This window comes from Neovison vison, chromosome 4, assembly GCF_020171115.1.
Source record: "Neovison vison isolate M4711 chromosome 4, ASM_NN_V1, whole genome shotgun sequence".
In the NCBI taxonomy this organism is placed as follows: domain Eukaryota; kingdom Metazoa; phylum Chordata; class Mammalia; order Carnivora; family Mustelidae; genus Neogale; species Neogale vison.
The window spans coordinates 59,654,859-59,799,037 of record NC_058094.1 but is presented as its reverse complement, the minus strand read 5'-3'; the positions used below and the strand labels follow the sequence as shown (position 1 = coordinate 59,799,037).

Here is a 144,179-nt window from a genome sequence, read left to right as displayed (position 1 = left end):
TGTACTAGCCCTAGTGAAATGATGGAGGCTGCCATCAATCATCAATGGGTGCTAAAGCAATCAGTTTGAACAAAAAGTTGAAGGGGAACTTTGTTAGATGGATCATGCCAATATTCCTGAACCAGTTGATTAACTTTAATATAAGTAATAGTGGGACAACCAGATACTATATGCCTTTTGAACACAATAAAATAGAAAGTAATGTGAAGTGCTCTTGCCAAACAAACAAACAAACAAAAAAGCCCCAAAAACCAAAAAACTTATCAAGACTCTATATCTCATGATCAGTTTATAGGAAATAAGGATGAGAGACATGTGAAACAGAGAAACTTATTAAATTGCATCACAAGGCTGCAAATAGCTAAAGTCAGATTGTAGGAAATTCTACAGGACAAATGATGCAATTTTTTAAATAAATGGCAAAAAGGGAGGTAGAGGGAAACTCAAAAAATAAAAGATAAGAAGTTATTAAACAAATGTATTCTGTAAACCTTGTGTAGAACTGGATTCAAACAAACTATAAGAAGACATTTTTGAGAAAAATAGATAACAAATAAACACAGACTGGATATGTGGGGTTTTTTAAGGAGTAGAGAAGAAATTATAGATATTAAAGGCATAAAAATACTACTAAATATATAAATATATATAGGCATAGTTGATGGCTCCTGAAGAAAAACAGCAAATGGAACAAAAAGTATTAAAAGATTTATGTGGTATAATAAGGAATATATGTTTGGTTTTTGTCTCTGGTTCCTGACATGGAGTTCCTAAATCCCTTGGAATTTTCTTATTGACAGGAGCATCATATGTTAACTCTTGGCAGGCCCCTAGTTATCTTCAGGTTGGGTGCTGATTGCCAAAAAGGCAAGCCTTGATTAGAATCCTGAAACTTTCAGTCCAACTTCCCAAACTCCCAGAGAGGTGAAAGGTACTGGATGTTGACTTAGTAATTGAGCATGCCTACCTGATGATGTCTCTACAACCTCCCCTGCCCAAAACACTGAGAGTTTTTTGCATTTGTGAACATGTACCTATGCTATGAGGGCAATAGTTTAAAGAGACTGAATAAATACAAGAACCAGAGTTAGATATGGCAGGAATGTTGGGATTATCAGAACAGGAATTTTTTAAAACTATGATTAAATGCTAAGAACTTTAATGAAAAAAGTATACAACATGCAAGAACAGATGGGTAATTAAGCAGAGAGATGAAAATTTTAAGAAAGTATCAAAAAGAAATGCTGAAGATAAAAAAACACTAACAAGTGAAGAATGGCTTTGATGAGCTCATGAGTAGACTGAACATGGCTGAGGAAAGAACCTCTGAACGTGAGGATATGACAACAGAAACAGAAACAAAGAGAAAAAAGACTGGAAAAAACCCAGAAGACAATATCCAAGAACTGTGGGACAACTACAAAAGGTGTAATGTATATGTAATAGGAATACCAAAAGAAAAGAAGAATCAAAGGCAATATTGAAGCAATAATGACTAAAAATTTCTCCAAATTACTGTCGGACACCAAACCACGGGTCCAGGAAATTCCGAGTTACCAAGCAGGGTGAATCCCAACAAACAAAAGCAAAAACCTTAAGCCTATGCCTATATGCCTATGCCTATGCCTAAGCCTACATGCACATCATACGCAAACTCCAAAAAAATCAAAGATAAAGAAAAATCTTTTTTTTTGTATTTCTTTTTATAGATTTTATTTATTTATTTGAGAGAGAGAGAGAACGAGAGAGAGAAAGCATGAGAGGAGAGAGGTCAGTGGGAGAAGAAGCCATCCTGGTGAGTAGGGAGCCTGATATGGGACTCGATCCCGGGACTTGATTCCAGGAGTCCAGGATCATGACCTGAGCCAAAGACAGTTGTTTAGCCAACTGAGCCACCCAGGCACCCAAGGAAAAAAAATCTTAAAAGAAGTCACAGGGGGAAAACGGCCTATAAAAGAACAAAGAAAAGCATTATATTCAACTTCTCAGAAACCATGCAAGCAAGAAGAGAATGGTGTAAAATATTTAAAGTGTTCAGAGGAAAAAAACACCAAACTACAGTTCTGTGCCATGTGACATTATCCTTCAAAAGGGAAAGAGAAATAAAGACTTTCTCAGACAAATGAAAATTAAGGGAATTTGTTGCCAGTGGGCCTGCTTGGAAAAAATGTTAAAAGGAGTTCTTCAGAGAGAAGGAAAATGATATAGATCAGAAACTTGTATCTACATAAAGAAGAACAGCAAAGGAATAAGTGGAGTAAAATAAAAACTTTAATTTTTGTTTTTCTTAATTGATCTAAAAGGTAACAGTTTTCTCAAAATAATGACAAAAATATATTCAGTTATGTATGTGCATATATATTTATATATATTTAGGTATAAATGAAATGAATGATAGCAAATAATACAAGAGATGGGAGGAATGAGTTAGGATTACTTTGTTACTACAAGTTACTTGCATTACTCATGAATCAATATAGTGTTATTTGAAAATGGACTTGGATTAGTTGTAAATGTGGAAACTAGGGTAATCACTAAAAAACTACACACACACACATATACACACACTGCTAATGAAGGAAAGAAAATGGAATCTTATAAAATGTTCAATTAAAATCACAAAAGCGGGGCACCTGGGTGGCTCAGTGGGTTAAAGCCTCTGCCTTTGGCTCAGGTCACGATCCCAGCATCCTGGGATTGAGCCCCGCATCGGGCTCTGTGCTCCGCGGGGAGCCTGCTTCCTCCTCTCTCTCTGCCTGCTTCTCTGCCTGCTTGTGATCTCTGTCTGTCAAATGAATAAATAAAATCTTAAAAAAAAAAAAAAAACACCACACAAAAACAGGCACTTGGGTGGCTCAGATAGTTAAGCCTCTGTCTTTGGCTCAGGTCGTGATCTCTGGGTCTGGATCTCTGGGATTGAGCCCCAGGGAGTCTGCTTCTCCCTCCCCCCTCCCATTCCCTGCTTGTGCTCTTTGTCTCTCTCCCTCTCAAATAAATATTAAAAACAAACAAACAAACAAACAAACCCCACAGGGGAACCTGGGTGGCTCAGTGGATTAAGCCTCTGCCTTCAGCTCAGGTCATGGTCTCAGGGTCCTGGGGATCTAGCCCCACATTGGGCTCTCTGCTCGGCGTGGAGCCTGTTTCTCCCTCTCTCGCTACCTGCCTCTCTGCCTGCTTGTGATCTTGCTTTCTCTGCCAAATAAATGAATAAAATATTTTTTAAAAACCCCACAGTAAATAAATAGAGAAATAGATAAATAAAACCACAAAAGGTAGACAACAGGGAGACAAAAATAGGAAAAAACTGCAACAAGTAGAAAGCAGCAAAAATACGGTGGTGGACATTAATCCAACTCTTATCAATAATCACTTTAAACATCAGTGGTCCAAATACACTAATTAAAAGACAGATTATCAAGGTGGATCAAAAAAACAGGATACAGTTATATATTATATACAAGAAATATACTTTAAATATAAAGACATATATTGACTAAAGGGAAAGGAATGGAGAAAGATATATCATGCTAACACTGATCAAAAGAAAGCTGGAGTAGCTGTTTAATTTCAAACAGAGCTGAGTTCAGAGCAAAGAGAGTTATCAGGGAGAAAAAGGAGCATTGTATTATGATAAAGGGATCAATACTTCAGGAGAACATAAAAATCCTGAATGTGTATGCTCTTTAATACAGGGGCGCCTGGGTGGCTATTGTTAACCGTCTGCCTTTGGTTTAGATCATGATCCCAGGATGGGCTGTCTGCTCAGTGGGGAGCCTGCTTCTCCCTCTCCAGCTCCCCTGTAGTTGTGTTCCCTCTCTCACTATCTCTGTCATAAATAAATTTTTAAAAATCTTAAAAAAATAAAACTATCAAAATATGTGATGCAAAAACTGATGTTACTGCAAGGAGAAATAGATGAATCCACTGCTTGAGACTTCAACACCCCTCTTTCAGAAATGGACAAATCCAGCAGGCAGAAAAATCAGTAAAAACGATGTAGTTGAATTTAAGAGAACCATCAATCAACTGGGTGTAATTAGCATCTATAGACGGCCTCATCCAACAACAGCTAAATACACATTCCCCTCAAATTCACATGGAACATTCACATTCTTGGCCTTAAAACACACTTAAACAATTTTAAAACAATAAAAGTCATACAGTGTCTGATTTTAGACCACAATGGAATTAAACTAGATGCAATAGAAAGATAGCAGGAAAATCTCAAAATACTTGAAGATCAGTCAACACAATTCTGAATAATGCATGAGTTGAAGAAGAAAATGCAAGAATAGGTTTTTAAAATATTTTGAACTAAGTGAAAATACAACTTACTTTACAACTTACAACAAGTGAAAATACAAACTTTAGTTTATGGTATACAGTGAAAGCAGTACTTAGAGGAATTTACAGCATCATATATATATTAGAAAAGAAGAGGGGCACCTGGGTTAAGCCTCTGCCTTCAGCTCAGGTCATGATTCCAGGATCCTGGGATTGAGCCCCACCTTGGGCTCCCTGCTCAGTGGAGAGCCTGCTTCTCTCTCTCTCCCTCTGCCTGCTGCTCTGCTTATGTGTGCTATTTCTCTGTCAAATAAATAAATAAAATCTTAAAAAAAAAAAGAAGAAAGATCTAAAATCAATAAAACCTTCCACCTTTGGAAACTAGAAAAAGAGGAGCAAATTAAATCCAAGGTAAATAGAAGAAAAGAAATAATAAAAATTAGAGCAGAAATCAATGCAATAGAAAAAAAAATTAGTAAAATCAACAAAATCAAATCTGGTTCTTCGATAAAATCATAAAATCAATAAGCCTCAAACCATGCTATATAAGAAAAAAGACACATATTACTAATATCAGAAATTAAAGGGAGATATCACTACAAATCCCATGCACATTAAAAGGAAAATAAAGGAATATTCTTATGAACAACTCTGTGCCCACAAATTTGGTAACCAGAATGAAAGGGACCAATTTTTTGGAAGATATAATCTGCCAAAACACATACATAAAGTAATAGACATCTAAATAGTCCTACATATATTAAAGAAATCAAATCAATAGTTAGTAACCTTACAAAACAGAAAGCACCAGGCCCAGATAAGATTCACTGGTGAATTATACTATTTATATATTTATCTTAAAGACTTTATTTATTTATTTGACAGACAGAGATCACAAGTAGGCAGAGAGACAGGCAGAGAGAGGAGGAAGCAGGCTCCCTGCCGAGCAGAGAGCCTCATGCCGGGCTGGATCCGCCTCGATCCCAGAACCCTGGGATCATGACCTGAGCTGAAGGCAGAGGCTTTAACCTACTAAGCCACCCAGGTGCCCCGAATTATAGCATTTAAAGGAAAAAAATTGTACAAACTCTCCGTAATCTTTTCTAGAAAATAGAAGCAGAGGGAATAGTTCCTAACTCATTCTTTGAGGCCACCACTACCTTAATATCAAAACCAAACAAAGACGGTATAAGAAGTCCAGTGAATCTTGTGAAAATAGACTCAAGATCCTTAACAATATATTAGCATATCTAATTCAATAATATATAAAAAGAGTTATACACCTTGAATAAGTCGGAATTTACCCAAGTATGCAAGACTGTTAACATAAAAAATGAATGAATGTAATCCATCATATCAATAGACTAGAAAATAAAAATCATATGATCATATCAATAAGTACAGAAAAAACATTTGACAAAATCCAACACCCATTTGTGATAAAAACTCTCAGTAAGCTAGGAATAGAAGGGATCTTCCTCAACTTAATAATAATTATCCATAAAAATCCAATAGCTAATATCATACTTAGTGGTGAGAAATAACCTTTCCCACTAAGATTAGGAACAAGGCAAATATGTCCCTCTCATTATTGCTTTTCAACCCCATACAGGAAGTCCTACTAATGCAACAAGATAAGAAGTATATGGTTTGGGAAGGAAGTAACAAGAATGTCTTTGTTCACAGATGAAATGAACATCTACATGGAAAATCTAAAATAAATGATAAAACTCCTGGAACTAATAAGTGATTATAGCAAGGTTGTAGGATATGAAATTAATAAGCAAATATCAATTGCTTATGTATTTCAAAGAACAAGTGGAATTTGAAATTAAAAACACGTGATTTACATTAGCACCCCCCCCAAAGGAAATAATTAGGTATAAATCTAATGAAATATAAGACCTATGTGAGGGAAACTACAAAACTGATGAAAGATATCAAATAAATGACAAATAAAGAGATAATCCATGTTCATGGATAGGAAGACTGAATATCATCAAGATGTCAGTTCATCTCAATTTGATTTATAGATTCAATGCAATCTCAATCAAAATCTCAGAAAGGTATCTTGTGGTTATAAACAAACTTATTCTCAAGTCTATATGGAGAGGCAAAAGACCCAGAATAGCCATCTCACTACTGAAGGAGAACAAAATCAGAGAATTAATACTACTTGGCTTTAAGATTTACTATAAAGCTACAGTGATCAAAGCAGTGTAGTATTGGCAAAATAATAGACAGATAAATGGACCAGAATAAAGAGCCCAGAAGTAGACCCACATAAATATAGTCAACAGATCTTTGGCAAAGGAGAAAAACAATGCAATGGAGTAAAGACAGTTTTTTTTTTTTTTAATAAATGGTCCTGAAGCTAGGCATCCATATAGGAAAGAGAATCTAGACACAAACCTTACATCCTTTACAAAAATTAACTCAAAATGAATCAAAAATCTAAATGCAAACACAAAGCTATAAAGCTCCTAGAAGATAATATAGGAAAAATCCAGGTATCACTGGTTATGCAATGACATTTTAGAAATAACACCAAAGCTATGATCTATGACATAAATAATGGATAAGCTGGACTTCATTAAAATTTAAAAATCTTGTCCGGAAAAGATAATTTTCAAGAGAATGATAAAACAAGCCACAAAATGGAAGCAAATGTTTGCAAAAGACACATCTGAGAAACACTTATCCCAAATATATAAAGGATTCAACAGTAAGAAAATGAGATAGCAACAAGAAAATGACAACTTAGATTAAAAAATGGGTGGAAGACCTGAGCAGATACCTAGTCAGAGATATACAGATGACGAGGAAGCATTTGAAAAGATGTTCAATATCACGTGTCATAGAGTACTGCAAATTAAAACAGTGACATACTACTAAACACCTATTAAAGTGCCCAAAATCTGAAACATGGACAGTTCCAAATGCTGGAGAGGATATGGTGCAATAGGGATTCTCATTCACTAAGGGTGGGACTACAGTTGGAGAACAAAACTAAACATATTTTTTATACAATCCAGTGATAGTGCTCCTTGATATCTATCCAAAAGAGCTGAAAACTTATGTCCACACAAAAAGCTGCACACATATTTATAGCAGTTTTATTTATAATTGCCACGACTTGGAAGCAACTAAGATGTTCTTCAGTGGGTGAGTGGATAAGCTGTGGTACATCCAGACACTGGAATATTAGTCAGCTCTTAAAGGAAATGAGTTGTCAAGTCATGAAAAGATACAGAGGAAACAAGCACATATTACTAAGTGGAAGAAGCCAATCTGGAGAGGCTAGCTACCGTATGGTTCCAACTATATGATATTCTGGAAAAGGCAAAAACTACAGAGACGGTTAAAAGATGAGTGGTTGCCAGGGCTTAGGAGGAAGGAGGGATGAATAGGCAGAGCACAGAAGCTTGTTTTAGGGCAATGAAACTATTGTGTATGATACTGCAATAGTGAATATATATCCTTATACATTTGTCTAACACCCTAAGAATATCTAACACCAAAAATGAAACCTAATGTAAATTACTGACTTAATGTGATACTTAAGTGTCAGTGTAGGTTCATTGATTCTAACAAATCTACCATTATGGTGCAGGATGTCACTAGTGGGGAAGGTGTACATGTGTGAGGACAGGGGGGTATGGTAACTCCGTACTTTCCACTCAGTTTTGCTATGAACCCGAACTTCTCTAAAAAATAAAATGTAGGGCACCTGGATGACTCAGTTGGTTAAGCGTCTGCCTTTAGCTCAGGTCATGCTCTCAGGGTCCTGGGATCAAACCCTGGATCAGGCTCCCTGCTCAGCTGAGAGCCTGCCTCCCTCTCTCTCTCTGCCCCTCTCCCATGCTCGTGTTCTCTCTTTCTCTCTCTGTCTTATGGTACTGCTGTATGAATAGACAAATCAGTGTAACAGAATAGAAAATCCAGAAAAAGAACAAAATACATGTGAAAATTTAATATGTGAAAAGCTTGGCATCTCAATCCACTAGAGAAGTGATAGACACTTAAATAAATGGTATTGAGATAACTAGATAGCCATTTGAGAAAAACATCAAGTTGGATTTATGCCTCACAGTATATATATCATAATAATTTCCAAATGAATCGAAGATCTAAATGTAAAAAATGAAACCACATAATGACTAGAAGGAAAGCAGTCTGAGCAAAATCAAAAGACAAATGACAAAATGGTAGAAAATATGGCTATATATATATATCCCAGATGAAGGCATAATCTCCCAAATATCTAAGTAATTCTTTTTTTTTTTTTTTTTAAATCTAAGTAACTCTTAAAAATAAAGGGGGAAAAAGACCAAACACCTGACTGGCAAGTAGTCAAAAGACATGAACTGTCAACTTACAGGAAAAAAAAAGAGAAAGATTCTTAAGCACATGAGAAACTGTTCACCTTTACCGATGGGAAGAGAAACACAAAACTGCATGGGGGGAATACCATTTCAATGGGAAATACCATTTCTCAGCTTTGAGGTTGGAAGATATTAAAATGGTGTAAACCTGTAAGATTACAGGCGGTTTATACATTATTGTTGAGAATGCAAAATGGTACAACCTCCCTGGAAGGGAATTTGGCAAGTCTAACAAAAGTAAATAGGCATTTACCCTTTGTCCCAGCATTCCTGCTTCAGAGAATTTATTTACCCCTCCACAACTACAAAACAAAATTTCTACGAGGTTATTCGTTGTGACATTATTTGTACTAGAAAATTATTGGAATAACTTAAGAGTCTATCCATAGTAGACCAGTTCATAAGCTATGGTGTAGTTACACAGTGGAATTACTGTGCAACTATAAAAAGAATGAGAAAGAGCTCTGTGAATGTACATGGAATGATTAAGTGAAAAAAGCAGGGCATGAAAGAGGAGGTAGCATGCTATATTTTGCATACGAAAAAAAGGGGGAAAGACAAGCACACACAAACATGCATACATTTTCTAGCTCTCCCCACTGAAATGGTACAGAATTAATGATCATCCAGTAACAATGAGTACAAGACTTGTTTTCAAGTACTATTCTTCACTCAAAGGAAGAACTCATTGGCAAATGGCTGATTCCAGGATTCTGGCAGGGAGAGCTCAAGGTTAGCCAAAAACTATGCCGTACCAGAAAGTTAAGTGTTTACAGAATGATGGGGACATATAAAAAAGACCAGATATCTATCTTGAAAGGATTTCCACTGGTCATACTGGGATATTTCGATTATGAAAAAGAATAATGATGGTAATGAATTATAAAATACTGAGAAAAAATTGATGAATCATAGCAGTACTCCAAAAGAAAAGGGAAAGGGGAAACCTCTTTTACAGAAGAATGCCCGCTAATAAAGGAGGAAGTAATGATAGAAAATCACCATTTTGGGGGCGCCTGTGTGGCTCAGTCGTTAAGCATCTGCCTTTGGCTCAGGTCATGATCCCGGGGTCCTGGGATTGAGCCCCACATCTGGCTCCCTGCTTGGTGGGAAGCCTGCTTCTCTTTCTCCCATTGCTCCTGCTTGTGCTCCCTCTCTTGCTCTCTGTCAAAAATTTTTTTTAAAAAATCTTAAAAAAAAAAAAACCAAAGAAAATTTCCATTTTGTAACTATCAGAGTAATAACTGATTCAGGCAAAGATCATCCGTGGACACTAATACATTAGATAAAGTGTTGTTGAGGAACAGGGTAGTCACAAACCAACTCTCAGCTTACTCTTAAATTCCAAAGGGTAAAGCATATTCTTTATTAATAGAGATATCTAACTGATGATAACTATGTGAAGTGAACCAAAGAAACAAACTGAATGCCTCCTACTGGGATTTGAGGTTAAATATACAGCATTACTTATTTAATGTTTTTTGACTAAAATATTAACCTGAATCAAATATGAAGGAATAGTCAGTCAAATCCAGAATGTGAGACATTCTGTAACACAATTGGCCTGGGCTCTTAAAAAATGTTAGCATTTTAAAAAACAATGTTGGTGTGACAAAAGGGGAAAAAATAGGATCGTGCTAGAATTAAAGAAGAGCAAAAAGATGGAGTCCCTGGCTGGTTCAGTTAGCATAGCATTGACTCTTGATCTCAGGGTTACGAGTTTGAGGTCCGCATTAAATATAGAGTTTGCTTAAACTTAATTAATTAATTAATTAATAAGAGTAAAAAGACAAAACAAAGGCAATAAGAAATCTTCAGTAAATGCTAGATTTTAAAAAGTTATGACAATTAAGGAAAATTTAATGTTACTGTATCGAAGTTACTTTGTTGCACTCACTGTATTGTATAGGAGAGTATACTAGTCTTTAGGGCAAACATGTTTTAGTGTTTATGGGTAAAAATGTCAAGAAATCTGCAACTTTCAGATGGTCAGTCAAAATTACAAATTTTACACACACACATATGTATATGTATTCTACATAATGAGAGAGCTAATTTTAATTTTTTTTAAAAGATTTTATTTATTTATTTGACAGAGAGAAATCACAAGTAGATGGAGAGGCAGGCAGAGAGAGAGAGGGAAGCAGGCTTCCCGCTGAGCAGAGAGCCCGATGCGGGCCTCTATCCCAGGACCCTGAGATCATGACCTGAGCCGAAGGCAGCAGCTTAACCCACTGAGCCACCCAGGCACCCGAGAGAGCTAATTTTAAATCAGAACTTACAAAATGGTGAGATTTCTAGCATACACTTTCCGATCATTTATTTCTGAGAAATTCCTATCATTTCATCTGTTAGTTCTGTTCTTTTTGTAGTTAGGGATCTTTATATTTAAAAAACTTACTGAGGGACCCCTGAATAGCTCAGTTGGTTAAATGTCTGTCTTTGGCTCATGTCATGATCCCAGGGTCCTGGGATTGAGTCCCACATTGGGTTCCTTGTTTCTCCTTCAGCCTGCTGCTCCCCCTGGTTGTGCTCTCTCTCTCTCTCTGACAAATAAATGAACAAAATCTTAAAAAAAAAAAAACCTACTATGAGACCACTATATGCTAAGTACTCTTAAACATATTATGTTATTTAATAAACTAGTAGGGTATTTAATTGTTCCCATTTTTGTATCCAAGAAACTCAGAGAAATTAAATGATTTGGCCAAGGTCATGCAACAGGTGTGCATGGTAGCAGGTAAATAAGTGGTAGAATCAGTATTCAATCCTCTTTTCCTCTACACCACACAGTCACACGGTATCCAGACTCCAGGGTTCAGCTTAAACTCAGTATATATTTACAAATTGGCTGTGCACAAAGCCCAATACAAGATTTATGGAAATTAAAAATATGTCCAGTGTTCCACAATTTGTAAGGGTAACAGACAAATGTAAATTATAGAATTATATAGGCACATATAATTACTTATGATCTAAGGCTAGTTGTGGTACATGCTGAAGTAGACACACAAATAAAAGCAAATGAGCCTGGGTGGCTCAGTGGGTTAAGCCTCTGCCTTTGGTTCAGGTCATGATCTCAGGGTCCTGGGATTCTGCCCCGCTTCAGGCTCTCTGCTCAGCAGGGAGCCTGCTTCCCTTCCTCTCTCTGCCTGCCTCTCTGCCTACTTGTGATCTCTGTCAAATAAATAAATAAAAATCTTTAATTAAAAAAAAGCAAATGAGAAAACAAGAGATTGGGAAAGGGATGATTTGAAATGGATCTTGAAGGAGAGCTGTGGGAGAAGAAGGGAAAGCATAAGCATCTTTTTAAAAATTAATTGATTTTTCTTGGGGCATCGGGTGGCTCAGCAGGTTAAAGCCTCTGCCTTAGGCTCAGGTCATGATCTCAGGGTCCTGGGATCGAGCCCCGTATCGGACTCTCTGCTCAGCAGAGAAGGGAAGGAAGCCTGCTTCCCTTCCTCTCTCTAACTGCCTCTCTGCCTACTTGTGGTCTCTGTCTGTCAAATAAATGAATAAAATCTTTAAAAAAAAAAGTCCAATATGGATCTTTTTGCATCTTATACATTTCTAACTCTCTGAACATATGGAATATAATTACAACAAACAGTTTTAACATCCTCTGCTAATTCTATCATCTGTGTCAATTCTGTGTCCCTATGATTGATTAATTCCATTATGGGTCATGTTTTGATACATATATTCATATATATATATACATACATACATATGCATATGGTCAGTCAAAATTACAAATTTTACACACACACATATGTATATGTATTCTACATAATGAGAGAGCTAATTTTAATTACATACATGCATATGTATGTATGTATATATATATATATATATATATACATGTTTTTATACAAATTGACTACTAGGTGTGCTTGGGTGGCTCAGTGGGTTAAGCCTCTGCCTTTGGCTCAGGTCATGATCTCAGGGTCCTGGGATCGAGCCCCACATCGGGCTCTCTGCTAGGTGAAGAGCCTGCTTCCCCCCACCCCCACCTGCCTACTTGTGATCTCTGTCTGGCAAATAAATAAATAAAATATAAAAATAAAATAAAATTTAATTGATTTTTTCTAATTCCAAATAGTTAGCATACAGTGTTATATTATTTTCAGGTATTACAATACAGTGATTCAACATTCTGTACATTACTCAGTGCTTGTCCTGAATGTACTCTTAATCCCCTTCACCTATTTCACCCATCCCCTCCCCGACCCACACAGGCAATCAGCAGTTCTCTAAGAGTCTGGTCTTTTTGTCTCTTTTTTCTTGTTTGGTTTCTTAAATTTCACATATGAGAAATCATATGATATTTATCTTTCTCTGACTTATTTCACTTAGCATTATACCCTCTAGATTCAGCCATGTTGTTACAAATGGCAAGATTTCATTTTTTATGGATGAGGAATATTCCGTTGTGTGTGTGCATATATATGTATGTATACACACATATATGTATATATAAAAATTTTTTTATCCATTCCTCTATTAATCAACTTAATCAATTTCTTCCCTATTTTGGCTATTATAATTAATACTGTAATAACCATAGGAGTACGTAAGGATAAGAATCTTTTCATGAAGACAAAGGAGTCAGAATGTTTGTAAGTGATAATTAGGATGGCATGGCTGCTTGTGAAGGAGGGTAGGGATATAAGTTAGATGTTATAATATTTACCATTTTGATTATGAAGCAGGACAGAATGTGAGTGGTGGACTGCAGGTGGGAGAGAAAGAGGAAAAAGAGGAAATGAGGGACAGGGGCTACAGGAAAGGCCTGGCTCTCATAGCAGTGATCTGTTGACACAACTTCCAGGAGGACACATGACCTGGGACAGGGGTCAATACCTGTCAAGCTTGCTTTAGAGAGTAGACACCATGGCTGGGATCTCTAGGCAAAACTCATCAGTGCAGCCAGCGGTGGAGGTGCATTACAGTTTCAAGACGTGTATGAAACAGATCCCACTTTGTGGTTTGAGTTTCCATGGAAACATTTTTAGTCTCATTAAGAACATTTTGGCAATATTTAGGCATGGTGTTTGGGCCCCAGTCAAGCAGGAAGTTCAGGTCTACAACATAATTGGTAAGGGAATTGAATTAGAATCAGAACCTTGCGGCAGATGTAAAGTCAGACCAATAAAACATGGAGTCAGAGATGAGAGACAAGCTGTAATTCCATACATATATCCCAAACTTACTAGATATGAGCCTGAGAGCAAGAAATTTCACCCTATTCACCAGCAAATAATGGGGATGAAGTTTCTAAAATGCATTAGTTAACCATATTTGGACTGGGGACTCTGCATGACTCAGAGCTAAAGATTCTTGTGCCAACTGCTGGTGGGATGTAATGTTAGAAATATAGGTTGGATTCAGAATGTGGATGGCCTTAAAAAATACGTATTTTATATGTATATGGAATGATATCACAGTATCTTTCAGAATCATCCAGTAATGACAAAAAATGGCTTCATTTTTCATTGGTCCATAATAATAGAAGAAAGAATCCAGAAAGAGACCCACACATACACAGTAACTTGATTTATAACAAAGGCAACTGTGCAGTGCAGCAGGGGGAAAGAATGGCCTTTTTAGTCAATGATATTGGGTCAATTAGACATTAATGTGGGAAGAAAGAAATCTTGAACTCTGCCTAATACCATACATAAATATCAATTCTAGATGGACTATAATTCTAAATGTGAAAGGGAACATAAGAGAATAGCTTTAGGGCCTTGGGGTAACCAAAAATTTCTTAACACAGTACTAACACAAAGCATAAAGGAAAAATAATTTGATTATTTAAAATTTAGAACTTTTATTCACAAGAATCCAAGAATAAGAGGGTGAAAAGCAAACCACCAACTGATAGAAGATATTTTCTCTTTCTTCTGCTTTCTTAAAGATTTTATTTTACTTTTCTAAGTAGGCTCCACACCCAGCACAGGGATTGAACTGACAATCCTGAGATCAAGATTTGCATGTTCCTACCGACTGAGCCAGCCTGCACCTTTGATGATATTTTCAATACATCTAGCAAAAAAGATGCATATCTAGAGTATATAAAGAAGTCTCCTAAGTAAACAAGAGAATAGCAACTCAGTAGAAACAGGGCAAAAGGGGCACTTCACAAAAGAGAATATCTAAACAAATACAGTATTGCAGTACCTCCTCTAGAATGGCTGAAATGAAAATGTCATTACTAAGTGTTAGTAAGGCTGTGAAGTAGCTAGAACTTTCATACACTGCTGGTGAAATTGTAAACTGGGTACAACCATTTTGGGAGACCGTTAGCCAGAAATTTGTAAAGCCAAACATAAACATTTCTTATGAATCTACAATTTTACTTCTGGCTATTAGCATAAAATGTGTATATATGAGCAGCAAAAGCCATGTACAAAAAATGTTCATAGCAGCATTATTTGTAAGAGCTCAAAACTGGAAACAACCCAAATGTCCATCAACAGTAGAGTGGATAAATGAACTTACATTGTTCTGTATGTCAATTATAACTCAATAAAACTGAAAAAAAAAAAAAGGCACTACCCCTTACCTGGAGAGGAGCAACTCAATGTTTTGTTAATTATTGAATTTAAAAACAAATCTGAGATCTCTACATGATATCTGTTTCTACTCCAGTTCTCTTGTGATCCCCTCAAGGACTAATTATAAAGTTAAACCTCCACAAGGGCTAAATGAAATAGTGGGGGAAAAAAGGAGATGGTGGAAAAAAGGGGAGGTGGTTGGCACATGTAGATGCACAGAACATAGCAGGAAAAAATATATAGTTAGAGGCATACTTGTCATTTTTACAACTGGTTGTAAGGCTTAAGCAGGTTTTTTTTTTTTAAGATTTTATTTATTTATTTGACAGAGATTGCAAGTAGGCAGAGAGGCAGGCAGAGAGAGAGAGGGAAGCAGGCTCCCTGCTGAGCAGAGAGCCTGATGCGGGACTCCATCCCAGGACCCTGAGATCAGGGCCTGAGTGGAAGGCAGAGGCTTAACCCACTGAGCCACCCCAGCGCCCCCTAAAGCAGGTTTTTATGGTTTTCCTCTTCCATTGTATTTCCTCTGCCTCCACTCAGGAAACATTCTGGCTGGAATTCTTTACCAAGTGGGGTGGCCTAAACTGGTGATCCTGGTGATCCTGTCTTCGTGGAGTTACAGTAATTCATTAACGTTGATGCTGGATCTAAGGAATCTCCAGGGTTCAATTTATATTCCTAGTCTGAAACAATGATGTGTGAGGCAAGAATTAGCTCTCCCCAGAGTATATTTCCTAGGTATAAAGGCGTCCCTGCTTCAGAACATTGTGGCAGATTTCGTTGTGGAGAAGGGTCATGAGGGATTAGAAACTATCCCTATTTAATTTGGGGGGTTCCTACTCTTTTTTTAATCAATATCTTAAATTTTACATAGTAGACATGTAGCCACAGTGACCAACTCAACTGACATTTTATTTTTATTAAATTAAATTAATTTTTTTAGAGGGAGAGAGTGTGTAAGCTGGGGGTGGGGCAGAGGGGGAGAGAGATGGAGGGCTTGATCTCACAACCCTGAGCCAAAATCAAGAATTAAAGTCTTAACCGACTGAGCCACCCAGGCACCCTTCAACTAACATTTTAATTCAGCAATTTATTGAGTCAATCTTCAAATTTAGTTTTATAATGATCAAAAAGCTGCATGTGGCTGAAGAACAGAATTACTAGAAATTTCCTAGAATTCTAGCTGCCTTGAAACAAAACAGATTTGAGGTTATCCTCTTTTTTCAAGCTATTCATTACAATTAAAAGCGATCCTTCCACCTCTCAGACTATACTTTCACACTGTTAATTCTTTATATCTTCCATTTTCTTCTTTGGTAAGAGCTTTGCAAGCATTCAAAGCCCTGTCCTCAATGGGCAAGAAATAACTTGAATAGCTAATTAACCTCCCTGAGCTCTTAATTTTCAGATTACCATTTATCAATACTATAGAATTGCCACTCCTTTGACCCTACCTAGCTAAGGTAATTTTAAAAAAAAATCAGATTCCCCCATTTTTCTTAAGAGTTTATTATCCTTAACCTACTTTTAACATCAATTTCTATAAGACTCATCAACTTCAATTGAAGCCAAGATAGAAAATAAAAAGCAAGTATTGGAAGGATGAGGGTTCCTTGATCACATCCCATTGTATGTGTAGTCAGGAAGCTGGGAAGAAGTCTCTTTTTGGCTTCTCTAGTAAGAGGTTGGGAGCTCCACCTTCACTTGTATTTCAATGATGGGTATTTTCCAAATCCAGGATGGGAACTTACATGATATACAGCTAAAACAAAAGTAAACAAACAAAACATCCCACAAAAATGTCCACTGCATTTTCAACTTCTTTCTTCTAGACTTCAGAATTTTTCAGTTGACACTTTGAAGACTTTCTGTGAGACATCACATTGCCTGCACACATTATTGTCTGTTATTTTCCTCCAGTATTTATACCTAATTAAAAAAATTACAACTTTCTGGAAATTTCCAAGAAACAGTAGTGTGTTGATAGCAAATATTCTTTTTTTTTTTTTTTTAAAGATTTTATTTATTTATTTGACAGAAAGAGATCACAAGTAGGCAGAGAGGCAGGCAGAGACGGAGGAAGGGAAGCAGGCTTCCTGCTGAGCAGAGTCCGATGCGGGGCTCGATCCCAGGACCCTGAGATCATGACCTGAGCCCAAGGTAGAGGCTTCAACCCACTGAGCCACCTAGGCACCCCGATAGCAAGTATTCTTATGTTGGTTCTCTCTTTCTCTCTCTGTCTTTTAAAGTGATGTAACTGACATAAACACCATATTAGTTGGTTTCAGGTGTACAACATGACTTGATATTTGTATATATTGCAAAATGGTCATCACAATAAGTCTAGTTAATATCTGTCATATACGTAGTTAGGAAAGAAACCTCTTATGATGAGAACTTTTTTTTTGATGAGAACTTTTAAAATCAACTCTCAGCAACTTTAAAATATGCAACACAGTGTTATTAACTACAGTCGTCATACTGTACGTTACCTTCCCATGACTTATTTAATCAGGAAATTTGTACATTTTGATCTCTTTTACTTATTTCAGTCCCCCACCTTCCACCTCTGGCAATAACCAGTCTATCTGTTCTCTGTATCTATGAGCTTGATTTGTGTTGTTTTGGTTTGGTCTGTAGGTTCCACATATACGTGAGATTGTATGGTACTCGGCTTCCTCCTTCTGACTTATTACACTTAGCATAATGCTTTCAAGGTCTATCATGTTGTTGCAAATGGCAAAATTTCATTCTTTTTAATGGCTGAATAGTAGTCCATTCTCTGTGTGTGTGTTTAAGTGTATATACATATATGTGTGTGTATATATGTATATATATGGCATTTTCTTCATTCATTCACTGATGAATACTTAGATTGTTTACATATCTTAGCTATTGTAAATAATGCTACAATGAACATGGGCAGAGTGGGGGGTGGCATATATCTTTTTGAGTTAGTGCTTTTGTTTTCTTCAGATAAATATCCAGAAGTGCAATGGTTGAATCATATGATAGTTTCATTTTTAATTTTGTAAGGAAACTCCATACTGCTTTCCATGGTGGCCACACCAATTTACATTCCCACCAACAGTGCACAAGAGCTCCCTTTTCTCCAAACCCTCACCAACACTTGTTATTTTGTCCTCTTTTTTTAATGAAAAGTCCTTTGATGAATATTTTAAGTTCAGTGTGATAACTGTTGGCTTGATATTGTTTTAAAATAATGTATGATATATTCTGTTCCTAGTGTATTAGGTTAAAATCAGGAGTAGAAATAATATTTTACCAAATGACTTTTAAATGTCTATTGAGATGATCTTTTTTCTTACTTTTTTCCTTTGGTAAATTTATATCAAGACATCTTCTTGCCTTCATCTATCTTTGCTTTCTTAGAATAAATCTCAATTATGGTGTAGTATCTTTGACTATAGTCTGAATTTGATCTGCTATTATTTCATTTAGAATTTTTGCCTCTATATGCCTGTGGAAGAGGCTTCTGTGAATATCTTCTTTTTTTTTTCTTTTCTTTCTTTTTTTAGGAGGGGATGTTTGGTCAGAGATTGAATTCAAGATACAGTTTTATAAGAGTTACTTGGAAATTTGCCATCTTTTTCTATATGCTAAAATAATTTTCTAAGGAAATTATGTTCCTTAAATACTAAAAACCAAACACTTAACTGTAAAAATAATCTAGTCTTATACCTCTTTGGGAGAAATACCTTGACAATTTTTCTTTTCTTTTCTTCCATGGTTCATTGGTCAACTTAGATTTTATCTTGGTTTAGTTTTCATAATTTATATTTTCCTAAAAAGTCAATCAAAATTCAAAAATTTATTGGAATCATGTTTTGTGTATAACTTTTCTCATAACAAATATTGGGCATTGTTTTTTCTTTTGATTTTATCTGTGCATTTTTGCCTTTCCATTTTTCTCTTGGTATGTCCCATAAATTTGTCTATTCTGAATCATCTCATATTTATAAATGTCCTTATAATCTACTAATTCCTATTTTCTGTTTCTAGTTTTGTTAATTCTTTTTTTTTTTTAAGATTTTTTTTACTTATTTGTCAGAGAGCGAGAGAGAGCACAAGCGGGCAGAGTGGCAGGTAGAGGCAGAGGGAGAAGCAGGCTCCCTACCCAGCAAGGAGCCTAATGCGGGACTCGATCCCAGGATTCCGGGATCACAACCTGAGCCAAGGCAGCCACTCAATTGACTGAGCCACCCAGGCATCCCATAGTTTTGTTAATTCTTTCATCCTACTTTCCCTGGCATTTTTTTCAAATGTTTTAAATTTAATGATTTTTTTCCTCATTCTGTCATATATAATAGAGGCTATGAATTTCCTTAAGATAGATAGTTGCCCCTCAAAAAATTTTACTCTTTTTTGGAAGAGTGTCTTGTAATCATAACTATTTTTCCCCCTTCAGCTAGCTATTTTGATGTTTAAAATTTAATTTGGAATTTTGAGTATTTATCTAGGAGTGTAAATGCTGAGTCATATGATAATTCTGTTTAACTTTTTAAACAGTTTTTAAAATTTAAATATAGTTGACACAAAATGTTATATTAGTTTCAGGTGTACAACTTAGTGATTTGGCAAGTTTATACATTATGCTTTGTTCAACACAAGTGTAGTTACCATCTGTCCTATTATATCACCATTACAAAATCATTGACTATATTCCTTATGCTGTGCTTTTTATTCTGGTAACTTGTATATCCCATAAATGGAGGCCTATATCTCTTTCTGCTCTTGACCCATTTTGCCCAACCTCCTACCTGCCTTCCTTCTGGCAACCATCAATTTGTTCTCTGTATTTATAGTTCTGATTTGTTTATTCCTTTTTTAAAGATTCCATTTATGAGTGGAGTCATATGGTAGGTATTTGTCTTTCTCAGTCTTATTTCACCTAGCATAATAACCTCTAGGTCCATCAGTGTTGTCTCAAATGACATGATCTCAACCTTTTTTTTTTTTTTTATAGCTGAGTAATATTCCATTGTGTGTGTACCACATTTTCCTTATCCATCTGTCTATTGATGAACACTTAGATTGTTTCCATTTCTTGGGTATTATAAATAATGCTTCAATAAACAGGGGTAGGTATAACTTCTGTTTTTGTTTTCCCTGGGTAAATAACTAATAGTGCAATTACTAGATCATATGGTATTTCTATTTTTATTTTTATTTATTTATATTTTAAAAAAGATTTTATTTACTTATTTGACAGACAGAGATCACAGGTAGGCAGAAAGGCAGGCAGAGAGAGAGGAAGGGAAGCAGGCTCCCCACTAAGCAGAGAGCCTGGTGTGGGGCTTGATCTTAGGACCCTGGGATCAAGACCTGAGCCAAAGGCAGAGGCTTTAACCCACTGAGACAACCAGGTGCCCATCTATTTTTATTTTTTAAAGTTTATTTATATATTTTGGAGAGGGAGGTGCAAAGGGAGAGAAAAAGAGAATCCCAAGCAAACTCCACACTGAGCACAGAACCTGATGTGGAGCTACGTCTCACAACCCTGAGATCACAATCTGAGCCAAAACCAAGAGTTGGACTCTCAACTGACTGCACTACCCGGGTAGTGCAGTCATATTTCTATTTTTAATGTTTTGAGGAAACTCTGATTCTGTTTCCCACAGTGGCTATAGCAATTTACATTCCCACCAACAATGCACAAAGTTTCCTTTTCCTGCACATCCTTGCCAACATTTGTTGTTTCTTGTCTTCTTGATTTTAGTTATCCTAACAGGTGTGAAGTGGTATCTCATTATGGTTTTGATTTGCATTTCCCTGATGCTTAGTGGTATTGAGAATTTTTCGTATGTCTGTTGGCCATCTGTATGTCTATATGTCTACTCAGGTCCCCTGACCAGTTTTTAATTGGATTGTTTGCTAGTTTTGATGTTGTTTGGCTTCTTTAGAATTGTATACATTTTTAAAAAAGATTTTATTCATTTATTTATTTGAGATACAGAGTGAGCAGGGGAAGAAATAGAGGGAGAGGGATAAGAAGTGACAGTTTAACTTCTTTACCAATATGGATGCCTCTTATTTCTTTTTCTTGTCTAATTACTATGGCTAGGATATCTAGTACTATGTTGAATCAAAGTGGTAAGAATAGACATTCTTGTCTTGTTCTTTACCTCAGAGGGAAAGCTCTCAATATTCCTCCATTGAGTATCGTGTTTACTGTGGGGTTTTCATATATGACCTTTATTATGTTCCTTCTAACTTTATTTTGTTGTTTTTGTCATGAGTGGATGTTGAATCTTGTTAACTTTTGTTTTTTTGTTGTTTGTTTATTTGTTTTGTTTTGTTTTGTTTGCATTTATTGAGATCATAAGATTTTATCCTTTTGTTGATGTGGTATATGACAGTGATTTGCAACCTTCCTTATATCCCAAGAATAAGTTTCACCAAGCAAGGTGAATAATCTTTTTAATATATTATTATATGTGGTTAGCTAATATTTTTTTGAGGAGTTTTGCATGTACATCAGGGATTTTGGCCAATAGTTTTTTTGTGAGTGTGTGTCTTTGGTTTTGCTATAAGGGTAATTCTTGTCTTATGGAATGCATTTGGAATCTTCCCTTCCTCTTCTGTTTTGGAATAGTTTGAAGAGAATAGTTGTTTTGTTGTTGTTGTTGTTTGTGTTTTAAGATTTATTTATTTATTTATTTATTTATTTATTTGATAGAGATATAGACAGAGCCAGAGAGCACAGTGGAGGGAATGTCAGAAGGAGTGGGGAGAAGCAGGTTCTGTGCTCAGTAGGGAGCTCAATGCGGGGCTCAACCCCAGGACCCTGGGATCATGACCTGAGCTAAAGTCAGACACTGAACCATCTGAGCCACCCCTAAAGAGAGTAAGTTTTAACTCTTCTTTAAATATCTGGTAGGATTCACTTGAGAATCTGTGTGGTCCTGGACTTTTATTTTTTTGATAGTTTTTTGATGACCAATTTAGTTTCATTACTTGTAATTTGTTGTTAAGATTTTCCATTTCCTTTACAAATAGAGCTTCCCTATGACCCTGCAATTGCACTGCTGGGTATTTACCCCAAAGATACTGATGTAGTGAAAAGAAGGGCCATTTGTACCCTAATGTTCATAGCAGCAATGGCCACGGTCGCCAAACTGTGGAAAGAACCAAGATGCCCTTCAACGGATGAATGGATAAGGAAGATGTGGTCATAGACACTATGGAGTATTATGCCTCCATCAGAAAGGATGAGTACCCAACTTTTGTATCAACAAGGACGGGACTGGAAGAGATTATGCTGAGTGAAATAAGTCAAGCAGAGTCAATTATCATATGGTTTTGCTTATTTGTGGAGCATAAGAAATAACACGGAGGACATGGGGGAGATGGAGAGGAGAAGGGAGTTGGGGGACATTGGCGGGGAAGACAAACCATGAGAGACTCTGAAAAACAATCTGAGGGTTTGGAGGGGCGGGGTATGGGAGGTTGGGTGAGTCTGGTGGTGGGTATTATGGAGGGCACATATTGCATGGAGCACTGGGTGTGGTGCATAAACAATGAATTCTGGAAGAGTGAAAAGAAATTAAAAAAATAAATAAAAATTTAAAAAAAAGATTTTCTATTTCTTCCTGTTTCAGTTTTGGAAGATTGTGTTTCTAGGAATTTATCCATTTTTTTTTTAAATTTTTATTTGTTTATTCTTTTGACACAGAGAGAGAGATCACAAGTAGGCAGAGAGGCAGGCAGAGAGAGAGGGAGAAGCAGGCTCCCTGCTGAGCAGAGAGCCCGACGCGGGGCTCGATCCCAGGACCCTGGGATCATGACCCGAGCCGAAGGCAGAGGCTTTAACCCACTGAGCCACCCAGGTGCCCCGGAATTTATCCATTTTTTAAAAAATTTTTCATAGTATTCTCTTATAATCCTTTGTATTTTTGTTAGTTGTTACTTCTCTCACTTTCCTGATTTTATTTATTTAAATCCTTTCTCTTTTTTCTTTTTTTTTATTTTGAAGATTTTATTTATTCATTTGAGAGAGAAAGAGCGCAAGCATACACAAACATGAGCAGAGGGGAGAGGCAGAGGGAGAGGAAGCAGACTCCCCACTGAGCAGGGAGCCTGACACAGAGCTATTCCCAGGACCCTAAGATCATGACCTGAGCTGAAGGCAGATGCTTAACCATCTGAGCCACTCACATGCCCCCTCTCTTTTTTTCTTGATGAGTCTGGCTAAGGGTTAGTCAATTTTATCTTTTTCTATTTTATCTTTATTTTTCTATGGCTTTTCTAGTCTCTATATTATTTATTTCTGTCCTGACCTTTGTTCTTTCCTTTCTTCTACTTATCTTGTGTTTTGTTTATTCTTTTTCTAGTTCCTTTAGGCACAGTTGAGGTTGAGCTTTGTCTTTTTTTTTTTTTTTTTAAAGAAACTAATTTTAAGTAATCTCTACACCCAACACAGGGCTGGAACCCACAACCTCAAGATCAATAGTTGCATGCTCTGATGACATGGCCAGCCAGGCACACCTGTTTGAGTTTTTTCTTGTTTTTTGAGGCAGACCTGAACTGCTGTAAACTTACCTCTTAGAACTGCTTTCACTGTGTCCCAGAGATTTTGGACCATTTTGTTTTTATTTTCACTTGTGTCCATGTATTTTTTATTTTTTTGATTGCTTCATTGACCTGTTGGTTGTTTAGTATCAGTTTGTGTTTTTTCCACTGTTTTTCTTGTGAATTATTTCTAGTTTCATACTATTTTCATTGGAAGAGAAGCCTGGTATGATTCAGTCTTCTCAAATTTATTGAATCTTGTTTTATGGCCTAATATGTGATCTATTGAGGAGAATGTTCCATGTGCCCTTGAAAAGAATGTGTATTCTGTTCTTTTTGGAAGTAATGTTTTCTATATATCTGTTATGTCCATCTGATCTAATGTGTCATTTAAAGACATTGTTTCCTTATTGATTTTCTGTCTGGATGACCTATCATTGATGTGAGTGGAGTAGTCAAGTCCCCTACTATTATTGCATTACTATCAGTTTCTCTCTTTATGTTTATTAATATTTGCCTTGTGTATTTAGGTGCTCCCAGTGTTGAGTGTGCAGATATTTACAATTGTTATATCCTCTTGTTGGCTTGATTCCTTTACCATAATGTCATGCCCTTCTTTGTCTTTTGTTACAGTCTTTGTTTTAAAGTCTATTTTGTCTGATAAAGGTATTGCTGCCCTGGCTTTGTTTCCATTTGCATGGTGAACGTTTTTCCATCCCTTCACCTTTAGTCTGTGTGCATCTTTAGGTCTGAAGGGAGTCTCTTCTAGGAACATGTAGATGGGTGTTGTTTTTTTTAGCCTTTCTGCCACTCTGTATCTTTTGATTGTATCATTTAGGTCATTTACATTAGGCTATTTACATTTAGGCATGTACTTATTGCTATTTTAAAAACTTGTTTTCTGGTTGTTTTTGTAGTTCTTTGTTCCCTTCTGTTCTCTTTGTGATTGAGGAGTATTTGCAGTGTTTTGTTTGGCTTTCTTTTTCTTTATTTTTTGTGTATCTATCACAGGTTTGTGGTTATCATGAGGTCCATATAAAATATACTAAGTAAATAACAGTCCATATTAATTCAATGGTCATTAAGTCCAAACACATTTTTTTTTAAAAAGGGAAAAAAATATTCTTTCCCCCTCTATCTTCCTTTTTTACCTCTTTCCCCACACTTTATGTGTATTTTTGTCATATTTTACATTTTTTTAAAAGATTTTATTTATTTGACAGACAGCAATCATAAGTAGGCAGAGAAAGAGGGGGAAGTGGGCTCCCAGCTGAGCAGACAGCCTGATGTGGGGCTCGATCCCAGGACCCTTGGATCATGACCTGAGCCAAAGACAGAGGCTTTAACCTACTGAGACACCCAGGCACCCCAATTATGGCCATTTCTTTTCCACTTAAAGAAGTCCCATTTTTTTGTTAGTTTTTTTTGTAAGGTTAGTTTTATGGTGATAAACTTCTTTATCTTTTGTTTGTCTGGGAAAATCTTTATCTCTCCTTCGTATTTAAGTTGACAACCTTATTGAGTATTCTTGTTGTTAATTTTTTCCTTCCAGCACTTTGAATATATCATGTCCCTCTCTTATGGCTTGCAGTTTCTGCTAAAAAAAATCAACTGATAGTCTTATAAGTTTTCCCTTGTAGGTAACTTTTTTTCTTGCTTTTGATTCTTTTTGTTTTTTTTTCTTTTCTTTCTTTCTAAAGATTTTATTTATTTGGCAGACAGAGATCACAAGTAGGCAGAGAGGCAGGCAGAGAGAGAGGAGGAAGCAGGCTCGCCACTGAGCAGGGAGCCTGATGTGGGGCTTGATCCCAGGACCCTGGGATCATAACCAGAGCTGAAGGCAGAGGCTTTAACCCACTGAGTCACTCATGTGCCCCTTTTTTGGTTTCTTTCTGCTTTTAGGAGTCTCTATATCTTGTTTGAGCTTTCTGTGCTTCTTGGACTTGGATGTCTTTTTCCTACCCTAGGTTAGGAAATTTTACAGTTATTTGTTCAAATAAATTTTCTACACCTTTCTCTCTCTCTTCTTCTGGGACCCCTATAATACAAATGTTTGTTTGATTGATGTTGTCCAAGAGATCTCTTAAGTTATTCTCATTTTTTTCCTCTTTTTCCTCTTCAGTTTGTATACTATTATTCTTTCTTTTAGACCCTGATATGTTCTTTTGCATCTTCTGATCTAGTGTTGATTCTCTCTAGTGTGTTTTTTACTTATTGTATTCTTCAACTTTGATTCTGTTTAATATTTTCTATCTCTTTATTGAGGTCTCACTGAGTTCTCCAATTATTTTCTCCAACTCAGTATCTTTGTGATCATTACTTTAAATTCCTTATCAGGCATTTTGCTTGTCTGTTCCATTTTCTTTTTCTTAGTTTTTATTCTTTCTTTTGGAATGTGTTCTTATCTCTCCATTTGCTTGATTTTCTTTTTATTTCTGTCAATTAGGTGAAATGGCTACTTCTCCTAAGTTGAAGCGATGGCCTTGTGTATGGTGTCCCCTATGCAGATTATGTGTTTAGTGACTTTTGCTGGCTACCTGGATATACCAGTTACTCTTTTGAACTGTGGCGTGTCTCCATTTCTCTTGCTATTATTTGTTTTTCTGTAGCTGTTCGGCCTGTTCTTCCTCAGGAGCAATTGTTCTGTTAATAGATGTAATCTGGCATGCTCTCTGGAGGAGGTGAGTTCAATCTTCCACATCACCATCTTGAACTGGAACCCCTCCTTTTAATTTTTTGAAGTGTCAAACTGTTTTCTATAGCAGCTGTTACATTTTATATTCACACCTGCAACTTTTTAAGTTGCAAGTTTTTACACATTTGGGCCAACATTTATTTTTGTTCTTTTAAAAAATAGCTATCATAAGTATCTTATTGTGGTTTGTTATTTCCCTAAAGACTTATGACATGAGGTTTGCATTTATTGTTGGTTATTTCTGTATCTTCTTTAGAATGTTTATTCAGAGACTATTATTTTTCATGGGAGAACATCAAGAAGCTGGATCATTAACAACGTTCTTGAACCAAGCTTTCCTTCCTTTCCATTCAGTACTCTTCCCTACAAGTGGCGGACTAGATGACGTGCAGATATCTCCAGTTGGCCTCAGACTAATCTTTTATTTCAATAATTACGTATCCGTAATTAAGACATAAAACTTAAGGTTGCAGTGGAACATGACTGAGACACTACCTTTACACACCAGCGGGTTTGCTTCAACTCAACATTTACTGAATGCTTGCAATGTAAAGGTACTGTGCTGGGTACCAGGAAAGGTAACAGAGCAACACCCCTAAAAAATAAAATAATTCTCCCCCTTCATTCCTACTGTTTTACAATCTAGTTTTTAGAAGATGTGCATAAGGCAAAAATTGCCACTAGGAAAAGAATGTTAACAGTTGCATTAAAAAACAAATAACATAAATTCTTTTAGTTTCACAAGCTTTTGGCCTTTTATAACTTTAGTATAGCCATTTCACTAGTAAGTGAAACTTACTGGATTCAAATCTTTAGGAATAGGTTTTCATTAGAGTAACTTCAGTGTTAAAAAATGGTATGGTACTTTACCAGATAGAGCCTGTTCTTGCCCAGAATAGTCTTTCAATATGATGTTGGAAAAAAACAACATTCCAAAATGCTGGAAGCACTATGCTTAAACCCTGTCTACTTTGAGCAAAGTAACGGAGATGTGCTACATTGTAAGTGAGCAATTTTATAAAACCCATTTGAATTACAACTTTGATGCTGCTACATTCTTCTTTTTGGTTTTTGTGACATGCCATGATACCTAAACCAGATTAGTGGCTACATGAGAAAGCTACTCTAATTCTTCTAGTTATACACCTTCTTCCAGAATGAGCCTGGCCATTTACCTTTATTCAGTAAGTTTAGATTAAAACAAAACAAAACAAAAACACACCAAAAAACATTTACTGGCTATTGCAAAACATTTAAAGAACAGCATCTCACACTAATGAGCCTATTCAAAAGAACACTTATTATAAGCTCTAAAGTCTGGAAACATTTTGAGCAACAATAGCCCTAAGTGAAGGATAATGTTCATTTGGATAGAAATGTTATATATTTAAGCATTTACTATTTCATAGGCACACCTCATGCATTACCTCCCTATCTCAATGCTGCCATTTCAATATTCTGTTTATGTCAATATTCTAACAAACATGACTTCCTTTTCTGGATGTAGCTGTCATAGGTCATGTCTAGAATCTAAGCAGCTTGTTTATTCTAATTTGAACTATAATCTGAATCTAGAACCTCACCATAAATTAGCTTGTGACTTTCTTGGACTATAAGTTTAGTCTTAGTTCTTCATCAAAATAAAAACCAAATGGCAAAAGGCAACATATTGGTTGATCCAAATGACGGCTGTAAGAAACTAAAGAAACATGCATTTTCAAAAGTGGATGAATTATGGAAAGACAAAAAATGTCTGAAAAAATCTGAAGAAAATGTACTTTCCAATTCAAAATTATACTTGACATGGGATTCACAGAAATGACACTACACTGACTCAAAAAGTAAAATATATTTGGTAAATCTGCATTAAACTTAACATGCCTTATAGTTAAAAATCCTAGTGATATATTTCAAAAAATCCAACAGTGGAACTAGAGCAGTTGGTATGCATAGACATAATTAATCACAAGCCTTACTTCATGATGTAAAAGGCTGATTAAAAGATTTTAGACCATTCTGATTGAATAAAGTCATGAAATTCGAATTTTTCATATCCTAAGCTATCATCATATACATGCTTCTCTAATGAAGCAATAGATCTTACCACAAATAAAGGCCTTAACATATAAACTTATATCTAGGTAAATATTGTAAGACACTTTTAAAAAATGACTGTAAGCATCTAGTACTACAGAGGGGTAAAGAAATCTAATTCTAATGCCCCTGGGTCCTATTTAAGAGTAACAACTAACACAAAACGTATAGAACAATTTGATGATTAAGATGAAAGTTTTATCTTAAAGAAACTTTAAAATTTTCAACAAGGATACCAAGGCCATTAAATGGGGAAAAGAATAGTCTCTTTTAACAAATGGTACTGGGATTTCCACATAAGAAAGAATGAGGCTGGATCATTACCTCACACCATATACGAAATTTAACTTAAAATCAAAGGCCTAAATGCAAAAGCTAAAATCATAGAACTGTTAAAAGAAAGTATTTGCAAATGACTTAGGGGCACAGAGGGACCAATTAAGGGAATGTGGAGGAAGGAAACAATATTCCAACAGGGCATTGGAGGGGGGAAACTTATTTTAACCTAGAGATACATGAAGTAAGTAATTTACACATGTATCTGTTCCAGCGTAAATTACTGATTTAGGGTATGAATGAAAAATGAGTTTTGGGTTGAGCTTGCATTACATAATACTGGTTTGAAAACAGCCAATATTCCCTTTATATTAACAATTATTGATAACCAAAACTAAAATTGGATTTTCTTTATGTAGCAGGCAATGGAAAACTATAAGGATTCTAAATTAATTCTAATTAATATATGTAGTACTGATGTACAGTATTTAATAATCAAAAGCAACAAAACTAAAAAAAAAAAAAAACAGCAAAACTGAAATTTAGTTTTAAGAGATGTAACAACAAAGCCATTTTCTCTCACTTGTAATCCTAATCTTATCATCTGTATTGTTTGCAATCTTGGATTTAAGCAATATCCACAATCTTGTTTGTTCATTAAAAAAATTAATGTGGTAAACATTATCACCCTATTAATGTGTAGTCTCCTAATTTTCTAAATATGAAATTAAGGCCCAGTAATTTGTTCAAGATCACACAGCTAATTAACATAAGATTCCAGACTTTCCAAAACTCCCAGTTTTGTGCTCTACCATACCAAAAATACTTCTGAGTTAATAAATATTTGCTTAAACCAAGAAATCATTAGGTACAATATTTGAGTTTAATTTAATAGAATTGTAAAATCTTGGCACATATATGACTGGAATGAAAACAGATTTATATACTGCAAATAAAATGCGATATAAAAATCAATGGCATTTACTGATTTCTAGATCTTAAATGTTTTATCAAACTCAGAGATAACCAATCAAAAGCTCAACTTAGCACTACTAAGTCTGGATACATCCAAACTTCGTTAAGTTGTATGAAATTTATTTATAGAAAATTATATAGACAGGAATTTCTAGGGTTAAACACCCATAAGTCTTTAACAGCAGTTTTTTTTTTTTTTAAAGATTTTATTTATTTATTTGACAGAGATCACAAGTAGGCAGAGAGGCAGGCAGAGAGAGAGGAGGAAGCAGGCTCCTTGCCAAGCAGAGAGCCTGGTGTGGAACTCAATCCCAGGACCCTGAGATCATGACCTAAGCCGAAGGCAGAGGCTTAACCCACTGAGCCACTCAGGCACCCGTAACAGCAGTTTTATATTAATTCTCAGAATATTTGAACTATTTTGAAAGAATTGGTAAATTTAGCAATACGGCTCACACTAAGACAACCATTCCATGCACTGCAAGATGTCTCTAAATGTACTTCTTTTAACATGAGCTGAATTTGTATTTTTTTTTAAAGATTTTATTTATTTATTTGACAGATAGATATCACAAGTAGGCAGAGAGGCAGGCAGACAGAGAGAGAAGGAAGCAGGCTCCCTGCTGAGCAGAGAGCCCGATGCAGGGCTCGATCCAAGGACGCTGGGACCATGACCTGAGCCGAAGGCAGAGGCTTTAACCCACTGAGCCACCCAGGCGCCCCTGAATTTGTATTTCTTGGTATCAAGAAGACTTCAAAAGTAAGGAGACTGTCATTTGTCAATAATTACATGAAAGATAACCAACCTAAAAATCATAAAGTAATCTTAGTATAGAATCAAAATATTAACTGAGTAAAACAGAATTTTGTGGTAATAGTTTGCGTGTAGAAAAAAAAAGGTTGGGCAGATTTGCCCATAATTTGGCAAGTAAACTAATTACCAAGTGTCAGAAAACTGTTTTCAATGCTATATAAAATGATCTCTTTGATTTAACCAAATAAACATTCTTGCTATTAAATCATATGGCAAGATGTCCTGAAGCAAGCAGTTTCATGAATTCTCAGGAGAACGAGAAAATTCAAGTTAAAAAGATCAAACACCAAGTGTTCATCAAACCTTTCAGTCAAGAGCCTTTATTAACATGCAAGTATCATTTGCCGCAAGATATACAGTTTTTCCTAACCTTTCAGTTCTATTTCAGTATTTTAAACTTAAGGCTACTTCTGGATCTCATACATAAAGTAACCTACTAAAACTGGTCAAAGTTAAATTTTATTCTAGTTGTCACTTTGACCTTTAAGATTATCATTTAGGTTTTTGACATTATTTGTCAGCAAGTAGCAGAATATAATTCTTGTACTTGATAATCTTCTATACTAAAATATGTACCAGTATGTCTTGAGAAGTTACTAAAATATATGCAATTAATATATTTAATTGCTTTCAGTAAGCTGGAAAGTACAATGTTAGGTCTTCTATGAGGAAAAATTACTTTTATAGATCTTGGTTGCTTATGTTCTTGGCAGGTTCCAGAAAAACTGGTCCATATTAAACCAGTCTCAAAGACCTAAGCTGAAGGCTTAACTATGTATCTCCTATAATGACAGCATTACTGAACTACTAAGTTAGAGATAATAATAAACGCTACTCCAGTGCTCCTTTTCCCATGCCTAAGCAGAGGTGCTCTGTCAAGTTTTTCAAATTTCTTGTGTGTTTAGTATAAAAGCTAAATGACCTAACTCTGATTTAGGTAGAAGACCCACAGATTATGGGTATCACACTTATTGGGACATATTTTAATTAACAGAAGATAATTCATATACTATATCAAAGTGCATCCTAAGATTTGCACTGCATCTCTCAATGTTTAAAAAATTTTTATAACATTTCAGTTGGTGGAGGAAGACTGGAATAGTTCAGAAAAGTCTAGCTTTTAAGAGGTAAATAAAGTCTGTAATGAATCCTTTAAAACATATTTAAATAATCAAAAGTGCAGTCACAACAAGGGACTATGTAAGAAGAATGAATATTGCAAAGGAAGCTTTATAGTGAGTGGAATACAGTACTTTGGATTGGCCAAAATGCACAATGTACATGAAATCAGTCATGTAGTTTACTTGTTGACCATGTGGCTACAGTTCAAAAAGTGATTGCTCCAAAAGCTATTCCTAGTAATCTTCCAAAATCGCTTTTAAATAAAGTTCTTAAATTGTAGCAATAAACAAAAAGACAAGATACACTTAATACTGCAGTTTATCAAAAGACACATAAGAAATGTCAACTCTTATGTCTTTGACAATTATAAAAATCAATGTTCTGGCTAAGTTATAAACATGTTTATCATGAAATTATTTGCATATCTCTAGTAATGCTAACAACAGTTTTAAGATCAGAATAGGTTTAAAAAAAAACACTAAAAACACAAAAATACATAGCCCCATTATTTACCTGTAGAATGTGTTCATTTATGCTTAACTTTCAGTATTTACTATTTCACCACTGCTCTAATTTTAAAAATCACATCCAAAGGATAAGGCAAAACCACCTACGAATTGGCATATTTGTTTATTTCTCAATTTGTGAAAATGTCCTTAATTTGTTGATGTAGCAAACAAATTTCAACTCTGATTGCTATGCAAAAGAACAGAAGATAATCTGCTTTGCAATGAACTTTAAAGTTCAACTGCACACAGGCAACATGCTATATATGAAAAAATTACTAACTGAACTACAGGTATTAAATACTGAAAAAAGTTAACAGTTTATTATAATTTATTTTATTTAACAATCTAGGAAGTTCGCAGCCATCAGCAGTTCCAGTGCAATTTCAGGTGCAATTGGGAATTCAGGAATCTCTGTGGAGCTGTTAGTGTAGCGAACCTTGTAGGTAAAATACATGCATACTTTTGATAGCACATGTGACGGGATCTCTCTAAAATTGACTTCATTAGTTTCGTTCTCAGCAAACTGACCTGTAAAAGAAAAGGAGTATGTTTGTTACAGGATGAATGAATTCACATGTTGAGAAGTCCTAACTCTCAGTACTTCCAAAAGTGACCATATTTCGAGATAGGCACTTCCTCCTCCCTGCTCTTTTCTGTTCAGAAAACATTTTAAAAATATGGAATGCTTCACAAATTTGTGTATCATCCTTGCATAGGGGCAATACTAATCCTCTCTATATTATTCCAGTTTTAGTATAGACGCTGCTTAATGACTCATGGATGGGGTCTTTGAAGAGGTAATTAAGACAAAAAACAGGATTACTAGAATGGACCCTAATCTAATATGACAGGTAACCTTGTAAGAACAGGAGGTTAAGTCAAAGCCACACAGAGGGAAGAAAATGTGAAGAACACAGGGAGAAGTCAGCCATCAGAGCAAGGAAGAGAGGCCTCAGAAGAAACCCTACCAATACCCTGATCTCAAATTCTTACCCTTCAGAATTATGAGAAAGTAAATTTCTATTGTTTAAATCACTTAGTCCAAGGTACTTTGTTACAACAGTCTTAGTAAACTAATACAATGTGAAAAGAATGAACCCAACTAGCATCAAAAGAAAGACGTTAATTGATTTGAGTATAAATATAAAAAAAACTTTATTAAGATTGCAAATGAGATTAATCAAGACTGAGTTTTATTTTATTTTTTTTATTTTTATTTTTTTTTAAAGATTTTATTTATTTATCAGAGAGAGAGAGAGGGGGAGAGAGCAAGCACAGGCAGACAGAATGGCAGGCAGAGGCAGAGGGAGAAGCAGGCTCCCTGCCGCGCAAGGAGCCCGATGTGGGACTCGATCCCAGGACGCTGGGATCATGACCTGAGCCGAAGGCAGCTGCTTAACCAACTGAGCCACCCAGGCGTCCCAAGACTGAATTTTAAAATTCTAATTTTCTTCCAGGACTTTGGACACTTTAGCTTTTCCTAAGAATCATGGTGGCATGATTAAGTGAGGGTGAACAAGATACAAAAAAAGACAAATCTTTTAGAAGATTCAGTTTAAGGAATCAAATCTTTATGGATCATTAGGAGCCCTGTGCTATATGGAGTTGCCATGTAAAAATAGATAATAAATATAATACTATTTAAAAGCATTTTTAAAAAGATTTTATTTATTTATTTGACAGAGAGAGATCGCAAGTAGGCAGAGAGAGACAGATAGAGAGGGGGAAGCAGGCTCCCTGCTGAGCAGAAAGCCCGATTCGGGGCTTGATCCCAGGACCCTGGGATCACGACCTGAGCCAAAGGCAGAGGCTTTAACCCACTGAGCCACTCAGGTGCCCCAGGATTAGAGAATAATCTATCAAATGAGCTTGAAAGGGGTGTCTGGGTGGCTCAGACCATTTAGTAGCTGCCTTTGGCTCAGGTCATGATCCCAAGACTTCTGGGATAAAGCCCCATGTCAGGCTCCCTGCTCCATGGGGAGCCTGCTTTTTCCTCTCCCTCTGCCTGCTGCTCCACCTGCTTGTATTCTTTCTCTCTCTCTGTCAAATAAATAAAATCTTTAAAAAAAATAAGAAGGCAACAAAAAAAATGAACCTGAGAAATCTTGTTATTATAGAAAGTAGTACAGCTATCCAAGACTACCAGAGCCATGTCAAAAGGACATGAGACCAACCTGATGTGGCTCCTTCTGGCATAAAAATGGAACAAATGGTACAATTTGAGCACCAGTGACAAAGACTGCACTAGATTAAAAAGCATCAAATAATAAAAAGTCACATGTTGAAAATGATACACAAAAAAATCCAAACAAAAACCAAAATACTCTTTGCTACTACAGGATGCTGAAGAATCATTTCATTACACTGAAAAATTGTATGTAAAGGGAAAAAAAGGCATTTATTTTTTCTTTGCTCTTCAGAGTTATATTTCAGGATAATCAAATAGTTCTTTATAATAAGAATTCTAACTAATAAATGCAGAAGAAATTTTAAGAATTAGAAAAGCACTGTTTTGTAATTCCAAATGAAGTAAATCTCAGCATTAATTACAATGAACACTAAAAGCATTATATGGAAATCTGACCGCAGATTGTTCATAGATCAATCAGCTTACTAACCCTGGAACTCACTTATTAATCTCAACATCACTAAAAAATTGAGATAACAGGAATACAGTGGTACCACCTATAAAGTATTCTTGCCTAGAAAAATGAACTGGATTCTAATCAAGCCTCTAGAGTTGTAATTATAAACTTACAAGATTAAATATTAAGTCTAATTTAGATGTGGACATTTTACAAATAACTGTGTTTTTCCATAAAATTCATGGTCTGAAAAAAAGGGAGAGTCCTAGGGAACTATCATAGATTTTGCAAGTCAAATGACACTAGCAGGGAATAATCAGCCTGAAATACTCATAAAAAAATGATAACAGATGAAATAAGATTGGCAAAACACTGATAAAATTGAAGATGGATGATAGGTACATGGAAATGTATTATACTACTCTACTTTTGTGTGTGTTTTAAAATCTCCATAGTAAAAAATACAGACAAGGAATTACAAGTGATCTCAAATAAAAACAACCAACAAAACTAAAAGGCAACATACGGAATAGAAGATACTTATAAATGACGTCCCTGACAAAGGTGAGTAACCAAAATATATAAAGGACTTATAAAACTCAACACCCGAAAAACTGAACAATCTAATTAAAAAATGGACAGAAGACACGAATACACATTTTCCCAAAGAAGAGACAGATGGGGGCATCTGGGTGGCTCAGTGGGTTAAGCCTCTGCCTTTGGCTCAGGTCATGATACCAGGCTTCTGGATCAAGCCCTGAGTAGGGGGAGGGAGCTCTGTGGAGCTCTCTGCTCTGTGGGGAGCCTGCTTCCTCCTCTCTCTGCCTGCATCTCTGCCTACTTGGGATCTCTCTCTCTGTGTCAAATAAATAAATACAAATCTTAAAAAAAAAAAAAGACACAGATGGCCAACAGACACATGAAAAGATATTCAATATCCCTCATTATAAGGGAAATGCAAATCAAAACTACACTGAAGTATCACATCTGTCAGAATGGCTAAATTCTGGGTGGCTCAGTCAGTTAAGCATCTGCCTTCAGCTCAGGTCATGATCTTAGGGTCTTGAGATCAAGCCCCCACTGGTTCTCTGCTCAGCGGGGAGCTTGCTTTTCCCTCTACCTCTGCCTGCCGTTCTGCTTATTTGTGCTCACATATTCCCTCTCTCCCTAAAAAAAAAAGAAGAAAAAAAAAAAAAGAAAAAAAATCTAAAAAAAAATAAAAGAATGGCTAAAGTCAACAACATAAGAAACAACAGGTGTTGGCAAGAATGTGGAAAAAGGGGACTCTTCTTGCACTGTTGGTGGGAATGCAGACTGGTACAGTCATTCTGGAAAACAGTATGGAGGTTCCTCAAAAAGTTAAAAATAGAACTACCTTATGATCAGCAATTGCACTACTATGTTTTTACCCAAAGAATACAAAAATACCAATTCAAAGGGATACATGCATCCCAATATTTATAGCAACATTATTTACCATAGCCAAACTATGGAAAGAGTCCAAGTATCCATTAACTAATAAATGGATAAAGATGTGGTATGTGGTATGTATTCGTGTATGTGTACACACACACACACACACGACTATTACTCAGCCATAAAAAATTAAATCCTGCCATTTGCAACAACATGGATGAAGTTAGAGTATTATGATAAGCAAAATAAGTTAGAGAAAGAAAATACCATACTATTTCACTCTTGTATGGAATTTAAGAAAAAAATCAAACGAGCAAAGGGGGGGAAAAGTAGAGAGGCAAAGCAAGAAACAGACTCCTAACTTCAGAGAACAAACTGATGGTGACTAGAAGGGAGGTGGGTGGGAGGATGGGTTAAACAGGTGATGGGAACTAAGGCATGTACTTGTGATGAGCCCTAGGTGTTGTATGGAAGTGCTGAATCACTGTATTATACACCTGAAACTAGTATCACGCTGTACAGTAACTAATTGGAATTTAAATCAAAACTAAAAACAAAACAAAACAAACAAAAAAACCCCAAAAAACCCCCCAAAACAAACAAGGGATCTCAAATAGCCAAAACAATCTTGAAAAAGTAAAATAAAATTAGAGGCCTCACACTTCCCCATTTCACAGCTTACTCCAAAGCTACAGTAATGGAAATACTGTAGCATTAGCACAAGAATAAATCAATGGAATGGGGCACCTGATAGGCTCAGTGGGTAGACCTTGATGTCAGGGTTTGGAGTTCAAGCCCCACATTAAGTGTAGAGATTACTTAAAAAAAAAAAAAAAAAAGAAAAGAAAAAAAAAAAGGACTGTCAATGCAAGAGTTGAGAACCCACAAATAAACCCATATAGCTATGGTTAACTTATTTTCAACAAGGTGCCAAGACCCTTAAATGGGGGAAAGAATAGTCTCTTTAACAAATGGTACTGGGAAGCCCATGTAAGAAGGAATGAGGCTGAGTCATTACCTCAAATCATATACAAAAATTAACTTAAAATCAAAGACCTAAATCTAACAGCTTAAATCACGGAACTGTGGAGGCCTGGGTGGCTCAGTTGGTTAAGGTCTGCCTCTGGCTCATGGCATGATCTCAGAGTCCTGGGACTGAGTTCCGTATAGGGCTCCTTGCTCAGCAGGGAGCCTGCTTCTTCCTCACCCTCTGCCTGCTGCTCCCCCTGCCTGTGCTCTCTCTGTCAAATAAATAGGTAAAATCTTTAAAAATAAATAAAATCACAGAACTGTTATAAGAAAATATTTGTAAATGATGTCTAATAAGGGGTTAGGGTCCAGAATTTATGAAAAACTCTATGACTCAGTAACAAAAAGACTCACAACAGAACTGAAAAATATTTAACAGATTTGAATAAACATTTCTCCAAAAATGATATGCAAATATATAGCAAACACCAGAAGCGATGTTCAGCATTTCCCTAGCAAGTCCTTAGGGAAATGTTAATTCAGAATAACAATGAAGGGGGCCTGGATGGTTCAGTCAGTTAGGCATCTGACTCTTGGTTTCCGCTCAGGTCATGATCTCAGGGTCTTGAGATTGAGCCCTGCATTGGGCTCCATGCATAGAGGGGAGCCTGCTTAAGATTCTCTCTTCCTTTCCCTCTGCCCCTTCCCTTGCTCATGCTCTCTCTTAAATAAATCAATCTTGAAACAAAATACTAGGAGAGGGGTGCCTGGGTGGCTCAGTGGGTTAAACCTCTGCTCTGCTCAGTGGCTTAAGCCAGGGTCCTGGGATCAAGACCTGCATCAGGCTCTCTGTTTAGCAAGGAGCCTGCTTTGCCCTCCTCCCCCTCTGTCTGCCTCTTTGCCTACTTGTGATCTCTCTCCCTATGTCAAATAAATAAATAAATAAAAATCTGAAGGAAAAAAAACAAAAACAAAAACAAAAACAGGAGAAACCACTTCACACCTGTTCGGATGGCTAGAATAAAAAAATAGGAACATAAATGTCAGTGAAAATGTGGAGAAACTAGAATACTCATACAATGGTGGTAGGAATGTAAGATGGGTGCATCTACTGTGCATTTTGGTAGTTCCTTCAAAAGTTGAACATAGTATTGCCTTCAAAAGTTGAACATAGTATTGTTCATGCTCTAGAAAATTCCAAGCCTCAAAAAAAAAAAATTTCTTTGAGGTTAAAAAAAAAAAAAAATATTGGGGTGCCTGGGTGGCTCAGTGGGTTGGGGCCTCTGCCTTCGGCTCGGGTCATGGTCCCAGGGTCCTGGGATCGAGCCCCGCGTCGGGCTCTCTGCTCGGCAGGGAGCCTGCTTTCCCCTCTCTCTCTGCCTGCCTCTCTGCTACTTGTAATCTCTGTCTGTCAAATAAATAAATAAAATCTTTAAAAAAAAAAAATATCTTAAAGGAACAAAGAAAGAAAGAAAGAGAATGTTAAGAATATATGTTTGGGAAGTGGTAACTTCTAAAAAAATAAACTGTATATGTAATTAGCACAAATCACCACTAGTGTTCTTCTGTGGTGAGGAGATTAACGATGGTAACTAAGGTAGGGAAAAGAGCCCTTCCTAGGAGGGGTTCCTGAGTTCCTGAAAACAGGAACTGGCAGAAATCAATTTTTCCAAAGCAACATAATCATGCAATAATGTCAGAACAGTTATTGTCTCATTTCATGTTAGGAGTCACTTAATTCAAGTAAAAACACATTAACAGTGAAGATTTATTAACAGAAAATAAAGAAATGTACCTACCTGGGCCACTCAACATGGCTTTTATTGTTCCGGATGTTAGTGCATGTTCTCTTTTTACAATAAATTCATGACCATCCGAAGATATCAATTTGACATACATGGCATCAGGGCCTTCACACCCACCATAGGTTTTCTCTTCTCCATCTAAAGTAAATGATTTTTCAATCACAAAATTAAAAATAAACAGGTTTACCAAGGTTAGTATTTGACTAACTCAAAAGAGAAACATTTCTGGATGGTAACATCTGCCAAGATTTTAAGATTTTTTTAACTCTTTGTTTTATTATTACCTGAACATAGTCCAATGTCAGAATAAATTACATTCAAGGATGTTACTTTGGATAAAAATTTACCAGTATTCTTCAAGGAAGTATTAACATTTTTTTTTTTTTTGGTGAACATAGCAACATGTCCAAATTTGAAAGCTTAAACAAATTTTCAAATAGTAAAACTTTAAATTAAATCATGGGGAATACTCATGTTTAACATAAGATGCATTATGTGCATTTATGAAAGAATGTTTGTATGCCATATGATTTCAACTTCTCTGACAAAGCTGCTAATTCTTAAAGTTAGGGCTTCTCTTTAATCAGAATCTTTACTCTTGATCCATAAAAATAATGATCAAAAGCTTTTATTATAGCTGATTTTAAATGATTACATGACTGAAGTAAGGAATATAGACAAATACCAGTCTTTGAAATTCAAAGTAGAGGTGAGGAGATAGTGTAGATGTAACTCTACTGCCAGCTACCCTCACTGCCACCACGCTAGCTTCAGCCACAGTAGCTAGCTCAATGTAACTTTTTTGGGAATCTGTATTTTTTGTATATCCTTCTAAGAGCTTTCTAACACCTATAACTTTCACAGAAAATTTTAATTTTTATGATTACAAATATCTGAAAGAAAGTATCTTCAGGCGCTTATTCTAAAAATTTAGAATTTTTAGAATAACAAAAGAAGTACAGAGGATAAAGTATTCAAGCTACAAAGATCCATTTATTTATTCATTTGTTAATAATTAATTTAAAAATCCCTCAAATTAAGACTAACAAATATAAAAATCATTTATGTACTACTGCTGCCCAAAATGTCTAATCTGAATCTAATCAGGAGTAAACATTCAGATAAATCTAAATTTTAAAGTGTCATGAAAGACTTCACTCCTCATGTCCCCAAAAGTAGGGAACTACTTAAAAGAGACTAAAGAAGCAAATTAACACAGTAAGTGATCCTTGATTGGATCCTGGATATAAAACACAGGGATACCTTGGAGATACTCAGTTCTAGACCACACAATAAAGCAATTAACTCAAAGGTGTGTCAAATGAATTTTCCAGTTTCCCAGTGGATATAAAAAAGTTACGTTTATAGTGTACTATAGTCTATTAAGTATGCAGTATCATTTTATACCTTAATTTAAAAATACTTTATTGCTGGGGCGCCTGGGTGGCTCAGTGGGTTAAAGACTGCCTTCGGCTCAGGTCATGATCCCAGGGTCCTAGGATCAGCATCCTAGGATCGAGCCTTGTATCAGGTGCTCTGCTCAGCAGGGAGTCGGGTTCCTCCTCTCTCTCTGCTTACTTGTGATCTCTTATTGTCAAAAAATAAATCTAATCGTAAAAAAAAAATTCTTTATTGCTAAAAAATGCTAACCACTGTCTGAGTTTTCAGTGAGTAGTAACCTTTTTGCCAGTGGAGGGTCCTGCCTTGATGTTGATGGTCACTGAATGATCAGGGTTGTGGTTGCTGAAGGCTAGGGTGGCTGTGGCAATTTCTTAAAATAAGACAAAAGAGAAGTCTGCTGCATCGATTTAACTCTTTTAGGAACGATTTCTCTGTCGCACGTGATGCTGTTTGACAGCATTTGATCCACAGAACCTCTTTCAAAATCAGAGTAAATCCTCTCAAACCCTGCCATTGATTTATCGACTAAGTTAATATCCTAATTCCTTTGTTGTCATTTCAACAGTCATCACAGCATCTTCACTAGGAGTAGATTCCATCTCAAGAAACCACCTTCTTTGCTCTTCCATTCTATGCAACTCATCCATTCAAGTTTGACCACGAAACTGCAGCAATTCACTCACATCTTCAGGCTCCACTCCTGATTCTAGCTGTTGCTGTTTCTACCACATCTGCATTTACTTCCTACACTGAAGTCCTGAACCCCTCAAAGTCCTCCATGAGGGCTGGAATCAACTCCTTCCACAATCCTGTTGATACGTTGACCTCTTTCCATGAATCATATGTATTCTTTTTTTTTTTTTTAAAGATTTTATTTTTATTTATTTGACAGAGATACAGTGAGAGAAGGAACGCAGGCAGGGGGAGTGGGAGAGGGAGAAGCAGGTTCCCTGCCCAGCAGGGAGCCTCATGGCTCAATCCCAGAAATGACCTGAGCTGAAGGCAGAAGCTTAAGGACTGAGCCATCCAGGCACCCCAGGTTCACATGTATTCTTAATGGCATCTAGAACGGATGAATCTTTTCCAGGTTTTCAGTTTACTTTGCCCAGATGCAGCAGAAGAATCACCAACTGTGGCAGCTATACCTTATGAGATAGATTGCTTAAGTAATAAGAGTAGGCTTAAAATATTCAGTAAACCATGCTGTAAACAGATGTGCTATCATCCAGGCTTTGTTGTTCCATTTATAAAGCACAGGCAGAGTAGATTTAACATAATTATGGGCTCTAGAATTTTTGGAATGGTCAGTGAGCACTGGCTTCTACTGAAAATCACCAGCTGCATTAGTCCCTGACAAGAGTCAGCCTGTCCTTTGAAGATGTGAAGCCAGGGACTGAATTTTCTCTCTAGCTGTGAAAGTTCCAGATGGCATATTTTTCCAATACAAGGTATTCCACCTCCATTGAAGATCTGCTGTTTAGCGTAGCCACCCTCATTAATTACCTTAGCTGGATTTGGGAAACTTGCTGTAGATTCGGCATCAGCACTCGCTGCTTTACCTTCAGTTTTATGTCACAGAGACAGCTTTTGTCCTTAAACCTCATGAGCCAGCTTTTGCTAGCTTCAGACTTTTCTTTTACAGCTTCCTCAACCTCTCTCAGCCTCCACAGAATTGAAGAGTCAGGGCCTTGCTATGGATTAGGCTTTGGTTTAAGGAACTGTTGTGGCTGCTTTGATCTTCTATACAGACCACTCAGACTTTCTCCATCAGTGGTAACTCTGTTTTACTTTTTTATTATTCACCTGTGCACCAGAGTAGCACTTTTTATTTCCTTCAAGAACTTTTCTTTTGCATTCACACCCTGGCCAACTGTTTGGCACAAAGGGCATAGCTTTCAGCCTGTCTCAGCTTTTGACATGCTTTCCTCACTAAGTTTAACCATCTCCTGCTTTTGACTGAAAGTGAGAGAAGTATTTCACTTGAATACTTAAAGGTCATTAATTAGCCTACTGATTTATTAATTAACCTAATTTCAATTTTCCTGTCTTAGGGAATAGGGTGGTCTGAAGAGCTAAAGGAAGACCTGGCTGGTGCAGCAGTGAGAACACATACAGCATGTATCGATTAAGTTCCCCATCTCTGTGGGCATGGTTCACGGGATGTCACAACAACTACCATAATGACATCAAAGATCACTGACCACCACAACAAATATAATCAATAGTGAAAAAGTGAAATATTGTGAGAATTACCAAAACGTGAGAGACATGAAATGAGCAACTGCTGTTGGAAAAATGGGACCAACAGATGTGGTCCACACACGGTGGCTACAAACCTTCAATTTGTAAAGAAAAAAACAAAACATGCAGTATCTGCAAAATGCAATACGAAGCACAATAAAACAAGGTATGTCTATAACATACTTGCTATAAAGAACACTACTGACACAACTGGGAAATTCTGATTGTGGACCTAATTATGAGAAGCCTACCCCAGTATTTAGGTGTGAAGTGAAATGGTACAGAAAAATACGCATGTGTGTGTATATGGGTATATAAATATTACACACACAAGGAAAGCAAATGTGGCAAAGCATTAGCAATCACTGAAGGCTACATAGTGTATCATTTCTGCAATTTTTCATAATAAAAATCTGGGAGACTCCTAAGGATGCAAGTAACTTGTAAATTATAGACTACTCAAGCATACAAATATTTAGCAGGTTCTGCCCATCTCTTAGAAAATAAAAACAATTTTCAATTAAATTTATAATTCTTGCATTTTTTGCAAGAATTTAAAGCACTTTTTATGTTTGTTGGGAAAGTTTCTAATTTAAGTTGCTATTACTTACTAGGAATCACAAATTATACTTGGCACAAAATATTACTTATCTGCCTTTCAAAAATAAATACAGGCATACCTTATTGTGCTTTGTTTTATTGTGTGTTTGCACTTTTTACAAACTGAAGGTATATGGCTACCCTGCACTGAACAAGTCTGCTGGTGCCATTTTCCAATAGCACTTCTCACTTGTAATTCTGGCAATACTTCAAACTTTTCATTATTGTTTTTGTTATGGTGATCTGTGATCAGTGATGACTCACTAAAAGCTCAGATGATTAGCATTTTTTGGCAATAAAGTTAAATAAAATAAATAAAACAAATAAAAATTAAATAAATTTAAATAAAAATTTAATTAAGGTACTATATATCTATTTTTACACATAATGCTACTAGACTATAGCACAATATAAACCTAATTTTTACAAACAGGAAACCAAAAAATTCATTTGACTTGCTTTATTGCTGTGGCCTGGAATCAAACCCACAGTATTGCTGAGGTATACCTCTGGTAAACAAATGCTGTGGATTTAACTAATTTTAATCTAGTCTGATCATTTTTTTACTTGCATTCACCAATGTAAAAGGTCTATCTTTGAGGAAAAAAACCCAGCTTCTACTAGTTGAAATATAAAATTACTTTATATAACTTACCCATTATGTTCTTATGAAATTCTACTTTACTTCCACAGGAACTTTGGTAGTTTCCTGAAAATATAACAACGCTATTTTAAGATTAATTCTGGAGTAATATGTTTTCACCCATTACTATATAACGTCCTTGGTATTACAAAATCAAGGACTCTCTCTGCTATGTAAGAGTTTCCCAGCCACCATTAATATGGAACAGTATCAAGTTTCTGAACATCTGAGAAAAGATGACCACCTTCAGAGTAATAGTCTAAACACAGATTTGGTTTTTTTCCCCCCTTAACTATTTTGAAAATTATTTAAAAATACAGATGTTGTTCCTTAAGAGTTGAACTGAATTTGAAGGAGACTGCTGGCCTTAATCATCTCTTTGTATATTTATATCTACTAGATAGTAGTAGAAACTAAAGCACGTATTTGCTGAATGAATGACAATATGATAAATCCAAGGACATGATGTAGCCTTCATAAAAGGGCTAGCCCTCGTCTTATGTAAGTGTGGCATTTATAATGCATTTTACTGGGCCATCCTTGATGCAAAAGGTTATCAAAGTTCTGAAATTTAACAGCGAAGTGGTAGCAAATCTTTACTATTTTAAGAAATCTTAAAAGTTTTTAGAAGTTTTTATTTATTTGAGACAGAGAGAGAGCACAAGCGGGGAGGAGGATCAGAGGAAGAGGGTGTAGAAGACTCCCCACTGAGCAGGGAGCCCAGTGTGGGGCTCAATACCAGGACCCTGAAATCATGAGCTGAAGGTAGATGCTTAACTTAATGAACCACCCAGGTATCCCGAGAAATCTTAAATCTTACAAAATAAGATGAATGCTAAAGGAAAAGGGCTCATGTTGAGTAATTTTAATTTTCATATCATTTCTTCAAGGAGTATTTCACTTAAACCAATATATTTATGTTATTAACAGGAAAAGATCCTGTTCTGTGAGAAATCCCTAACCAGAATTTTATTCTAGCTTTAAAAAAGGGCCAAGAAAATGAACCATAACATTTTAGAGCAGGAAAGAAACCTGGAGATAAACTGTGTAATCCCTCATCTTAAAAATGGTAGCATCACTAATGTATATGGGGGCTGAACGATTTGTTCCAGGTAATGACAGAGTGAAAGTAGGAATCAAATCTATTAGTCTAGAATACCAAGCATGGAGGGGAATATTTAAAGTACCATATCTAATAGGAGGTAAGGGCAACAGTGGCAATGTTACATCATTACCAACAATTTGAGGGGCTAAGGAGTGGTAAACATCGCCTTACATGACTTGCGTACATTATTTTAAAATAACACTTACAAAAGGGAATTATTATTCCCACTTTAGAGGTGAAGAAACAGTAAGAGGTTGCCACTGGCTTAAAGCTTCTATAGCTTAAGTGGCAGCATAAGGATTTAAAGCTAGGTAGGTTTGCTTTAGAGCAAACACCACTTTCCATTATTCCATATTACCATGGTAAACAATTCTGGCTCCCATTAAAACTTTTCTACTACTGTTAAGAGCTCCTCATACAGATCCTTAGATACTTATCTAAAACTTAAACAGTACTATGTCACTTTATAAGAAGAATAGTAAACAAAAATTCATTGGTCATTATTATTTTTTTCTGTTCACTGCTTTGTAATCTTTCTTCTAAAAAAAAAACGAAAAAGGAAAAAAAGTGCTAGAAGAAGAACTTTGAGTGCCAAGTTTCTATCTGGAAAATCTCTAGAGCAAAACATCTAGGATGTTTATTTAACTAGCAGTAGCTAAGCAACCATGCAAAGTCACATCTTAGAAGCCCTCTGGGTAGCAACAGCTTCTCTATAGACTTCTTAATATAGTAAATCAATCTCACCATTTATACGACAAAGGTGGAGAAGGGACTCGCCGTCACTAAGAAAACAGTAAATTAACATTAACAGTTAAAAGTAAATCCTAATTCTTATGTAGAAGTTAAAAATATTTAAAATACAATTAAAGTTAGAAAAGCATGTGACTCTTGATCTCTGGGTTGTGAGTTTGAGCCCCATGTTTGGTATAAAGATTACTTACATAAATGAATATTTAAAAAAGGGGGGCACTTCGGTGGCTGTCAGGTGTGATCTTGGGATTGAGCCCTGCATGGGGCTCTGTGCTTGGGATTCTCTCTCTCCCACACCCCCTCCCCCAACTCACTCTTGTGAGCAGCTGCACGTGCTCTCTCTCTAAATAAATCTTTTTTATTAAAGACCATTATGAATTTTTTTTTCTTTAAATTGTATTTATTTACTTATTTGATAGAGAGCTTGGCGGGGGGAGAGACAGCACAAGCAGGCTGAGCAGCAGGGAGAGGGAGAAGCAGGCTCCCTGCTGAGCAGACAGCCCCATGGGGCTATTTCTCACAACCCTGGGATTGTGACCTAAGTAGAAGGCAGACACAACCAACTGAGCCACCCAGGTGCTCCATAAATAAAATCTTAAAAACAAAACAAAACAACAAGAAGTGTAATAGAACCAAGCAGCTCATAAGGGAACAATGGTCAGCCTGATGATTAGTTCTTAACTCTGTTAAAAACCAGGATTAATTTGGAAAACAAAGTAATACAAATGGACAGAAGTTAGAAGGTAATTCCAGTTTGTCAGAAGACATCAAACTATCCTGCCCAGAATGTCCTTATAGTGTCACTGGATTTATGGCTCTCAAGAGGAGTTAAAATTCTCAATCTGGCCTCTTTTAACACAACAATACCCCTATATTTAGTTCTTGTGTAAGCAGTCTTAATACTTTTAGCAAATGGTACCCTCCCCCATTTTTCCTCCACTGTGGAATTCATAGTTTTTTTCACTATTAGATGTAAATGCTTGTAAGTTTCTCTTTTTAGATATATTTTGTCTTGCTTACTAGCTTGATGTTTCCACAAGGCAAGGAGGTTCTTTCTCTTTGTGACCAAGATAATCAATACAAGGTAATTATGTGGTAATGTTAACAATGTGAAGCTTCATACAATAATGTTATCTGCCACTGACACAGATAGTACTATTCTGAGCTTTCTAACAGAATAAAGTTATTCAATGATACACTGTTTTTTACAAAGATTGATTATGTTTTTGTTTTCCCATCATGCTGGCATTCTTTCTAGGAAAGAAATATTTAAGTTGATGGAAATATTTTGGGCTATACTGAAGGGAGGGAGTGACTAAAGAAGGAGACAGTATTCTACCTTTCACAATAACATTTAGTCAATATGAATTCTAATTCTGAAGATAATTTTTATTTTAAAGACTTCAAGGACATAGTCACATTTTATGAAGTTATGGTAACTAAAACATCAGTCTTCACAATTTTGCACTGACTATCATAAACTGCGAATTAAATGCAAGAAGCATGTGTTCCTGTACATGATTTCTGGAATTTTAGGTTTCCTAGAACTAATTCAGTTATCTGAAAATGTTTGTTTGATAATGTCCTCAAATCTCCTAGGGTTAAAACTTGTTCCCAAACACCCAAGTTGAAGAACATGTTTTGTTCTCAGTGGCAGTCTACAGTACATCAAAGAGGGCAGTTCTTCGCTTTTACTAAGGGAGTCTATCAGGTCCTTTAAAGTAAAAGCACTGACCACAATTTCCGATCTGTTTTTGATGGTTAACAATTAGTCATGGCCTAATCATCCTAAACGATCAAGTTTTTATTACTAGAATAATGACTCAACTAGGAATACTCAGTAATCAACTATATTATAATATTTCATTAGCAGGGCTTGGTTTCTACAAACAAGCCCTCTGCCTGTCATCAACTGTGGGATCTTGATTAGCAGAGATTTGATATTTGAGAACCCTATTTTAGACTGGCCATAAATGATCAATCAAAAATATTTTTATACAGGGTGGTGCAGACCACAACAATCATTACACTGATGTTAAGTGGTCTCCAGATCACTGGGAATGAAGGTTCTTGATTATTTATGTTTTGGTAAGTTATAGCTGTTTCATGTCAATTTACAAGTGGCAAAATCATAAATAAGACTTTCGTAAATCCTTATACTGGATTCCTAAGTATTAATCCAAGAAATAATCTGCCCACAAAATACCTTTTACAAAAATGTTCACACAGAAGTTTTACTCAAAGTAAATGAGAAGCCACCCTGACGACACACAGGCTGTGATCTATCTGTGCAGAGGAATACCATTCACAACAAAAAGGAATGATCTACTGATACACAAGACATGGGTGAATACCAAAAATATTATACTGAATGGAAAAACAAAAAAAGTACACACTACATTATTCCATTTATATGAAATTCCAGAACAGGCAAAATGAACTTATGGTGAACTTATTGCTGCTTCTGGAGGAATGATTAGGGAGAAGCATGAGGCAACTTACTGGAAAATTAAATGGTACACTGAGCATTCTAAGATACGTTAATCATATCTCAATTAAAAGAATAAGGTTAGAGTAAGATTTTTAAGAAATTTATTATTTTTCTTAAATTTAGATATCAATTCAAGTGGTTTTTCTGTCTCATTAACCTTTCAAAAGATACTTAAGCTAATAATTAAACTGACCCAAATTCTCTAGGTTTGGAGAAGCTAATAGATCGGGAGTAGGATTTGGGGAGTCCTAAAGAAGTAAACCTGGAACAATGAAACTTTTAAGTGAAGAGCCACAAAAGGAAAGTAGCTTTTGATCTGGGTCTCAATGGATGGAGGTGTTTTTACCAAGAAGAACTGGAAGGAGAGGGAGATCCAGGCAAAATAAACAGTATGAGCCAAATCAGGAGAGGGGTGGGGAAGGCATGTACACAAAGCCACAGTGTCACTGCAAGTCCACATCTGAATTTCTACTCTCCAAATTTCTATCTTGAGACCCTGATAGGTTAAAGTGATAAGACTCCTGTTTATCTCTCAAACACAATGGACTAAACTGTCTAAAAGTTTCTTCCAGCACCACCATTTCATGTTAATACTCATCTGAAATTCCCCCTCCCTCTACCAATGCCTATAATTCCCAATTTCCCATCTTTATTAAATTTTTTTTTAAAGATTTTATTTATTTATTTGACAGAAAGAAATCACAAGTAGATGGAGAGGCAGGCAGAGAGAGAGAGAGGGAAGCAGGCTCCCTGCTGAGCAGAGAGCCCGATGCGGGACTCGATCCCAGGACCCTGAGATCATGACCTGAGCCGAAGGCAGCGGCTTAACCCACTGAGCCACGCAGGCGCCCTCCCATCTTTATTAAACAGAGTTGTTGCCCTCAAACAGCACAGGGCTCCAGACTGCTACATGCTTCCACGGAGTCTGTCTGCCTCACCCCTGTAAATTACCTAACCTGTCTTAGACAATGATCTTCAAACTCCTTTGTTTTCGGTTAAAAAGGTTTGAACAAATATTCCCACTATGTAATATCTAATTATAGATTTTAAATACTATAAAATCCTAGTAAACAATCCTCCTAGTAAACTAGTTTTTCTACTCTGAAAAAATCCTAGCTTCTCCTAAACCTCCAATACCTTCTCCTCCTCCTTGCCCTGACAACTTATTTTATCAAGAAAACAGAAAGATTATCACTTCAATTGCCTTGTTTTTCCATCTTCATCCTACCTGCGTCTATATACCATATACTCTGTCCACCCTCCTGTTTCAAAAGTTGAACAAAAAAGGGGTGCCTGGGTGGCTCAGTGGGTTAAGCCTCTGCCTTCAACTCGGGTCATGATCTCAGGGTCCTGGGATTGAGCCCCGCATCCGGCTCTCTGCTCTGTGGGGAAACTGCTTCCTCCTCTCTCTCTCTCTTCCTGCCTCTCTGCCTACTTGTGATCTCTGTCAAGTGAATAAATAAAACCTTAAAAAAAAAAAAAGATGAATAAAAAACCATCCTTCCGGGGCGCCTGGATGGTTCAGTTGTTAAGTGTCTGCATTCGGCTCAGGTCATGATCCCAGGGTCCTGGGATCAAGCCCTGCATCAGGCTCTCTGCTCAGCAGGAAGCCTACTTCTCCTTCTCCCACTCCCCCTGCTTGTGTTCCCTCTCTCCTTTGTGTCTCTCTGTCAAAAAAATAAAAAATCTTTAAAAACCAACCAACCAACCAAAACCATCCTTCCTATTCAAGGCCAACCTTTCGACTTAAGCACACCTCTCTGAGGACTTTGGGCTGTTATTATTCCCATCAGCACATCAAAATGCTAAATAATCACTACCATTCACTTCTTAACCCACTCTGATCAGACTTCTGGCCCACTAGTACATTCAAGGGGCTCATCTTATTTCTATTACTTTACTTGCTTTCATGGTGAATTTTTAATCCTTATCTAACTCTTAGTAGGGTTTTATAGATGACTGCTCCCCTCCTTCCCCGAACAGCTTCTTCCCTTAGTATTACAGATGCCATACCCTCCTGGCTTTTCTGCTTCAATCCCTGTTTGCTCCTCTTTCGACCAGAGTGCTCCCAGTCATCTGCCCTCTTCTCCATTAATCCTCTCCACTTGATGTCCTCTAGTCCACAGGCTTAAATATTACCCATTAAAAATGACCCCCAGGGGCACCTGGCTGGCTCAGATGGTTAAGTGTCTGCCTTCAACTCAGGTCATGATCTCCATGTCTTGGGACTGAGCCCCCAAATGGGCTCCCTGCTCAGTGGGGAGTCTGCTTCTCCCTCTCCCTGTGCTCTCTCTCAAATGAATAAATAAAATCTTAAAAAAAAAAAGACCCCCAGATAATCTTCCTTCCTAGCTTGACTTTGCCCCTGAGCAACAGTTGTGGATATCCAACTTGCCTACTTGCTACTTGCTTATTTGATAATAATTATGAAAGTCCTCATTTATTCCTATACAAAACTCTCAATTTATTCCTCAGAAATCAGTGTACCCTCCTGTGTTCCTTATTTCAGTAAATGGTACTACTGTTCACCCAGATGCTCAGGCAAAATAGTTGATTTCTCAATTTTTTTTCTGTCCTAGGGGTGAAGGCAAGACCTACCTGGCTCCATCTTTAATTATATTCCAGATCACACCATTCCTCACAAACTTTTACCTTACATCTCTAGTTCAAGCTACCACTTCTCAATTGGACTACTACAAGCCTCCATAGGAACTCGTTTCCTTACTTTCCTCCAACTGGTCTATTTGCCACCTAGTAACTAGTCATCAAGAACAGAAATCAGGTACCATTCCCCTGCACAAAATCCTCTAATGCCCTCTCATTACAAACAGAAAAGGGACTATAAAGTTGTAATTATTTAGACTTAGCTAAGTACTCTATTTTATTTCTCATCATTCTTATTTAACTATGCTCCACCACTATGGCCATTTTCGTATCATAATAGGTTAAGTTCATTCGTTTCTTAAAGTCTTTACATTTATACACATACATTATACATTTATAGTTACTGTTATCTTAAAAGCTCTTCCATATTCCCTGAGAGAGGCAGGTCTTCCTTGCTCACTCTCCTATCAAAATTAGACACCCCTACCCTAATCACCTAATTTGACTCGACATAACTCTAATCTTGACCTAATTTCTTCACATTTATCACCACTTGAAACCATATTTGCTTATATATATACTTATTGCATCTCCTCTCTTTCCCCAAGCTCCATGAAGGCAGGCCTGGTAAAACAGCTAGCATATAGCAGGTGCTCAACAAGTATTTCTTGAGTGAATGGTACTATTATTTTCTTAGTCACCAAGGCTTGAAATTTCAGGCATCACTCGATGGGCTTTTCCTGATCTTACTTAATAATGGAAGAGTAAATCCTTATTAACAACTAAAATCCATATACACTTATCAGTATAAATGCAAAAAGCTTCCAGATTACTTAACAGTACTGGAAAATCTGTATTAAAAAAATCCAAACACCGGGCGCCTGGGTGGCTCAGTGGTTAAGCCGCTGCCTTCGGCTCAGGTCATGATCTCAGAGTCCTGGGATCAAGTCCCGCATGGGGCTCTCTGCTCAGCAGGGAGCCTGCTTCCCTCTCTTTCTCTCTGTCTACTTGTAATTTCTCTCTGTCAAATAAATAAATAAAATCTTTAAAAAAAAAAAATCAAACACCCAAAAAGCACTTTATAAGGTACACTCAAATGTTACTTTAGAGCTTGATATACAAGGCTCACTATAACTTCTGCTACTGTCTAATTACATTACAGAATTATTATAAAGGTAATGAAACTGGCATCTACAAGGTGAAATAAACATGCTTATAAAAATATATATATTTTGAAATGGTAGTTACTAGTTAAATTTCATACTTAGGGAAAAAAATAATAGCCATTAAAAATTAAACATGAACTCCAGATCACCACTGGCAATAAATAAATATCCACCATGACAGGGCTCAGGGCTGTTTCCTTACCATTTTGTTTCCAGAATGAATGAATCCATGTGTGAACTGTAATCTTTCAACATCATGAATTACAAATATAATGTAAACGAGATCATCTCGTTTATCATCTCAGTCTACTAAACAGAAAAGGAAACAACTATTTGAGGATCAAAAAGCGATTTAGCAGTTTGAAAAAAAGGATTTTAAAACTCAAACTAAAGGATTTCGGTTGTTTTCTACACAAACGTGAAAAAGTAAAATTCAAAATAGAAATGCTCGCACGAATGGCATGAACTTTACAACTGTATCTTACGAAAGAGATTTTAGTTCCATAAGATAAACTTAACGGCCACTGTACTAGATACCTTTCAGACAAAACTGGAAAGCAGATGCACGACAGTCCCAAACTATCAAGTCGGGCACAGATCGTCCGACAAGTTGCCCAGAAGGTAAACGTCCCGGGGTCCTGCCGCTGGAAAAAGAGGGCTGTGACTGTGAGAGTCACTCCTCTGACTGGGGACCGACTCCAAAAAAAGGACGCATCTGAATGCACACGGGGAAAGCAGAAAGGAAGAGCGACAGGGCTGCCATGCTCCTAACTCCACCCTCCCGGCGCTCAGCCCCGGGAAGGCCCAGACTCGCTGGCCGCCGCCCCTCCTTTCGCCCTCTCCCGAGCCCACCAAGCAGCGCCTAGAAAGGTCCCGCCGCCCTCTTCTCCCCTCCCCCAAACCAGGAGCTGAGAAGGCCCGGGGAGGTTAAGAGCTTCCGTTCCTTCCCCGCCCAAATGGGAAGGGGTGGATCGCGAGCGCGCCCAGTACGAGCCTTCCTTGTCTCCCACGCGGATCCGGAGTTCCGTTCCCACCCCAGCCCGAGACTCACTCGTCAGTCCTGCAGCCACCACAGCCACCGCGCCGGGTCCCCGCGCACCGCCACAGCCCCTACTCCAGGGCCACCCCCCCACCCCAGCTGCCTGCCGCCGTGGGTTCCGGGGCAGTTAAAGGAATCACTTCCGCCGGGTCACGGATGCTTTATGCGACGCGCGGGAGATTGGTACCTGGTGAGGCGGGGACGCCGTCTCTTACCCGCTTCCGTCTACAGGAAGTGCGCAGCGCCCCCCTCCCTTCTCCTACAGTCCCACTGGCCAACCTCGGAGGACCGCGGTCATTTGCAAATCCCAACCAATCCAGTTCTGGGTCTTCTGCTTCCCAGCATGCAGCACCGACTCTGATACTATTTCTACCCGGACATCATTCTCAGAGAGGTGCTCGGGGCGGGGTGGGGGGGGGAGGCGGGTTCCGAGGCAGCACTGCATCCTGGGATTTGTAGTTTCTCTGAAGGCCACTGTGTCTCCGCGGCCGCACTGCTTCCTGGGACTTGTAGTTTCTCACGTTGAATGTTAAAACTTTGGTAATTTTAGAGGTTGTCCAGGGGTCCTTCTGCGGGTCGGAGATAATCTGCAGAGAAAAGATTGAAAATTGGGAGTACGGTTTCTATGCTAACAAGATCGTGCTCTTTTAGAAACACCATCTGTCTTTTTGTGAAAAATTGCAAGAGCATCTTTACGGCTAGCGCAATCAGCGGGCCTCATTTCCTCTCTTCCCGACACCTATTACTGAAAACTAACCACGCCCCCACCCCAGAGGGTTGGGGCCTTTCTCCATCCTTACCAACTCCTCCCAGCGCCGGGTTGCTCAAACTTTCCTAGATTCAGAGATCACGCCCTGAAATTCCAGGCGTCTGCCGCGGATGCTGAATTCCGAGACGACTTTGACATTCCACACCCCAGCACTCTCGCTCTCTGAGCCCCTCTCTCGCTCGTCGATCGGCCTGTCCTTTTCACTTGCTTTGCTGTGGTTAAATTCAGTTACCCTTCCAGAAAAGCTGAAACAGCTAAATAAAGTTTGTTCTCTGTTTACGAGCCCGTGGCAAGAAGGGAATGTAGGGCCAAGACACCATTTCAAATTGCGCAAATAGGCGCTGTTGTGTTAACGATGTCCACAAAGGAAAAATAAATACAGGGGAAACAAAATTTGTTGACCTAATTAATAATTTTTGCTTGAAGGACATGTTTTGTTGATTTGACAGATAAAAGTCATTGCTTTTAACGGACAGATTGCTTTGGGTTAACTTTTCAAAGGCTTTGCAAAAAAAAAAAATTTTTTTTTTTTAAATTTTTAAAGTTTTTGGTTTTAACGACATCTCAGAGTAGAGTTTGGTAGGGAGGAGAGACCGTGGTATGAGGAGAGGAGGCGTGGGCTCATTTTGAATCCTATTTTTCCTCCTTTACTTCAAAAGTGTTGCTTTCTTCCCTTCTCTTCCTCTTTTCCTCATTGTATCATCACTCTCTAGGATGATACAGGATGCTTCTATAGGCTTCCTTCCATAGCAAGGATGACTATATTAGTTGCCTAGAGAATGACAGAATTTTCCAGGTGAGAATACTGAAGCTAGCTAATAACAGATTTAGGGCTAGGACTGTCGCGTGTGTGTGTGTGTGTGTGTGTGTGTGCGCGCGCGCGCAAAATTTTACTGTATTTTAAAAATTTATGTAGTCAATATAATATATGCCTATTACAAAAAATACAGATTACAAATGTTTGTTTTTTCCAAACATCTTTTACTTTTACATCATCATACTGTGTATATGATTTTGAATACTGTTAACTTTCCAATTTCTCTGTAACCAAAATCTCAACAAGCATCATGTTTAATGTCTGTATAGAATTGCATCATATAAACATACCATGATTCACTTAAGTATTTCCCTAATGTTACACATTTACCCATTTGCCTTGTTTTAATTTTAAAATTTTTTTTCAAGAGAGATGGAGGGTGGGGAATGGGAAGAGAAAGACTCAAGCAGGTGCCACATTAAGCATACAGAACTGGATGTAGGGCTTGATCTCATCACCATGAGATCATGACTTAAGCCAAAATCAAGAATCAGATACTTGGACTGAGCCATCCAGGTGCCCCTACCTCATTTCCATGTTTTAAATCATTTTAAGTAATGCTATGTTATTATATCTCCGCAATAATCTTTGACTGTACTTCTGATTATTTCTTTAGGATATGAACATTTTAAAAGATTTTGATAATCTGTTGACAGGGTCTTTTTAGGAAAGATTCTCCTAGCATATGCTTTAAACCAGTAATGTATGAAGAAATAATTAGGGTTCTTATCAATATACTAGCTTTATCAAAAAATTTCTTTTCTTTTTTCCATCATGCTATTCTGCCCTTAAGCTTACCTTAAAGAAAGGAAAGAGAAAGCTGGTGGATGGGGAGAAAAGACAGCTAAAATACAAACAGGATATACAATAATGGTGGTCATACATTCTAAAAGTGATAATTGGTTTTTAATTTTCCATCAGTCTCCATCTTTAAAGGGAAGCTCTTAGATTATATGAATGGAGTATCAAGTTTTATTTTTTAAAGTCTTAGTATCATTCCAAAAGTCCCACTCAAGTAGTGTATTTTCTTTTTTTTTTAAAGGTTTTATTTATTTATTATTTGACAGAGATTACAAGTAGGCAGAGAGTGAGAAGGAAGCAGGCTCCCTGCTGAGCAGAGAGCCCGATGCGGGACTCGATCCCAGGACCCTGAGATCATGACCTGAGCCGAAGGCAGCGGCTTAACCCACTGAGCCACCCAGGCGCCCCAAGTAGTGTATTTTCAACAAATGTCTCCATATTACTAGAATTGGGAATATCTATTTAAGCATAAATAACAATTCAATGTAATTCCATAGCACAGAATTTTCAGAATATGATCTCATTTTAGCTATTTAGACACACTGAGAGGTAAACCAAATATTTTTTTCATTTGCTTACAGAATCCGTTGGAGAAAATTAAGCTTAACGGAAGTTAAAGTTCAGGTTCTCTCAGTATATTATTAAATAAATCAATCAAGGAAGCCATTAGACTGAGATGGCTCTAAAACCTTGGTAGCCTATGGAAGCAAACCAAAACCTAAGCCAGAGTCAATTCCTGTAAATGCCTAAGAACAACCAATCACAAATAGCTAAGTAGATTTTCCCAAATAATGCAAATGCTTAAACTATAGTCAAATAATTTCTTGCTTTGCTTCTTCATTTTCTCTGTAAAAACCTTAGCTCCTCCAGTGAAGGACTCAATCACTTTCGGTTTGGTGCTGCCCAATTTGAATAAATTTTTGCTCAAACAAACCAAAACTTGTTAATATCTCAATTTATCTTTGTAACAATATGAAAACACTATATTAACAGAACATTTTAAACATATGAGTAAAATGGATAGTTGATGTTTGTAGTGTCACACTAAACAGAAGTTTTTAAAATGTAAGTGGAACATAAAGAAAATTAAGTCATTCATGAAGAAGCAGTATAATTTTATTCCTTTGAATGCCCAGAAAAAAAGTAGACAGGATTTGGAATTGTCAAGGTGATATTATTTTAGACTTTTAGTTTGATCTTCTATACCAAAAGCATCTGGAGTCAGAAACATTCTGAAATAGTAAACAGGGGAGTGTCAACCCATTGGCTGTTCATCCTTTAAGACTCAGGTAACCTGAAGCTTTTAAACGTTCTGAGGTCAAAATAATCATGCTATTTTTTGGGCTTCTGAAGAATTTTGTAAGTTGGTATTTAATTTAATGATATTGCAGCATTATGCTATAGCTTATTTTTAGGTGTTTCCTCCATTGTGTTAGTACAGTGGATTCCCACTTTTATGCAGTATCTTTATATCCCCTGCTCCTTAGTCTTGGCAATAGGCTCTCAATACCTGTTTAACAAGTAATGAACAAATGTGTATATGGGTGTGAAGGATTCCAGAAGACCAATCTGTCAAGTATCAGCATCACATGAACAAGCTCCATTTGTTTTCCACCCAACGGTTGGATTAAATTACCATTCATTTTTGTCCAAGTCGCATAAAGTATTATTACTCTGTGTAATAGGCTTGAGTCATTTTTCCAGGAAAGAAAATAGATTTGGGGGCCTAGAAAATGACGCCCACGAGAATAAAACACTTAGCCCGGGCTTCCAGGCTTTGTCTTTTCGCGCAGGGCTCTCCTCTCCGTCCCTCCACATTCTCAACAAGAGCGCTCAAGTCTAGGAAAGGGAAGCCGCGCGCACGCTGGGCGTTTGCGCGTCGCTGCAACTACAGGCGGCAGTGCGGGGCTGAGCTCCGCCCGCAGGGAACGCGCGTGGCAGGGAACGCGCGTGGCAGGGAAGGTTGCAGGCGGGCTACGTATCCTGCGCACGCGCGTGCGGCTAATCCGCCCCAGCGGGCGTCTAGGGGCGGGGCATGCGCGGCCGGTTCCAGCTGCGGTCGGATGGGGAACTGGGCCTCAGGGTTCACTGCTGTTGCCGTAGTGCCGCGTGCCGCCCCTTCTCACGCGCGGAATGTTGCTTCTGGCGCTGGGCAGCTCGTGGGAGGCCGGACTTCGGCTTGGCGGGAAGAGGACGGCGCTGTGGGCGGCCGCCGCTCTTCGAGGCTTTAGGGCGGCCGCCTCGCGGGTGGCCCCCGGTAGCGGCTCCTCGGGGCTGGTTGGCCGCAGAAGCGCGTGGCTGTGGGGACCTTCTGCGGGGAGCCCGGTTCTCGGGCGGCGGGTGCGAACGCAGGTCGGCCTTCGGAAGGCTTGCGGACTCAGTGAGGGTGCGGGGTGGAGGGAGCGTCGGGCCCGGGGACTCTGGTGCGGAAGGAGCCCTCTGCGGGGCGCCCAGAGGCTGCGTTCCTCGGCCTCGGCCGCCTCGGCCTCAGGCCTGGGGTCCCGGGGTTTATGGCACCCACGAGTCTAGGAGTGTCCGTTCGAAAGTGGTCATTTTCTGGGCGGTTCCAAGTCATTCACAGCTCGTTGCAAACCCAGCGGGTTTCCGAGGACTCTAAACTATTTTGTCTTCTACCTCTGAGCGGAAGCTCGGAAGGGTTAATTTGCAACGAAATTAGATGCCCCACCTGGTGACCGAACTAAAAGAACTAAACCTGACTTTGAAGTTTGTTCTATTTTCTATTAGATGAGGCTATTTTAAGGAATTCTTTTTCTCCCTGGAAAAGGGGATGGAGACGTTAATCTTCACATATTAATCTAAGTAAATTGTCTCCTAGTCTTGCTTTGTAAAATATCAGAATTAGCAAACATGGTTGAAACTTGGAAGAAATGCCCAACATGGGAATTGAAATCTAATTACATTTCAGCATAAAGGGATTAGGCATACCTTTTGCATTTTGAAGGGTGTGTGCTGTGAAATTCATTTTTAGACGTTCGGGGTCTTCTCGTTCCTGTGAAATTTGATGATTTCAAGAAATATTTTCTTTAGAGGAAGGGATGCAATGAACAGGGAGCGTTACTCTTTCTTTTCAAATACTAGCTATAGTATAAACATTTTAGAGATCCCAAAAATGGTCTGGCCTTGAAACAGTTTGCATTTGCAGTATTTTATTTATATTAATATCATTTTTTGGAAAAGCCAATGCGTTTAAAATTTTGACAATGGAGCAAGAGTGATGTTTTCCTTAGCCACAGGATGAAGAAATTATTCCACTAAAATTTTGTACTTGTTCAAGTCCACGCTTATCAAAATAGCCTTGAGCTGGGATGCAGACCTAGGTTTTCAAACTCTAACTCATCAGGTGACTGTGACTGTAGTTAAGGACAGCTATTTTTCTAGTTTGATTTCTTCAGCTCTGTAGATTATTTAGGGGTATTCCTTAAATCACCTTATGTGACAAGTTCTCTTTTACTCTTCATTATAATTTAAAAAAACATAAAAGTTGGTCTAAAATGCACTTCGTTATGTACTCCCATTATAATGGTCTCTGTTTCAATAGGTACCTCTTTGTTGGGAAGGATGCATTCGATGCTTACATACACAGCTTGAAAAATCAGAAGATGGAAGGCTGATTTATACTGGGAATCTGGCACGAACAGTATTTGGTGGGTAATCAAAAATGAGGGTAATTTCCTTTTTTACCCCTGTTTTAGTTGTAAAAAATGTTCTTGGGATATGTTATTTCTTATTTTAACATCTCTTAATTGCAAGATATGAGGAAAAATTAGGTTATATATTTTTTCTTGTGGCATGTTGAGACCTTTGCATTTTTAGGAGAGTTTAAACAGATTTTTAAGACTGTTATGACTTTGTGATCTTATGGCTGGGTACTAAAGCATCCATCCTTTGGTCACTTCCCAAGATGTTTAACAACAAAATAGAGCAAGAAATGTATATTTGTGTAATGTTTGAATATGGAGAGAAAAGAAATATGGAAGTATACCCCCTAAGTAGTTATTTTGGGAGGGTACATATTTACTTTATATATTTTTAAATTTGGCAGTTAAAATAAGCATATAATACTTTTATAATTAAAAAATATATTTATTTTACATTTTTTGAGTCACCTTAGCATTTTCAAGAAACATCTTTATTTAGTTCCCTTTCTAGGTAGTATAGAGTATTGGAGAATACAAAGACAGTCTGTTATTATTATTATTATTATTAAAGATTTTATTTATTTGCTTGAGAGAGGAAGTACAGAGGGAGGGAGAGAAGCAGACCCCCTACTGAGCAGCAAACCCACTACCCGTGCCAGGCTCTATGCCAGGACCCCGGGATCATTACCCTAGCTGAAGGCAGACGCTTAACCAACTGAGCCACCCCAGCGCCCAAGACAATGTATTAAGTAGCTACAAATTTGCTATTTAGTCTGGAATAATTTATTAGGGAGGTCAGAAGAACTTGGGAATGTGTTTTGTTCAAGTTCCTGAGGTTGTATTTCATTTCAGTAATCTTAAAGTATAACCTGAATATCCGAAGGATTACTTTATAGCCAAGTCAACCACAAGATTTCAGCACTGCAGTAGCATTCCTGTTTTTGATTATGCTGGTGTCACTCACCATCTAAAATGTACTCTGGAAATCTGTATGTTCTAAAATGTGTGGTATCAAAGTAGACTGTTTGGAATACAGTTTTAGCTATTCATAACTTTGGCATTAAGAACTGATTATAATTGGGGCGCCTGGGTGGCTCGGTGGCTTAAAGCCTCTGCCTTCGGCTCAGGTCACGATCCCAGGATCCTGGGATCGAGTCCCGCATCGGGCTCTCTGCTCAGCAGGGAGCCTGCTTCCTCCTCTCTCTCTGCCTGCCTCTCTGCCTACTTTTTTTTTTTTTTTTTTTTAAAGATTTTATTTATTTATTTGAGAGAGAGACAGTGAGAGAGAGCATGAGTGGCGAGAAGGTCAGATCCCGGGACTCCAGGACCGTGACCTGAGCCAAAGGCAGTTGCTCAACCAACTGAGCCACCCAGGCACCCAGTCTCTGCCTACTTTTGATCCCTATCTGTCAAATAAATAAATAAAATCTTAAAAAAAAAAAGAACTGATTATAATCACTGTTTTTAAAAAAGATTTTATTTTATTTGACAGAGATCACAAGTAGGCAGAGAGGCAGGCAGAGAGAGAGGAGGAAGCAGGCTCCCTGCTGAGCAGAGAGCCCGATTCGGGGCTCGATCCCAGGACCCTGGGATCATAACCTGAGCCCAGGATGGAGGCTTTAACCCACTGAGCCACCCAGGCACCCCTGATTATCATCACTATTAAGAGGAGTTCTGAAGTTACTGAAAAATCCATTTTGGGTAATTAGAAATTTCTTCTGGAATCAGTACATGAATAGGCCATTGAGCCTGTGTCATATCTCTGGCCTGGGATACCTGGATTTATACTACTGAGAGGTGTTAACAGTGATACCCATGATATCCTTCCTTCTGAACAGACATGGTTTCTTCAAATTCAGGGAAGGCTTTTTAATTTATTTAATTTATTTCCTATTTCCATTTAACTCCATTCTGTAAAGAAGAGAATATAAATAGGGATTAATTTTGGTGTGGGTAGGATGTTATATTTATAGAGGAGCATAGCTATCCATGGTATTTAAAGTTCTAGAATTATAACTTGTATAGGAATTTAATGTTTGAGTTCTTTAACTGTTATGATAATAGAAACTCTATATCCTTTTCAGAGATTGCTATTTTTTCTATGTAGAAACTGAGGAAGAAACATTTTTTCTATATAAAACTGAGTAAGAGACATTGGGATAGAGGTTCTATTCTTGAAGATTCTTTAAACTGCTAAATGACGCCTCATTTAAAGACCTTTTTTTTTTTTTTTTAAAGATTTTATTTATTTGACGGAGTTTGACAGAGAGAGAGAGTACAAGGAAGGGGAGAAGCAGGCTCCCCTCTTAGCACTAGGGAGCCCAATGCGGTACTCGATCCCAGGACCTGAGATCAAGACCTGAACTGAAGGCAGATGCTTAATGACTGAGCCACCCAGGCACCCCTCGTTTAAAGACATTTGAAGGGTCTTTTAGTTGGTAGTTCTTGCTAATTCATCAATAAATAATTACTGATGTCACAGTAGTCTTACTGTAGGAAGAGTAGAACTTGAACATCAAGAGGTGTGTAAAAAGGGCCTCTCAGGTGTGGAAGTAGTATGAGCAAAGACATGAAGATGGGAGAGCCCAGAATATGTTTAGAAATTAGTAAGTACTTCAGTCCAGGCAAAATAAAGTGTACATGTGTATTAGTTTCTTCGGGCTCTTGTAATACATTACCACAAACTTGGTGACTTAAAGTAACGGATTTGTTCCCACAGTTCTGAAAGCTAGAATTCTGAAATCAGGGTGTTGATAAAGGCCATGCTGTCTCTGAAGGCTCTAGGGAAGAATTCCTTGCCTCTTCCAGCTTCCAGTGGCTCCCAGCAGTCCTTTGTGTTCCCTGGCTTATGGATGCATAACTGCATAATTCCAGTTTTTGCTTCCAAATTCAGACAGCTCTCTCTGTGTCTGCCCTGTTCTGCCCTTACAAGGGTATTCTCATTGGATTTATGGCCCACCCTATTCCAGGATGATCTCATCTCATCTCATCTCATTTTTTATTATCTGCATAGACCCTACTTCCAAATGAAGTCACATTTGGAGGTTCTGGGTGGACATGAATTTTGGGGTACCCTCTTCAACCCTACGTAGTGTGACAAAGTCATGGAGGAAAAAAGGTAGTTGGAAGGAGTAAGGAGGCTTTTATATAGGAGGCATCTTGGTCCCCTATTGTATTCCTGTTGTATTGTATGTGTACTGGTGTCATAGCAACTACCTGTGGGAGGAAGGAAGGAATTATTTTTAGATTACTAATAAGATTATTAAGCCTTCAACCAATAGCAATGAAGAAGAGTGTTGTCCGAGTATGTTGTCAGACTTCTGGTTTTTGGCAGTTTTGGTGAAAAATATCTCACTGTGCTTTTAATTTCACGTACTTAGGATCGAAGTTTATTAATACTTCATCTGTTTAAGGGCCATGTGCATTTTTGATTTCAGTGAGCTGTCTGCTTATATTTCTTGCATGTGTGTGGATAGGGTTTTAATCTTTTTCTTATGTACTAGAAACCTTCTATATGTTGGGGATATTAATCCTCTGCAATAGAGGTTGCAGATATTTTTCTCATTTGTCTCTACTTTGTTTATGTCCATGTACATTTATAATGTAATCAGATTTACCTGTCTTTCTCCTGGATTGCTTCTGTGTTTTGAGTCTTAATTTTTTTTTAAAGATTTTTATTTATTTATTTGACAGAGAGAGACATAGTGAGAGAGGGAACACAAGCAGGGGAGTGGGAGAGGGAGAAGCAGGCTTTCTGCTGAGCAAGGAGTCTGATGTAGGGCTCGATTCCAGGACCCTGGGATCATGACCTGAGCGGAAAGCAGATGGTAACAACTGAGCCACTTAGGTGCCCCTTGAATCATAATTAGAAAAGTTTTCCCATTCTCAGATTATAAAGGATGGATGTTTTCTTATATATCTATGATTTTATTTTTTACATTTAAAACTCAGGATTATTTGGAATTTTCCTAGTAGATGCTATAAGGGATGGATTGAATTTTATTTTTTTCTATATAGCTATCCAGTTGTCCAACACCACTTCGGCCCACATATTTGAGATTTTTTTTTTCAAGGTTTTATTTATTTATTAGAGACAGTGCATGTGGTGGAGTGGAAGGAGAGGGACAGGCAGACTCCAAGCTGAGCACAGAGCTCTGTGCTGGGCTCAGTCTTACCACCCTGATACTGTGACCTGAGCCAAAATCAAAATTCAGACACTGAACTGACTGAACCATCCAGGTGCCCCGAGACTATATCTTTATACTACATTTTCATATGCAGTTAGGTTTATTTCTAGATTTCCTATTTTGTTCTATTGATCTATTTATTTGTGCACCAGCACCACACCATTTTAATTATAGTCTTAGTTTTAATACCTAATTCCTCCCCCACCTTTTTTTTCTTTTTTTGTTTTTTCAAGTTAAGTTTATAATCAACTTGTCTAGGATCTCAACTTGTCTGTTTTCTAACCAGATGGTGTTTTTGTTGGGATCATGTTAAATTATACAACCAAACTAAGAAATTTACATTTTAAGTCTTTTATTTAGTGTGGTAAAATATACATAACATAAAAATTATCATTTTAACCATTTTTAAGTATGCATTTCAGAAGTCATTGATTTTTAATCTTTTTAATATGACAGGTAAAAAATATCCCACTATTTGAATTTGAATGTCTTTTCTTGGTAAAGAAGTTGAATATATTCATTTCCCACATATTTATTAACCACTGGTGGTGTGTTTTTTGGTAATTTGCTGTTTTAATCCTGGGCACTTAGTCTAATAATGTTAGTCTCAAATTTATTTAAACATTTAATGTTAGGTATGTGGAAGTGCTTGTTAATAGAGAGTTTTATTTAATAATCTGCTAACTGAATTAATGTTTATAGTATTCATAAGGATCTTTGAGTAGTATTAAATTTTTATTGGGGAACTGAGGTAGAGACCAGTTAACCCTAAAGCAGGTTTCCTACCTGGAGAGGCAGTGTGGTGTATTGGCGAAAGGCCTGGACACTAGAGTCAAATTGCCTGGGTTTGAATCCCAATACTGCCTGCTTCTAGGTAGCTTTGTGACCTGGAGCAAGTGCTTTGTTTTTCTCATGTTGTAAATGGGAGTGAGGATGATAATTACACATCTATTTCATAGTGCGTTTTTGAAGATGTCATGAATAAAATACATAAAATATGTAAAGTACTTAAAACAGCTTGGAAAATAATAATCATTATATATGTGTTTTGATTTTGTTGTTTTGATGATATAAGAAGAAAGGTAGAAGAATTAAAGTGGATAGATTGATGCTTTTATAAAATCTATAAATATTAATGTTATCCCTTTTTTTTTTCCTGTGTAGGTGTGAAATGTTTCTCTTATTCTACAAGTGTCATCAGCCTTGCATTACTACCATACATTTTTGCACAAAACAATATTATATTTGGAAGTCTGCCTTTGCAAATATTATTTTATGGCATCATAGGAAGCTTTACAGTGATCACTCCAGCACTGCTTCACTTTATTACAAAAGGCTATGTTGTTCGGTTGTACCATGAAGCTACAACAGACACTTACAAAGCCATTACTTACAACGTTGTGCTTTTAGAAACAAGTACCGTGTTTCACCAGAATGACGTGAAGATTCCAGACAGCACACATGTGTTTACCACATTTTATGCTAAAACGAAATCGCTGTTAGTTAATCCAAGGCTCTTTACAAACCCTGAAGATTATAACCATCTAATGGGTTATGACAAACCATTTACTTTTGATATGGAGGAAGACAGTGAGAAGAAACAGGGTAAAGATGAGAAATGAGTCTATTGTGTTTTACATTTGTGCTTAAATGTGATTTATGTTCCAGTGTATATTAATAAAGTTGCCTTTACTTTTGTTTTCTGTTAGTGATTGAAAATAATTTGAAACTGTATCAAACAACTTTTAATTTTTACGGAATTATATTCCTATATAATTATGCTATGTTTGAAAAATGAATCGTAATATTCTACCACTTGTGTTTTTAAAAAAGTGAAAATATATTTTCATGCTGACTTATGCATGGATAATTTTTTTTAAAGATTTTATTTATTTATTTAACAGAGATCACAAGTAGGCAGAGAGGCAGGCAGAGAGAGAGGGGAAGCAGGCTCCCCGCTGAGCAGAGAGCCCAATGTGGGGCTCCGTCCCAAGACCCTGAGATCATGACCTGAGCCGAAGGCAGAGGCTTAACCCATTGAGCCACCCAGGCACCCCTGCATGGATACTTTTATATAACGTGGTTGTCTCTAGTCTGGGGATCGATGTCAGACACAAATGGGAGAGTTTTTTTTCCTTTACGTTTGGATTTTTCTAGGTGTATACATACTAATTTCGCATGCATTAAAAACTATTATAAAAATTTTTTAAAATTATGGGAAGCAGTGTTATTTTCACTTTGGTTCTAGCACAGGTTTTTGCTTATCTTTTCAGGCATAGTTGTCCATAATAGGAATCTCTGTCCAGTTGAGTGTGGTAGCTACAGGAGAAATGGTGACCCAAGTAGAGATGTCTTTGGTGGCACTCTTCTCCTTTGGTGTATCCTATCAGAGTTGGAAAATCATAGGTACTAAATAGATGTACAGTAGCTTTTATAAAGTCACAATCTCTATGCTAATTTTATAAAGTATTGGCATTTTCAAATTTTTAAAACTGTAAAATGAAAATTAGTTCTTGTGAAGGATTTTCAGCAAGGAGCAAAAGGCCCTAAGTCATGCTCTTAGATCAGTAGATAACTTATTAAGTGCCCAGTGTGTGCCAGATACTGTGCTAGTTGTCAAAGTCATAGTTAAGAACAAAACACCCAGGGGTGCTTGGTGGCTTAGTTGATTAGGCCTCTGCTTTCAGCTCAGGTCATGATCCCAGGCCCTAGGGATTGGGCCCCGGTGTCAGGCTCCCTGCTCAGAGGGGAGCCTGCTTCTCCCTCTCCCTTTACCCTACCCCCTACTCATTCTCTCTCTCTCTCTCATTCTTACTCCATCTCAAAATCTTGAAAGAAAAAAGAACAAAACACTCAATCTCTGTGGAGCTGCCTAATGTCTTCTATTGTCTGTCATGATGGTAATCCTAATCTTTATGACTTACCTGTGTATGAGGAAGGTTGATAGGGAAGCACCAGAAACTTCATATGTTCATAGACGAAGATCAGGTCTGCAGCTGCTAGAAGCTTATAGGAGAGAGTGTAACATAGAAAAGTACTCCCCTTTCTGAGGTCTAGAGCCTGCCCTCTGGTAGGATCAGCCAGCTTGTGATCTAGCAGAAGGCAGGCTCTAGGTCTCAGGAAGATGAACAAGTTGGTGCCATCCCTATCTTCTGTTTGGGCCTCTGCCTGCCTGTTCCTCTGTCCTGTCACCTAGATACATACCTGTTGCTATCTTGGCAGTTAATGTATCTTACTATAAAATTTTCCATGACAAAATGTTGATCAAATATTAGTAGAGGCAAGGAAAAAAAAAACATACTTAGTTCCATTCCTAGAAGAAAAAACAGCATTACTAATATCTTAATGTTTTCTCCAGTTTCTTCATAACTTGTTCTGAGTGTACCGTATCTCTTTAAGTGTCCTGTATTCTTAAAACCATTCTGTCACCTGCGGAGTGGAGTGAAAAACCTGTTTGTATTAGTATCAGAATAATTTAGAAGACAACTTGGTTGTTCAGGGAAAAGAAATAAAAGCTTAAAATACTAAGTGAGAAAGATGACTTCTCAAGTGCATGGTCTGGAGCCACACCGGAAGAAGACAAGGAATAGTATGTGTAGAATTATGATTCATCACTGAAGTAATCAAACAATTCAGGCCAACGTGAGGAGGAAAAATTTACACACACCTCTCTATGCCACTTTACTACATTCACCACAAGTGGAGTAAAATCTTGGAGAGGCTGGGGGAGGTGAGGAGTCCCACTATCTACAGGAAGGGCATTGAGTTGGTTTTGAGTCTCAAAAGGCAGGGTGATCCTGGCTTAACATTGGGGTTGTATCAAGTAATATGCCTGTTGATAATAAAATGTCTTGTAATCCCTTTTCTAAACATGAGTTTCATTATTCTGAAAGACTTAAGCTTTTAGAAGCAAAAGTAACAAAGTGGCCATTAGGTCTCAATGATAGCCTTAGCTTGGACACAATTCTAGAGATGGTATTCTGATTTTTTCAGGTAACTTTGTTACCGACTTCCCTTTCATTGAGAATTTCAGTCATTCAAAATTTAGAAGAGTATAATGAATCAACATAACTATCATTCAGATTCAACATTTACCAATTTGTTGTCAATGTTGTTTGACTTACATCCCAACCACTTGCCCTCTACTTTTATTTGGAAGCAAAACCCAGTCACTGTAACATCTCTTTCTTGAATATTTTTTAACTCTACCAGATAAAGACGTAAAAATTATAATACATTATAATACCCACATCACTCCCCTCTTTCCAAGTTACTCCCTTCTCCCCAAAGTTATCAAATATCCAGTTTGTTCAAATGCCAATTTTCTCCCCACATTTTGTTTGGATTAAGATCTTAGTAAAGCTCATGCCTTATTCACACCAATTTAATAAATGACTTTCAGGACTCATCTAATCTATGGACCCCTCCATTTCTTTCACTTTGTTTTTTTCTCCCTTGTAAATTACCTGTTAAGAAACAGAGTCCTTTGTCCTTTACATCTTTTCGTGCTTTAGGTTTTCTGATTTTTATCCCTGAGGTGTACATTAACATGTTTCTCTGTCTTCTGTATCTCCTACAAATTGGTAGTATGACTTGAGATTTCATCAGATCGAGATTTGATTATTTTGGATAATTCATAGATGATGTTGCTTTTTTTTTAAAGATTTTTAAAAAAATTTATTTGACACAGAGAGAGATCACAAATAAGCAGAGAGGCAGGCAAAGGGAGAGGGGGAAGCAGGCTCCCTACTGAACAGAGAGCCCTATGCAGGGCTCCATCCCAGGACCCTAAGATCATGACCTGAGCTGAAGGCAGAGGCTTAACCCACTGAGCCACCCAGGCGCCGATGATGTTGCTTTTATTAACTATTGTTGCATTAACAAATTGCCCCCCAAATTTAGAGTTTTGTTTTGTTTTTTAAATTTTTAAGACTTCTTATTTAAGAGAGTATGTGTGCGAACAGGGGGAAGGGCAGAGGGAGAGGCAAAGGTGCAAACTCCCCACTGAGCAGGGAGCCTGATGCGGGGCTGGATCCTAGGATCCTGAGATCATGAGCCAAAATCCTAGAGTTGGATGCTCAACAGCCTGACCACTTAGGTGTCTCAAAAACTAGAGGCTTAAAATGTAATACTGCATGGTGCCTGTTGGTCCAGTATCTGGGAGTGGCTTAGGTGAATGCTTCTGGGTCAGATTCTGTCGTGAGGTTGGAGTCAAGCTCTCAGCTGGTGCTGCTGTCATCTGAAGGCTGAACTGGAGCAGGAGGGGTTGTTTCCAAGGTGGCTCACTCGCATGACTGACAAATTGGTGCTGGCTTTTGGTAGGAGGCCTCAGTTTCTCACCACATGGTTCTCTCTTTAGGGCTACTTGCTGCCCCCAGAGCAACTGATCCAGAAGAGTAGAGCGGAAGCCGCAAGGATGTGTATGATTTACCTTGAAAGTTGCACACTTTTATTATGCAATATTTTATTAGTTAGAGAATCAGCTTCATTCATTGGTGGAGGAGATTACACAGGGATTTGAATACTAAGAAGGATCATTGGGAGCCATCTTGGAAGCAGGCTACCCCAGTGTTCATTCATCAGGAAGTTCACAAATCCTTTCTGTCTCTCACTCTTCGTGAAGTTAGCAACCATTGATGCTCGGTGCCCAAGCTCAGTAATTCATTAGGTGTTGCAAAATGGTTATATTCTATTTTTCCTTTTTTTCATATATTAGCTGAGTACTTCTAAAAACAGAGAAAAAGAGTAAGAGGAAGCAAAGGAAAATTGTCCCAAATCTACTCTCTGGTTACCGGTATTTCAGTTTCATTAAATCAGGATAAATGTTTGATTCTTTCCCTTTGTTTATCAATTTTCAAAAGAGTTGACTTCCTAGCATCATCTAATGATTAATTATACTTTTAAAAAATTATGAGCTCAGGGCACCTGGGTGGCTCAGTTGGTTGAGCATCTGACTCTTGGTTTTTGGCTCAGGTTCTGATCTCAGCATTGTGAGATCAAGCCCCACGTTGGGCTCTGCATTCAGTGCAGAGTCTGCTGGAGATTCTCTCTCTTCTCCCTCTGTCCCTCCCCTCGGCTCATGCTTGCTCTCTCTCTTTCTCTCAAATAAGTAAAATCTTTTAAAAAATTATGAGCTCTTAGTTTTAAATACATTTGGTGTATTTCAGTTCATTGTAGTTACTATCTTAATGTTTGTATCGTCTATAGGTAGGTTGAATAATGGTCCCCCAAGATGTTCATGTCTGGAAACTGACTATTACATTATATGGCAAAAGGGATTTTATAGATAGATCTTGGGGAGATTATGCTGGATTATCCAAATGGTTCTAGTATAATCACAGGGTTCTTATAAGAAGGAAGCAGGAGGTCAGAGGAGGTGATGTGAAGATGGAACCAGGGATGGGAGTTCTAAACTTTGAAGATGGAGAAATACATGGGTTCAGCTCTCCAAGATGAGAAAGTAAGGAAATAGGCTGTTCCGCCAGAGTCTCCAGATGGAACCAGCTCTGCTGACACCTTGATCTTGGTCCAGTGAAACTGATTTCAGACTTCTGACCCCCAGAACTGTAAGAGAATACATTTGTGTCGTTTTAAGCCACCAAGTCAGTAGTTAGTCATTATAGCAGCAGTAGGAAACCCATCTTTGGTCAGTGGGGTCTGTCTTCATATTGGTTATCTAATATGCTAAGATGTTCCGAGCTCCATCTTGTACATTTCCCGCCCTATATCTGGAATCAGAAATTTCTTCAGAGTCTTTGTTCCTTTTAGTGGGAAATGGTATTTTTGAGACCACTACGGGCATTCATAGGTTTTTTTTCTTCTTCTTTTTTCCCCCCACTTTTTAATGTAGTAAAAAATAAAATAAAAAACTCAGCATCTTAACCAATTTAAAGCACAAGTTTAGTAGTGTTAACTATAGTTACACTGATGTGTAACATATCTCTAGAACTTCTCATCTTCCACTCCTGAAGCTCAGTATCCATTAACAACTTCCATTTCCCATCTTCCCTCAGATATTTGCCTTTCTAAAAATGAGAAAGTAGCCTAGTTCTTTAGTGGAAACTTTTACCAGCATATGATTATTTTCCTCTGAACCTGTAGACTTTTAGGCCCTGACTCCATGCTATTTTTATTTTTGGCTACTAATCCCAAACTATGTCCTACAAAGGATTTTATGTAGCGAAGTATCTAAACAATGAGCTATTTTTATAGAACAGTGAGAATTTTGAAATACATGCTACATCAAAATAATGACCATTTCATTATCAGGGCCCAAAATATCCCTGGAGCTGTACTTTGCTTAAGTAAGTGCATTCTGAAGCCTGCTGTGGTCCCCACCCAAAATGCAGAACTATAGCTAATATCCCATGTCTGTAGTCCCATCTAGTCTGGCTCAGCCTTGTGGCTGTACCTGTTGTAGAACAGAAGTAATTTGCATCAGACTATTCAGTTCAGATCTATAGGTCTAGTTCCCTGGGCCATGGGAAATTGTGGTACAAAAAATTGTATAAAAAAAATTGTAAAAAAAATAATAGCAACACAGATGGAAAAGGAGTGGCTTTCTCTTGGGATTCTAAATTTAGGAGACCTACAGACTGGTTTTGTTACTATTGACCAGGAAGTACCTTGTTTTGTTTTGCAAGCTCTGTGTTCTCATTTGCATTACGTGTTCTCAAAGAGTATATTCTAAATCATTTTCCTTTCTTCCCTTGCCGGAAGTGCTCGAATATTAAACACATACACTCAAAAGAGGAAACTCAGGAACTCAGAAATCATGTGACCGGTGACTAAGTTAAACCTTTTCTGCTTACTGAAAGGAAAGAGTCCGATGATTAGTTACTAATCCCCCTTGTATTTGTAAAGTTTTGGAGATACTGAATCATGTTTTCATTTATGCTTTTTTCCACTCTGTTTTCTTCCATATTCGCTGAACCTGGGGAGCAACGCTGGGTCTGCAACTCCTCTGATGTCTCTGTTTGGTATACCTATTGTGGTAAGTAAAACAGCAGCAAGCGGTTCAGGGTAGGTTTTCCTAAGAGCTTTGCACTGCTGTAGGGGGGAACTCGGGAAATGACCGTGTGTTCCAGCTGCTGCTGCGGGCAGCAAAGGTGATGGCTGGTTGCTGTCCTGTGTGGATTTTCTCGATCCTTCACAGACCTCACACATCTCTAAACTGTGCTGTACTTGCCCACCTCGAACTCAGTGTCAGATTCTTGCCAGTTTTGGCAGAACTCTTTGCTTCTGAGCTTTTGCCTCAGCCCCAAGACTTACTGGTTCTTCTTGAGAAGGTAGACCAGTCCTAGCTGCCTTTTGGAATTGATTATTGCTCTGGTATGTGTCCTTTTTTTTTTTTTCCTTCAGCACAGCAGTGGGCATATAACAGGTGCTTCATAAGTGTTTGAGGCTGTGACTTTTGAGGAGCCTGGGAAACACATCTCTAATAGGATGTTAGCCTGGTTCTGTCAGTTATTAACTGTGTGACCTTGAGCAGAAAGTACTTAGCCTCTTTGTGTCCCAGTTTTTTTGTCTGTAAAATGAAAGTGATTTTATAAGTTTTACTTATTTATTTAAAGAAAGTTGAGGTGGAGAGGCAGCTGGAGAGAGTGAGAGAGAGACTCTCAGGCAGGCTCCATGGCCAGCATGGAGCTGAGGAAGGCCTTGATCTCATGACCCTGAGATAATGAGCCAAAATTAAGGGTCGGACACTTAAACTGACTGAGCCACCCATGTGCCCCCGAAAGTGATTTTAAGGCTATTTTACAAGGGTTGTTGTAGGTTGTTTTTAGCATGTAGCCACATAGAAACAACAGTATTGACGAGATCAATCATACCCTAATACTATTAACTAGCTCTATCACTGTTTTTTGGTTTTCCTCCCTATTTCTCTAGGAATGTCTGCAATCTGAAAGCACAGCTTCAGGGCTAGACTGCAGTTTTGATTTGGTATTTTCCACTGGTTTGCTCAGCATGGGTTGACTGGTCTTTTCTACCCATTAGTAATATCAGGAAGGTTTGATGCTTCCAAAAATGCTAGCTCCTTGAGATTCTGTTAGGAAAAAAGATTGATGGTGTAATACTTGGGGGAGATTTATAAATGTACTTACAGAAGTACATTTTTTACAGAAGTTCTGTAAGAAAGAAACCTATTTAATCCTCCGATTTTCAATTTTATATTTTGAGTGTGTGTTGGCTGTCTTGAGAAACACATTCTGGAAAATGCTAATAGAAAGTTACTTCCAAGGAATTAGCGTAATTTCCAGGTGTGAGAACAAGAGTTAGCTGCGTGACCCATCTTACCTTCATGGTTTTTTGCTGTGTGTGGATTTTACTGAATTCCCTTGCAACTAATCTCTGAAATTTTTCCATCCTATAAGGTCAGTATACCTCTCCCCCACCAGAAAGCCTCCCTAGTCCACTCTGCTGCTTAGTTTCTCCTTTCCTTTGGCTTCTATGTACCACACATTGATTATATCACCTTCTATTTAAAAGAAACAAAAGCTGTTATTTTAAAGTAATCTTTACACCCAACATGGGGCTTGAATTTACAATCTCAAGATCAAGAGTCACATGCTAGGGCACCTGGGTGGCTTAGTCAGTTGAGTGTCTGACTCTTGATATTGGCTCAGGTCATGATCTCATTGGTGGTGGCCTCAAGCCCCACATCTGGGTTCTGCGCTCAGCGGGAGTCTGTTTGAAGGTTCTCTCCCTCTGCCCTACCCACGCATGCACTGTCTCTCTCAAATAAATAAATAAAGAGAGAGAGAGAGAGAGAGAGAAAAAGTCACGTGCTCAACTGACTGAGCCAGCCAGGTGCCTCAATTATGTTACCTTCTCTGTGCCATGTTTCACATGGCCTTTATTTGTATTACACTTCTTGTTATTATTCAAGCTTTTGATCTTTTAGTAATAATAATCGATTTGTCTTTTGATTTTTGATGGAGGACCTTACGCTTTTCTGTCTAATGCTGAGAAGTCCTGTGGTCCTTTGCTGCTGCCCTCCTGCTCTGGGGACTGAGGGGAGCAAGCAGAGTACACAGTTACAGCACAACCCTGCTTGGGACCATGGCCACTGCCTTGTCATTATCTTCCTTCCCTACCTTACAGAATCTATCTGGTGAGTCCAACATGCATGTGTGGGAAGCTCCGATTCCTGTAGGTATTCCTGTGAGGAGAGTGGTAACAACAACACTTGATTGAGTCTTTCTGTGAGGATGATTTCCATTTGATGATTCCATTTGATCCATTTGATTTCCATTTGATCATTCCATTGGATGATTTCCATTTCCATTTCCATTGGTGAAGCTGTGGGGTATTAATAGTGGATTGGTTTGCTAGGACTCCCACAATAAAACACCAAAGACTGGGTGACTTGACAGAAATTTATTTCTCACAGTTCTGAGAACTGGAAGTCCAAGACCAAGGGTAAGCAGATTTGTTTCCTTCTTGCTTGCAGATGGCTGCTTTCTTGCCATGCCATGTCATTATTTGGTCTTTTTTCTGTGTGCACTTAGGCCTGGAACTCCCTGTGTGTCTAAATCTCCTCTTCTTATAGGGACACCAATCATGTTGGTGTGGGACTTTACCGTAGCAGGTTCTTTTGAACTTAATCTCTTGTTTAAAGACCTAATCTCTGCATAGAGTCACACTGTAAGGAACTGGGAGGTTAGAATTTCAACATATGAATTTGGGGGGGGGAGGGGACACACAATCCAGCTTATAATATACAGAAATGGCAAGAATTAGCTATGTGTTCCTCAACTTTGGAAAAGGCAGAAAATGTGGGTGTGTGTGTCAGTCCATAAGACCCTGGACACATACTCTCTTGTAATCTAGAATCATCAGACTCAGGTTAGGTTATAGACTTTTTTTTTTTTTTTTGCTATAGGTAGTCCAGAAACCCAAGAATTAATAGATAATTTAATTAAACCAGTATTCACTGAGCATCCAGCATGTCTATTCTAAGCACTGAGGATATTATACAGCAGTGAACAATAAAGACAAAGTCCCTGCCCTAGTGAAGGCTTTTTTTTTTTTTTTAAAGATTTTATTTATTTGAAAGAAAGAGAAAGAGAATGAATGGAAGGAGGTATAGAGGGAGAAGAACAAGCAGATTCTGTCCTGAACATGGAGCAGGACATGGGGCTTGATCCTGTGACCACCGGAGGTCACTACTGGAGCCTAATCAAGAGTCTGATGCTTAACTGACTGAGCCACCAAGATGCCTCCTTTCTTTATCAGTAAAATAAAATATTCAGCATGTTAGATGGTGGTAATTTCTCTGAGAAAAAAGTAGAGCAGGAGAGGGGACAGAGAGCGGAAATGGGGAAAGGGGTTGCATTATAAAGTGGAGTGACCAAGGAAAGCATCCCTGGGAAGATGACATTTAGTAAAGACCTGGAATAGTTGAGGGAGTGGGCCGTGCAAAGGCTGATGTGGGACCTGTCCGATGTGTTGGAAGGAGAGTAAGGAGGCCAGTGTGGCTGCAGTGGAGTGGGGAGAGGGGGAAAGCAGTAGAAGATGAGGTCATAGAGGATATGGGGAGGAGATGAGGGCCTTGTAGGTAAGGGGGATGGCTCATCTTTTACTGCGAACAAAGATTGGTCTGGCTCTTGTGCTGATGATAATCCATAGGGGGTCACATATGGGAGCAAGAGATGTGTTGGAAGGCTGTTGCATAATACTCCAGGTGAGAGAGATAATGGTGACTTGGACCAAAGGAGCTGCGGTGGAGGTGATGAGAAGGGGTCAAATTCTGGAAAGACTCTGAAGGTGGAGCTGACAGGACCAGCTGACTGGGTGTGACCTTACAGCATGGCCCTCTCAGCTAAGCAGGTATATCCCCATATCTTGTGTATCTCTACACCCCCCTCCCACCCCCGCCCCGAGTGGGCCAGCCCCTTCCCTGGCCTTGAGTTGTGCTTCTTCTGTTCTCAAACTCAAAATATCCTTGTCTGTTTCATGCCAACTTTTTGTGGTCCATCAAAAGTCCTACAGAGCATGTCAAGTCAGCTGAATTTTTTTTTTAAAGATTTTATTTATTTATTTGACAGAGAGAGATCACAAGTAGGCAGAGAGGCAGGCAGAGAGAGAAGGAAGCGGGCTCCCTACTGTGCAGAGAGCCCGACATGGGACTCGATTCCAGGACTCCGAGATCATGACCTGAGCCGAAGGCAGCGGCTCAACCCACTGAGCCACCCAGGCGCCCAAGTCAGCTGAATTTAATTCAGTTTAACAAGTTTTATTTAATAGGTACTGAGTTTAATTATTATGCTAAGGAATACTGAGAATGTAAAGTTTATGTGTGATATAGCTGGAACATTAGGAGCTTCTGGGTTTTGTCTCATGTGTAGTAGGAGGAGTAACTGTAACATGAGGATTCATTCATTTATTCTATGAGCTCAGCATGCCCCCTGGGAAGCCCAGTAGCTATTTGGAGCTAGAACTCCTGACTTAGGGCAAGCTGAGCCTCCTTCTTCCTATCTATCCCATTTCATCATCCATCTGATTCCTTAGGCCCCCAACCAGGGGTATCCTTTATTTCTTTTCCTTATTCCCCACATTCAGCATGTTGCTGAGTCCCATTTTCACTATCTCCAGAGTATGTTCTCGAGCTAATTACTTTTCACTGTCCTCTGCTCACCACTCATACCCCCATCTCTCCTCTGGACTGATGATGACAAGGGCATTCCTGTCAAAAGGGACCACATATTTATGTATCAGAAATTCCATTAAAGAAGTAAAACGAAGTGCCATGAAGGTTCAACTCCAGCTAATATTTCCTCCCTAGACCTCCAAGAATACTTAATGCCAACACTCAGAGGGACACTGTTTCGTTTCCAGTGCCAACTGCAGTTACAATTGCAGTTAAGAAAGATTCTGAGGCAGAGCTCAGTGGGAGAAAGTCCTATGATGGATTAACAATGCTGACCTTTATGGTTGCAGTGGAAATCAGAGCCTCTTGTACTGTGCACTTGTTAAAACAGGTCACCACTTTCTGTAACAACCCAAATAGAGGATTTTGTCACATACATGGTGACTTTATTTTATTTTATTTTATATTTTTTTAAAAGATTTTTGAAAAATGTATTTGACAGGCAGAGAGAGAGGGGGAAGCAGGCTCCCTGATGAGCAGAGAGCCTGATGCAGGGCTCAATCCAGGACCCTGGGATCATGACCTGAGCCGAAGGTAGAGGCTTTAACCCATGAGCCACCCAGGTGCCCCTACATGGTGACTTTAAAGTAATGAAGCTACCCTCCAGTAGGTCCTTGTAAATAATAAAGTTATATTCCATACAATGCTATGTGATCTTTTGATTCTTACATCTAATTATTTTTTGTATGTTGGTCTTGTCTTCCCAGAAAAATCATAGACCTCCTGATGTAAAGACTAAACCTCAGATCTCTGTTCTCCACTCTCTAATACCCTGCCTCCTGCCCACCCTGCTCTGATGCCTGGCTCAACACTGAGCACCCACAGGAGCTCTCTAAACATTTGTCTGATTGAATTGAGTTGTTGATGTTGTCATCATAATCAGACAATTTCAGAAACTGGGAAACTTAATTGGAAGGAGAGAATCACCCTTAGTAACACAACTCTGGTGATTCACTACTTTAAACTTGTTCTCAGCTTCTGCTCCAGAGTCTTTGGTTGGCTTACTCAAGATTTTCTATAAGGATACGGCTGGGAAAGAAGGGGCACGTTACACTATGCTTGGTAATGCATATGAAAGGGCCCACATTTCAATACCCTAACAACCTTTTTCTTCCTAAGAAAGGTAATAATGGGTATTGTTTATGCAAATCTTTTAAAATATAGGTGAAAATGAAGACACAATGTACCCTAGGCCTGTCACAATTCAGTTGACCACTGTCAATATTCTAATTTTGGTGAATATCCTTTTGGATATATAAAGGTGTATATTAAAAACCGTAAAATACCAGAATCATACTGTATATAAGACTAGCTTGTTAGCCTTAGAATAATGTTCATAGGATTCATCCATGTTGTAGCATATTGCAAAATTTCCTTCTTTCTCTTAAAACTGAATATGTATAGGCCAAATTTTATTCATCATTCATTCATTTATTTAAATATTTAATTTATTTATTTGACAGAGTGCACGTGCACAAGGAGGGGGAGAGGCAGGCAGAGGAAGAGAGATAATCAGGCTTGCCATGGAGCAGGGAGCCCAACGTGGGGCTCTATCTCAGGATAAATAATAAAATAAAATATTAAAAAAAAAAAAAGAAATAGTGTTTGTATGCAAGGAAAATTTTACTTCTTCCTTTCCAATTTGGAAGCTTTTCATTTATTTTTGTGGCCTAATTGATCTGAAGGAGAGATGGGGTCTGTTATCTAAGGAACGAGACTGAGACAAAGTGAAAGTTATGCAAAGCCTTATTCTCTGCCAAGCATTAGAAGTCAGATGAACCCCCAGGGCCGCCTCTGAAGAGAGCGACCCCGTCCCAACCTCACAGGCTGGTTTTATAGAGCATAACCGCAGACCTCAAGGTATGTGGCTTCTATTGTTAAGGCATTTACTCCCGGAACCGATACCTGGAACCAATACCAGGAACTACTGGGATGTTTGGAACTGCTGGGGAGTGCTGGGGCATTTAGAGCTGCTGGGGCATTTAATTCCCGGGATGAAGTCTGTGGATGTAAACAACAATATGGCTACCTAGGCAATATGGAGTCATTCTAAGTAAGCAGGCCCTAATAGTTAAACAGGTTTCAACATTAAATCGGCCCTAACACTGACTAGGTCTTTGGGTGCTATGTAAGGAGTGGGTATCCTTGCTTTCTTTCTAATCTTAGAGGAACAACTTTCAGTTTTTTACCATTGAGTGTAACATTAGCTATGGACATTTGTATATGGTTTTTATTATTTTGAGGCCATTTCTTCTAATCCTAGTTTGTCAAGAGTTTTTATCACAAAAATGTATAAATCTTGTCAAATGCATTTTCCGTATATGTTGAGATAATCATGTGATTTTTATCCTTCATTCTATGGAATTTTGCATCTATATATATTAGAGATATTGGCCTATAGATGTCTTTCCTTGTGGTGTCTTTGTCTGGTTTTTAGTGTCAGGGTAATGCTGGGCTCATAAAATAAGTTTGGAAATGGTCCCTTTCAAGTTTTTTGAAAGATTTTGAGGATTGGTATTAATTCTTAATTTAAATGTTTGGTGGTAGAATTTACCTGTTGAGGTCGTCTGGTTCTAGGCTTATTTATTTTTTGGGGGGGATTTTAAAATTACTTATTCAATCTCTTTATTAGTTATAGGTCTGTTCAGACTTTCTAATTTGTCATTCCTTTGGGTATTACTCTTGGGAAACTTGGGGCTCTGGATACTGAACCAACCTCTTGCTTCTTGAGTGAAGCTGGTGACTAGGGGATCTTTTCCTGATCATGCTGTGCCAGATGCAGAGTTTTGAGTAAAAGGATATCCCCTGCTAACTTTGATGAGTCTGATTTCACATTCTCTTGGGATAGAGGAAACTTTCAATTAGTTTCTGATTATTCCAAAGGGAATTTGTCCATGAGTTGTTGCTGAATTGGTATGTTTGTGAGGAGAATGGGGGTCTTGGACTCCTTGCTCTGCCGTTTTTTTGATGTCACTCCTCCAGTGAGGGAGACGTTTTTAACTATCCTCAATTTTTCTCATTACATGATTTTAATGTCATCTTTTAGAGAATGATATTCAGAATGCTCTATTTACTAGAAATGATTTATAATAATTTATTGACATTATCTTTATTCTTCCATTTAGATGACATGAAAGCCCCTATTTCAATAGAGCTGAAACCTTGTATAACACTGAAGGGAAGCAAGGGATATTTGCATCTTTCCTACATTCCAAGTAAGTTCAATGTTTTGTTTTTGTAATTCAACAGAAAGGTTCAAGAAGTATGAATGATAAATGACTGTGTTCCAAATGTAATGTATTAGTTTTCTCTTTCAATGTAACACATTACAATTTTAGTGGCTTAAAATGGTACACATCTGTTATCTTGCCATCTTTGTGTGTCAGTAGTCTAGGTATGGCTTAGTTGTGTCTGCTTCAGGAGGTTTCATTTAAGGTATCAGCCAAAACTGGAGTCTCTTCTGAATGTTCAAGTAGGGAAGAATCCACTCCTAACTCATGTGGTTGTTGACAGTATTCCGTTCCTGTCTGGCTGCTGGACAGCACTCAGTTCCTTGCCACGAGGGCCTTTTCAACATGACTTCTTGTTTCATCAAAGCCAGCAGGAGGGACAAGCTAACAAGATAGAAGCCATAATCTTATGTAGGCTACCTTTGCTGTACACTATTTGTTAGAAGCAAGCCACTAGGCTAGCTCACTCTCATGGGGGAGGGAATTCCATACGGCATGGGGATAAAAATGGAAATAACTCAAGACTTCCAATAATCTGATAGGTATATCCTTTGTCAATCATTAACTATTCAGCTCATAAGTAAAGTTGGGTTTCCGCTAACCAAAGATCTGCATATGAGCAAGTCATAACTTTTTAAATTTTTTTAAAATAAAGACTTTTCTAGAAAAAACTATGAAGATGATGGGATGAAAGAAGGCAATTTTTTGGTTTGTTTTGCACTGTATCTTGTTTTTCCTCTCTATGATTTTACTTTGTAATCATCAGCTTAGTAAAAATGACTTTGGGTAATGGTGATGGCATCAGGATGGATGAGTGTCTGTGAAGATGTACAAAATGTCCTTCATCTCCTAGTCAGCTCTGTTGCCCATAACTCCTAGGAAACTTCAGTTCTAGTCATCACCATTATCATTTTTGTTTTCATCATCACCAACATCATTTACATCCTAACTTATATTTGGAGCTTATACTCTATAAAGTGCTTTCTCATAAATAAAATTGAACATTCCCCCCCGCCCCAATTTTAGTTCTTCAGTTTACAAGACAAAAGACAGCTGAGAACCCAGAAATATAGACAATAAGCTTATGTTTTAATTTTTCTGAATCTGATTATTTTAATGTATTTTGAAACTGTCTTCATTTAAAAATACTTAGAAAGGCATATTATATTTCAGGTATTGTGATAGGTCTTGTGAATTTATTGATAAATAAGATGTTCCCTTGACCTTCAAAAATAAGTGCAATAGGAGAGAGATCTATAGATAATATGGTAAGATAAATGAAATGATAGCATTAAGGCTTAGTGGTAGCACAGAAGAAAGAATAATCAGCTATGTTCACTCCACTTTCTTGGCCAAAGGTGAAAGAAATACTCTTTTTCTTGGCTAAAGTTCTGCAATTTTTTCCTCTTTTCTCAGGTTTTGTTTCCTATTTTATGTTTTGGAGTTTATCTACCCCCATGTTTGGCAGGAGTGATTTTTACATAACAAATGACCTCATTTTCAAGTGAACTTCTTGCCCTTACACACAGGGAGTGGAATGTATCCTTCTAGGCTGAAGTAATAATACAATACAGTGTACTTGGGGTTCTCTGAAAAGCAGATACTAAAAAAGGAATTAGACATGCAAGAGTTTCATTGGGGGAAGTGCTGGAAAAATTTAAGTAAAGAGGAAGCCAGAGTAGGCAAGGAGAGAATTCAGGTTAACCTGCAGGTCTGATACCTTTGAAATGAAAGAGGAAAGGAAGGAGTATTTGGTAAGATGGTCATCAGACCAAAATGAATCCCTGAGATACTCTGAGACAGTCAGTGGAGAACCTTAGAGCAAAGATTGCTTGTCACATCACAAGTGTCCTATGACAGGCAGGGGTAGTTTGACTATCGTGTCCTTGTAGAGTTCAGTTATTATTGGAGCATCCTTGGTCATTATAGAAGCATTATAGGAGTTTGGCTTCTGGATGATTTTGGAGATAGATTTGAAGGTGCAGCAGCTAAAGGCTATCTGCCAACTGCCTTTCCTTCTCCCAGCATTTCTTTGAAAGGGAGGTTTGAGTACCTCACTAATGTGACCACCACAAATACCTTAATCATTCACTAAACACTACATTTATATACCATTGTACTAATTCAGTAACAAAAGAATTTAGTCATATTTTATTTTTTAAATTTTTAAAAACTTTATTTTATTTTAAGTAGAAATGAGATTAAATTTTATTTTGGATAATTTTCAAACATTGTTCCTATAAGTTTCATAATAGTTCTTTTTTATTTTATTAACAGATAAGGCTTATTTGCTTCAGGGATATCATCAGTCTTACATATTTGGAGTCTATTTTTGTGTGTGGTGTAAGGAAATGGCCCAGTTTCATTTCTCTGCATGTGGCTGTCTAATTTTTCCAATTTGTTAAAAAGACTGTCTTTTTTCCATTGGACATTCTTTCCTGCTTTGTCGAAGATTAGTTAACTGTAGAGTTAAGGGTCCATTTCTGGGCTCTTTGTTCTGTTCCATTGATCTATGTGTCTGTTTTTGTGCCAGTACTATACTGTCTTGATGATGACAGCTTTGTAATAGAGCTTCAAGTTTGGAATTGTGATGCAACCAACTTTGGCTTTCTTTTTCAACATTGCTCTGGCTATTTGGTGTCTTTTCTGGTTCCATATAAATTTTAGGATTATTTGTTCCATTTCCTTGAAAAAATTGATGGTATTTTGATAGGGATTGCATTAAATGCGTAGATTGCTTTAGGCAGCATAGTCATTTTCACAATATTTGTTCTTCCAATCCATGAGCATGGAACATTTTCCCATTTCTTTGTATCTTCCACAATTTCTTTCATGAGTACTTTATAGTTTCCTGAGTACAGATTCTTTGCCTCTTTGGTTAGGCTTATTCCTAGGTATCTTGTGTCTTTCTTCTGTCTTGCTGTTGGTGTATAGAAATTCAATGGATTTCTGAGCATTGATTTTATATCCTGACACTTTACTGAATTCCTGTATGAGTCCTAGCAGTTTTGGAGTGGAGTCTTTGGGGTTTTCCACATAAAGTAACATATCATCTGCAAAGAGTGAGAGTTTGACTTCTTTGCTGATTTGGATGCATTCTATTTCTTTTTGTTGTCTGATTGCTGAGGCTAGGACTTCTAGTACTATGTTGAATAGCAGTGGTGATAGTGGATAGCCCTGCTGTGTTCCTGACCTTAAGGGAAAGCTCTCAGTTTTCCCTCATTGAGAATGATATTTGCTGTGGGTTTTTCATAAATGTCTTTGATGATATTGAGGTATGTACCTTCTGTGCCTACACTGTGAAGAGTTTTTTTTTTTTTTTTAAAGATTTTATTTATTTATTTGACAGAGATCACAAGTAGGCAGAGAGGCAGGCAGAGAGAGAGAGAGGAGGAAGTAGGCTCCCTGCTAAGCAGAGAGCCCGATGCGGGACTTGATCCCAGGACCCTGAGATCATGACCTGAGCCGAAGGCAGCGGCTTAACCCACTGAGCCACCCAGGCGCCCCCACTGTGAAGAGTTTTGATCAAGAAAGGTTACTATACTTTGTCAAATGCTTTTCAGCATCTGTTGAGAGTATCATATGGTTTTGTTCTTTTATTAATGTGTTGTATCACATTGTTTTGCTTGCAGATGTTGGACCAACCTTGCATCCCAGGAATAAATCCCACTTAGTTGTTGTAAATAATCCTTTTAATGCACTGTTGGATCCTATTAGCTAGTATTTTGGTGAGAATTTTAGCATCCGTGTTCATCAGGGATATTGGTCTGATGGGGTCTTTGTCTGATTTGGGATCAAGGTAATGCTGGCCTCATAGCATGAGTTTGTAAGTTTCCCTTCCATTTCTATTTTTTGGAGCAGTTTCAGGAGAATAGGTATTAATTCTTCTTAAATGTGTGGGAGAATTCCCTTGGGAAGCCATTTGACCCTGGGGTCTTGTTTATTGGGAGATTTTTGATGACTGCTTCAATCTCCTTAGTGGTTATGGGTCTTAGTGATTATGGGTCTGTTTAGGTTTTCTGTTTCTTCCTGGTTCCATTTTGGTAGTTTATGTCTCTAGGAATGCATCCATTTCTTCCGGATTGTCAAATTTGCTTGTTTATCATTGCTCATAATATGTTCTTATAATTGTTTGTATTTCTTTGCTTCTGGTTGTGATCTCTCCTCTTTCTTTCATGATTTTGTTAGTTTGGGTCCTTTCTCTTTTCTCTTTTCTTTTTGATAAGTCTGGCCAGGGTTTTATCAATCTTATTAATTCTTTTGAAGAACCAGCTTCTAGTTTCTTTGATTTGTTCTACTGTTCTTTTGGTTTCTATTTCATTGATTTCTGCTCTAATCTTTATTATTTCTCTTCTCCTGCAGGGTTTAGGCTTTCTTTGCTGTTCTTTTTCCAGCTCCTTTAGGTGTAGGGTTAGGTTGTGTACTTGAGACCTTTCTTGTTTCTTGAGAAAGGCTTGTTGCTCTATACTTTCCTCTCAGGACCCCTTTTGCTGTTTCCCAAATACTTTGAACAGTTGTGTTTTCATTTTCATTTGTTTCCATGAATTTTTAAAATTATTCTTTAATATCCTGGTTTACCCATTCATTCTTTCATAGGATGCTCTTTAGCCTCCATGTATTTGGGTTCTTTCCAACTTTCCTCTTGTGATTGAGTTCTAGCTTCAAAACATTGTGGCCTGAAAATATGCAGGGAATGATCCCAATCTTTTGGTACCAGTTGAGACCTGATTTGTGACCCAGAATGTGAACTGAATGGGATCTATTCTGGAGAATATTCCATGTGCTCTAGAGAAGAATGAATAATCTGTTGCATTGGGATGGAATGTTCAAATATATCTGTGATGTCCATCTGGTCCAGTGTGTCATTTAAAGCCTTTAATTCCTTGTTGATTTTTTGCTTAGATGATGTGTCCATTTCAGTGAGGGGGGGTGTTAAAGTCCCCTACTATAATTGTATAACTGTATTACTATAATTGATGTGTTTCTTTGATTTTGTTATTAATTGGTTTATATAATTGGCTGCTCCCATGTTAGGGGCATAGATATTTAAAATTGTTAGATTTTCTTGTTGGACAGACCCTTTAAGTATGATATGGTGTCCTTCCTCATCTCTTATTATAGTCTTTGGCTTAAAATCTAATTTATCTGATATAAGTATTGCCACCTCAGGTTTCTTTTGATGTCCATTAGCATGGTAATTGCTTTCTACCCCCTCACTTTAAATCTGGAGGTGTCTTTGGGTCTAAAATGAGTTTCTTGCAGACAGCATATTTATAGGTCTTTTTTTTTTTAATCCATTCTGATACCCTATATCTTTTGATTAGGGTATTTGACCCATTTACATTCAGGGTAACTATTGAAAGATATGAATTTAGTGCCATTGTATTGCCTGTAAGGTGACTGTTACTGAATATTGTCTCTTTTCCTTTCTGGTCAGTTACTCTCTTTGCTTAGAGGACCGCTTTCAATATTTCCTGTAAGGCTGGTTTGGTGTTTGCAAATTCTTTTAGTTTTTGTTTGTCCTGGAAGCTTTTTATCTCTCTACTTTCAATGACAGCCTAACTGGATATAGTATTCTTGGCTGCATATTTTTCTCATTTAGTGCTCTGAATATCCTTTCTGGCCTGCCAGGTCTCTGTGGATAGGTCTACTGCCAATCTAATATTTCTACCATTGTATGTTACAGACCTCTTGTCCTGAGCTGCTTTCAGGTTTTTCTCTTCATCACTGGGACTTGTAAGTTTTACTATTAGATGATAGAGTGTGGACCTATTTTTATTGATTTTGAGGGGGGTTCTCTGTGCCTCCTATATTTTGATGCTTGTTCCCTTTGCCAAGTTAGGGAAATTCTCTGCTATAATTTGCTCCATATACCTTCTGTCCCTTTCTTTCTTCTTCTTCTGGGATCCCAATTATTCTAATATTGTTTTATCTTGTATCACTTATCTCTCTAATTCTCCCCTTGTGGTCCAGTAGTTGTTTGTCTCTCTTTTTCTCAGCTTTATTCTCCATCATTTGGCCTTCTGTATCACTAATTCTCTCTTCTGCCTTATTTATTCTAACAGTAAGAGCCTCCATTTTTGATTGCACCCCATTAATAGCTTTTTTGATTTCAACTTGGTGAGATTTTCGTTGTTTTATTTTTCCAGATTGGGATTCTCTAGTATCTTCCATGCTTTTTTCAAGCCCAGCTAGCACCTTAATAATCATCATTCTGAACTCTAGTTCTGACATATTACTAATGTCCATATGGATTATATCCCTAATCATTGGTAACGCCTCTTGTTCTTTTTCTTGAGGTGAGTTTTTCCACTTTGTCATTTTGTCCAGATAAGAATAGATGAATGAGAGAACAAAATACTAAAAGGGTAGTAATGACCCCAGAAAAATATACACTAACCAAATTGGAAGAGACCTGAAATGAGGGGGAGATGAAAGGAGGAAAAAAAAGAAAAAAGATATATTAGACTGGTGAATAGAGCCACACACTTGATTTTGGGTGTATTTTGGTCTGTTAATAGAAACTGCCTCCCAAAATTTTAAAGAAAGAAAAACTTATATACACACACACACACACACACACACACAAATAAGGGTAAACACAATGAAGGGATGCAATATGACTGTATAGATGAAAATTTAAAAAGATTCTAAGAAAGGCATTGATAATATAAGAAGTTGGTTGAACAAAGAAAAAAAAAGAGTAAAGAATGTGATCAGGCTGGAGACTAGAACAAAACCATGCACTTGATTTAGGGTATATTTTAATTAGAAGACTATATCCCAAATATATATATAAAAAAACCCTATGTGTATACAAAAAATAAGGTTAAATACAATGAAGAGGGGCACCTGAGTGGCTTAATGGGTTAAAGCCTCTGCCTTCAGCTCAGGTCCTAATCCCAGGGTCCTGGGATCGAGCCCCACATCGGGCTCTCTGCTTGGCAGGGAGCCTGCTTCCCTTCCTCTCTCTCTGCCTGCCTCTCTGCCTACCTGTGATCTCGGTATGTCAAATAAAAAAAATAAAATAAAATGAAGAGATAGAATATGACTATAACAATAAAAATTTAAAATGATTTTTAAAAAGGTATTGATAAGATAAAATAGCAAAACCCCCTACATGTTAAAATAGGAAAGAGGAAAGTTTTTTTAAAAAGAATAAAAAAATTAAAAAAAATTTAACTTTGAAAACTAGAGAATCATGGGAAAAAAGCCATGAGTTCTATGTGCTGTATTCCCATAGCTCTGAAGTTTTGCAGCTCTCATTTATCAGTGAACTTGCTCTTGAATGGATGTTCTTGTTGATCTTCTGGGGGATGAGCCTATTGTATTGATTCTGGAATGTCTTTGCCTGAGGAGGAATTGCACTGCCTTTGCGAGGGCCAGGCTAAGTGGCCTTGTTCAGAGACTAAATCTGCTTGAGTTTGCTCTTGGTAGCTTTTGTTCCCTGAACACTTTCTGTACAGCTTTGGAGAATGAAGATGGTGGCCTCCCATCAGAGGAGAAAAGCAGTCAATCCCTCCTGTCTCCCTGATCTCTGGCTGCAGTCTGTGCTCACCCAGCATGTGACTGAGCATTTCTATCTCTGGCGCATGGTTCAGTCTCTGTAGCTGGCTTCCCTGGCTCCAATACCTGGGAGCTCTGCCACACACTCACACACCCCTGGTCTTTCTGTGACCCTGAGGGACCTGAGCCTGCACTGTTCCTGTGAGGGCTCCATGCCTGGCTTAGCCTCTGGAGCAACATCACTCAGTAGAGCAGACTTCCAGAAGTTCCAGTTTTGTGCTCCGCTGCTCTACCACTTGCTGGAAGCTGGCCCCTCCACCATGGTCTCTCTTCCTATACATCACCTCTGATTCACTTCTCCACACGTCCTATCCTCCAGAAAGTGGTTGCTTTTCTGTTCCTAGAATTGCTGCTCTTTTTCTCTTTGATCTCCTGTTGAGTTTGTAAGTGTTTAGAATGGTTTGATATCTAGCTAAACTCCTGAGACCTGAGGATATTTAGGTCTCCTATTTAGGTCTCCACCATCTTGCTCCTCCCCTATTTTATTTTTAAAATATTTTATTTATGTATTTGACAGAGAGGGGAGAGGGAGCATGAGTAGGGGGAGGGGCAGATAGAGAGAGAGAAGCAGGCTTCCAAGAGAGCAGTGAGCTCCATGCAAGGCTCAGTACCAGGACCCTGGGATCAATATCTGAGCCAAAGGCACATGCTTAATGACTAAACCACCCAGGTGCCCCAAGAGTCATATTTTAAACATTGGATTATTTGTCGGTATTTTTGGTGTTGTTGTGTAAATTCTTTATATATTTTGGATATTAATCCCTTATTTGAACCTACCATTTGCAAATATCTTCTCCCATTCAGCAGGTTGTCTTTTTGTTTTGTTGATGGGTTCCTTTGTTGTGGAAAAGCTTTTTATTTTGGTACAGCCCCAGTAGTTTAATTTTGCTTCTGTTTGCCTTGTCAAAATAAACATATCTAGAAAAATATTCTATGGCTGATGTCAAAGAGATTACTGCCTATTTTCTTCCAAGAGTCTTATGGTTTCAGATCTTACATTTAGGTATTTTAATCCACTTTGTGTTTATTTTTGTGCTTTGTTATAAGACAGTGTTTCAGTTTCTTTTTTTTTTTTTTTTTTTTTGCATGTGGCTATCTAGTTTTCTCAATCCTATTTGTTGAAGAGACTGTTCTTTTTCCGTTGTATATTCTTGCTTCCTTTGTCATATTAATGGACCATACAACTGTGGCTTCATATCTGGGCTCTCTGTTTTGTTCCATTGATCTATGTGTCTATTTTTGTGCCAGTACCATACTTTTGTAATTACTGCAGCTTTGTGGTATATCTTGAAATCTACAATTGTGATATGTCCAGCTTTGTTCTTTTTCAAGATTGCTTTGGCTATTTGGGGTCTTTTGTGGTTGCACACAAATTTTACGATTATTTGTTCTGTTTCTGTGAAAATGGCTTTAGTATTTTGATAGGGATTGCATTAAATCTGAAGGTTGCTTTGGATAGAATAGGTATTTTAGCAATTTTGTTCTCCCAATCCATGAGCATGGAATAAATTTCCATTTGTTTGTGTCACCTTCAATTTCTTTCATCAGTGTTTTCTAGTTTTCAGAGTAAAAGTCTTTCAACTCCTTGGTAAAATTTAGTCCTAGGTATATTATTCTTTTTGGTACAGCTGTAAATGGGATTGTTTTCTTAATTTCTCTTTTTGCTACTTTATTATTAGTGTATAGAAATGCAATAGATTTCTTAATATTATTTTTTTTCTGTGACTCTACTGAACTCATTTATCAATTCCAGTAGTTTTTTGGTGGAGTCTTTAGGATTTTATTTGTCTAGTATCATGTCATCTGCAAAGAATGAAAGTTTTACTTCTTCCTTACCAGTTTGGATGCCTTTTATTTCTTTTTGTTGTCTGACTGCTGTGGCTAGGACTTCTAATACTAGGTTGAATAAAAGTGGTAAACATCCTTGTCTTGTTCCTGATCTTAGAGGAATAGCTCTCAGTTCCCCCCCCCGGAGTTTGATATTAGCTGTGAGTTTTTTCATATATAGCCTTTATTGTGTTGAGGTATGTTCCCTCTAAACTTTGTTAAGAGTTTTTACCACAAATGGATGCTGTACTTTGTCAAATGCTTTTTATGCATCTATTGAAATGATCGTATAGTTTTTATTCTTTCTCTTTTAATGTGATGTATCATGTTGATCGATTTATGAATATTGAACCATCCTTGTATCCCTGGACTTGTATCCAAGAACTCTTGCATCAGAACTCCTAAGAAAGTGGGCATGAGTTGATTATCCTCATTTCCTTTCCTTTCCATTTCTCTTTTCTTGAACTTCCCAGCAGAACTGTAATTAGAACTGTCAATTTTACATTTCTGATTGATAGTTTTCTCAAAAACATAGGCTTCTCTCTTTCCAGGCACACGTAATTCTTACTGTGGAATATCCCGTTTGGTTACATTCTACTAATTATCCTCTTAGAACTTCAGTTTTCTCATCTGTTACACAGGGACAGCAATGCCCACATGGTAAGTTGTTGTGATGATTAAATGAAATAATATAGGAAAAGTGCTGGGCATGTTTTAAGTATACAGTACATGTTAATTATTATTTATGAAAGAACCTATTATTTGGAAGACTAATGGGATTTTTTTTTTCTTTTTAAGGAAGAGATATTAAAAAACTATATTTCAATATCTATTTATCTTTCAACTCCATGGATTTTCCAATGCGCAAAGAAGTTGTTTGCAGAGGATCCGATGATCTTTATTCTTTCTGCAGAGCTCTGAAGGGAGGTAAGCATTAAATTCATATTATTTTCATAATAGAACAGAATAGTTTATGTGAATGTTCTGAATATTAAATGCACTGAAAATGTGCAATTCCTTTTATAATAATTTTTTCACCCAAAGTTTTGCTTTTAGCAGCTTAAACAACATTTAACAATTATGTCATTGAATTATTATTGACATTGAATCATTATGTCATTGAATTATTAAAGTGTGTTTGATGGTATATTAAAATTTTTGCCTTGTTCAGATTAATATTGTACATTTACCATTGGTTACGGATCCCTTTTTCTAAACATTACAGTTATTATTTTTTACAGAAACTCACTGAACCACAGCCCAGGGAACAGGATAGATGGAATCAGAGGGGAAAGAAAAAAAAAGGAATTAAAAAAATTTACTGAAAAAGAACACCTCAGGGGCACCTTGGTGGCTCAGTGGGTTAAAGCCTCTGCCTTCAGCTCAGGTCATGATCCCGGGGTCCTGGGATCGAGCCCCACATTGGGCTCTCTGCTCCACAGGAAGCCTGCTTCCCTCTCTCTGCCTGCCTCTCTGCCTTCTTGTGATCTCTGTCTGTCAAATGAATAAGTGAAATCTTTAAAAAAAAAGAAAAAAAAAGAACATCTCATTAGATTTTTCTTTGTTTTCTCCAATGTCTTCCCCCAATTTTTTCCACCCTGATATTATTCACAGAATCACAAAATTTCAGAGTTTAGGACCTTAAAGGCTACTTATTGCAAACCTATGAATTTTTCCTTAATAATTTTTAAACTATTATTTTAAGTAGTTTAAATGTTTATAAATATTATACCATCACATTACCAAAAATTGCAAAGTCTAAACAATAAAAATATCACAGAATCATATTTCTAAAAACATTTTGGAATATTTCCTTTCAATTTTTCAATTTTGTGCATGGCATTGCTTATATACTTAAAAGTATACTACACTATAATAGTTTTTTCTTTTTTTTTAAAAGATTTTATTTTTAAGTAATTTCTACACCTAACATGGGGCTTGAACTTAAAACCCCAAGATCAAGAGTCACATGCTCTACCAACTAAGGCAGGCAGGTGTCCCAATAACTTTCTGTTAAAAATTATTGTATAAATTTTTTGACTAGATGATCCATGTGGTTCAAAAACCTAGATATAAACATTACATAATGAGACATTTTCCTTAGTGGGTGTGCTCTGGTTTATTTAACCATTCTCCTGTTGGATATCACTTTCCTTATGATAGTTTTACTATTATAAATAATACTGTAATAAATATATTTATATACATAATTTTCCTCATATTTCATATTTGAATATGTTTACAAGGAGTTACATATAACTCCCAGGGAAATATTTGAGCTTAATTGGGTTGACTATGTGGTTTTGTCTACATAGGCCAAATTGCTTTTCTAAAGGAATGTATCAATTTATACATTATATCATCACCAATGTGTAAGTACAGTAGTTTAATCTCTGTCTTCTTAACAGTGGACATTATCATCTAAAAAAAAAAAAGAAGATTTTAAAAAAACTATTAGGTTAAAAAAAACAATTGTTTTTTTAACATTTAGAAATTACTATTATAGTCAAATATTTTCCTATACAATTGTTACCATTAACCTGTGCCCTCTTTTTTTTTTTTTAAAGATTTTATTTATTTATTTGACAGAGATCACAAGTAGGCAGAGAAGCAGGCAGAGAGAGAGAGAGGAGGAAGCAGGCCCCCTGCTGAGCAGAGGGCCCGATGTGGGGCTCGATCCCAGGACCCTGGGATCATGACCTGAACCAAAGGCAGAGCCTTTAACCCACTGAGCCACCCAGGCACCCTGTGCCTCTTTTTTTTTTAAAAAAAAAAAAAAAAAAGGTTTTAGGTAGGGGCGCCTGGCTGGCCCAGTTGGTTGAGTGTCTGACTCTTGATTTTGGTCAAATTATGATCTCATGGTTGTGAGATTGGGTCCTGCATTAGGCTCCTTGCTCATTGCGGTGTCTGCTTGGGATTCTCTCTCTCTCTCTCCCCTTCGAAGTCCCCCTGCCCAGTTCTCTCTCTCTCTTAAAAAAAAAAAATTTAGGTAGTTAACATGTATACATTAAATACAGCAACATAGCATAAATTAGATATAGATGAGATAAAAAATGAAAAATAAGGCCTGAGAATTAATGGAAGGAGAGTAGTATAAAAATTCATATCAGGCTTATACTGGCTTCGACATTTGTTATCAATTTGATTATACATTTTCTAGCAGTCATTAAGCAAATTGTTTCTAAGTACATCAGGTTTTTTTTGCTATGCAAGTGAAACTTTGAGATAGGTCTCCTAGCCAACCATCTCTCCACAGCTCTGACTTGTCTGCCACCCCCAAACAATATGCAAATAATGGAGCTGGCATTGCTTCTAAGTCTGGGCTCAGAGTTGGAAAGACCTGAGTCTGTGCCAGCTTTTCCTCCTACCAACAATGTGGCCTTGGGTATGTTATTTAACCTCTATCTGCCTCATTTTCCTCATCTGTAAAATGGGGACAGTGAAATCTATTGTACGCGATCTTAAGGATATAATTAGAAAATGCGTATATAAAAAAGATTAGTACAGTGTTCAGAATAAGAATTCAAGAAGTACGGTTCTGGAATAATACTCATGTGGGTAATGGGAGTCCTTTTGTTCCTGGTTTTAAGTCCTGTCACTTTTACAAGTGGGGAGACTGATTCCTGGGGTGACTCAGTAATGTGTCTTTGGCCATTTGGAGAACTAGTGACAGAGTAGCATCATGACTCTTAAAGCCCACTCTTTCACTGTACCATGCTTTCTCTTTGAAAAAACAAAACAAAACAACCCTCTTGGAAGATCACTGTTTCTTTAAAAACTTTCACAATCCCACCTAATCTCTGTGAGATTATGTTGACATCTTATCTAAATTTTTAAAGTTTCACTTTCTTGATATCTAAGATGTGTCAGACTAAATCCAGTCTGCTGGCTTTTCCTTCCTTCCCTCAGTTCCTTCCACAAACATCTGTTGAACCTAATTTGAGCAAGTCATGATTTAGGCTCTGGTGATCCAAAGTTCAATGATAGGGTCTCCCTCATCAGAGGGTCCCTCTGTTCTGGGAAAGACAGTCATGGGAACAAAAATTATAATGAAATGTCATAAATGTCAATAGAATTATATGCTCCTAGTTTTAACTATATAGTTATCAATTTGCTGTGACAGAAATTAGATAAGGTTTCAGAGATGACTATTGAAGTCTTGAATCTGGGAACATCAGAGAAGAGGAGGAAGGACATTCCTTGGAGAGGAAACAGCATATGCAAACATATCTAGCCATGAAAGAATATGGTTTATTTGGAGAGTAGGTGTGTTTTTTTTTTTTTTTTTGTAGCTAGAGCAGAATTTGCTGGAGAAGAGCCTAGGAAAGGGGGGGCAGGAGTAAGCATGTAAGTCATGCACAAAATATTGCCCTGCATCTTGTCATCCCTGGGTACTGATGACCCACCGAGATGATCAGTTTTGCAGATAACTGGTATCCATATGGAAGGAGGCGGGGGTTGGCTGAGGCAGGAAACTGGGATAGAAGGAAGAGCAGCCAGGAGGCTGTGTAAGAGACCATGAGGATTGAACAAAGATGGCAGCCTGAGAGCAGAGGGGAGAAGAGAGAGGGCATATTTGGAGACAGAATTGGCAGGATATGCTGATTGATTTGATGTGGCAGGCAAAGATTAGGTAAAATCAAGGACTGGTAGAGGACCAGTGACTGGGATTAGCAGAAGTACCATTATCTGAAATGATAGGTGCAGAAGAAGGGGCAGATTTTTAAAGAGAAAGCAATGGGTTCTGGTTTGGGCATATTGAGATCAAGGTAATTTTGGAACACTCAAATAAACATGTCCATCTGGTAGCTGAGTATATGGGCTCAGAGCTCAGGGCATTCTGATTTAAGAAGCACTGATGCCATCAAGAGACCCTTGAAAATTTAGGAATCAAATTAGTAAGTACCATACGTATCTATTTTTAAAATAATTTTCTTTTTTGTATTTGTTATAAAAGTCATATATTTTTAGGGTATGATATTTAGAAAATATAGGCAAGCAAAAATAAAATAAAAATTACCCATAATATTACCACTTCTTACACACACATACATAAACACACACATCTTTGTTTCTTTTAAAAACACATTTGAAGGACACCTGGGTGCCTCAGTGGGTAAAGTGTCTGCCTTCGGCTCAGGTCATGATCTCAGGGTCCTGGGATCCAGCCCCATGTCAGGCTCCTTGCTCAGCAGGGAGTCTCCTTGTCCCTCTCCTCTGCCTCTAACCCCAGCTCGTAATCTCTTTCTCTTTCATAAATAAATAAATAAATACATATATTTTTTAAAAACCACATTTGAAAATAAATAAATGGATATTCTAAAGGCATCTTTTTTAAAAAAAGATTTTATTTATTTGTCAGAGAGAGCGAGCGAGAGAGAGCACAAGCAGGGGGAGCAGCAGGCAGAAGGAGAAGCAGGCTCCCCACTGAGCAAGGAGCCTGATATGGGACTTGATCCCAGGACCCTGAGATCATGACCTGAGCTGAAGGTGGATGCTTAACCTACTGAGCCACCCACGTATCCCATAAAGGCATCTTAAACTTAATTTATCTGTTAGCCCTATTTCCAGAATCTTGGTAGCATTTCTGTAACAAAGTACCACAAACTGGCTAGCTTAGAACAGCAGGTATTTATTGTCTGACAGTCCGGAAGCTAGAAGTTCAACATCCAAGTATTGACAAGGCTGTGCTCCCTCTGATGGGGTGAGGGATGGATCTATTCTGGACCCCTCTCCTAACTTCTAAAGGTCCCAGGTGATTCTTGCCTTGTAGATGGCCATCTTCTTCCTGTGTCTCTTCACAGTCTTCTCTCTATGCATGTCTGTGTGTGTGTCTAAATTTCCCCTTTTTATAAGGACACAATCATATGAAATTAGGGCCCACCTTAATGACCTCATCTTGACCATCTTGCAAAGGTGCTATTTCCAAATAAGGCCATGTTCACAGGCACCAGGGGTTAGGACTTCAACATCTTTTTGTAAGACACAATTCAACCCATAACACCATCTGAGGTTTGGGTCCTCCCATTCTGCATGGTTGCTGGGAACATTGTGCTGGACCACAGGTGAGCTGCATGGGAAGTAGAGAGGCGCCTAAGCAGGAAGGGCTCTATCTTCTTTTCCTCGGGCCCAGCTTTGGTTCTCTCCTGGCTTCTTGAATGTGGGCAAAAGTGTCGAGCTAATTTCCCATAGAATAGAATGGGATATGTGAGCAACATATGAGCTTTCTTAGAGAGACAAAACAATGGAAAAAGAAGATTGCCCTACAGAAAAGGCTAACAGTACCACTTCTTCCCACCTGACCTGGTAAACATTTGGGCAGTCTCCCCAGATAAAAATCTCAGAGTTAATCTTCATTTCTTTCTCAAATCCTCAAGTCTCATCCATCTCCTTTCTTTTCTCTCTCATACAAAGTTTTCAGGATTATCTTCACAACCAGGGCCTCGTGTTTAGAAAAGGCTTCACATTTAGAGTTTAATATTCTGTGATCATAGTCTTGAGATTCTTAATAATTTTATCTTTGAGTATGTATAGTATGTATTCTGTAAGTGAAGTCTGATGGGACATTAGGGTATGCATGCAGTTCCCCTAGATTGGTTCTTGACTTCCTGCTGCCCAATTCTCTGCTGGTACCCTGGACCCTGCTTGGTACCCCGCTCCCCAGCTACAGCCATTGATCCCTTTCACCTGGTAGGAATCTGGATGCAGGGAGGGTCAGATGCCCTGCAGTGTCTGAAGTGGGGTATGGCCATGGTCACCCCACTTGGGCAGCCCCATGGCACCTTTCACTCTGTGCCCAGAGAACATTCCCTTGGATCATTCCATGACTGGGGGTACCTTCTCTTCTTTCAAATTTCCTGAGTCAAGCTGGTGTTGGTTTTCTCTGGTCAGCTTGAGATACATTCTAGGGGTGAGCCACCAAATACAAATTGTGTTATTTCAGTGGTTCTGCCTCAGAGTTAAAAGCTCTGATATTTGGGGCGCCTGGGTGGCTCAGTGGGTTAAGCCTCTGCCTTCAGCTCAGGTCATGATCTCAGAGTCCTGGGATCGAGCCCCACATCAGGCTCTCTGCTCAGCAGGGAGCCTGCTTCCTCCTCTCTCTCTGCCTGCCTCTCTGCCTACTTTTGCCTACTATCAATTAAATAAATAAAATCTTTAAAAAAATACGAAACTTCCCACTTAAAAATAAAAAAGCTCTGATATTTGTGTTTAAAGCTGTAATTGCACAATGTAAACGTGAATGGCAATTTAAAATTTTGTTTGACTTTAAATGATATTAAATAGCAAATAAAAAATATGATCGCAGGGGCACCTGGGTGGCTCAGAGGGTTGAGCCTCTGCCTTCGGCTCTGGTCGTGACCTCGGGGTCCTGGGATCGAGCCCCGCACTGGGCGCTCTGCTCAGCGGGGAGCCTGCTTCCCCCTCCCTGTATGCCTGCCTCTCTGCCTGCTTGTGATCTCTTTCTCTCTGTTGAATAAATAAATAAAATCTTAAAAAAAATATGATGGCAAGTCTAGGGAGAGACTGTGGAAGAAAGGAAAAAGCTTTAGTTTCCCTACATTTAATAAGATGTCTCTCCTGCTTTTTGATCAAGGGGCCCCCATTTTCATTTTGCACTGGGCTTTGTAAATTATGTAGCTGAGCCAGAGACTCAGGGACCGCGTACTGGGAGCCAGAGATTAAGAAGTGACCAAAGCAAAGAGCCTGTCCTCGTGGAGCTTAAAAACTAGCAAACAAGGTCATAGCTACGTCCTGAAATATCATAAAAATGAAACAAGATTCACTTTATGAGAAGTCCTTCTAAGGAAAGCAGCAGGCTAATGAGATGGACCGGATCTGTCTATGCGGGAGGGCAACTGAGTTGGTGGGCACGGAAGGCATTTACCTCTCTTCTCACCACTGTCACGGCCTCCTGGCCTCTAAGTGGTCTGCCCAACTCTTAGTGCCCCCTTAAGTCCATCCGTAATATGGCCATGACATCCACCTTTCTAAACACAATCTGACCATTTCATACCCTCGGATGTTCGTTCATTGCCTTCCTTCTCTCAAATGTGGAACTTGAGCACGTTATGTTTACTTCTTCTTTGCATTAATGATGCTGACCCACTACCAGGTGTATGCATTAGTCATACTGATCTTTGTTTTCCTGCCTTTGCTCCCCTTTTTCCTGCCACCTGGAGTGTCCTTCTTTTCCTTCCTTCCCATCCTTCATGACAACTCAACTCACTTCCCTTTCTTTTCTAGGTTCCCTTCCCATGGCATCTTGTGAATAACAATAATTATGATATTGATGATAATATTAAGGATGTCATTATTATTTATCAGATGCCATGGGAAGTAGGACTAGAAAGGAGAAGGAATAATATTTAATGTTCTAATAAATAACATTTTAATGTAAAGGTTTTATTTACTTATTTGAGAGAGAGAGAGAGTGCGCACAAGCCTGGGGGAGGGGCAGAGGGAGAAGTAGACTCCCCACTGAGCAGGGACCCATTGCAGAACCCCGAGATCATGACCTGAGCTGAAGGCAGCCGGCTAACCAACTTAGCCACCAGGTGCCCGAAACATTAATTATATTTAATGAGTGCTATGTTCCAGGCATTATTCTGAGCACGTACATGTCTTAGCTCACATAGCCTTCATGTTACTCCTATCAGATAGGTATTATTATCCATTGTCATTTTACCGAAGTACAGAGAAGTTAAGTGACTTGTCCAAGCCCACACTCCAAGTAAGTAGAGTAGCTGAGGTTCAGATCCAGAACCGTCACTCTTACCAAAAATGCTATATACTGCTTTTATCCTTGCTACATCTTTCCATTGCATTGTATTTGGAATGGTTTCTTTGCATGCCTATATCCCCAATAGATGTTAACTATTTGAAGGAAGGAACAGTGTGTACTAGCCCGTTGTCTCCTCAGACCCTGGTAATATAGCTCTCAGTAAATACTTGTTGAACTGTTAAATTTGCATTTGATTGGCCTTGAATGAAAAAATCGTAATATCATGAAGACATGATGACTTTACTAAGCTTAAGAACTAAGATCTCAGTGTATGAATACACCTAATAAGGATATACCCAGAAACGAATAGGTGCTTTTTTATGAAAATAGAAGTGTATATATGCAGACTTAATCCATTCCTTTGCTATCAAGGATTGTCTTTAACTAATTAGGAGAATAATAACTATTATAGTTTGCATTGGACTATTCATATTATTTTAAAAGAGATTTTTGGCCACTATTGCTTTTGTTAGAGATTCAAAACATTTCTACTTTTCTGTCTTTATCCCGCAAGTTCATTCCTTTGGTGTATCTGATTAGGTTGATGGTCTTTCCTGCACTTCTGACTGTCTTCCACAGCTTTTGCAGGCCCAGGCCCATGGCCGTGCATTTCAACAGTACTACTTAGGCTTCTCAGTGGTGGGATTAGAAGGAAATTTGGTATCCTGGCTGCCTCCCAACTCTCTCCTCCACTTTTAGGAAGGTCTGTTATACTCTGCTGAAGGAGCAACAGTATTAAATATGCACATATGAAATTTGGGATGAAGCCTATGAGCACCAGCTTGTTCACTCATTCCCTATTGAGACTAGTAGGCCTAAAATTTTTGCATCCCCTGAGGGATGAAATAAGGGCTGATATGGAGAGATGCTTGGAGTGGTAGAGGATCATAGCCATCAGAGAATCAGCCAGGATATAAAATTCATTACTTCTACAATTAGCTTGGGACTGCCTCTGCCAGCAGCAGTGTAAAAAGGTAAACTCCATACTACATTAAAAAAAAAAAATTGGGGCACCTGGGTGGCTCGGTGGGTTAAGCCTCTGCCTTCAGCTCAGGTCATGATCTCAGGGTCCTGGGATCGAGCCCCGCATCGGGCTCTCTGCTCGGCAGGGAGCCTGCTTCCTCCTTTCTCTCTCTCTGCCTGCCTCTGCCTACTTGTGGTCTCTGTCTGTCTAATAAATAAATAAAATCTTTAAAAAAAAATCACCTGATGATGACCAGTGTAACTTTTTGTATTTTGTGTTTTGTTTGTAGAGACTGTGAATACAGCGGTATCCTTCTCCTTCAGGGCACTACGATTTTCTAAGGTATTTTTGCTCAAGAGTCATTTGTACTTTCTTAAGAATCTTTTGCAGTAACAAATGTGTTAGAAATTTGAAACAAGCCATTCACAACTTCAAAAATAGCTATTCAACATTAAGTGTTTTAAGACTGTGTTTTTCATTTTAGTTTTGGATATTTTGCTGGTTCTTCTTTCTGTAGAATATGGAAATGTGGAAAAGTAACACAAAAGGAAGCTCTTTTTCACTTCGTTTTTCCTCTAACATATATGGCTAAAAGTAATACAAATGCTCATTATTAATATGGCAAATGATCTTTGGGTGAAAGCACTGCAATGACACCTTATCTGACTCAATAACTGCCTCCATGAATAGTAATAATGTAATTTTAGAGACTTGTATTAGATCCCTGGCAATGATGTTTCACTTTGGATGACTATTTTATTTTATTAAAAATTTTTTAAAAAAGATTTTATTTATGTATTTGAAAGAGAAAGAGAAAGAGAACACAAGCAGAGGCTGAGGGAGAGGGAGAAGCTCCCTCTGAGCAAAGAGCCCAATGTGGGGCTTGATCCCAGGACCCTGGGATCATGACCTGAGTCAAAGGCAGACACTTAACCAACTGAGCCACCCAGGTGCTGCTGGATGACTATTTTAAAGTAAATTTCAACAGCGTGTATTTCTTTCCTATTTTGTTCTAAAGGATATTGAATGTTTGAAAATCTCACAGGGTGGTTTCAAAAAATCGTATTAAAAAATCCTCTTGTAATTGGGAACTAAATAGGTTTATGCTCGTCAAATTCAAAGGCATACAAAATTTCATCTCATTAGAAAACCAAGGGACGCCTGGGTGACTCAGTTGGTTAAACAGCTGCCTTCGGCTCAGGTCATGATCCCAGCATCCTGGGATCGAGTCCCACATCGGGCTCCTTGCTTGGCAGGGAGCCTGCTTCCCCCTCTGCCTCCGCCTGCCATTCTGTCTGCCTGTGCTCCCTCTCTCCCCCCCGCTCTCTCTGATAAATAAATAAAATCTTAAAAAAAAAAAAAAAAAAAGAAAACCAAGATAATGATAACCAATTTCATTTCAATGGCTTCTTCCCACTGAGACAAAGTTCTTATAAAAATCGAAGCATCTAACATTTTATTTGCTTATATTTCTTATTCCTTGTTTTAGGGGCGATATAGATGTGTTGCAGAAGCCATCTCTGGAGATCCTGAAGAAATGCTCTTTTGTTTGAATTTTACCATCATACACCACCCTGATTTCAAATAGAATAAATAAAGTGTATTTTTCTTTTTCAGAAGTCTTAGTCTTCACTTAAATCTTTTTTCATAGTGTATTAGTGTCTGCCATAACAAATTTAGGGTGGCCTAAATAATTAGAAATTTGTTTCCTTACAGTTCTGAAGGATAGAAATGAGAGATAAAAGTGTGGACAGCGTTGGTTCCTCCTAGGGCCTCTCCCTTTGGCTTGTAGATGGCCACCTTCCCAGTGTCTTCACGTGGTTTCCTCTGTGTGCTTGTGTCCTAATCTCTTGTTATAAGGACACCAGTCACAATGGCTTAGAGCCCACCCTAAGGACCTCATTTTGCCCCGCTACCTCTTTAAAGGTACTACCTACAAAAATCCATCCATCTTCTGAGGGGTTAGGGGTGAAGGCTTAAGCATATGAATTTTGGAGGGACAAGATTCAACCCATAAAAAACAGGCAGTGAAATCTTTTGAACTGGTTGATTTCTTCCCATTTCCTGCTTCTCTACTCTGGGGCAAGTTACCCGATTGCTCTCCTGGACTACTCTGCTACCTCATGACTGACCTTCCTGCGCCTGGCCAGCTGCCTCTGGTCAAGTGTTCCCCACAAAGGCAGTTCCCCAAATACTTTCAAAATACATGTCCAGTTACATCACAACAGTGCCAATGGAACAAAATGAAGTGAGACCAAACAAGGTCCTTCCTGTGGCTTCTGATTCCTTTTAGGATCAAGCTACAATCTTTTGGAGAGCCTGCCAGGCCTTGGCTATGCTTTCCCTCTCCAACCTCTTCTCTCACCACCCTCCCCTTGCTTTCTGTGTTTCAGAATGTGCTGAAGTCCTTCCCCTCTAGAATCTTCCGCCACAGTTTCCTCTGCCTCTATTCCACTCCTCCCTCTGCTCTGCCCAACCCCTTCCCCTCTGTAATGGGTGTGGATCTTTCTTGGCTCAGGGGCTACTTCCTCAGGGAATCATCAGTAGATAGTACGGAGTGCAACTCTTAACAATTTTGGTGCTCAACAGGGGTAGTCCTGAGCAAAATCTTAGAGAAATTGTAGAACGTGGAGCTTAGTTACAGGTCCTTTTTTGCTCTACTCCCTTTTATCTGGTCTAGGCAGGGCTATCTTTCTTTTTGATATGCTTTTGTAGACTTGTGTCCCCTTCTTCCAGTACTTAACACTCATTTTGTCATTATTTTGATCATCTATCACTAGACTAAGCTCCATGAGCCCAGGTAATGTAGTCAGCCCAGTTACGCTCACCACTCTTTTTTTTTTTTTTTAAAGATTTTATTTATTTATTTACTTGACACACAGAGATGACAGGTAGGCAGAGAGAGAGGGAGGAAGCAGGCTCCCTGCCGAGCAGAGAGCCTGACGCAGGGATTGATCCCAGGACCCTGAGATCATGACCTGAGCTTCTGAAGGCAGAGGCTTTAACCCACTGAGCCACCCAGGTGCCCCTATGCTCACCACTCTTGACTCAGCACCTAGCATAGCACCTGGGTTTGGGTTTGCTCTGAGTCCATATTTGTTCAATGGATAAATGAATATTTTATTCTTGTAAAATATTCACAATCTGTAACTACAGAATGCAAAATATTCACACATCATTTGACTGATAATTATTGAACACCTGTCATATGTCAGGCCCAGGTCTAGATGCTGGGGATACAGCATTTCACCACCCAGACCAAAAAAAAAAAAAAATCCCTGCCCTCATGGAGCTTACATTTTTATGGGCTGAGACTGACAAATAAGTAAATGATAGAGTTCCGTAGAAGCAAACAGGCTGTGTACTGTGAAGAACAATAAAACAGGGAAGGGGGCAGGGCCATGGGGAGGTGGTGAGGGTTACAGTTTTAAATGAGGTGGTCAGAAACAGCTTCACTGAGAAGATGATATTTGAAAGGATTGAGGGAATAAGCCATGTGGCTTGATGGGATTAAAGGATTGGAGTTTGAGAGAAGAGCTGTTGGCAAGGCCCCAGGGCCAGAAAGTGTCTGGCGTATTTGAGGAACATGTTACTGTTCAAATGAAGTAAGTGAGGGGAGATGTGGTCTTGGAGGTATGTGTTTGCTTTGGGGGTTAAGTAGACATGTGCAGAAGAATATGATAGGCCATTATTAGGTCTTTGGCTTTTGCTTTGAATGAGATGGAGGATTCTATGTAGGACGATGACACCAGCTTGCCTTTAAAAATGTTTTGGTAGCCAACTCTTCACGCATGGGAAAAAACAAGGGGTCATCTTGTGGTAATAGAGGTAGAAAAGAAAGGAGAAAGTTGGGAGGCATTTGAAGTAATCCAGGTAAAAGATAATGGATGAAATGATGAAGTAATGTATTCTGGATATATTTTGAAAGCAGAGACAATGGCAATAATACTTTTGCAGATAGGTTGCATGTAGAATACGAGACAGAGAGAGGCATCAGGGATGATTCCAATTTTTTCACTTGAGCACATGGAAGGGTGGAGTTGCCTTTGCATAAGATGGGAAAGTCAAGCAGGAGTAGGTTTATAGGGAAAAATCAGGAACTTGTATTTGCACATGTCGAGATATCTATTAAATATCCAAGTGGAGACTTTGAAAAAGCAGTGGATATAGGAGTCTGAAGGGAGTTCTGGTTTGGAGGTGAACATTAGGAAGTTGTTAACATATAGTGAGAATAAGCGTAGGCAGAAAAAAATGAGAGGTTGGAGGTTGGAGCCTTGGAGTGCTCTGTCAGTGAGTGGTTGGGGGTGAGGAGGAGCTAGGGAAAAAGGAGGGACCATGAAGTAGGCAGAAAATCTGGAATGTTGGCCTATGAGAAGCCAGATGAAGAAACTGTTTCAACTGTTCTGTTCTGCTGATATGTTCAATAAGATGAAGACTGAGTCTTGAAGTTTCATGAGTGGAGGTCATTTGTGATTTGATATTGTTACCAATAAAGAGCCTTCTAAATTTTGTAAGCATCATTTCCAACTGTGGGCCACCCAAATGTAGAGGTCAAGTATTAAGCTCCTTTAGTCCTGTGGAATGCCCCCTCACTAAGCTTTGAAGTAGGAGGGCAGCTCCATTTCACCCTTTAAGGAGAGGGGCTTGGGGAGGCAGCTTACAGAACAGCTTTCTTCAAAAGCATCTTCTACAACTCTCTTTAAAAAAAAAAAGATTTTATTTATTTATTTGAGAGAGAGACAGTGAGAGAGAGCACAAGAGGGGAGAAGATCAGAGGGAGAAGCAGACTCCCCGTGGAGCTGGGAGCCTGATGCGGGACTTGATCCTAAGACTCCAGGATCATGACCCAAGCCGAAGGCAGCTGCCCAACCAACGGAGCCACCCAGGTGCCCCACAAATCTCCTTTAAGATCTTCCCTTAGATTAAATGGTCTCTTGACCTTTTTATTTACTTGATGCAGCTACTTTTTACTACTTGCTGTAAACACTTTATATGCCTAATGTAAATGGTTTTTATGTACTTGATATCTGATAACCCATTGCACATCTTTTGAAATCTTGAGGGGCTTCCTATTTCCTACTTCCTGATTTTGTTCTGGTGTATGCCACATCCCTAGCTCTAGGAAAGGATCCTGACTTGCTCTATCAGTCAGTGTGAGGTATTCCCCAGGGGACTGTTACTGGTCCAGACTGGATGCATGACTAGTGTTGGCTTAATCAGACTATAGTGAAGACTGAAATTTCTTGTCTGTCTCACTGGATGTAAACAAAGAGGGATGTTGCCTCCATTTCTGCTGATAGTCTTCTTTTTTTTTTAAAGATTTTATTTATTTATTTGACAGAGAGAAATCACAAGTAGATGGAGAGGCAGGCAGAGAGAGAGAGGGAAGCAGGCTTCCTGCTGAGCAGAGAGCCCGATGCGGGACTCGATCCCAGGACCCTGAGATCATGACCTGAGCCGAAGGCAGCGGCTTAACCCACTGAGCCACCCAGGCGCCCTGCTGATAGTCTTCTGATGACCATAAGGGGAACTAGATTAGAAAGAACCTAAAACTTTGCAGACACTATTGAGTCACTGAGTACTAAGCCCAGACCTTGCCATACATCAGTGCTTTCCTGTTACTGGTTTAGTGAATTGGAATCAGGACTCTGTTACTTGCAGATAAAAGCACTGTAGTTGATTCGCAGTTACACTGTCTACCACATCTCAGAAGTCAGGCTAATTTCTGATTCTGGCCCTCCCTCTATTCCCCTCTGACTTTTTCCATTGTTTTTAACTCCTCTGTTGCTGATGCTTGTGGGCCCAACTTATCTATTAGGCACAGTAGGCACAGTGCTTATATTTATAAATATCTAATTTTATGCAGATGGGGCTGATGAAAGTCATAATGTGGTCCTGAATGTTTGGTTACTACATTCTCTGATTTTTGTTAATATTGTAAGTTTGCCCCGTGAATTGATTTCTTCAGTATCTATTTAATGCCTACTGTTTTCCAGGCACTGTGCTAGGCCTTGAGGATACAGGAGTGAACAAAACAAACAACAATAGTTTTTGATCTATCAAAAACAGAGTTTTTGATCTAGTAGGAAAATAAAACAAAACAAGTAGTTATTGGAAAATATGATGGGGGTAACTACTGGAGGGTAAGTATGGAGTGGTGAGGCAAGAGACAAAAAGAGAATTGAATCTCATCTATGGGATCAGAAAAGGCCCCCTAGAAGCAGTGATATTAAGGTTGGGAGTTGGCAGATGAGTCTGGAATTAATTAAACCACCCTTTTTTCCTGGACCACCATAGTTGCTCTCTAATTGACGTCTACTCATCTACTTTTACTTCTCATTCCCCAAACCCTCCACTGGCCTGAGAAATCACCCTTAGAATGAAATCCCTCAATCTGGACCATCTAGTCCCAGAAGAACCTTTCAACTCCTTGAGCTATTTCTCTTGGCATCTTTTACTTGGTTCCAACCACACGACCTCCTTTCTCTTTCAATATGTTTAGCACATTCTTTTTTTTTTTTTTAAAGATTTTATTTATTTATTTGACAGAGAGCATGAATTGAGGGCAGAGGCAGAGGGAGAAGGAGAAGCAGACTCCCCGCTAATACAGGGCTCAATCCCAGGACCCTGAGATCATGACTTGAGCCAAAGGCAGAAGCTTAACTGACTGAGCCACCTGTTTAATACATTCTTGTCTCAGATTCTTGAGTCATCCTTCCTTGAGCATAGAAGGTATATCTTCCAGATATTTACATTATTTATTCCTTTTTTCATTAAAGTTTCTGCTCAAATATAACCTCTTCAGAAAGTCCTTCCCTGACAGTCTCTGTAAAATAGTATTATTACTTTATGTCACTTTCTCTAATATATACATATATGTGTCACTTTCTCTAATATATATATGTCCCTTTCTCATATATATATATATATGTTTATTTTCTAATTCCCTCATTAAAATGAATTCTCTGAGAGCAGGGGCTTTGCTTTGTTTACTGTTCTATGTCCTGGGATTATAGCACTTAATAAAACATTAGCACTTCTACCTTGCTTCAGGCTCTATATAAGTAATAAGTAATATACATATTATACATATAATATACTATTGCACATTATCATATATGTGCACATAAATGAGCTATTTCTCATTAGCTGTATTTAAGTTTAATTTTTTTTCAGAGTAAGAAATGATATTTTAATTCTACTTTCAAGACATTTACCAGGGGGAAGCATGATTTTTGAGTGCTGGGATCTATCCTGATTTCATCTGACAGCACACTTACAAGCATTTCTTGCAGGGTGGGAGGAGACTTTGGAGAGAAACATCCAAGCAGAAGGCCACCTGATTGGATTATAATGTCTTGATGAGATCACCACATTCTGGGGGCATTATCTTTCATTTAGTAGATAACAAAACAAAACAAAACACAAAATAAACCAAACTGACCAACCAACCAAACAAAAACCTCAATTATTTATTTATTTATTTTTCAATTTTTTTTTTTAATTTCAATCAGACGTCATCAATGTTTGTCGATACAAATTTGGCTCACGGGACAAAGACCCTATATAGCAGGGAATTAAATAAGGTAGAAGCTAATTTCTCTCTCATCTGGGACTGATATGATACCTTGAAGACCCAGGAACCTTTAATCTGGCCTTGGTCTGAATGGTCCAAAATGGATCTTCACTGTATCTGTGACCCAGATAGCACCTTTCCATTAATAACACCACTTAAGAGAGAATTTTATGAAATTATAAGATTCAACTCTTTTTGTTTTTATTTATTACTGATCTTCCCATGTTCATAAAGAGTTAATGACTTGTAAAACTATTGCTTAGGTGTTATTTATATTCTTTCTCTTGGAGTCATTTTCAGATTTTTCAGCATAATTGCACATTGAATTTCTTTACGGTATATTATAATATTCTAACTGGCTTAGTTCATCCTGGTATCAACTCATCCCATAATGTCCCAGTATTAAGAAAAAAAAAGTTTATGGAGCTGGACTTTTCCTTGTGCCTGAGCTTTTTTATGATCTCATATTTCTCCCATCAATCTCTTTCCCTGCCCCCACCCCTCAAACAATTGGTTTTGCTGTTCAATGAATTCCTCAACCGAGCTTTATGAGAATTGTTCCTAAGGATTTCCACATTGTGCAGGAAGAGTAAATTTCATTTGTGGAGGCGTGAAGTAAATGGCTATCACATTATGCTAGTTTTCTGAAGCTATTTTAAGATTACATCCTTTGTTCTTGGTTCTCATCTCTTGCCAAATATGTTTATAGAAATTAATATAGTAAATATGTTTTTAGAAAGTTCTCCTTGATCTACAAATATAATTCAAGGATATCCTGAAAATTGCAAATCTGTATTTTGATTAGTTTATGGTACCATCATAAGCATATAATGGAAACTACCACAGTTTATGGAAAGAGCCTTTTCCTTCACTGTTGATTTCCTTTAGGAATTAAGAAAAGACCATGGTTATAATGGTTTAGCTGTATGACCCTGGGTAGCTGAGGCTACAACATTTATATGGATTGCTGTTTGGTGTAAAGAAAGCTGGTGTGGAAAATTTTTGAATGAGAAAGAGGCCTAGATTAATAAAAGCCAGGGGAGATCTAGAAGATGTTTATTTTATCCCAGAACAATCCTTTGAAGCCAGAAGTTTCAGATTGATCTCGCAAGTCCTCCTGCAGAACTGCACTGATGGAAACCCTTCCTGATATGATTTCAAGAGAAACATAGAAGGAAAGTTTTAGGTGACCTATTTGCTTTTGTTATTTTTATTTTTATTTATTTTTAAAGATTTTATTTATTTATTTATTTGAGAGAGACAGAGATGGTGAGAGAGAGCATGAGTAGGGGCGAGAGAGAAGCAGGCTCCTCGCTGAGCAAGAAGCCTGATGCAGGGCGCGATCCCAGGACCCTGGAATCATGACCTGTGCTGAAGGCAGCTGCTTAACTGACTGAGGCACCCAGGTGCCCCACTTTTGCTATTTTTAATTAGAAATTGTTCTTCATAAGGTGTTAAGTTTGAAAAATAAAACAACAGGAAGGTTCTGTAATGTAGTTCTGTAAGTTAGTTATTTTTCCTTTCAAAAATAGAATTTCTCTTTAGACTGGGGAGCTTGGGTGGCTCAGCGAGTTGAGCGTCTGCCTTCGGCTTAGGCCATAGTCTTGGGGTCCTGGGATTGAGCCCTGCATCGGGCTCTCTGCTCAGCAAGGAGCCTGCTTCCCTGCCCCCCCGCCTGCTCTTTACCTACTTGTGATCTCTGTCTGTCAAATAAGTAAATAAAACCTTAAAAAAAAAATTCTCTTTAGACTAAAAAAAATCTTTGCTAGCCTCTTAATTACAAAACAATGCATTTCATTTTAATGATTTCACACAATGATTATGTGCAAAAAGCAAATGAAATCTTTTTCATTTCTTTTTCTGCCCTGCTTCCTTTTAAGACTTTGGTATGTGACTGTTCAGACCTTTGTTTCATATGTATGTCATGCTATACATGTTATTTTTATGCACATGTATAGGCAGATGCACTTGAACATTTTATTTTATTTTGTTTAAAGATTTTATTTATTTATTTGACAGACAGAGATCACAAGTAGGCAGAGAAGCAGGCAGAGAGAGAGAGGAGGAAGCAGGCTCCCTGCTGAGCAGAGAGCCCCATCATGACCTGAGCCAAAGGCAGAGGCTTTAACCCACTGAGCCACACAGGAGCCCCAGCACATGCACATTTTAAAATATGAAGTTACTTTTTTTACTTTTTAATTTAAATCTGAAAAATATTTCTAAGTGAGTACATATAGATCTACCTCATGATTTTTAATAGCTATATACATTTTTATTGTTTGGCTGTACTATAATTTAGTTACCCATTTCCCTGTAGAATCTGTAGCATAGATATAGAATATAGTGCTATGCATGATCCTAAGTATTTTTTAAAAGCTTTCGTTTATTAGCGAAAGAGAGAGAACGTGAGTGGGGGCAGGGGTAGGGAGAGAATGAGGCAGACTCCCCACCGAGCAAGGAGCCTGATATGGGGCATCCCAGAACCCTGGGATCATGACGTAAGCTGAAGGCAGAGGCTTAATCGACTGAGCCACCCAGATGTCCCACATCTTCGTAAGTATTACTTCATTTAATTCTCACAAAAACTCCAAAAGGTAGACATGATTGTCTTCATTTTATATGTGAGAAAACTGGGGTTAGTGAAATTAAGTCACTTTCCCAGGGTCACATAGTTGGTGGAGGATCTAGGATTTAATTTCTGTACTATAAATCCCCCGAATCCGTATATGTTGCCTATCACTTTGGTAGGATTATAAGTGTTTTAGATTTAGTCCTTGTATTTTTCTGCATTGACTTTTTTACAGTGCATATGTATTGATTTTTATATTCAGCTAAAATAATGTTAAAAAGACTGCTTTCATTATTAATCACTTAAGCCCAATGACTTAAAGTTAATGGAACATTTAAGCAATCCCAGGCAAGATCAGTGAAAATTGGAAACAATGTAAGTGATAATCATTTTGGATAAAGGTCACAGGAAATTGTCGTACTATTAATACACATTATACAGTGGTTTAGAAGAATGAGGTAAATATAGATGTATTTGTATTAATACGGATAAATTAAGCAATATTGCTGAGTTAAAAAGTTAAGCTGCAAGTTGCAAAATTCATCCTAAAATTAAAATGGCATCTCAAGGGACCTTGAATTACCAAAACAATTTTGAGAAAGAAAAAAATTGGAAAACTCAAAGCTCCTGATTTCAAAATATAATACAAAGCTACAGTAATCAAAGCCGTGAAGTATTGGCATAAAGAGAAACAAATAAACCAATGGAATAAGATAGAGAACCTAGGAATAAATCTTTGGGTATATGGTCAATGATCTGCAACAAGGGTGCAAGACCACTCAAAGGGGAAAGAACAGTATTTTTAACAAACAGTGCTGGGAAAATTGGATGTCCACATGCAAAAGAATTAAATCAGATACTTACTTTATACTATTCAAAATATATTAAAGACTTAAATGTAAGATCTAAAACTATAAAGCTATAAAGCTTCTAGAAGCTTCTAAAACTATAAAGCTCCTAAAAGAAAACATATAGGAAAAGCTTCATGACAATGAACTTGGGAATGATTTATTTGGAATGACGTCAAAAAATGCAGGCAACAAAAGCAAAAATAGACAAATGAAACTATATCAAATTTAAAAACTTTCTTCCATTAAAGGATACAATGCACAGAGTGAAAAAGCAACCTAAGGAATGGCAGAACTTATTTATAAATCACTTATCAGGTAAAAGGTCAACATCTAGAATATATAAAGAATCCTACATCTCAATAATGAAAACAACCAATAATCCAATTAAAAAATGGGCAAAGGAGGGGTGCCTGGGGGGCTCAGTCAGTTAGGTGTCTGCCTTAGGCTCGGGTCCAGATCGCAAGGTCCTGGGATGGAGCCGGGCATTGCTTGAGCAGGGAGCCTGCTCCTCCCTCTCCCTCTGCTGCTCCCCCTGCTTGTGTTCTCTTGCATTCTCTCTCTATCCAATAAAAAATAAAACCTTAAAAAATGGGTGAAGTATTTGAATAGACATTTCTCTAATGATGATATATAAATGGTCAATAAGCATATGAAAAGATTCTCAACATCACTAATCATTAGGGAAATGCAAATCAAAAACATCCTGAGATATCTCTTTCCCATTAGAATGGCTGCTATCAAAAAAACAAGTGCTATTTGTGGATGAGGAGAAATTGGAACCCTTGTGCACTGTTTGGGGGATTGTAAAATGGTGCAACTGTTATGGAAAACAGGAGTTTCCTTAAAAAGTTTTTAGTAAAACTACCATATAATCTAGTAATCCTACTTCTGGATATTTATCCAAAAGAATTGAAAGCAAGGTTTCCAAGAGACGTTTGCATACCATATTTATAGCGGCATTATTCAGAATAGTCAATAGGTGGAAGCAATCCAAATGTCCATCAACAGAGGAATGGACAAACAAATGTGATATATACATACAGCAGCTTATTATTCAGCCTCAAAAATGAAAGGAATTCTTCCAAATACTACATTGATCAAACTTGAGGACATGTCATGTGAAATAAGCTGGTTACAAAAAGACAAATACTGTATGATTCTACTATATGAGGTATCTAAAGTAGTCAAGAAACAGGAAGTAGAATGGTGGTTACCAGGAGCTTGATGGGGGAAAACGAGAATTGCTTAATGCATAGAGTTTCAGAGTTGTAAAATGAAAGTTCTGGAGTTCTGTTTCACAACAATGTAAATATACTTAACTTTACTCTTTTTTTTTTTTTTAAAGATTTTTATTTATTTATTTGACAGAGAGAGACACAGGGAGAGAGGGAACACAAGCAGGGGGAATGGGAGAGGGAGCAGCAGTCCTCCCAATGAGCAGGGAGCCTGATACAGGACTCGATCCCTGGACACTGTGATCATGACCCAAGCTGAAGGTAGATGCTTAATGACTGAGCATCCCAAGGTGCCCCAAGTTTACTCTTAAAAATGGTTAGAATGATAAATTTTTTGTGAGTTTTGCCACAGTAAAATTTTTATTTTGAGGGCACCTGGGTGGCTCAGTGGCTTAAGCTGCTGCCTTCGGCTCAGGTCATGATCTCAGGGTTCAGGCATCGAGTCCCGCATTGGGCTTTTTGCTCAGCAGGGAGCCTGCTTCCCTCTATCTCTCTCTCTGCCTGCCTCTCCGTCTACTTGTGATCTCTCTCTGTCAAATAAATAAATAAAATCTTTAAAAAATTTTATTTTAAAAATTCTATTGATAGTAAGTTTACGGGGAAATGGAAAAATATGAAAACTAATATTTATTTAGTACACTGTAATTTAAAACATTGAGGCATTAAAGTGTTTTATTTTTACAAAAATAAAAGAAAAAAACAAATTTTAAGCCGTAGATAGACATGTATAGTACGATACATTGAAAAAAAAAAAAAGTCAAAAGTCAAAACACATCAAAGTATACAAAGCTGGTTACAAAAATTCTGTATACAAAGTATACAGTATACTTTCTACAGGGATGTATTTTCATATATAAAGACCTTAGAGAAGAACTGGAAGGATACACACCAAATTGATCACAGTAGTTATCCCTGGGTATGGGGAAAGGGGACCAGATGGTGGGTGATGGTTAAAAAGAACTTACCCATAGTGCTTCAAGTTTTTATGAAGGGAATCAATTTATATATTATTTATATAAAATAGCCTCTAAACAAATAAAAAGATGTTCAACCTCACTCATAAAAAGAAATTCAATTTAAAACTACAATGAAATTCCATTTCTCTTCTTTCAGACTAGCAAAGAGTTGTAAGCTTGATGATACATCCTTTTGGCGAGGCTATGAGGAAATATTGCTGCTAGAAAGGAAAATGATACCACGCCTGCAAAGGGGAATTTGACAATATCTAACAAGCCCAGTACTCTACTTCTAGAAATTCACCAGGAACATACTCCTCTAACAATACAAAAATAAACTCCCAAGGTGATTCACTGCACCATTACTTACAATTGCAAAATATTGGTAAGTACCTTAATGGCCAAACATAGAAGACTGACTTTCGTCACATATATACAATCAGGTTCTAGGTAGGATGATGTCTATGAACTGGTAGGGAGTGATTTCCAGAATATAGTAAATGATAAAGGGGGGTTGCGAAAGTATATGTGTAGTGTGCTACCTTTGTATAAGAGAGAAGGAGAAAAAAATGCATCTATGTTCATAAACCAGAATTTAATGTACTTAGTGGCCTATACTGAGTGTTAGTGTAGAGGATACATGGAAACTGTGGAGGTAGGAGTAACAATTCTCTGACCATTCATTTTTATATAAGGTTGATGTCATTGTATTAAAGTTCTAAAATTTTTTTAAAGATTTTATTAATTTATTTGACAGAGAGAGATCACAAGTAGGCAGAGAGGCAGGCAGAGAGAGAGAGAGAGAGGAGGAAGTCTCCCCAGCAAGTAGAGAGTCCAAAGCAGAACTCGATCCCAGGACACTGGGATCATGACCTGAGCCGAAGGCAAAGGCTTTATTTAACCCACTAAGCCACCCAGGTGTCCCCTAAATATTTTTAAATAAAATAAATCAACATAGATCAAAAATTCCAAAAATGGAATATAAATAGAAACACTTAAACCCAACGATATTTTTAAATGAACATAATATTAACATTGAAGGGAGGGGGAAACTAATTCAAGTAACTTCGGACTATACAATAATGTGACTATATCTACTGCCTAAAGGAAAAAAGGAGTGCGAACAAATTTTGACTTCTTCATAGTAGTTATTTTTTTCTCATAGTAGTGTGGGAATAGCAATTCTAAAGCTACTTTATGTGTATTGTAGGATTGACCAGAGGAAAAATATATTGGTTTTTTGGGATTTAAGGTCCCCATTATATAAGAAAGGAGATACAAATATGAGAAGTGGGGATGAGAAGTGGGAAGGAGAAGAACTTTCTGAGATTTGCTAGAATTGGTATTAGTTAAACTTACAATTTCTTTTTTTTTTTAAGATTATTTATTTATTTATTAGAGAGACAGAGATCACAAGTAGGCAGAGAGGCAGGCAGAGAGAGAGAGAAGGAAGCAGGCTCCCCGCTGAGCAGAGAGCCTGATGTGGGGATCGATCCCAGGACTTGAGATCATGACCTGAGCTGAAGGCAGAGGCTTTAACCCACTGAGCCACCCAGGCGCCCCTAAACTTACAATTTCTAATATTTTTTTTCCTCAATTTATTTGTTTTCAGAAAAACATTATTCATTATTTTTTCACCACACCCAGTGCTCCATGCAAGCCGTGCCCTCTATAATACCCACCACCTGGTACCCCAACCTCCCCCCCGCCACTTCAAACCCCTCAGATTGTTTTTCAGAGTCCATAGTCTCTCATGGTTCACCTCCCCTTCCAATTTACCCAAATTCCCTACTCCTCTCTAATGCCCCTTGTCCTCCATGCTATTTGTTATGCTCCACAAATAAGTGAAACCATATGATAATTGACTCTCTCTGCTTGACTTATTTCACTCAGCATAATCTCTTCCAGTCCCATCCATGTTGCTACAAAAGTTGGGTATTCATCCTTTCTGATGGAGGCACAATACTCCATAGTGTATATGGACCACATCTTCCTTATCCATTCATCCGTTGAAGGGCATCTTGGTTCTTTCCATAGTTTGGCGACCGTGGCCATTGCTGCTATAAACATTGGGGTACAGATGGCCCTTCTTTTCACGACATCTGTATCTTTGGGGTAAATACCCAGGAGTGCAATTGCAGGGTCACAGGGAAGCTCTATTTTTAATTTCTTGAGGAATCTCCACACTGTTCTCCAAAGAGGCTGCACCAACTTGCATTCCCACCAACAGTGTAAGAGGGTTCCCCTTTCTCCACATCCTCTCCAACACATGTTATTTCCTGTTTTGTTAATTTTGGCCATTCTAACTGGTGTAAGGTGATATCTCAATGTGGTTTTAATTTGAATCTCCCTGAGGGCTAATGATGATGAACATTTTTTCATGTGTCTGATAGCCATTTGTGTTTCTTGATTGGAGAAGTGTCTGTTCATATCTTCTGCCCATTTTTTGATGTGTTTGCCTGTTTTGTGTGTGTTGAGTTTGAGGAGTTCATTATAGATCCTGGATATTAACCTTTTATCTGTACTGTCATTTGCAAATATCTTCTCCCATTCCGTGGGTTGCCTCTTTGTTTTTTTGACTGTTTCCTTTGCTGTGCAGAAGCTTTTGATTTTGATGAAGTCCCAGAAGTTTATTTTCGCTTTTGTTTCCTTTGCCTTTGGAGACATATCTTGAAAGAAGTTGCTGTGGCTGATATCAAAGAGATTACTGCCTATGTTCTCCTCTAGGATTCTGATGGATTCCTGTCTCACGTTGAGGTCTTTTATCCATTTTGAGTTGATCTTTGTGTACGGTGTAAGAGAATAGTCGAGTTTCATTCTTCTACATATAGCTGTCCATTTTTACTAACTCTTTTTATTTGAGGGCACTAGGTACAATGACACCCCAACAGAAATTAAGTGCACATGATGAAATTCCACAATAATAGGAATTGGCACTTTTTTTTTTTTACTTTCACCCATTTCTCCTATTTCCCCAACCCCCAGCCTCTGACAACAACCAATATGTTTTCTGTATCAATGAACTAATATTTTTTTGTTGTTGTTGTTTAAAGATTTTATTTATTTATTTGACAGAGAGAGAGAGAGAGACAGTGACAGAGGAAATACAAGCAGGGGGAGTGGGAGAGGGAGAAGCAGGCTTTAATCGCTGAGCAGGGAGCCGGATGCAGGGCTTGATCCCAGGACCCTGGGATCACAACCTGAGCTGAAGGCAGATGCTTATCAACTGAGCCACCCTTCAATTCTCCTGTGTTCATCTATTTTGTTTCTTAAATTCCACACATGAGTGAAATCATATGGTATTTTTCTTTCTCTGACTGGCTTATTTCACTTAGCATAATTCACTCTGGTTCCATCCACATTATTGTAAATGGAAAAATTTCATTTTTTTGATGGCTGAGTAATATATATATATCTCCTACATCTTCTTTACCTACTCTTCAGTTGATGGACATTGGGGTCTCATCAAGAGATAATGTTTGGATATTGTTGATAATGCGGCTATGAACATTGGGTGCATATGCCCCTTCAAGTTAACATTTTTGTATTCTTTGGATAATACTTAGAAGTGCAATTGCTGGGATGTAGGGTAACTCTATTTTTAACTTTGAGGAACATCCATACTGTTTTCTAAAGTGGCTTCACCAGTTTGCAACTCCACCAACAGTGTCGAAGGGTTCCCCTTTCTTTGCCTCCTCACCAACATCTGTTGTTTCCTGAGTTGTTAATTTTAGCCATTCTGACAGGTGTGAGGTGGTATTGCCTTCTCCCTTTCTATTGGTTCTTTCCTTTGCTGTGAAGATGCTTTTTATCTTGATGAGACCCCAATAGTTCATTTTTACTTTTGTTTCTCTTGCCTCTGGAGATGTGCCTAGTGAGAAGTTGCTATTGCTGAGGTCAAAGACGTTGCTGCCTGTTTTATCCTCAAGGGTTTTTGATGGTTTCTTGCCTTACATTTAGGTCTTTCATCCATTTTGAATTTGTTTTGTGTATGTTCTAAGAAAGCGGTCCAGTTTCATTCTTCTGTATGTTGCTGTCCAGACTTTTTTCCATTGTATATTCTTTCCTGTTTCATTGAAGATTAGTTGACCACATTGTTATGGGTCCATTTCTGGATTCTTTATTTTGTTCTATTGATTTATGTGTCTGTTTTTGTGCCAGTACCATACTGTCTTGATGATTACAGCTTTAAAAAAAATTATTTATTTATTTGACACAGAGAGAGAGGACAAGTGGAGGAAGTGGCAGGAGAGGGAGGGGGAGAAGCAGGCTCCCTGCTGAGCCAGGATCCCAATATGGGGCTCCATCCCAGGACTCTGGGATCATGACCAGAGCCAAAGACAGATGCTTAACCAACTGAGCCACCCATGTGTCTCTGAGTATAGCTTTGTAATACAGCTTGGATCCCTCCCAGTTTGCTTTTCTTTTTTAAGATGCTTTGACTATTCAGGGTCTTTTCTGGTTCCGTACAAATTTTAGGATTGCTTGTTTTAGTTCTGTGAAAACTGCTGGTGTTATTTTGATTGGGATTGGATTGAATGTGTAGATTGCTTTGGGTACTATAGACATTTTAACAATATTTGTTCTTCTGATCCATGAGGATAGAATGTTTTTCTATTTCTTTGTGTCATCTTCAATTTCTTTCATAAGTGTTCTATAGTTTTTAGCATACAGATCTTTTACTTCTTTGGTTAGGTTTATTTCTAGGTAGCTAGTGGTTTTTGGTGCAATTGTAAATGGGATTGATTCCTTGATTTCTCTTTCTGCTGCTTCATTATTGGCATACAGAAATGCAAAAGATTCCTGTACATTGATTTTCTTTTTATTGATTTATTTAATTTATTTTTTATTAATTTTTAACTAACATATAATGTATTATTTGCCTCAGGGGTACAGGTGTCAGAATTGCCAGACTTACACACTTCACAGCACTCACCATATCTGTACATTGATTTTCTATTCTGGGACTTCGCTGAACCAGTTCTGACAAATTTTTGGTGGAGTTTTCAGAGGGTTCTTTCATATATGCCAACTAATAATGGAGTTAGAAGAACAATTGAGTTACAATACCACCCCTTTAAAACCATAATAGTCAAATTTTACTTAAGTAAGAATCATAACTAGATACTAAATCTAAGAAGGGAAAATTTGAAAAAAAAAAAGAGTAATTACAACAGGAAAACCAGTAACTATCCAATAGAGAAGTTGGACAACACCTTAACCAAATGATCACAATTAATATCACCGATGAAGTGTAAAGGGATATCACTGTGTGCCTCCTGATGGGACTTCTTGAAAATGATGCAATGCCATTTAGGTAACACTGCAGCCAAAATGCACCAAACTTAACAGGAGGATGCATTAAAGAAACAGAAATGAAGATCATTATACCAAACAACTGGTTTGTGTTCTTCAAAAATACCCGTGTCATGAAAAGCAAAGAAAGGCTGAGACATAGCAGCTAAATGAAATAAGTGATCCTGGCCTAACCTAAACAAAAATTGCTTATAAAAAATTATTAGGACCATTAATGAGATTGAAAAGTGGGCTAAAGATTTAATTCAAATTCCTTATTAAATTTTCTAAATTTAGTAACTATACTGTAGTTATGTAAGAGCATATCCTTATTTATAAGGGTTAAAGGGCATGGTGTATGCAATCTGCTCATGAATGGCTTAGAAGAAAGAAAAGTACATATTTTATATAAATATATACATATATACATATATGCAAGGATAGTTAATAAAGCAAAGGTGGTAAATGTTAAAAATTGGTTAACCTAGGTATTTGAGACTTATTATTCTTGCAACTTTCTTTAACTTTGAAAACTATTTAAAATCTGAACTTATTTAAATATTTAGTTAAAATTATCTAAAAATAAAAATTAAAAAAATTAATTTATCTTTTATTATTATTATTTTTTTTAGAGAGAGAAAGGGAGTACCTGGGTAGGACCAGGGGACTGGGGGGAGGGGCAAAGGGAGAAAGAGAGAGAGAATCTTAAGCAGGCTTTATGCTCAGTGTGGAGCCTGATGTGGGGCTCCCTCTCACAATCCTAAGATCATGACCTGAATTGAAATCAAAAGTTGGGTGCTTAACCAACTGAATCACCCAGGCACCCCTAAAAATTAACTTAAAAAAATAAAAAAGCACGGACATTACACCTTTTTAGTCACACTAACAGAATTTGAAATGTGGACTCACTAAAAAAAAAATTTTTTTTTAAGATTTTATTTATTTATTTGAGAGGGAGAGACAGAGCATGAGCGGGGGGTAGGGAAGCAGCCTCCTTGCTGAAAAAGAAGGCTCAATCCCGGGACCCTGGGATCATGACCTAAGCTGAAAGCTGACACTTAGCTGACTGAGTCATCCAAGCACCCTCAAAATTCTGTTCCTTTACACAAAAGCACTGATATATTCCAACAGGAGTGTAGCACTTAGGTAGGAGGTTACATTAGGAATGAGTGAGTGCTAGAATCTTGCAGAGGCAAAAATTTAGTTGTAGAGATAGTCTAGGATCTAGTCTTTTGCAGTCCTTAACAGTGTTGAACCTTTAGGATCTGGAGATCTTTTGGCTTATTTCTTTTTAAAGAGGAAATGGCTGATTGGAAAGGTTATTGCAGAAATCAAAATAGTGTCATTCATCAGTCCCTAATGTCTCGCACACAGGAGGTGTGCCAGTGAATATTTATAGTGGCCCATTAGGATCACTAACAAAAAAAGACTACAGGGGAACTCAGAGTTACGGTTGCCATGAGGTGAGGGTGATGCGAGGTGGTGAGTTCGGGAGGGATGCTGAATGGAATGACTGCCAATGAGGGATTGTCAATGAAGCCAATGACCACATCTCGTATATCACAATTGTGTCAGTGTTGGATTCTGGCTGTCAGAGTTCAGGAGGATTTTATGCAGGGCTTTGGAGAGGTAGGAGGCAAGCTTAGACACAAAACAATGAAATGAGATACTTAATGAGTGTGGCTAGGAAGAAGGTATGTGGCAGCAGTGGGGCACTGCCATTGTTAGCAACCTTTTTCCAGTTGAGGTTGACTGGAATTTGCTCATGTTGGTTGACATTGGTTGACACACATATATTTGTCATTTCTAATTGGCCCAGTGTGCTTCATTTTACTTCTCTGCTTCTTATTGTTGGGAAGATGAATTATTTATAATGCTTACAATTATAAACCATACGATGAAGATTTTGAGATGTTAAATTTTTTTTTTTTGGTGTGTTTTACTTTCTTGGTATGTTTTCTTCCAAAAACAGACAAAGGACATCCATAGTTTAATAGTTTTTTTTTTTTAAATACTACAAGATTTCTTTCTAGAAAGATGAACTAATTCACATTGTTTCTTGTAACATATAAATATACCTGCTTTCTTGTAGCACAGCCAACTCTGGGATACTTGTAAATACTTTTACACATTCCACATCTAAACTGTCATGAGAAAAGTTTAATTGAGATGATAAAAATGGATGAATTCCCAACTATGATTCTAATTAGAAGAGGATGATTAAGCATGTAAGATTAAAAACTGAAGTTTTGACATTCTAAAGATTAAAACAATGGCAAAATGCCAGGTATAGTTTAGTAGAAACCAAATAATAAGAATATAATATATATGAATAAAGATATTCTGAAGATTCAACTTGCCAGGATTTTAGGAGATGAAACTCATTATAGGTATTTGTCTGGAGACTTTGACTTTGGCATTCAACAGATCTCAGTTGAATTCTTGTTCTGCCATTAACTAGCTTTATGACCTTAAACATGTTTCTTAATTTAAAAAGGTGAATAGTTTATAGTTATTTAAAATAACTTATTTATTTATTAAAGGGAGAGAGAGAGAGTGAAAGCACGTATGAGTACAAATTGGGGAAAGGGCAGGGGGAGAGAGCATGGAGCCTGATGTGGGGACTCACCTCATGATACTGAGATCGTGACCAGAGCTGAAATCAAGAGTTGGTTGCTCAACTGACTGAACCACCCAGACACCCCATTTTTATTATAAATAATTTTTTTTTAAAGATTTTATTTATTTATTTGACAGAGAGAGATCACAGTAGGCAGAGAGTCAGGCAGAGAGAGGGGAAGGGAAGCAGGCCCCTGCTGAGCAGAGAGCCCGATGTGGGACTTGATCCCAGGACCCTGAGATCATGACCTGAGCCGAAGGCAGCGGCTTAACCCACTGAGCCACCCAGGCGCCCAATTATAAATAATTTAATGTAAAACTTGCACAATGAAAAAAAAAATCCACAGCATAAAAGGAAATTTGGGGGTAGAACTATTTACTTCACAAAACTGGTGCAAAGGTAAGAAAAGGAATGTAGTAGGTCTGTCACAAATGATATTTATCTCCCCTGACCTTGCTTTTTTCCATGTTTTCCTTTCATACTAAACTTTAAAGATGGAAATGTCAAATGTTTTTGAATAAATACCAGGGCCTGGTCCTCCAGGCCTCTTTTGTGTCTTGGTGAACTTTGGCTGTCACCAATCACAGCTGTTTCTTTTGTGGCAGCTTTACCTGTCATTCTCCAGAGTCTGGTTAGTTTCTGTGAGCCAGTGGGTGGGCTTTAAAAGATGACTAGATAGTGCCCAAGTGGGCCAAATTCTGTATCACAGGACTAGTCCTGGGGTCCAGAGCCCTCCCTTTGTAGTTGTTTTTCCAGTGGGAAGCCAGGGAACATTGGTCTCAGACCTGGATCTACCACTGATCTGACCTCAGGTTTTACTCTCCTCATCTGTTCAGAGAAGGGTCTGGATCATTTCTAGTGGCCATGGCTTGATGGAATAGGAAAACCTACACATAACTTACTCTGTAAAAGGATTCTATTATTTTCTAATTTTGCCTTGAATGTCGTAAACCCTTACAGCTTAGTTAGAGCTAGGTTGTATAATGTGAGTCAAAAATTAGGGATGAACCCAAACTCTCACTTTCCATTTCGAAGTAAATTTTTCTACATAGGGAATAGCAGATTATTAGGAATGTAAAAAGAAATCTTTCAACTTGACAACCCCTGAGTACAAGAGAGCTGAAATTTATGAGACAGAAACCATTACTTCTTTTTGTTATAAGTAAGTTACTGTGGTTAATTCATGAATGTTTAAATGGGATAATTTGCTCAGAGAAGAAGAATTGGTCATCTCTGAATTTTTGAAGAAGAGAATATAAGACAGTGTAAGTCTGTGAGCTACTTCAGCTTCTGATTGCCTGCCCCAGCTAAGCTCTCCATGTGCTTTGCCCTCACTGCAGACACACTTCTCTGACTTGATTACCAAGTGTTGTTTACTTTTCTCATGTATGCTCTCGAAGGAGACTCCTGTCTGATGATTTTGGTTCCCTAATAACTGATATCCAGAATAGACATCATTCTCCATTCATTCAAAATGTCTGTCCTGGGGCTCCATTTCATGCCAGGCTCTGTGATTGATGCAGAGGATACAAATAGAAAAAACTTCTCTGTCTTTGAGGCCTTCACAGGCTTTGGAGTCCAGAGGTTAGAAGATAAAAAGTGAATCAAGGAATGATCAAATGGGAGGGAACAGTTTCGTGCCTTGACATTATGTAAGTATAAAGACTTCTCAGGGAACAACAGATGGAAATAAAAACACAAAGACTATAAATGCCTGTGACAAGAACAAAGAGATCGTTCAGTTCTACTTACAGCACAGTGACTAAGAATCAAACATGGACACTTGCATTTCTAGGTCTGTTGTTTAAAAAAACTTGAAAAAAAAAAACTTGAGGAAGTGTTATCCAAGTACAAATAAATTAATGAGAAAATGTAAAAGCTTTTAGCTGTAAGGTATTATTACTGTGTCAGTCAGGGTCTCAGCAGAAAACAGATGACACATTTAAAGGAGGATAATTTGGGCACCTGGGTGGCTCAGTGGGTTAAGCCGCTGCTTTTGGCTCAGGTCATGATCTCAGGGTCCTGGGATCGAGTCCCGCGTCGGGCTCTCTGCTCAGCAGAGAGCTTGCTTCCCTGTCACTCTCTCTGCCTGCCTCTCTGCCTACTTGTGATCTCTGTCAAATAAATAAATAAAATCTTAAAAAAAATAAAGGAGGATAATTTAAGGAGAGTTTAATAAAGAACTATTTACAGAGGATCAAATGTAGGGAAACCATGCAGAATGGTGGAATACCAAGGGCTAGTATCAGTGGGCTCCATTATTGCTGTAGATCAAGGTTAAGGAACCACATACAGGATCTGGAGACAGACAGGATCTATCTGAGAGACACTGAGGCCCCCTACCTCCTTTGTGCAACTAGACCAGCTGGAAGTAACTGCAAGGGGGTGGGAGGATAGGGGCAGAATCTCACTCTGCTACTTCCCTCAGATCTCCTGCTGGGCTTCTCACTGACTGAATCCAATGAACCAAAACATGAGGGAGCTAGCTGTCCTAGTCTTTACTGTTCAACCTCCCAGGGCACAAAGCAGGGTAGAGAAGACAGGGATGGATGGAAGATGTCCAGAAGAGCTATATAAACAAGAACCCGAATGTCAGTGTTCACAATGATGCTGGTATCATCTTCCCAGCCAATATTTGACAAACATCCTACAACTGGTCACTTAGTAGTTACACTGTGGGTGACAAACCTTGACAGCAAATCCACAAAAACATTTGCTGTTTATGAGGGGCACATTTTCCAAGTTGGTTAGGCAGCGTAATTTGAAGAAAAAGGAGCTTCTGTATATGGGAAAAAACACTTCCGTATTAACAACAAACAGAAAGCTGGCCTGACATGTATTTTTTGGTAATATATGGTCAAGTATATGGACCAAGAAAGTTTACCAAGAATGTCAGGCTATTCTTATAGTAGGCTCTGTGAAACTGCAAAGGCTAAGTTATTAATTTGTCTTCATAATCCTTCACCTTTTCTTCCAGCAATTCCCTTTCACCTTCTTACATACCTGTTTTTGTTTGTTTACAGGTATGTAAGCCTCAAGAATTTATCTCTTGAGGCTTTGTTGGGGGAGATGAGAATGTTTTCTGATCCACTCATCCTGTATGGATTTTCTACAGGAAAGCTTTGGTTCTCATTTCATGGAGGAACCAGTTCCTCGCTCCATTCCCTTTCTAATGAAACTCCTAGAACAATAGCACAGAATCAGAGTTCAACACCATTTGGCTTCTTCATGTAAACAAGGAGATATGGTAGACCTATCCCTCACACTGTAAGTCATGGGCCCCTCACACTGTGTTTTGGGGCCCATGACTTAGGGGAAGTCACACAGGCTGACTGTTAAGGAGCATTTCTCCACTAGAAATAGGTAGAAAGAAGGGTAGAGTGACTGAAGGAAAGAGGATCTCAGAGGATCAAGTTGCTTGCTTCACTTTGAAAGTTGGGTAAAGCGTGGTGCCCAGTAACACAATCTTCGTGCACATGACACAAGCTACTCTGCTACTTGAGTCCAATGATAGGGGACTGATAAATATATGGTGGGAGTGCTGGTCAGACCTGGCTTTGTATCCTGCCTCAACCACAAGCTGTGGGACTTAAGCCTCAGTTTTCATCTGTCAAATACTGTGGACAGTAATATTTAACACTTAAGATGGCAATGAAGATTAACCACACAACACGTGCAAAATGCCAACGCTGAAATGGAGAAATCTCTCCTTAAATGATGGTGTGAAGATTATGTCAGTTGTAGCCATAATCCAGTCAACCAATATGTCTAGTCAGATCCAAGACCATGTTATTTTAAATTTCAACCAACTTTCCCATTTATTTCCTTTCTTCTATTCCCATTTATTTCCTTTCTTCTATACTCATCTGCTACCTAGGTCAGGCTCACATACCTCTTGACAGGTTTTCACGCTTGCAGTCTTGTTCTTGCTTCCCCGTCCTTCCTTCGGCAGCCTTGGTCCTTTCCTCTCACACCCTCCCTTAACCCATCTGAATCAGCCAACCCCTCACAGTCCTCAGTATGGCATGCAGAAAAGTGTACAAAAACTGCACACACAATTTGACTAATCATCATAAACTACTCTCTAGGGTTAAGAAATTAAACCCTGCTGTACTCTGGAAACCTCCCCACTCCTGTGTGCTTGTTCTTCATTACACAACCAGTCCTCTCTCCAAGAAGTAACCTCTCCTGATTTCTGTGATAGTGTTTTTGCTTTTAAATTTTACCTATATATGAATCTCTACACCATATGCCTCATTGTAACAAATCCAAGAATATTCTGTTTCATATTTTAGCATATCTGAAGGTGAGATATGCTTATGATGATGGCTTGTCATGGTTTAATTTGAGGCATTTTTTTCTTTATTAGAAAAAATAGAAAATATAAATCAGAAATATAAAATAATGGTGTGTTTTACAATCAATGAATGGCACCTTAGATTTGATGCAGGTTAGTTTTGATTGTTTCTGAACCACATGAATAGAATTTATACTTATGTGCTCTGTTACCTCTGTCTTCTTTCTGGTCAAGACAATGTGAGACTCATACATTTTGTGGTTGCCTGTAATTGTTCATGTTGTCTACTACAAATAGTGTTGCCATGAAAAATATTGTATGTGTACTCTGTGCTCGCAAGGCCTACAACAGTAAACTAAGGCACCACAATTTCTCTGGACTCCTACAATATTACCCAAATACCAACCTTAACCCTAATCCCAGCTAGAGCAATGTATTTAAAACACAGACCCAGTCCTCTCATTTCCTGGTGTCAAACTTTTGAATGGTTTCCTGTTGTTCTTAGAATGAAGATCCACATCGATGCAAATATTGGGTATTCATATTCTGATGGTTGAGTAATATTCCATTGTATACAAGTACCACATCTTTAACCATGCGTCCACCGAAGGCCATCTCGGCTTCTTCTGCATTTTGGTTTTTTGGGACATTGCTGCTATGAACATTGGGGTCTATGTATCCCTTCCTCTCACTACATCTGTATCTTTGGGGTAAATACCTAGTAGTGCAATTGCTGGACTCCCGGAAACAAACTGAGGGTTTCAGAGGAGAAGGGTGGGGGAATGGGGTAGCTGGGTGATGGGTATTTAGGAGGGCATGTGTGGTGATGGGCACTGCATGTTATACACAACTAATGAATCATTGAACACTACCTCAAAAACTAATGATGTACTATATGCTGGCTAACTGAACATAATTAAAAAAACTTGACCATGCCATTGTATTAACTGGCCTGATAAATCAGTCACCAGTAAAAGCATTCTTGGGGTTTCTGAGTGATTATTTTACAGTTCAGGGGAAATTTCTAGAGAGAAATGCAAAAGAATAGTAATATATGGATTCAGGATTTAGAATCTCTGATGACCCCAATCATTGCAGGGTTTTGGGTCCTACTACCATTTAGGTGATAAATATGGTGATCATGGGACGCCTGGGTGGCTCAGTTGGTTGGACGACTGCCTTCGGCTCAGGGCGTGATCCCGGAGTCCCGGGATCGAGTCCCACATCGGGCTCCCAGCTCCATGGGAAGTCTGCTTCGCTCTCTGACCTTCTCCTCGCTCATGCTCTCTCTCACTGTCTCTCTCTCTCAAATAAAAAAAAAAAAATATGGTGATCATGATGAAGAAGCATTTATTACATTGACTGGTGATGATTACATGTATGGCTTTTTGACATAATGATGATGTCATTTAGTTTCCCCATAATTAAATGTCTCTACTTATATCCAGAAAACAAAAACAAAAAATGAAGATCCACATCTCTGCTACAGACTTTGAGCCCTTCAAACCCAGCCTTCACCTCCATTATTCTTAACACCTTCTTTCTCTAGGCTGAATAGCCACAGTGGCCTTCTTTTCAGTTCTTTGAATGAACTTCCCTCCAGAACTCATATCCACACACCTCAGCCTCTAGCCTGGTTAAATCTACCCATCCATCAATTCAAGCTCTAGCCTCGACTCCTCAGATAAGCCCACCTTCTTGCAGGCAAAGGTCATGACTCTTTGCTGTGTCTTCTAAAGAATGCTCTTCTTTTTAGAACACAGATCTGCTGCTGAAACAGAGACCCTGGTGATTTAATAAAGATAGAAGTTTATCTTTTGCTTACAATACAATGTTGGCCTAAGCAGCCCAGGACTTGTCTGGAGTCTCTCTTGATGTTGGGAGCCCCGAATCCTTCTACCTTGTTATGTGGACATCTCTAAGTTGTTGCCCTCATGAGTATGCCCTAATGCAATTCACCAACATATTCCCCTTATAGGCAGTAGAAGGGAGAGAGAGGAAAGGGAGGGCATAACCACTCTTTCTAATGGCATGACTCAGGAATTGCATTGATTATTTTTATTCACCTCTCATTGATCAGAACTTGGTCATGTGGCTATATCTTACTGCAAAGGAGGCTGAGAGAAAAGTAGTCTCTATTTTGGCTGCCATATACCTAGCTTTGAACCTTATCTGTCACTATAGATGGAGTGAATGGATATGGGGACATCTAGTGGTCTCTGTAGCAGTAAATCCAACCCAGATTGCAATGATACATTAATTGGTATGATTATTTGATTGATATTTATCTACCCCGCTAGACTGTAATCTCTACAAGAGCAGATACCACATCTGTTTTCACTCACCATTATGTCTTCATCATCTATCCCAGTGCCTGGTATATAGTATGAATGCATGAATATTTGTTGAACACATGAATGAATGAATTGGGTCTCTGATGAAGTTCTCGAACCTAGGTGAGGTTCAGTGGGGTGAGGTTCGGAGCCGACGTCTAAAGAAAGAATTCTTAAGATGTCTCTGGTGCAAAAAGGTAGTTTATTAGAGCACGGGGACAGGACCCATGGGCAGGCAGAGATGCGGCTGCCCTGGGCCTGTGAGGAGTGTCTGGTTATATACACAGGAGTTGGGTAAGTGAGGACAAAGGGGTGTTCAGAAGGGCTATTGGGACAAAGAAGACTGTCAGGATATTGAAGGCCTGGCTACTATCAAGCCAAGGCCACTTTCCCTCTAATGAGGCACTAACATAAAGACAGTTGGGAGTCTCCTGGTGGAATGTTACATTCCTGAAACGTCCTTGTTAGTGAGATTTAGGTTTTGAAAGAAATTTAACTTTATTTACTTTTCCTTCTACCTCCGTCTCCTTTGGTTTTTTTATGGAGGGGAGGGTGACGTTAGGGCCTGAGGAACTGAGTTATGTGTCTTTGGAAATTGGGCTATTGATAAGGTAACTTCTTTGTTGTAAATCTCAAGGACATTTGTAAACCAAGAGAGACTCCTGCCTTGCAGGACTGTGATCTCTGCAAGATAACCATTTGCTCTTCCTTAGGGCAGTCAGGGGTGCCCGTGAAATGTCACACATATTACCAAGGGGAGTGGGTGGAGAGGGGGTGCAAGGCGCCAGCCCCTGCTCCCTCCTTAGCCAGCCTCCTGCTCCCTCATCATGACTACCTCAAGTTATCCCATCTCATGCTTGACACGCCACTTAGACCAAATCTCTTGTGGTTACCTAGTAATGTATTTATTATGCATTAAAGAAAATCTCTACTAATCTGATAAGCAAAAACAGTCATCTCACTGTTTAAATTTCTTTGATGACTTTTGAGATTACACAAATTTTCACATATTTCCATTTATATTTCTTGTTTTGAGATTTAATATGACCAATTCTATCAACATCCCTTGAGGTACACTAAGAACCTAACACTGTAGATTTCAGTCAAAGTCCAAATTAAGCAGCACACTCAGGGACTTGATTGATGGAGGAAAAGAATGTAAAATAAAGCTGGAATTAGGGCATTCATGCAATTTTATGTCAATGCTATTTCTCAGACTTGAACTTTCCATAAGGCTTGGGAAGCAAAGAGTTAAAGGTTATATGCTCTCTTTAGAATCTACAGAGATGGTGTGATATTGTGATTTATCATAAGAAATATATATTTGGTCTCTGTCCCTATTTCTGGTGCAGAACTCCTAAAACCCTTGGAACTTCCTAAGTGAAAAGAACAGTAAAGTTTCTTTATTTCCTAACAAGCACCTTTCAACCACGGTTGAGATTATGTAATGAGATGACTTTGGGAAGCACTTAAGGGCGGGGCTGGTTGCCAGGGGAACCAAACTTGTGACTGGTTCAGTCCCACCCTCTGACCTCTGAGGAGAACAAAGGGTCTTGAGGTCAAATCAATTGCCGATGGCTAATAATTTAACCAAGAACACCTGTGTAATGAAGCCTCCATAAAACCCCAAAAGGACAGGGTTCCAGGAGCTTCTAGGTTGGTAAACCAAAACACACCTATGTATCAGGTCCCAAACCCCACAGGGGCAGAAGCTCCTGCATTTGGGACTTCTTGCTATATATCTCTTCATCTGGTTGTTCATTTGTATCCTTTGTATTAAACCAGCAATCTGATAAGTAAAGGGTTTTCCTGAGTTCTGTGAGCTATTTTAGCAAATTAGTTGAACTTGAAGAGGGGGTTGTAGAACTTCTGATTTATAGCCAGTGGGTCAGGAGCACAGGAGATATCTTGGGTTTTTGACCAGCATTGGAAGAGGGGTGCAATCTTGGGGGACTGAGATGTTAGCCTGTGGGAACTGATATTATCTCCATGTAGATAGTCCCAGAATTGAGTCAAATTTGTGGGACACCAGTCAGTGTCCTTGGAAAATTGAATTAATTGCTTGGTGTTGTGGAAAAACACATCTGAGAAGTTTTGTTTAGCTGCTATTTAAGGAAATATCCATGAATTTTAGTAGCCAGTAAAGTTTAATGTTGTATTGATAAATGAGTGAGTATAGTTGAGATTTGGTGAGAATGATGGCCAGCTTACCCATAATCACAAAGCATACTACCACCACCTTGCTTACTGTATACTAAATGATAAGACTATAAAAAGCATAAAATATTTCGTATGGACACACTGAAGCTTTATGAAAAATGGAAATATGTGAGGGTGCTGGCAGTTAGATTTTATTACTATTTTAACGTTTTTCTTTAATACCGTTGCTAAGGAATCTAATTCACAGCACCTGCACCATCACCAAAACATAACCACCACCAATAATTCTGTTAGCAATGCCCTTTTAAAAATACATAGGACCTATAAGATATAATTGGTATTAGGGAAAAGTGGTGGGGGCTGTTCTAAATATAAGCAAGCATGTGGCCAGTGTGCGGAAGACCCATTTTCCTGTATAAGATTGAATTTGCATTCTGAAAGCCAAGAGAGGAAGCAATAATTCAAGGCAAAGGAAGTGAAGAGCTTCTCTTTCCTTAGTGTTCATGAGCAGGCCTGATGTGGACATTACTGCTAATGAGAACAGCATGCTTTCAGACAAAGAGTACATGCCAGGTTTCCGTGTGCAAAAAACCCAGGATCAGCAGAACACTAGCAAACGGGAACTCAGCGTTTTTTTTCTCTGTAAGTTGGGTATGGCTACGAGCAGCTTCTCTATTCTCTTGACTAGAGATCATCCCATGTGTATAGTGCCCTATGAATCATCTAGGTTAAGAGCTTCTTTTTTCCTAATGCCAGAATCCTCAGCAGCGTTCAATTTTACCCACTTCTTAATTCAAATTAGTGAACTTTCAAGTTCAACATTACTTGTATCATGTTTAGAGATGCTGAGTGTGCATAAAAGAAAAAGGAAAAAGAAGGGTGCCTGGGTGGTTCAGTCTAGGCGTTTGCCTTCAGCTCAGGTCATGATCCAGGGTTCCTGGGATTGAGCCCTGCCTTGGCCTTTCCCAGCTCTGCGGGAGGCCAGTTCCTCCCTCTCCCACTCCCCCTGCTTGTGTCTCGCTGTGTCTCTATCAAATAAATAAAATATTTAAAAAAGAAAAAGAACAGAAAAAGAAAAAAGTACTTGATAATATGGTTGGAGTAGAGAAGAGGTTATTTTGGAGAAAGGGAGGAGATTTTGGTGGATGGGTAATTTTGGCCACAGGAGGGTACCACGTGAGCACATTCATGTGAGTGTATATGGGGGTCCAGATAACAGGGCTAGGAAAAAGTAGAAGTGTGACATATCTGCCTCCATTGCAATTTCAGTTAAAGTGGTAGCCCTGGGTAATCATATGAACCTGGAGGGCTGTAACATTTACCTTCTTCCAGTTTGGCCCAGTATGTCCTCACAGGCTGAGCCATTTCTGACTCTAACTTTTCTGTTCTGACAGAGGTCTATTCCTCTGGTATTAGAAGGAGGAAGAGTAAAAAGACAAAAAAAGGGGTAAATGCTAGATGGGAGCTTAGAGCTTATGGGCCATGGCACCTGGGAACCAGACACTCTTTTTGGGACAGAGTTATAGCAGCAAACCCCACTATAGAAGAAGGTGATGGAGTGTGGTAACTGGAGAGTTTGTTGCTAGAAGGGCTTCAGGTGCTACTAGAAATGCTCCCAGAATGTGGTATACATAGGAGTGATGGGAACTTGATTCAGGGGGTGATACTCACTCCCATGACATCAGTTGTATCAGTATGAGGGGTTGCAAATTCAGATCCCTGTGGGGACCAGATAGAGCAGGCTGGGTGTAAGACAATGGGGAAAGTGTGCTATTATAAGATTCCCAGTACTTTTTTTTTTTTTTTTAGGCTTGACATTTTAGAGTTATTTTTTTGATGTACAATTGAGTTATATTATTTTAGGTGTATGATAGAATGATTCATATTTGCATACATTGCAAAATGATCACAGTAATTCTTGTTAACATCTATCATCATATTTATTTTTTTCTTGTGATGAGAACTTTAAAGACTTACTCTTAGCAACTTTCAAATATGTAACATAGCAGTGTTATTTTTTCCCCAAATAATAAAAGCTGATATTTATTGAACAAATGCTATATTCCAGACATCATACTAGGTACCTTATTTTATTTTATATTTATTTTATTATATTTAAATTCAAGTTAGGTAACATAGTGTAGTATTGGTTGCAGGAGCAGAATTTAGTCATTCATCACCTACTGAAAGACCCCCTTCCTCCTTGGTAAGGTTTGTTGGTAAGGTTTGTTTTAGCAACCTATTGTCCCCATAGCCTGATGGCAATACATTGTCTGTGGTTACCCGGTCTGTCAAAAGGAGAGACAAATGAGAAACGAAATGTACCGGGACTTTCCAGAGTGCTGTCCCAAGGAACCGCCAGAACGCCCTGACCCCAACGCCCAATCATGCCTGAATCAAATTAATCAATTAGACTCCTGTAACCAAGCATCTGCTTCTGTAAACTCGCTTCCTGCCACCCCAACCTTGCCCTATATAATCTGCTCCCCAACTTAGCCCGGGGCGCTCAGCCCACAAAGGCTGATGCGTCATCCGCAGGCGCCTGTGTGACCAATAAACCTCTTGCAATTTGCATCCAGTGGAGGCATGCTGTTTGATTCTTGGGTGCGGCTCCAGGGTCTTTCACTACATATAATACCCAGTGCTCATTCTAATAATTGCTCTCCCTAATGCCCATCACCCATTTAGCCCATCCCCCACTAACCTCTCTTTCAGCAACCCTCAGTTTATTCTCTGTAGTTAAGAATCCTTTATGGTTTTCTTCCTTCTCTGTTTTTATCTTATTTTTTTTTCCTTCTCTTTCCCTATGTTCATCTGCTTTGTTTCTTAAATTCCACATATGAGTAAAATCATATATTTGTCTTTCTCTGACTTATCTCACTTAGCATAATACACTCTAGTTCCACCCACATCATTGTAAGTGGCAAGATTTCATTCTTTTTGATGGCTAATAGTCCATTGCATATATATATATATATATATATATATATATATATACACACACACCACATCTTTATTCATTAATCAGTTGATGGTATAATGTAGTATTACTAACTATAGTCACTGTAACTGTCATGAGCAGAAAAAAAGATGTTTAGGAAGGAATTTTTTGGGGGGGGAAGGTTTACCTTATGTTACATAGTAGAGCCTACACCGCTACTTTTTTATTTTTTATTTCTTTATTTTTAAAGATTTAATTTATTCTAGAGCACGAGTGTGTGTGTGTGTGAACATGGGGAGGGGCAGATGGAGAGAGAGAATCACAGGCAGACTGTGTGAGCATAAACATGAACATGAGTGTGAGGTTTGATCTTATAGCCCTGAGATGGTGACCTGAGCGAAGCCAAGAGTCAGATGTTTCACCAGCTGAGCCACTCAGGTGAGCTACTTTTATCTCTTTAAAAAAGCTTGGGTAAACTCTACATTCGATGAATAGGCACTTCACAAAAGAGCATAACTTAATGGTAATATGAAACACAAAAAAGTGCTCTGTATCATCAGGAAATGGAAATTAAAACCAGAATGAGGCACTACAATACCTCCACCAGAATGGTTAATATGAAAAGACTCATAAAACAAGTGTTGGGGGAAGATGTGGAGCAATTGGAATTCTCCTGAGTTGCTGGTGAGAGTGTTAATTAGTAGAACACATTTATAGCTTACCATGTGTCATTATGACATAGCAATTCTACTCCTGGGTATATACCCAACAAGAATAAACATTTAATATATATCAAAAGGGGGCGCCTGGGTGGCTCAGTGGGTTAAAGCCTCTGCCTTCGGCTCAGGTCATGATCCCAGGGTCCTGGGATCGAGCCCCGCCCGCATCTGGGCTCTCTGCTCAACAGGGAGCCTGCTTCCTCCTCTCTCTCTGCCTGCTTCTCTGTGATCTCTGTCTGTCAAATAAATAAAATCTTAAAAAAAAAATAATGTATACCAAAAGACATGTGAAAGAATGTTCATTGCAAATTATAATAGTCCCAAACTGGAAATAATCCAAATATTCATCAACAGCTGAATGGAAAAATTAATTAAACATTAATATTATAAACACATTTTCATACACTGGAGTACCTCACAGCAATAAAAGCTGCTTATAACAACATAGGTGAATCTCACAGACATAAACATGAGCGAAAGAAGGCACACAAGTTATATGACCTTCAAGAATAAAAAATCTGATCTGTGATGGTAGAAGTCAAAAGTATTGGGTTTCTTGTTTGAGGGGGGAAAGGGTTAACTAGGGTGTATGAAGGTGCATTTTTGGGGTATTGAAATTGTTCTGTATTTTTATCTGGGTAGTAATTATAAGGGAGTAAATATACAAAGTCTTTTGAGCCATAAAATTAATATATATGTCCTTTATAATATTTAAGTCATAATAGTAAAGTCATTTCTGAACATTCTACATTACACATCAATACCTTCTTAATTAAATTTGTGTCTGTGCTTTTGATTAGATACTTCTGAGACTAAGCAGATGTAGCCTAATAAGGCAAAGCCACATGTGTGTTTTATACATAATTATAATAAAATTACCTTTCCAGGTTTATCTCTAGCACTCCCCGACATATACTACATTCCACCCAAATTGGATTTTTCATTCTTCCTTGAACACCCTATCCCTTCCACTTTGTCTTTGCTCATGTTCTCTGTATATTAATTTTTCATGAGTTAAATCACATTTTAAATGAGCCAAAGAGCTTTCTTTTGAAATGAATCAAATCTTGCTAGACCTCTTGCAAAATGAAGAATCTCAGAATCTTATTATACCATTTATTTTTTGAAAAAACTCAATTTTCATATATTGAGCTTATATAAAATATAAATCACATGATCCAGAAATATTCACTATTAATAGCTAGTAAGAGTTATTAGCATAATGAAAATAGCTAAAAACAATACTTCTGTGAGGCAGTGTAAGGTAGAGGAATGAACATAGCCTTTGATGTCAGATGGATAAGATTTTGATTTTTTTTTTTTTTTTTTTTTTTGCTACTTGTTAGATGTGAACTCACCTAGGTCAGTTAGGTTCTTTTTGATAAATAGCAATGCTAAAAATTAATGAGAGTGATGGTTCTATGTCTCCTTTCAACTTTTCTGTCAGTTAATAATTATAGCAAGTTTTAGACCAATTTCAGTCACACACGCAGAAGCCAGTTACTATGTTGTAAGTATTCCCAAGCAACTCTGTGGAGAGGCCTATATGGTGAGGAACAGAGGCATCCTACAACCTCGTGAATGAGCCATCTTGGAAAATGCTCCTTTAGCTCTGGTCAAGCCTTCAGATAACTGAAGCCCAGGCTGTCCTCTTGATACCAACCTCATGAGAAACTGAGCAGAACCAACCAGCGAAACCTCTCCTGGATTCATGACCCATAGAAAAAATAAATATACATAAATATATACAATATAAGTATATAATAAATACATAATATATTATATATATATATATATATATATACACACACACACACACACACTAAGTTTTGGGGTTATTTGTTATTCAGTAATAAACTAAAACAGCTTGACTAATACTCTACCCAAAAGACCTCTAGTAATTTCTTTTGACCATAAATGAGACTTGGACACTAGAAACAGATTTCTTAACTTTTGGGGAGTCATATTATACATGATAGATATAACATTTTAAAAGCCAAATTTTAGGGGGGGACAAGATGGCGGGGTACTAGGAAGAGGCGTCTTTTCAGCTGGTACCCCAAAGTGAGCTGATTACCTACCAAAGAACTCCGATCACCCATGAAATCAGCCTGAGATCAGAATTATACACATCTGGATCTCTACAGGGGCAGAAGACGCCAGTGAGCAGGTAAAGCGGAATGGGAACAGCGGACTGATATCGGAAGATAAACAAAAGGGGGAGGGAGCCACCAGAGGCGACCGGTGGGAGAGTAATACCCCAATACGAGCGAGAGCGCCCTGCGTCTGGGGACCAGCATTAACTTGGAGACTGGTTGAAAGCACTCCAAAAGAGCAAAGGATTGCGGGGGGAAATTGTGGGAATCGGGGCGGCTAGGGACAGGGGCTTAAGTCCCCAGTCCCAGACGGCCTCCCCGGCGTGGAGGCAGAGAGAGTGCGGCAGAGAAACCAGCTCCTGGTCCCTAAGCCGCCAGCGCGCCCCAGAGCGCGTGGGTTCTGGCTCCTGTGAGGGGATGGGAGCTGCGCAGGTCTGCAGAATGCGCGCTAGCCCTACCACAAAGCTTGAGATGCGCGCACACGTCCCTCCAGCTCTCCTGGGTTTCTAAGGCCCGGGGGCGCTTCTTGACCTGCGCCATTGTTTCAAAGTCTAAGCCGCGCGCGCGAAACTCTTCCCCGGACAGAGGCGCGCAAAAGCCCAGCCTGCGGCTTACGGACCAGCGCCCCGTTCTCAGTGCCCCAGACGTGCGCCCGACCCACAGCCGCCTCTGAAAAGAGGTGCGCGCAAGCCGGGCACTCCCAGCCCCAGCCGGCGGCAAAATCTCAGTGTGCGATCGCTGCTTGGAACCTCTCTGGCGGTCAGGAGCTCCCAGACAGCCGCCACTGCCTTGGCTTTGGGGACGAGCAAAAGATCCTGCGCCCCCAGGGTCTTTAACTTGGAACCTGCACTGCCAGTGTCCAAGGGGGAATTTATTCAGCTTCTGCACCCAGACTGAGGCTTCTCTCTGAGACGGAGATCAGGAAGTGTTCCAGGGTGCACCTTGACTGCACCAGAGTTGATACATCCAGCTACATCTGTTCAGTCTTCTCCCACCAAAATGACTAGGAGGAGGAATGCCCAACAGAAGAAAAATACAGAGGATGGACCTTCTGCAACAGAGCTAGCGGCTATCAACATAGACAATATGTCGGAAAGAGAATTCAGGCTAACAATTATCCAGGCAATAGCTAGGTTGGAGAAAGCCATGGATGACCAAACAGAATTGATTAGGGCCGAACTGAAAGCGACCAGACAGGATGTTCACAATGTTAGGGCGGAGCTTAAAGCTACCAGGGAGGAGGTCCACAATGCTCTCAATGAGTTCCAATCCAATCTAAACTCTCTCAAAGCTAGGGTAACTGAGACAGAAGATAGAATTAGTGATCTGGAAGACAAACAGATAGAGAGAAAGGATCAGGAGGAAGCCTGGAACAAACAGCTTAGATCCCACGAAAGCAGAATCAGGGAAATAAATGATGCCATGAAGTGTTCCAACGTCAGAATTATTGGAATTCCTGAAGGGGAGGAGAAAGAAAGAAGTCTAGAAGATATCGTGGAACAAGTCCTTCATGAAAATTTTCCGAATCTCGCGAATGAAACCAGCGTTCATGTACTAGAGGCTGAACGGTCTCCACCCAAGATTATACACTCCAAAAAAACATCACGACACCTGATAGTCAAATTGAGAAATTATAATTGTAGGTATAATCTCTTGAAAGCCGCCAGGGCAAAGAGGCTCCTTACTTACAGAGGGAAGCCCATCAGAATAACGTCAGACCTGTCCACAGAGACCTGGCAAGCCAGAAGAGGCTGGCAAGATATATTCAGGGCACTAAATGAGAAGAACATGCAGCCAAGAATACTTTATCCAGCAAGACTGACATTCAAAATGGATGGAGAGATAAAGAGTTTCCAAGACCGGCAAGGCTTAAAAGACTATGCAACCACCAAGCCGATACCGCAGGAAATATTAAGGGGGGTTCTATAAAAGAGGAAAAATCCCAAGAATAGCATTGAACAGAAATATAGAGACAGTCTACAGAAAGAAAGACTTCAAAGGTAACTCGATGTCAATAAAAACATATCTATCAATAATCACTCTCAATGTGAATGGCCTAAATGCACCCATAAAATGGCACAGAGTTGCAGATTGGATAAAACGACAGGACCCATCCATATGCTGTCTACAAGAGACCCATTTTGAACCTAAAGATACACGCAGACTGAAAGTGAAGGGGTGGAGAAGCATCTTTCATGCCAATGGGACTCAAAAGAAGGCTGGGGTAGCAATTCTCATATCAGATAAATTAGACTTCAAACTAAAGACTGTAGTCAGAGATACAGAAGGACACTACATAATCCTTAAAGGGACTATCCACCAAGATGACCTAACAATTGTAAATATCTATGCTCCCAATATGGGAGCAGCCAATTACTTAAGAAAACTGTTAATCAAGATAAAGAGTCATATTGATATGAATACACTAATCGCAGGAGATCTTAACACGCCTCTTTCAGAATTAGACAGATCATCGAAGCAGAAAATCAATAAAGAAACAAGAGCATTGAATGACACATTGGACCAGATGGACCTCATAGATATATACAGAACATTCCACCCTAAAACAGCAGAATACTCATTCTTCTCAAGTGCACACGGAACCTTCTCCAGAATAGACCACATACTGGGTCACAAATCAGGACTCAACGGATACCAAAAGACTGAGATTATTCCCTGCATATTCTCAGATCACAATGCTTTGAAACTGGAGCTCAATCACAAGGAAAAGTTCCGAAGGAACTCAAACACCTGGAAGCTAAAGACCACCTTGCTTAAGAATTCTTGGATCAACCAGGAGATCAAAGAAGAACTGAAACAATTCATGGAAACCAATGAGAATGAAGACACTTCGGTCCAAAACCTATGGGATACAGCAAAGGCGGTCCTAAGGGGAAAATATATAGCCATCCAAGCCTTGCTCAAAAAAATTGAAAAATCCAGAACACACCAGCTGTCTCTACACATTAAAGAACTGGGGGATCAACAACAAATCAAACCAACTCCACACATAAGAAGGGAAATCATCAAGATTAGAGCTGAGATCAATGAGGGAGAAACCAGAGATACAGTAGAACGTATCAATGAAACTAGAAGCTGGTTTTTTGAAAGAATCAATAAGATCGATAAGCCACTGGCTACACTAATCCGAAAGAAAAGAGAGAAATCCCAAATTCATAAAATTATGAATGAAAAGGGAGAGATCACAACTAACGCCAAGGAAGTAGAAACAATCATCAGAAGTTATTACGAACAGTTATATGCCAATAAGCTTAGCAATCTAGATGAAATGGATGCATTCCTGGAAAAATATAAACTACCAAAATTGAACCAGGAAGAAATCGACAACCTGAATAGACCGATATCTAATAACGAGATTGAAGCAGTGATCAAAAACCTCCCAAAAAACAAGAGCCCAGGACCTGACGGATTCCCTGGGGAATTCTACCAAACCTTCAAAGAAGAAATAACACCTATTCTCCTGAAGCTGTTTCAAAAAATTGAAGCAGAAGGAAAACTTTCAGACTCTTTCTATGAAGCCAGCATTAGCCTGACCCCAAACCAGGCAAGGACCCTACCAAAAAGGAGAATTTCAGACCAATATCACTGATGAATATGGATGCTAAGATTCTCAACAAGATCCTAGCCAACAGGATCCAACAGCACATTAAAAAGATTATCCACCATGATCAGGTAGGATTCATCCCTGGGCTACAAGGATGGTTCAACATTCGCAAATCAATCAATGTGATACAACAAATTAATATGAGAAGAAAGAAGAACCACATGGTCCTCTCAATTGATGCAGAAAAAGCATTTGACAAAATCCAACATCCGTTCCTGATTAAAACACTTCAAAGTATAGGGATAGAGGGAACATTCCTGAACCTCATCAAATCTATCTATGAAAGACCCACAGCAAATATCATCCTCAATGGGAAAAAGCTTGCAGCCTTCCCGTTGAGATCAGGAACAAGACAAGGATGCCCACTTTCACCACTCTTGTTCAACATAGTATTAGAAGTCCTAGCAACAGCAATCAGACAACAGAGAGAAATAAAAGGTATCCAAATTGGTAATGAAGAAGTCAAACTCTCTCTCTTTGCAGATGACATGATTCTTTATATGGAAAACCCAAAAGACTCCACCCCCTAACTACTAGAACTCATACAGCAATTCAGCAGCGTGGCAGGATACAAAGTCAATGTGCAGAAATCAGTGGCTTTCTTATACACTAACAATGAAAATACAGAAAGGGAAATTAGAGAATCGATTCCATTTACTATAGCACCAAGAACCATAAGATACCTTGGAATAAACCTAACTAAAGAGGTAAAGGATCTGTACTTGAGGAACTATAGAACACTCATGAAAGAAATTGAAGAAGACACAAAAAGATGGAAGACCATTCCATGCTCTTGGATCGGAAGAATAAACATTGTTAAAATGTCTATACTGCCTAGAGCAATCTATACTTTTAATGCCATTCCGATCAAATTCCACCGGCATTCTTCAAAGAGCTGGAGCAAATAATCCTAAAATTTGTATGGAATCAGAAGAGACCCCGAATCGCTAAGGAAATGTTTAAAAACAAAAATAAAGCTGGCGGCATCACCTTACCTGATTTCAAGCTTTATTACAAAGCTGTGATCACCAAGACAGCATGGTACTGGCATAAAAACAGACACATAGACCAGTGGAACAGAGTAGAGAGCCCTGATATGGACCCTCAACTCTATGGTCAATTAATCTTTGACAAAACAGGAAAAAATGTACAATGGAAAAAAGACAGTCTCTTCAATATATGTGCTGGGAAAACTGGACAGTTATATGTAGAAGAATGAAACTCGACCATTCTCTTACACCATACACAAAGATCAACTCAAAATGGATAAAAGACCTCAACGTGAGACAGGAATCTATCAGAATCTTAGAGGAGAACATAGGCAGTAATCTCTTTGATATCAGCCACAGCAACTTCTTTCAAGATATTTCTCCAAAGGCAAAGGAAACAAAAGCGAAAATAAACTTCTGGGACTTCATCAAAATCAAAAGCTTCTGCACAGCAAAAGAAACAGTCAAAAAAACAAAGAGGCAACCCACGGAATGGGAGAAGATATTTGCAAATGACAGTACAGACAAAAGGTTGATATCCAGGATCTATAATGAACTCCTCAAACTCAACCCACACGAAACAGACAAACACATCAAAAAATGGGCAGATGATATGAACAGACACTTCTCCAATCAAGAAACACAAAAGGCTATCAGACACATGAAAAAATGTTCATCATCATTAGCCCTCAGGGAGATTCAAATTAAAACCACATTGAGATATCACCTTACACCAGTTAGAATGGCCAAAATTAACAAAACAGGAAACAACATGTGTTGGAGAGGATGTGGAGAAAGGGGAACCCTCTTACACTGTTGGTGGGAATGCAAGTTGGTGCAGCCTCTTTGGAGAACAGTGTGGAGACTCCTCAAGAAATTAAAAATAGAGCTTCCCTACGACCCTGCAATTGCACTCCTGGGTATTTACCCCAAAGATACAGATGTCGTGAAAAGAAGGGCCATCTGTACCCCAATGTTTATAGCAGCAATGGCCACAGTCGCCAAACTATGGAAAGAACCAAGATGCCCTTCAACGGATGAATGGATAAGGAAGATGTGGTCCATATACACTATGGAGTATTATGCCTCCATCAGAAAGGATGAATACCCAACTTTTGTAGCAACATGGATGGGACTGGAAGAGATTATGCTGAGTGAAATAAGTCAAGCAGAGAGAGTCAATTATCATATGGTTTCACTTATTTGTGGAGCATAACAAACAGCATGGAGGACAAGGGGCGTTAGAGAGGAGTAGGGAATTTGGGTAAATTGGAAGGGGAGGTGAACCATGAGAGACTATGGACTCTGAAAAACAGTCTGAGGGGTTTGAAGTGGCGGGGGGGTGGGAGGTTGGGGTACCAGCTGGTGGGTATTATAGAGGGCACGGCTTGCATGGAGCACTGGGTGTGGTGAAAAAATAATGAATACTGTTTTTCTGAAAATAAATAAATTGGAAAAAAAAAAGCCAAATTTTAGAATCTCTTTACAATCAACATGTTGAAATATAGTTCTTAGGAAATTGCTTTTTTATTTAAGTAAATGATAGACTTTAATTTGTAATGAAAATTAATTTTATTTAATAAAAGCCTTCCTGAGCAAATTATTTGCAAATGTGAGGTTGATATAGGTTTAATTAAACAACTATTAGGAAGAATTTTAGGGAAAATGTAGTTTTGTTGAATATAAGAAGAAAAAACAGTCAAGCCTTTATATTGGCTGAGCCTGGGATAATTTTGGCAATCTGAACATCCCTGTGATCTTCTGACACTTTGTGACAACACATACTCCTAGTTACAGAAACCTCTGTTTAAAAAACACCATATATAGTAGGCAGATGACCCCCATCCCCCAAAGATATTCATACCCTAATTGCTGGAACCTATGAATAAGTTATATTACATGGCAAAAAGGGCTTTAAAGGTATAATCAAGGTGTCAGACGATAAAATAGGGGAAATTAACCTGGATTGTCCATGTGGGTCCACACTAATTACATGAGCCCTTAAAAGCAAAGAACTTTTTCTTTTTGGAAGCAGAAGAGATGCAGAATGAGACGTCAGAGTATTTCCAAGCATGAGAAGGACTAGTGCTTCTGCATTGTTGATCCTGAGAAGTAAGGGGCCACGTGACCATGTAAACTGGAAAGCGGTCCCGAGAAGCTAAAAGGCAACACTGGCTGACAGCTAGAAAGGAAACAGCAACCCGAATAAGCTTGGAAGCAGATTTGTCCCCAGAATTTACAGATGAGAGCACAGGCTGGTTGATAACTTGATTTTAACCTTCTGAGACCAGAGGAAGGGAACAGTTGAGCTTCTGACTTCCAGAAGTGAGAGGGGATAAATTTGTACTATGTGAACAGTGGGCTTTTTATATTAAGGAACTGAAATTTAGGGACTGTTTGTAACCACAGTGTAGCTTACCATAATTAATATAGCAGTTTTGTAAATATAAATAGTTACAAATTGGGAGAAAAATAGTGCTTGCCCCAAAATGCCATCTACTTTTTTCTTCCTATGAAAACCTACCCACAGGGAGAAAAAAAAATGAAAATGAAAGTGTATCAGAAAGGTTCTTGGCAGGAATACATAGAAATCAGTCCATCATTTCATGTGTCCATCATTTCAATTCTTTAAACATATATTGAATATCTGAAAAAAAATGTGTTGAGCGGGACTGGATAGAGAAATTGTGTAGTCCCTACTCTTTTCTTTTTTTAAAAAAATATTTATTTGAGAGGTGGCGGGGGAGAGAGAGAGGAGGGGGAGGGGCAGAGGGAGAGAGTAGAAGACTCCTGGCTGAGCCTGGAGCATGAGATCATGACCTGAGCCAAAACCAATGATGGACTCTTAACTGACTGAGCCACCCAGGGCCCCAGGTAGTCTCTACTCCTTTTTTTTTTTTTTTTTTTTGTTTTAAAGATTTCATTCATTTCATTTGACAGAAAGAGAGAGATCACAAGTAGGCATAGAGGCAGGCAGAGAGAGAGAGGGGGAAGCAGGCTCCCTGCCGAACAGAGAACCTGATGCGGGGCTCGATCCCAGGACCCTGAGATCATGACCCGAGCCGACGGCAGAGGCTCAACCCACTGAGCCACCCAGGCGCCCCAGGTAGTCTCTACTCTTGATGAGCCTGTGCCAGTGGGGAGGCATAAAGGCAAGGGTAAACTGACATCTGGGCTATGTTTAGAGAAGAGATTGGCATAAATCCTATAATGGAGTGCTGGATTTTGTGATACCAGTCACTTGTGCTATCAGTATTTAGAGAAGAGAAGCTATTCTTCTGGGCTGGTGGTGTTGCAAAGATTCATGGAGAAAGTACAGAGGTATATACATGAGGAATGTGCTCTTGGCTCCTCTTTGGCATTTCTACTTATCTCTCTTCCCTGTTTTTATATCTGGGTTTAATATTCATATCATCACAGAATTATGAAATCATAAAAAAACTTAGAGATTATCTAGTTTCAGATAAGGAAACAAATTTAAGTGTATTATTATAGCTAACTTCTGTAGGCACATAGTGAAAAGTATTGATCATTTGGTGGTCAATAATATGATAATATAGGGGCACCTGGGTGACTCAGTTGATTAAGAATCTGACTCTTGATCTCAGCTCTGGTCTTGACCTCAGGGTTGTGAGTTCAAGGTCTTCAATGGACTCTATGTTGGGCATGGAGCCTACTTAAAAAATGTGATAATTATATGTTAATAATAATGTATTTATTGATCAATAATTACAAAAATTTATTGTTGATTGGTGGTTTCAGTCCAATAAATCATCAGTTTCTTAAATATTTTCTGTCCCAAAAGATGTGAGGAATGATGAAGTCATGTAAGTCTTGCATTCATGGGCTTGCCTGGTAAACACCTATAACACTTTCATTTGATCATATCAAAACTTTCTGTTCTCCACCAGCCTGACCCAAATCCCATACTGTAATTCAAAATCACTGGAGGTGTCAGCAGGAAACCAATGGCACTCTGAAAGTGACTAATTTAAGGAGAGTTTAATAAGAGGATTATTTACAAAGATATGTGCAAGATTTAAGGAAGCCAGTGGAAGATAGTATATCCCAGAGGGTGACAACAGGGGGGCTATTTCCACCTTCATTCTGGAGAAGCAACAGGAAGGGATGGTTTCTAGAACATTGGGAGGATAGTTACATGGAGACCTGACCTGGCAGTGTCTGTTGTCTCTGGTACAAGTACATAGGTAACCTGTGGTTTCTTATAAGGAAGGAGCTCTGGGAAAAGCACCCAACCTCAATCTCCACACCCATGATCTGTCAAGGTCTCCCACTGGTGAATCCCAACCTGATTTGGAAGCAATGGTCTTATTAATTTAGTTCATCAGCTCAGCCTCCCAAGCTCAGAGAAGGATAAGCATTGGAGGTCAAACAAGAAGCCCAGTATACCTTCTCTTGATACAAAGATACTATTCTGAAAAGACTAAGACTTCTTAAATTTCGCTATTTTAAATTCTTTCCTTAACTCTTTGGATATTTATCTGTCCTTTTCTCTTTTATTCTTATCTCATAAGAAGTGCCTTTTTTTGTTTGTTTTTTTTTTTTTGAATACTAAAAGAATTCCCTTCATCTCACCTCTACTCCCTCTTACATAGTATGGGAAATGGGAGGGTAAATAGTTGCTGCAGAAATTTTCAGTGTTCTTCCAGGAAATCCTAACACTCAAAAAAGCATGCCAGAATGTAAAACAGATATTGTTATTGGGACAAATTTGGATATATTCTGACTTATCTAAATAGCAAATCATCAGCACACTTTAGTATTCGCACTCTTATCTTAACAAATTATCTGTGGTGCTCATCACAAGTAATTGTGACACAAGATTGAGACTGGTGGCCTCTAGCAGTGATTCAGAGGAGAGTGATGATTTGAGGAGACCTGCATTTTAGAGCAGTTGCTGGCCATGATAGGATGGATTAAAGATCAGTAAATTAGAGGGGTGCCTGGGTGGCTCAGTCAGTTAAGTGTCCAACTCTTGGTTTTGGCTCAGGTCATGATCTCAGGATCATGGGATTGAGCCCTGGGTCTGCTTGTCCTTCTTCTGTTTCTCTCTCTCTCTCAAATAAATAAAATCTTAAAAAAAAATATCAGTGAGTTCACTTTAGGTCATCCAGGTGAAGGTCATGGGAGTGGGGCTGAAGTGGTGGGCAAAGTATGGAGATTTTGAAGAGTTACAAGGGTAGACCTAATGGAGTGAAGGATGGGAATGAGTGCAGGATGACTCCTGGGCTTTTAGGTTGGGTGGCTGAGTGGGCACTGTGTTAACATAGTTATCAGCAAGATAGTTGGATGCTTTGAGCTACAAGGAACAAAGAGCCCAACTAATAGTGGCTTAAGCCAGCATTTCCCAGCCTGTGTGCCTAGGGACAATAGTGTGCAGCAGGTTGGTTGCAGGTGCTCTGACATATTGATCTCCTTAGACCCTGGGGCAACCAGATAGGAGCCTGGGGTGGCCTGCACCCCCTGGGAGCTGCCCATGAACATCCTCATCTGCTTACCCCAGTGTGTCATATAAATGCCACTTTTAAAAAAAAAATATGTGCTGTAAAATGAAAAAGTTTACTTGGTTTAAACAATA

At 38.4% G+C, this 144,179-nt stretch overlaps 3 protein-coding genes and 1 non-coding gene across 9 annotated transcripts; 2 read left to right on the top strand and 2 right to left on the bottom strand.

The window, feature by feature from the left end:
• Positions 1-30,922: 30,922 nt before the first annotated feature.
• On the bottom strand, positions 30,923-53,324 carry ELOC (elongin C). 5 transcript variants are annotated; one of them, XM_044245442.1, is made up of 5 exons: positions 52,228-52,309; positions 45,759-45,796; positions 43,922-43,975; positions 39,019-39,162; positions 30,923-32,777 (listed from the first exon to the last, which is right to left on the bottom strand). In XM_044245442.1, exons 1-5 carry the CDS (start codon positions 52,281-52,283, stop codon positions 32,587-32,589), a joined length of 483 nt encoding a protein of 160 aa, XP_044101377.1. In that variant the 5' UTR covers positions 52,284-52,309; the 3' UTR covers positions 30,923-32,586. The 5 variants fall into 5 exon arrangements, with proteins under 5 accessions (XP_044101377.1, XP_044101380.1, XP_044101378.1 ...); XM_044245445.1 differs by lacking the exons at positions 45,759-45,796; positions 52,228-52,309 and adding an exon at positions 53,252-53,324; XM_044245443.1 differs by lacking the exons at positions 45,759-45,796; positions 52,228-52,309 and adding an exon at positions 53,077-53,174.
• LOC122905725 lies at positions 32,921-33,027 on the bottom strand. The gene has a single exon (XR_006384416.1). It is a non-coding gene; the product is annotated as a U6 spliceosomal RNA (small nuclear RNA).
• A 4,159-nt stretch (positions 53,325-57,483) lies between the features above and the next one.
• Positions 57,484-64,994, top strand: TMEM70 (transmembrane protein 70). Its single transcript, XM_044245441.1, has 3 exons — positions 57,484-57,803; positions 59,011-59,116; positions 64,462-64,994. Exons 1-3 carry the CDS (start codon positions 57,585-57,587, stop codon positions 64,917-64,919), a joined length of 783 nt encoding a protein of 260 aa, XP_044101376.1. The 5' UTR covers positions 57,484-57,584; the 3' UTR covers positions 64,920-64,994.
• Positions 64,995-70,839: 5,845 nt separating this feature from the next.
• Positions 70,840-99,937, top strand: LY96 (lymphocyte antigen 96). 2 transcript variants are annotated; one of them, XM_044244459.1, is made up of 5 exons: positions 70,840-71,290; positions 79,075-79,164; positions 89,371-89,499; positions 98,608-98,660; positions 99,808-99,937. In XM_044244459.1, the coding sequence occupies exons 1-5, from the start codon at positions 71,179-71,181 to the stop codon at positions 99,904-99,906; spliced, it is 483 nt and encodes a 160-aa protein (XP_044100394.1). In that variant the 5' UTR covers positions 70,840-71,178; the 3' UTR covers positions 99,907-99,937. The 2 variants fall into 2 exon arrangements, with proteins under 2 accessions (XP_044100394.1, XP_044100396.1); XM_044244461.1 differs by lacking the exon at positions 70,840-71,290 and adding an exon at positions 73,335-73,411.
• Positions 99,938-144,179: the final 44,242 nt, after the last annotated feature.

Coding starts and splice junctions, on each gene's coding strand:
- ELOC (XM_044245442.1), bottom strand. CDS start 52,283: ATGATGTTGAAAGATTACAGTTCACACATGGATTCATTCATTCTGGAA. Junction 45,797..52,227: donor TTCATTCTGGAAACAAAATG/GTAAGGAAACAG, acceptor CTGTTTTCTTAG/TGACGGCGAGTCCCTTCTCC. Junction 43,976..45,758: donor CCACCTTTGTCGTATAAATG/GTGAGATTGATT, acceptor TTATATTTTCAG/GAAACTACCAAAGTTCCTGT.
- TMEM70 (XM_044245441.1), top strand. CDS start 57,585: ATGTTGCTTCTGGCGCTGGGCAGCTCGTGGGAGGCCGGACTTCGGCTT. Junction 57,804..59,010: donor GGCGGCGGGTGCGAACGCAG/GTCGGCCTTCGG, acceptor CTGTTTCAATAG/GTACCTCTTTGTTGGGAAGG. Junction 59,117..64,461: donor TCTGGCACGAACAGTATTTG/GTGGGTAATCAA, acceptor TTTCCTGTGTAG/GTGTGAAATGTTTCTCTTAT.
- LY96 (XM_044244459.1), top strand. CDS start 71,179: ATGTTTTCATTTATGCTTTTTTCCACTCTGTTTTCTTCCATATTCGCT. Junction 79,165..89,370: donor GCATCTTTCCTACATTCCAA/GTAAGTTCAATG, acceptor TTTCTTTTTAAG/GAAGAGATATTAAAAAACTA. Junction 89,500..98,607: donor CTGCAGAGCTCTGAAGGGAG/GTAAGCATTAAA, acceptor TTTTGTTTGTAG/AGACTGTGAATACAGCGGTA.